This window comes from Mixophyes fleayi, chromosome 1 (genome assembly GCF_038048845.1).
Source record: "Mixophyes fleayi isolate aMixFle1 chromosome 1, aMixFle1.hap1, whole genome shotgun sequence".
Lineage (NCBI taxonomy): Eukaryota > Metazoa > Chordata > Amphibia > Anura > Limnodynastidae > Mixophyes > Mixophyes fleayi.
Window position 1 is genome coordinate 317,341,517 of NC_134402.1, and position 144,179 is coordinate 317,485,695.

At 41.6% G+C, this 144,179-nt stretch overlaps 1 protein-coding gene across 1 annotated transcript; it reads left to right on the plus strand.

The window, feature by feature from the left end:
- Positions 1 to 3,224: 3,224 nt before the first annotated feature.
- LOC142158595 (cytosolic phospholipase A2 gamma-like) lies at positions 3,225 to 85,225 on the plus strand. Its single transcript, XM_075212703.1, has 19 exons — positions 3,225 to 3,349; positions 3,945 to 4,118; positions 4,689 to 4,731; positions 18,014 to 18,057; positions 29,157 to 29,271; positions 41,286 to 41,431; positions 41,654 to 41,852; positions 47,181 to 47,289; positions 53,760 to 53,900; positions 58,424 to 58,477; positions 63,643 to 63,681; positions 64,893 to 64,913; positions 67,051 to 67,119; positions 68,386 to 68,508; positions 68,995 to 69,060; positions 82,624 to 82,719; positions 82,798 to 82,949; positions 83,446 to 83,620; positions 84,982 to 85,225. The coding sequence occupies exons 3-19, from the start codon at positions 4,729 to 4,731 to the stop codon at positions 85,125 to 85,127; spliced, it is 1,698 nt and encodes a 565-aa protein (XP_075068804.1). The 5' UTR covers positions 3,225 to 3,349; positions 3,945 to 4,118; positions 4,689 to 4,728; the 3' UTR covers positions 85,128 to 85,225.
- The last annotated feature ends 58,954 nt before the right edge of the window (positions 85,226 to 144,179 follow it).

Sequence of the window (144,179 nt, forward strand, 5' to 3'; positions counted from 1 at the left end):
ATTTTTTAGTAATTTTAAAAAAATACAGATCTAAAAACTAAAACCAAAACATGTGAGCACAGTTTTGCCCTAATCAAAACCAAAGCACAAAGGTAATACCAATCCAAAACCAAAACTAAAAAAACAAAACACGGGGCTCAGTGAACATCCCTACTCCGCAGAGTCCCAGACAATGTCTGAGCATAGCAGTGCCACCTGTGGTAGTTTAGAGGTACTAACTCATGAGAATTACGTGAGAGAGCTGAATAGCAGTGCTGCTGTCAGGGCCGCCATCAGGGGGTACGGGGGGGTACTGTTATACCGGGCCCGGGCTCACCAGGGGGCCCGGTACAACAGCGCAACACATACCTGGGGGCCCGCTGTCTTGCAGTCCGCTGGTCTCCGCTACTCTGTCTTCAGCCTGGCTTTCACCGTGACAGGTGATGCTGAACAAGGTGAACACAGATGAGACGCAGAGGTTCAGGAAGATTATGACGTAAGCCATCGCAAAGGACAGAGAAGACCATGTAGATCCCTACACTATGGCCCATGTGTGCATCCAGGGCAGGCGGCTGCCAAGGCAGGATCACTCTATGTGGGCCAGAGGGTGCTGGTCCACAAGGAGGCCAGTCATCAAGTTGAGTGAGCACTGGGAGGTGACGCCGCATGTAGTCCAGAGGCGCATGTATACAGATGGACCAGTGTACGAAGTGGTGCCCGAACATGGAGATGGACGGGTGAGGGTAGTACACAGGAACATGCTGCAACTCTGTTTATTCAAGGAACCATACTCGGAGGTACCAATAGTGGAGGGTCGGCCCGACCCACCCGTGGACATGGCAAACTTCTGGTTTGTTCCCCCACCTGTTGATGATGTACCGATTCTTCTCCCTGTTGAGAATGCAGTCACTCAGGCCCCTCTCCCAGTCCCAGTAGGAGACAGTCCCATCTGCCCCCTTCCCACCACCAAGCTTCCCAGAAGGTCCCAGGGGGCGAACTTGGGTTGCCCCAGCAACCAGTATGCGGATTATGTGTGGTTGTGCCCTCTCTTTATAGGGACTACAAAGGATAAATCAGGGGGGAATGTGAGAGCCGGGACCAGTGTTGCTAGGTTGCATTCCCCACTGGGAGCCAATGCCTTGGTGACATCATCCGGCAACACACCAATCACACGATGCCCGGGAATAGCTCTGCCCCCTGTATCCTGCCATCTTTTCAAACAGGAGAAGGAGAAAACAAAGAAACAGTTTGTTGTGGGACACAGAGAGACAGCAGCCGCAGCACACAGGTGAGAAATGAGAGCTGAAGTGTTTTCCTGCAGAGAAAGGGAAAAACAGCATCGAAGGAGTGCCCCAATTCCAGAAGTCACAAGGAGAAGATGAAACCTGTACAGCCGGTCCACCGGGAAGTGGAGCAGCAGCAGAGCTCTCAGCGACCAGGAAGGAACAAGTAAGTTCTCTTTGTCTGTCTGTGTGCCCCAGCATAGTTCCAGGCCTCCTCCCCTAGCTCCCATCCCTAGCCTCCTAACCCTTAGGCCGGCCATCTCTAGTCTCCTCTCCCTTAAGCTTAGCCCTAGGCCGGATTCACAGCCACTGCCCCCGGGCAAGATCCAGAGCTACTGCCCCTATGGCGGATCCACAGTCACTATCCCCATGCCGGATCCACAGCCACTGCCCCTCGGTCAGATCCACAGCCACTGCCCCTAGGTCGGATCCACAGCCATAGCCCCAGGGTCTCACTAGGTCCCCCTCCTGTACCACTTACCCCAGAAACACCTTAGTAGACCACCCCTAGTCTAAAGCCCGTAGTGAGTGTGCCTTTTCATATCGCTTAGTGTTTATACGCTGTATTGCAATTGTATACCGTACCCCCTCCTCTATTCCTGATTGTCCTCTTTGTTGTATCATTGCTGTGTTGTGTATTTCTTATTGTAGATTGTGCACATGACAGTTGTCAGGGTTGGTGAGCAGGCGAGTTTAGAAGCGTAGCAGCAGTTAGGAGAGAGACAGCCTAGGTAAGGAGACTGTGCTCTGTTTATGGCATTGGTTGGCAGACAAGGACATTGGAAGACCCCTGCGAGTGAGAACCCCCTGGAGCAGCAGGGACCAAGGGAGTTGCTGTAGTGGATCAGCTTCAGTGATTATAGTCCAGCGAGGGCTGTTCCCCGTGGTGCACTCACCTTGCAGAACTGCCCTACCCATATTTCACACCACCTCCTTTACAGAAAAATGAGCTCCCGGCATACGAGACAAGGGGCCCTCTCTCCTGTTGCGTTCAGGTACTCAGACACCCTCCCCCCCATTCCGCTCAGACGCCATCATGGAGACGCTCCCAAAGACGACCAGAGATCGGCGCGGTGTGTAGGGTAAGTGTGAGCTCCTTCCCTGTCCCAGACCCCCATCCATAACCCCACCCCTTACATAGGCACTACAGCTGACATTTGATTTGCATAATATGATAAGCCCATTTTCACTGGACGGTGCTCCATGAAACCAGCAACTCCATACCATCAAATACATAATCAAAATGGATTCAAATAAAAACTATTTTAGTATATCCTCAGCAGGCCCTTAGCTGGTGTAGACACTATTAATGTAAAAATAAAATGGCATTCTTTCTGGGACAGGATGAACCCTTAGAAAATGCACCTTGTATTTCACATTTTTCAGAAAAAAACATGTCAAAACCAAGAAATCTGTAATTTTAAAGTGGAAACACTGCTTGGGTGACACACATGGACTGAGTCTCTGAGCCAGAAATCATAATGTGTGTGTGAGTTTGTATGCAAAATATTTAGAAATGTATGTGTGTAGATAAATGTATTTGTTTAGAATAATATACATTTCCATACTTTCTGATGTTTGTGTAAACATCTGCAGAATATCAAAAGGTTTTGTGGGGCTATAAGTATGAAAAGCGGAAATGAAAAATCATTTATCACCTGCATTTATGAAAAAGAAAAAAAATCACACAAGGCAGATTAGCGTCACTCAGCTGCACTAGTCAGGAGCAGTAAGTGTTAACTTACCATTTCACAGAGCCAGTCTTACACATGCCCACAAGCCAGTGAGCTGGCTCAAAAAATTATAAAATGTATGTTCTCTTCAAACTGTCCTTAATTTCCAGTATATCTACATTCCATTCTTTTTTTGATGTATCCAGCAATTTGGAAAGGAGTGGTGACTGTCAATGCATTTCTTCCTAGTATAATACTTTAGAAATTAATATAATTTTCAATGATTGGCAGATATGCATTGCTATGGATTTCCTAAGCTTCAATCCATAGTAGTGGCTATGGATATTTTTTTAATGGCTATTTTTGTTATCCCTTCACTGAAGCAGTAATCTTGAACTAGATCAAAACCCAACAGTAAGGTTAACAAGAACTGGCAAGCAAATGGCAAGAGTAATAGAACTGGCAAGCAGAAACTACTAATGTCTATAGACAAGCGCTTACATGTTACAATAGCTAAACTGAAAAATATTTTGTTTTGTTTTTAGAATCTGCACAGTAGATTTGTGGATATTAAGTTTTATTTTTCAGATTTTCCATGATTATATCTCTGTCAATGTAGTCTTTTTCAAGAACTGAAATCATTTTCTTGATTGATTGATTCCAGTTAACACCACTCTCCTTATTGCAGCTGATTATAGATAAAGAACTATACGCTATCATTCTCTGTTATAGTTGTCAACAATTTAAACATTTTCATGGGACCCTTTCCTGCTAAGCCAGTGCATCCATTCAGGTTATGCATGATATTGACTCGTTGGACAGTGCAGCAATACAATTCCCATTATGTTATATTTACTGAATGTGATGATTATGTACTTTTTTTGCATTTTAAGTAAATATTTTTAAAGCCTAAATAATAAGTATAGATGATAAGAATTACATCTAACATGTAGACGATTAGGAATTTTATTTTACTTGGTCAATACTGAAAAATAGGAACATTTTGCAGAAACACAGAATTCCAGGGACAAATCATGGTCATGTAACTGCAGGAAGGAGGCAACTATCAGCCTTAGGGGTTACCGAAACATACTCCCACACAAAGATGAGAACAGAGAACAGAACACAAAGGAGACAGCAACATATAGAGAATTGCATTGAGAACACGCTCTAGAAGCTGAAGGTGAGTACATACATTTTTGAGGTGCAACCAAGAAATCAGAAATGTGTATCCCATGAGTAACTGTGCTAAAAGGGATATTGCGCTGTGGGTTATTTTTAGCTTGAAAATAATGAGAAGTCCGTGGAAAACACATACAGTAATGCATTTCTTTACAGATGCCACTTATTATTTTTTGTATAAAAATGTGAAATATATTACTATGTCTGATCTGTATGTGGCCATGTTGTCATTCAAAGAAATATTAACAAATAACGTTGCTATACTTTTGATCAATGCTCAAATTGTACATTTAAATGTAGCCCGAATACTAATAGTAAGTTAGCAAGATAACACACCATACACACCATACAAGCCTGTTCAAATAGAATCTCTTCTATCTGCATTATAACTTTTACAATGTGAACACACATCATTCATCCAAACACTTGTCATGTCTGTAACTGCCTACAGCATACCATTTATGTACAGCTGGACTGATAGTGATCATTTGTATTGTAACTTGATTTTACATATTTGGATTATTTCTTTCTACTGTAATTACAATCAAAACTTATTTTTTTGTCATTACAGAACTATAACTCTGTGAAACAGTAGTAGATCATTATTTCCAATGGTGAGTACCTTTTTCATTTAAATTTGGAACTATGGAGCATTACACATTCGGGGGTAAATGTATCAAGCTGAGAGTTTTACGGTGGGTTTGAAAAGTGGAGATGTTGCCTATAGCAACCAATCAGGTTCTAGCTATCATTTTGTAGAATGTGCTAAATAAATGATAGCTAGAAACTGATTGTTTTTTCAAACTCGCAGTTTGATACATTTACCCCTAGTACTTATTTAAAACATGGTACAATGTTCAACAATTTGTTGTAACCCATTGCAAACATATGGTATCCTTTATTTTATATCCTGTGCTAGAAAATATAGCTTTATTCAGAGTAGTTTCTATAGCTGATATTTGTGCACATTGCATCATGTTACTGACTAAATAAGCCCTACTGTCTAGAGGATTGTCCCTTAATATAAAGAAAATGTGCCACAGATGCCACTATTGTAAAAAATACTATTTGCACAAGTTCTTATTATTTTTGTCCATCATATTATATGATGTTTCTGAACACCCATTATGTCTTGCAATAAGGCTTGGTACAAAGTCACAAAACGACTCACAACACCAATTGCATTTAATTGTGCAGTATAAAATACATGTTATTAACAGAACACAACACCTTAGCAGTTAGCACCATTTTCAAAATAAGCGTACACTGCTAGCATGCATTACCGAAGCTATGATACTTGGTGATTTATGCAAAGGTGTTACAGAATGTTTTATTTACTTATGCTGTCACAGAAGAACTGAAAACATCCTCTATCCTTCAAAACCACCTTGTTTTCAAGGCAGCATGTCTTAGCATTGGAATTTCTGGGGTTTCCAATCAAATACACTTACCAGAAGAACAGTTGCTGCTACACTTCTTAAACACGTTGGGAGTGATCTTGCCACAGTGTCCAATTGTGCACTGTAGTATACTACCGGTCTGCTATCGTCACCATGTTTTTGCGTCAGGACACCTGCTGCACGACCATCAGCTTCCATACAGTATAACTCAAAAGGCTTTTCATAATCAGGTATTCCCAAGGCAGGTGCTCTATTCAGACTATCTTTCAGATTAAAGAATGCCTGCTCTGACTCCTCTGTGTGTGCAACACCAGGGCCGCCATCAGGGGGGTACGGGGGGTACTGTTGTACCGGGCCCGGGCTGCCTGTGACAGATCACATGATCGCAGGGGGAATGATTCCTCCACCCCTGAGATCGGATCCTGGTGCCTGGCTGCCACGGTGACAGCCAGGCTGAAGACAGAATAGCGGAGACCAGCGGCGGGCCCCAAGTAAGTATGTGTTGCTCATGGGGGGGGGGGGCCTGCTCATGGGGACGGGGCCCGGGTGGCACGGGGGCCCGTACTGGGCCCGATTTTTTCTGAAGGCGGCCCTGTGCAACACGCTCAGGTTTTGAGGATGAGACTAACTCCTACTCCTGCAATGGTAACACCAGAATAGAAAACCCGGGATTCAGAATCTACAATATTCACACATCCCTAAGAAGGAACAGATTTGCTGTTGGTTCTGTGGCAGAGTCATGTTGTATTGTCTGGATTCTGCACATTGTCAAGTGTCTTAGCCCCTGGGTGAGACAGTGTCCCAAGTATTTAACCTTAGTCTGACATGACTGTAACTTGTCCTTTGCAACCTTGTGCCCTGTTTGTGAAAGATGAAGCAACAACAATTTAGTATCATGTAGACATGACATAAACGAATCAGAGCACAATAACAAATCGTCCACATATTGAATTAGAACAGAAACTTTGCTTGGTTGGAAGGATTGCAAGCAGTCATGTAAGGTTTGGGAGAAAATAGGTCTGTCAATGAACCCCTGGGGCAGTCTTGTCCATGTATATTGCACCCCCCTGTAGGAGTATGCAAAAAGATATTGACAGTCAGGGTGAAGTGGGACTGAGAAAAAGGCAGAACACAGATCAATGACAGTGAAATAACTGGCAGATGGTGGAATCTGCATGAGGATGACAGCTGGATTGGGCACTATGGGAAATTGGCTCTCGACAACTTTGCCAACTCCCCTTAAAACCCGGACTAATCTATAGCCCCTCCCCCCCTCTTCTTCACAGGGAAAATGAGACTATTGGCTGTGCTGGACGAACAAATTAAGATCTCTTGTTGCAGCAGCCTCTCAATAACAGATACACCTCTAGTTCCACCTCCGGTTTTAATGGGTACTGTCGGATTTTTGGGGCTTGCTTGCCAGTTTTCAGATTAACCATTACAGACTCTACATTTGCCATCAATTCAGTGTCCTGTCCATCTTTGGTCCATATGGAACCCGGCAGTTACATTTACCTGAGATGGACTTTGTTCTAGAATGGCAGAGTGTAACATTAACCTTTGTGGGGTGTTCAATATGTCCTCTACCTCATGTACAACCTTTCCTAGTATGTCTAGGAATACACAATCAGGAGTACAGTAAATGACACATCCCATTTTGCACAACAAATCCCTGCCCAGTAAGTTAGTAGGAGCCACTGCAACTAAGAGAAATGAATGCTTGGTGTGCAGAAGCCCGATAATAACCTCTGCGGGTTTAGTCAAAGGGTAATGTAACACTCTCCCCGTTACTACCATAGCTGGAATGGATTTGTTAGTGACCTGTAGATTTAAAGGAGAAGTTATCACTGACCTGGCAGCACCTGTATCTACAAGAAAGGTTTATACCAGCTATATCAACTGTCACTGTAGGTTCTTCCCTAAGACTAGTATTACAAAACCAGAGAAAAACACTGCACCAGGCATTCCATAATACTTCTCATCAGATATATATCTTACTATAATTTAAATGCATATATTGTATATCTGTGGGAAGGGTGCTCCCAATCATTGACAAATATCTGATACAAAAAAATTCAACAGAAAGGACAAGAAATGATTATATGGGGCACTCAAATAGAATAGGAAATAGGAGAGACAGCTGATCTGGATAAATATCTGTTAAATACAACTTTATTAAATAATAATTCTAAAATTCTACTAGTGAAATATTAAAAAGTGTATGTGGAAGAGATCCATAAAAAACAAATGTAACTGATAAAAAGGACAATGGAATTTGTTCAACCGTGATACTACTTGAGACTAGGTACTGCGCACAGTCAGTTTCAAACATGTATATAAATAATAATGTGTAAAATAAACACCCTTCTGGCTGATAATCACCATCGGATTATACCACTGAGTCCTATAATAGCATAGGACTAGGAGATAATCTAGATACTTCTCTCCCTGTCTACTCACATTGCAGCACTGGCTGATCACTGATAACTATACTGGGACAGCGTGAATGGTGATATATTAGAACACTTGTGTATGACAATCTTAAAACGGCACTTTATATAGAGTGCTATTAATCAATAGTCATACTCATACGCTTAGTACACTGTCTCCGATAATGCCACACAGTTCCCCCAATAGACTGGTCTAATTAGTAATATGATGAAAGCTGCTCTCTCTAATTAACAAAATAGACAGCACTGGCTGTTCTCTATAATATTTCAACTGGAGCAGTTTAAAATAACAACAATATATAATAATATTGTCCTGTCTGGTAAGATTACAAATCTAGATGTTCATAACACTTGTATATGACACTCTGTATAGGGAGTTGTTAACTGTTGGTCATCCTCAGACTCATAATATACTGCCTCCGATAATACCACACTATTCCCCCAAAAGACTGGTCTAAATGGTGATGTAACTGAGACTGTTTTCTCTAGCTAACAGAGAGACAGTGTTAGCTGTCCTTTGTAGTAGTTCAACAGCACTGTCAATTAATGGCAATATATAATAGTATTGTCCTGTCTAGTAAGGTAGAGTTTCAGATCTAAGGGGCATATTTAATAAAGCACGATAGTGCTTTTAACGGGTCATTAAGAGTCCCACAGTGTCCTCCGCAAATTTATTAAGGGGGCATCGCAGCAGATATCATGGATATCTGCTGCTTTGCATTCCTCTTCGTTTTTGGGAGCAGTAACCATTCAACAGAATGGTGACTGCTCCTGGCGGCAATCTAACAAGTCCCGAAAAAACATTTTTTTCGGGAACTTGTCTTGTTAATGTACGCCAGCTGAAGCTGGCGTACATCATCCGAATTGAAGAAATCTAATGCTGTCAGCTCTGCTCCGAAGAGCAGAGCTGGACAGCGCATGTGTGGAGGGATCACATGATCCCTCCCTGTCACTCAGCGCTCTCTCTCTGCAACTATCGTTGCAGAGACAGAGAGGGGATCTGTGTGCGCATGTCCAGTTCTTGGAACTGGACATGCGCAATTGAAGAGTGAAGAGAAGACCCGAAGACAGCGCTTCCGAAGAGGGGGGTAAGTATGTTTTTTTTTTATCACTGAAACAGCAGTTTTTCGGAACTGCTGTTTCTGTGCAGGGCTGTACATAAATGTGAGAAGTAGTTCAATCCTTATCATTGCGATAAGGATTGAAAACTACTTTTCACTTTATGTGAATATTGATAAATGTGCCCCTAAGTGTCCATATTATAGATTATGATAATAAATTTGAATAGTAACAAGTAGTAAAGGCGGCGTCCGCCGATGTGCGTTTCGCTATTAGCTTTAACTAGGCAAGACGATATGATGATGGCATTGGCTATTTATAGTTGAGAACCCTCCTGCTAGTTTGACGTCAAACCTAGCAACGTTGTAGCAACCAAAGGTTGCTGTTATTCACTTCCGTCAAGCTCACGATCGCTCTTAAGAAAGCAAGAAGAGACACCGGAGATAATCAATATAGGTAAGTATATGTTGCAAAGACCCAACGTATACTAATAAAGACATACACAGCTGGAATTGATGCTGGGGATTTCTTGTTGAAATGTGATTTGAAATACATGGGAATGACCAGCAGACCCCATAAAAAACGAGTTCTGGATCACATTGGCAATATCATGAGAGCTGCCAATGATAAGGCCAATTTACAATTAACAGTAGTGGCCAAACATTTCTTAAAGTACCATCAAAGTGTTTCCACATTTCTGACAGCATTTACCATGGAACAAGTAAATTTAGGACTCAGGGGAGGAGACATCCAGACTGAATTATTATGAAGGGAGACAAAGAAAATATTTTTGATGGGTAGCATGACCCCACATGGTCTTAATGACCAAAGTAACTACACAGTATTTTTAAATTAATTTATATACTTATATTTAAAAGGCCTTGGTAGTAACAATCCTCTTTGGCTGGCTTTCCCGATGAGTTATCTTGACCCATTATCACCTAGTTGAATTAGCTAGATGTATTCCCTATTGAGGGTATATCAAAATAATAAATATTTTTTGTTTCAGTTAGTTTCACATCACGTTTTATCTTATTGTATTAGTTTTTCACCTACTTATCGGTCTACTGACCATCTTACACATTTTGATCACTTTATTTTTTTGTTATCAGTCATTAGACTGATATTCTATTCACTTAAATTTCACAATTATTGTTTATTTACTATACACACTATATTTCACACTATTTAGATACACATCTAACACTATAAGATGAGATTAATCTATCCACTTCTTAGGGACGTACATAATAGTGGTATTTAAAATGGTAATGCAATGATACATTTTATCTTTAACACTAATGAGTTTATTCTTGTATACATAATTGTTTTATTTTAATATTTATTTAAGTATTTTTATTCTTATTTAAATTTGTTATCTGTCAATAGAGGTTACATAGTAATTGTGGGTTGTTAAGTTAGATGTATCCCACCTATAATTAATACAATTGTTTACTGTACCATATGCACTATCACTATCGGTACTGTATACCTATGCAGAATGGGCATTGCTTAATAGGGCTTTTATAAATAAGATTCAAGTCTCTGCTTTCATTTTTCATATACATCTAATAATTATTTACTGTGTAGCAACAAGAAATACCCAGCATCAATTCCAGCTGTGTATGTCTTTATTAGTATACGTTGGGTCTTTGTAACATATACTTACCTATATTGAATATCTCCGTTGTCTCTTCTTGCTTTCTTAAGAGCGATCGTGAGCTTGACGGAAGTGAATAACAGCAACCTTTGGTTGCTACAACGTTGCTAGGTTTGAAGTCAAACTAGCAGGAGGGTTCTCCACTATAAATAGCCAATCCCATCATCATATCGTCTTGCCTAGTTAATAGCGAAACGCGCATCGGCGGACGCCGCCTTTACTACTCGTTACTATTCAAATTTATTGTCAGAATCTATAATATGAACACTTAGATCTGAAACTCTACCTTACTAGACGCCCGTCGCCTTACGCCCGTCGCCATGACAACGGGACGCGCTGCTATGATTTCCTGGCCGCCGAATCACTGCCCACCAATGAGGGTTCAGTTCTTGCTACTTATATCCTGCTCTGACATCACTAGGATGCCAGAGCAACTAGTTTCCTAGCCTCCAGCGTTACTGCCATCCTTTGTGCATTTCTCCATTGATTCCTGTTATTGACCCGGCTTCCTGACCTCGCCTTCGGATTCTCCCTGTGTCCTGCATTAATACTTCGGTTCTGACCTCGGCCTGCTGACTATCCTCTGCTTCCTGATTTTGTACCTTACCTGCCCGCTTGGTTCTGACTCGGCCTGTACCTCCACGGATTTGCCCTTACCTCGCAAGTAGCTACCTGGGAGGGCCGCGACCTGCACGTCGTTCGCCGCGAAGTCCAAACTCCCTTGCGGGGGTCCCTGGTGAATACCGGCGGCGTGTTAGACTCCGCGCCTCCTTGCGTAGCTGAGCCAATACTTGCAGGTACTAAAGTCACCTCCGTGACAACAGCTAACGCTGTCTCTCTGTTAGCTAGAGAAAACAGTCTCAGTTACATCACCATTTAGACCAGTCTTTTGGGGGAATAGTGTGGTATTATCGGAAGCAGTATATTATGAGTCTGAGGATGAACACCGGTTAAGAACTCCCTATACAGAGTGTCATATACGAGTGTTATGAACATCTAGATTTGTAATCTTACCAGACAGGACAATATTATTATATATTGCTGTTATTTTAAACTGCTCCAGTTGAAATATTATAGGAAATAGCCAGTGCTGTCTATTTGTTAATTAGAGAGAGCAGCTTTCATCATATTACTAATTAGACCAGTCTATTGGGGGAACTGTGTGGAATTATCGGAGGCAGTGTACTAAGAGTATGAGGATGACTATTGATTAATAGCACTCTATATAAAGTGCCGTTTTAAGATTGTCATACACAAGTGTTCTAATATATCACCATTCACGCTGTCCCAGTATAGTTATCAGTGATCAGCCAGTGCTGCAATGTGAGTAGACAGGGAGAGAAGTATCTAGATTATCTCCTAGTCCTATGCTATTATAGGACTCAGTGGTATAATCCGATGGTGATTATCAGCCAGAAGGGTGTTTATTTTACACATTATTATTTATATACATGTTTGAAACTGACTGTGCGCAGTACCTAGTCTCAAGTAGTATCACGGTTGAACAAATTCCATTGTCCTTTTTATCAGTTACATTTGTTTTTTATGGATCTCTTCCACATACACTTTTTAATATTTCACTAGTAGAATTTTAGAATTATTATTCAGTATAGTTATCAGTGATCAGCCAGCGCTGCAATGTGAGTAGACAGGGAGAGAAGTATCTAGATTATCTCCTAGTCCTATGCTATTAGGGGACTCAGTGGTATAATTCGATGGTGATTATCAACCAGAAGGGTGTTTATTTTACACATTATTTACCTATTCCTCTGGCACACATATATGTTTGAAACTGACTGTGCCCAGTACCTAGTCTCGAGTAGTATCGCGGTTGGACAAATTCCATTGTCCATTTTATCAGTTACATTTGTTTTCTATGGATCTCTTCCACATACACTTTTTAATATTTCGCTAGTAGACATTTTTAGAATTATTATTCAATAAAGTTGTATTTAACAGATATTTATCCAGATCAGCTGTCTCTCCTATTTGTTATCTTCCCTAAGACTCTCAGTTAACCTAACTGGCTGTAGACTACAGGTATTACCTGATCCCTAGCGCTGGCTATCACTCTCCCGCAAAGCATTTGCTGTTATGATGTGTGCGGGCAACTGTTGTGAATTTTCTAATCCTTGTGTGTGTGTGTTCTTTGTGGGTATCTATGTTATTCACCTCTAGGTGTCCTCGATGTTTTCTGTTTACAGTGTTTCATTATGTGTCCCTCTTTATGACAGTTGTAACATTTCACTGGCACATAACTATTTCTGTGTGTGTTGTAAGCTTGTGGTCGTGTGTGCAGTCTCTCTAAAGCCTGGATACTCACCATCATTAGCCTATCACTCTGCGCCTCTTAAATATGTTTTTATCATGCTCCACGGCAGACTCTCTAAGTGCATCTACCGTGATGCCTCTCCAGTTAGGCAAAGAGGTTTGTACCCTGGTCTTCAGACTTTCTTTGAGACCATCCATTAGTACTGTAACTGCTACTTCCCTGTGAAGCACATCATCCTTTATGCCAGATATCCCAGTGAAATGTGTCATTGATGACAGAGCTCTGGCAAAATAATCTGTTGCGGTTTCAGTATCTTTTTGCTTGATAGTGAAAATTTTGCTCCAGTTCACTACCACTGGAAAACATATGGCCAGCTGTGAGATTATTCACTTAATATTTTCTTGGTTATCATCATCTGTTAAGGATCCGTCCTCCTCCAACATACAATCCTTAATAAATAAACTTTTGTATATCAGTATTTGGAGGAAAACAGCCCCTCAACACCACTCGCCAATCCTTATTGGTTGGCTCGTGCGCATTACCTAAGTCTTTGATGAATTTCTGACACCTAGCCAACTCTTTCCTAGGATCTGGGAAATCAGACATAATTGAATGTAGCTCCGATTGCTACATGTTATATAGGAACTACACCATCCTTGTCCGCTTTCCCATTGGGAACTGCTATTGTGCGAACAGGAAAAACACCAACCGAATCGCTACATTCAGGATTAATTGCTGGAACCACAGTTTCAATACAATTAATATTCTCCCTCCTATTACTTCCTCCACTATTCTCACCAATTTCAGTCGCTGCACCTGCTTGTGGGACCGCTCCCCTTCCTTGTCTGCGTTGTACTTCTAGCATGATAATAGCATGGGCAATGGCTGAAATAACAGTGGGCTCATCATCTTTTTCAGAAACATTACCTTTAAACTGACTTAAAACAGGATATAATTTGCTTGTTTCATTTATAGTATCGGCTGTACTTACTCCCCCAACCGCATAGGGCGGCGGGGGCACGATTACGCTCACTTCGCAACACTTCCTTCCGGTGTGCATGTGCGCTTCGCAACGCTTCCTTCCAGTGTGAACGCACTGCCTTGCCATGTGTTCCCTGCCAGTTGCCACAACTTTAAACAATCATCGTTTTCATTCTCATTTTTGTTGATTTAATCAAACGTACTTTATCTCTAACATTACTTAATACCTCTTAATCAAAACTACCAACCTTGAGAAAGGGTCTCACACAATCCTTGGTCATCTTGACCCATTTGTCACAGTACACCGTTGCGCACGCACCATATTTCTTAAACATAAGAAACCTCGCCGAATCAATCGGCCCTTCCTTAGGCAGCACATCATTCACCATCTCTAGCGTTTGCTTAGCACTCATGGGGAAACAGAATTTTACCAATGCTTTGCAACACACAGCTACCACTAGAGATTTTTATTGGCCGTGAACGAATTGCTCAAGCTGCGTCCTCTCCCTTCTTCTTGACTAGTACCCCTGAACAATAACACGCGATTGTCAGCGTACTCAGTGAGGAAACCTAACACAGGGACTGGGAGCACAAAGTATCAACTTCACAAGCCCCCAAATTGTTATGTATGTCTAGTCGCTGTCCAATGACAATTGTTCACTTCCAATTGTGTGGTTCCAAAGCACAATGCAATTTAATAGCAAGAAGCAGCAGAGTAACAACTCAATAATATAAGTATAGCCGATTACATACGCAGGCGCCCTGGATCCAGCGTACAGTCATTCAGTCCTGAAGTCTGTGGTTGAGAAGATTGTCTGCTGGGCCCAGAGCTCCTACAGTCAGTGATACAGTGAAAACAATACAGATGATTTGGCATGTTTCCATAGGTTCAGGCTTCAGGACGGTCCAGTGTAATGCAAGTCATTGGCCAGTTCAAACGATGCCCTCCAAGGGTGGGGGTCAACTCTTCAAAGGATGCATACTAATCTTCCCGCCAAAATCTAGTTTAAACTGGTCTATTTACATTACACACACAATACAATTCTGATCATTTATTCCCTATAATCCATAACTTGCATACGCAAGGAACAATATCTTAGCTGATAGAACCGGACGTCTGCGAATAAATAGGGAATTAGAATGATACTAAACAATATGTGTTTCTGTACCCTGAACCTTAGATCTCAATGAAGTGTATATAACATTATAATATTGAACTATAAACTCTGATAAATTTCATTATAAATAACTATGTGTTGCAACTATTTTTAATATGAATGTCACGGGCACTAGGAGTCTTTGCCCAGGAAATCACCCGATGGTAACTTACCAGAGTAATATAGGTGGTAATGGATACTCTGGTAGCAGAGGAACAGCAGATGGTGAGAGAATGCTCAGGAAAAGTCTATGACTAGCAGCATTGGTAATGAGTATAACTGTACACGAGGAACTAGATGGACAAGGAAACGTGAGGGTAGTCAGTGGTCTGCGTGTAGCAAGTTGTACCACTGCTATAGTGAGGAGGAATGTCCAGAGGTAACGAGAAGGCAGTGAAAGTCAGCGGTCTGCGTATAGCAAGTTGTACCACTGTCTAGGTGAAGGAATGGAATCCAGGTGGAGGTAGATAACGGGGTAGTCAGTGGTCTGCGGATAGCAAGTTGTACCACTGCTATGTGAGAGGATACTGGAAACTGGTGACACAGGGAACAGGAATCAGTGGTCTGCATTTAGCAAGTTGTACCACTGAAATATATATGTGAGGAGAGCACGAGGAGATGAATGCTATGCAGAGTATACACGGGCACACAGGACTTGATCCCACGATGATATCACAATACAATGATAACAGAGCAGCACTGCTAAAGTATACACAGTCACAATAACAATCCAGGCAAATAGGAAACACAGTCAATGGTAGCGACAGTCTCAGTGGATAAAGGACTCCGGAGGAGAACACAACTCAGTCCAGCAAGATATGCAATACAGGAGCAAAGTCAATGAGAAGTATGCATACCGCGGTTCAGGAGAGCAGGCTGTCAGCGAGATGTGCAGGGATACCTAAACGGCTGAAGGCCGGCAGGAGGAGAGACCACTGGAAGGTGGAAGCGGTAATCAAGTTGGTGCAGCGCACGGCAGGTAAATCAGCATGAGCGAGGCAATACTCTGGAAGCAGTAGTAAAAGGAGCTGGAACATGAAGAACACGGGAGAGTTGAGGCGGTCTGAACTCCAGTAGCAGAGATGGTAGCAGCGGAGCGCTGACCCGATGAACACAGGAGAGTTGAGATGAGCTGTAACTCTGTAGAAGCAATGGAGGCAGCGGATAGGAATCAGCTGGCTACAGACACGATGAACACCGGGGAGTAGAGGTGAGCAGGAACTCTGTAGACACCACGGAGGCAGCGGATAGGAATCAGCTGTTGCAGACACGATGAACACAGGAGAGTTGAAGTGAGAAGGAACTCTGTAGACACCACGGAGGCAGCGGATAAGAATCAGCTGTTGCAGACACGATGAACACAGGAGAGTTGAAGTGAGTAGGAACTCTGTAGAAACAACGGAGGCAGCGGATAGGAATCAGCTGTTGTAGATACGATGAACACAGGAGAGTTGAAGTGAGTAGGAACTCTGTAGAAACAACGGAGGCAGCGGATAGGAATCAGCTGTTGTAGACACGATGAACACAGGAGAGTTGAAGTGAGTAGGAACTCTGTAGAAACAACGGAGGCAGCGGATAGGAATCAGCTGTTGTAGACACGATGAACACAGGAGAGTTGAAGTGAGTAGGAACTCTGTAGAAACAACGGAGGCAGCAGATAGGAATCAGCTGTTGTAGACACGATGAACACAGGAGAGTTGAAGTGAGTAGGAACTCTGTAGAAACAACGGAGGCAGCGGATAGGAATCAGCTGTTGTAGACACGATGAACACAGGAGAGTTGAAGTGGTCTGGAAACCACAATGAAATAACAGGAGCTGAATACACGAGGAAACACAGGAACACCTTCAGAGGCTCATGGGAATGAGACTCCAAGAACAGGCAACGAGGTATTGACCTCAGGTGCTTTAAATAGGGAGTGTTGCCTGATCAGCTAATTAATGAAAAGCAGCAGATACTGAAGGCTAGAAAGGGCTGCACATGCGCAGACCCTCAGGATGGCGGACGGCCACAGTTCCTAAACACACGAGAAGTAGCACTCACAGTCCGGTGAGTGACAATGAACCAATTACAAGTGTATGTGTTCGTGTAAATGTGTGTATAAGTGTACGCACGCGTTATGGTTAATTACACTCCTCCATGCCGTAGCGTGCTATTCACATAATTTCAGACATAGACAATCAGATTGATAGATAATAATTTGAAATGACCATATCCAATTATTTGACTTCGACACAGCATTATCAGCAATTTTACACCACAGTTTTTCTAGTTTATGCTTCCTAACTTATGTGTGCATGTTCTTACTATCAACAATTTGTTCTTGCATGCCCTTGATCCACCTTTCCAGGCGTAGGGGGCCACAAGTGATGTTGTGCTTTACTCAAACTTACATTGTTTTTTACCGCATTTGAGCAACAAAGTTAATTTTTGCATCCCAGATTTTTACTCCAACTCTTTGGCGTACATTTATCAAGCTGCGGGTTTGTAAAAGTCGACATATTGCCTATAGCAACCCATCAGACTCTAGCTGTCATTCTATAGAATGTACTAAATAAATGATAAATAGAAACTGATTGGATGCTATAGGCAACATTTCCACTTTTTCAAACTCGCAGATTGATAAATTTACCCATTTGTCTGTAAATTTTGCAGGTCTGGGACAATGATGGTTTTCATTTATTGTGTTCTGTAGTATGATAGGGTTACAACAAGTGAGAATTATGGGTAAAAGTAAACATGGTAGTGCAATACCCTTATGGTCAAATTATGCCAGAGAAAGATGGGAAGTTCTGGTGCCACATGCAGAATAAGGCACATTTTCCACTGAACAGATTTGAAAAATTGTTATGTCTAATTAACACAGTACTTACTACTTACCATAGTAGTAAACACTAAGTTTGTCACTTATTTTCCAGGACAAAGAAATCAACATCCCATATGAGGCATCTCATCCTTCTGAGTAAGTATGAGTTGGATATTATATTCATTAGTTTATTTGGATAATACAGTATGCAGCACTCAATACAGAAGTCTTACAAATAATCATGCTCTTTTTTTTCTTTGATGGGGTAATTTATTTGTTTTGATTTGCTTTTTGCTGGGTATTAGCAAGCATTGCTTTAGCCATTTCTCCTAATTATTATTGTACTTTTTATATATTTTTGTATGTGTAACTATTTGGAAAATGTCATAAGTAAGAATATTCAAATCTTGGCTTGATGTCCAATACAGTGTTAATAGGAAGTCAGTAGATAGCTCAGAGCTATCAAAGAATTATCATATAACACACATCCCACATTGAACATGTACAAACAACTGCTCATCCAAGGAACAAGATCAGCTTTCGTTAGAATTCTACCCCACACACTGTAATATAATCACTACATTAGTGCTGTCCAAGTATTTCTATGTAGAAGGAAAGCTGTCTGTTATAACTGTGTTTATTGACCAAATACTGATTAAAAAAATGTCATCCAACTTAGTCTATGGAGCTTACATGGAAGATGGGAGCACAACAAAGCTTTGTAGGGCCCCATCTAGCCCACATGCATGCAGTTCTATAATTTTGTCCTAGACACTGTGCCCTCCATACACAATCATTTGTCTTTCATCAACAATCTAAGAGGTAGATTTATCCAACTTTTTAAAAACAAAAAGTGGAGGTGTTGCCCACAGCTACCAATTAGACTCTAGTGTTTATCTAGTGTGTTTTTTTAATAAAATAATAACTAGAATCTGACTGGTTGCTATGGACAACACATATACTTCAATTTTATCAGGTTTGATAAATCTACCCCCAAGGCTCTGCAGTATATTAGGGAGAGCTACATTCTCCACCAAGAACACCTTAAGCTCAAGAGGAATGTTAGTAAAACCAGCTATGAAAGACAGGTGACAGTGCACCCTCAACACTGACAACTGCAGCATTATTAACTTACACAACAAAAGCATACTAGATGATGCAATACTCTTATATAACACTTACTAGACACTCAGCAATTCTACTAAAGATCAAGACAATCAGGACTAAGAGACCTCACCTGTATGCAGCCTATATAAAGCCCTCATTCCAATCAAGCACAAGCAAAGTTTTGATTTGCATTTCCTTGTTGGTGCTTCAAAAATTTCATCTTTGTCCCTCGCGAGTCTACCTTTTCCACCCATCGACTTCAGCTTCACCCTCATGACCTTTCCTCTCAGGACTAGGTGGTTTGTCTGGTTGTGTAGTGTCTCAGATAGCTTCACCAGTCAAGTGACCTACCCTTGGCAGCAATAAGCAGTGTGACATTTTTGCCTGTGCCTTAGTATGGACCATGTTTAGGTAGAGCAGCGGTGTGACACTTTGCAACATCATAGAGAGATACATGAAGCAGTCTTTGAAACTGTTGCCTGCTAGGACAGAATCTCAGATTTTTGTCTTGGAGCAAGAAATGGTTGCACCCATCTTTGTGCAGGAGCTTAAAATTGCTGCACCCTTGAGTTTTGATGACAACCCCAAAGACCAAGATTCACCTGCAGTTTGAGATACAGGCATAATCATTGCCACAGATTAAATCAAAGTGGGACATGTCATCTCTATTGGCAAAAACGTATTAACAGGGCACTTGTGCTGTTATATGTAATAGGTGTAAGTGGCATTGGTGGTAGATGTTAAACTACAAGAAAGTTTTAGACTTATTTCAGAACTTGTTGTAACAGATGATATATGTATATACAGTTGCTCACATTTGATACTGACTGCAACAGATAGGCAGTTTAACAAACTTATGCAGTTAATTTACTTAACACTATTATAGTACATTAATATATGCAGGTAGTAAGCTTATATTGTGGGCAATGTCTGAGAACAGGTTGCTGCTGACTAACAGCATTCACAGAATTCACAGGGACAGTTTGGACTCTTTGCAGTCTGCTTGCACAGAGTCTGACGAGATGTAGGTTTTCGTCAGAGACCACTGCATAGAGGCATGTGCATCGCTGTTTCACCCCACAGGTCAAAGTCCTCCGGATGGGTACCATACGGAACAGGAGAAGATGTTATAGTCAACAAGGAGAGACCAGAATAGGAATGGATAGTGGATAGCAAGTTACCAGGGTAAGCTGAGAAGCAAACAGCACGGGATACCAGGTATCACACGCCGGGTGAGCGGGCAGCACACCCGACACCCGGCAGACTTACCTGGCTCCGGCGCTCCGCTCCATCCTGGGCGCCGCCATCTTGGATTCGGATCTGCGCATGCGCAGACCTGACAGCTTCTTTAAAACTTCTACTCTCCTCTCATTGGTGGATTCTAATGGCGCTTAGTTTAAAAGGCACTTCCTCATTACCTACAGTGCCTGTTCTTTGAGTCACCTCCTGGTGATAGAAGTGGCTTCCTGTTAGCTTCCAGCTAATCTCTTCCATCCTAGTCTGCAGAGCTGACGCTCATCTCTGGACATCGTCTCTACATTTGACTACAGAGCTGACGCTCATTCTACTGAACTTTTTACCACATAGTGGTCTGCAGAGCTAACGCTCATTCTACTGGACTCTCCGCCACATAGTGGTCTGCAGAGCTGATGCTCATCCTCGGACATCGTCCCTACGTTTGTCTACAGAGCTGACGCTCATTCTACTGAACTTAACACCACATAGTGGTCTGCAGAGTTACACCGAACTGCATCATCTTCTTTGCCTTTACTTATTATAATTACCACTCTTACTACGGTACATCTGCCGAGTCTCTTCGTAGGAACCGTGACAGTAAGAACAGGCCAAATAACGTTGTCATTAATATGACAGAATCTAACGTGCAACCCTCTGCTGAGGATATACTTCAGCACTTGCTCGACCGGGTAGAGCAACAAGATTTGGTCCAACAACAGCTATTACAGGGCTTCCAGAGTCTTGCTGTTTGTTTTTACTCACTACAAACATCACCACCTGTTCAAGCGGCCAGCTCACCGGCACCTGTTCCCACAGCTGCTTCCAATTCGTCTCTTCGGATTCCAACTCCTTCCAAATTTGATGGAGATCCTGCCACCTGCCGTGGATTCTTGAACCAGTGTTCAATACAATTTGAACTCCAACCACAGAATTTTCCTACCCAGCGCTCAAAAGTAGCATACCTAATATCCTTGCTCTCTGGTCAAGCTTTAGCCTGGGCCTCACCTCTCTGGGAACTTGATGACCCGATCCTGGCGGACAGTGCTGTCTTCATTGCCGCTTTTCGCAGGATTTTTGACGAACCAGGAAGGGTTACTTCTGCAGCATCTAGTATTCTTCGCCTGCGTCAAGGATCTCGCTCAGTGGCCCAGTATGATATTCAATTTCAAACATTGTCGTCAGAGTTACGGTGGAACAACGAAGCATTAGTAGCCACCTTCTGGCAGGGGCTATCTGACAAAATCAAGGACGCGTTGGCTTCTCAAGAACTCCCCACTACTTTAAATGCCATGATCTCACTATGTAACCGTGTGGATCTACATTTCCGCGAAAGATCTTCAGAGAAGGATTCCTCTCGGCGTAGTTCCGCCAGACTCGCACCTCGGTTCACTCATCCAGTAACAATGGAGGAACCCATGCAAATCGGGCGCTCTCGATTAACTCCAGAGGAACGTGATAGAAGATTAAGGAATAAGTTGTGCCTTTATTGTGCGGATCCGGATCATCTACTGAATGCCTGCCCCAAGAGGTCGGGAAATGCCAGACCCTAACCTGCTCCGGAGAGGTCAGATTAAGGCTTTCCAAAACCTCTCCCTCCTTTGGTGTTCCTAATGTCTGCTCCTTCCCTATTACATTTCACGTTCCCTGTGGTCCCATTCACACTTCTGCTATGCTGGACTCTGGAGCAGCTGGAAATTTTATCTCTTTCTCTTTAATTTCGCAGGTTTCTATACCAACTGTACCATTAGAAATTCCTGTTTCCATCACGGCCATCGACGGCTCCCATATAGCTAATGGTACCGTGAAAACCCGGACCAAACCCATCGTCCTTCAAATAGGAGCATAACATCAAGAAATAATTACCTTTCACGTGCTGCCGTCTACTACTACTCCCATCATCCTGGGTCTACATTGGCTTCAGCAGCACTCCCCTCAACTTGACTGGTCCACCTCGCAGATTCTGTCTTGGGGCCCTACTTGTCGCCTGAAATGTTTGACTCCGGTCCAACCTATTGGCTCCATTTCTACTTCCTCTAATACCAAAGTCTCCATTTTGCCCAAGCAATATCATTCCTTTTTAGACGTTTTTGACAAGCTTCGCTCTGAGCATCTGCCGCCTCATCGCTCGTGGGACTGTCCTATTGAACTGCAGTCGGGCAAAATACCTCCTCGAGGTCGAGTGTATCCACTCTCCATACCTGAGACCTCTTCTATGTCAGAATATGTTAAAGAAAACCTCTCCCGAGGCTTTATCCGACCCTCCTCATCACCGGCGGGAGCAGGGTTTTTCTTTGTTAAGAAAAAAGATGGATCGTTAAGACCTTGCATCGATTACCGTGGGTTAAATGCCATTACAGTCAAAAACCGATACCCCATTCCGCTTATCACCGAACTGTTTGATCGCATCAAAGGAGCTAAGATCTTCACCAAGCTAGATCTGCGGGGCGCTTATAATCTCATCAGGATCAGAGCAGGAGACGAATGTAAGACGGCTTTTAATACCCGCGATAGGCATTACAAATATCTTGTAATGCCCTTTGGGCTGTGCAACGCCCCCTCCGTGTTTCAGAGTTTTATCAACGAGATATTTAGAAATCTTCTCTACCTCTGTGTCGTGGTATATCTAGACGATATTTTGTTTTTCTCTCTTGACATCACCTCTCACCGTAAGCATGTGAAGGAAGTTCTTTCCAGATTACGACGTCATCAACTCTTTTGCAAACTGGAGAAGTGCTTCTTCGAGCTCCCTCAGATGCCGTTTCTGGGTTACATCGTCTCTGGATCCGGATTACAAATGGACCCAGATAAAGTCAAAGCAATTTTAGAATGGCCTCTTCCCCTTGGGCTGAAACCTATTCAACGTTTCCTCGGATTCGCCAACTACTATAGGCGCTTCATCCAGGGCTACTCTACCATCGTGGCACCTATTGTGGCTCTAACTCGAAAGGGTTCCAACTCTAAATCCTGGTCTTCAGCTGCGATCGAGGCCTTTGACTTCTTGAAAAAAGCTTTCGTCTCTGCACCTATCCTCCAACAACCGGATGTTTCCTCTCCGTTCTTTCTGGAGATTGATGCCTCCAATATGGGCATCGGGGTCGTCCTTTCACAGAAATCTCGTCTGAACCAATTCCATCCGTGTGCCTTTTTCTCTAGAAAATTCCTCCCTGCTGAGAGGAACTACACCATAGAGGATAAGGAATTGTTGGCAATCAAAGCAGCACTAACGGAATGGCGATATCTCCTTGAGGGAGCACTACATCCAGTGACTATCTTCACGGACCATAAAAACTTGCTCTAATTCCAAACCGCGTAGCGCTTAAACCCCAGACAAGCACGCTGGTCTTTATTCTTTTCTCGCTTCGAACTTCGCATTACTTTTAAACCTGGCATTAGGAATAAGAGAGCTGACGCTCTTTCTCGTGCTTTTTCTACTCATGAAGTCACGGAGGAGGATCCTGTCCATCCCATTCTGGACCCTAAATGCCTAGTTTTAGCTACTCAGCTTAAACCCTCTAAACCCCCACGGGGGAGAAGTTTTGTCTCTCCTAATCTTCGCCATAGACTGCTGAAACATTATCACTCTACCATTTTCACTGGACATACTGGTACCCGCAAGACCATTGAATTGATATCCAGAAACTACTGGTGGCCCAGTCCTCACACTGACGTTAAGGACTTTGTCTCCGCCTGTAGCGTTTGTTCTCAGAATAAGTCCACTCATCAGTCTCCCGCTGGTTTACTACGTCCATTGCCCATACCTCATGAACCATGGACCCATATAAGTATGGATTTTATTACCGATCTCCCACCTAGTAAGAATTGCACCGTCATATGGGTGGTAGTAGATCGATTTTCTAAAATGGCCCATTTCACGGCACTTCCGGGTCTTCCATCCTCTCCAGTCCTGGCATCCCACTTTGTCAAGGAAATATTCCGCCTACATGGCTGTCCACTCGACATAGTCTCAGATCGAGGTGTGCAATTTGTTTCCAAATTCTGCTGAGCTCTCTGCAAATTATTGGGGATCAATCTGAGTTTATCATCTGGATATCATCCTCAATCCAATGGACAGACCGAAAGGGTGAACCAGGATTTGGAGACCTACCTCAGGATGTTTTCTACCGCCAACCAGGATAACTGGGTAGATCTTCTACCATGGGCGGAATTTGCCCATAACAACGCCTTCCATGAGTCTTCTTCTAAATCCCCTTTCCTGGTGGTCTATGGACATCATCCGTCTCTTCCTGAATTTGCACCCCAAGCACCCACCCACCCAGGTGCCCGCAGCCAATTCTCTATACAACAAATTCCTTTCCATTTGGACGCAAGTAAGAGCTTGTCTTAAAAAGACTTCTACACGTTACAAATTGGCTGCAGATAAAAGGCGTAGATTTCTTCCCACCTTCAAGATCGGTGATAGGGTGTGGCTCTCCACCAAGAATATACGCCTCAGAGTCCCCTGCATGAAATTGGCTCCGCGATTTATTGGTCCATACAGTATCTCGGGAATCATTAACCCAGTCTGCTTCAAGTTGCGTTTACCGGTATCTCTTCGTATTGTCAACTCCTTCCATGTGTCTCTATTAAAACCTCTGAAAATTAATTGATTTACATCAGTAGCTCCTTCCATCACTCCAGGGGCCCATCAAGAGGAGGAGTTCGAACTCAAACAAATCTTGGACTCAAAAATTTGTAAAGGCGGTTTGAAATTCTTGGTTGACTGGAAGGGCTTCGGCCCTGAAGAGCGCTCTTGGGTGCACGCCTCCGACATCCATGCTCCCTACCTGCTGGTTAAATTCCACAAGAAGTTTCCCTTGAAACCTTGCAATAAACGTGCGGTGCCCGTCTTTAAAGGGGGGGTACTATCACATGCCGGGTGTGCGGGCTGCACACCCGACACCCGGCAGACTTACCTGGCTCCGGCGCTCCGCTCCGTCCTGGGCCGGCGCCATCTTGGATTCGGGTCTGCGCATGCGCAGACCTGACAGCTTCTTTAAAACTTCTACTCTCCTCTCATTGGTGGATTCTAATGGCGCTTAGTTTAAAAGGCACTTCCTCCTTACCTACAGTGCCTGTTCTTTGAGTCACCTCCTGGTGAAAGAAGTGGCTTCCTGTTAGCTTCCAGCTATTCTCTTCCAGCCTAGTCTGCAGAGCTGACGCTCATCTCTGGACATCGTCTCTACATTTGACTACAGAGCTGACGCTCATTCTACTGAACTTTTTACCACATAGTGGTCTGCAGAGCTAACGCTCATTCTACTGGACTCTCCGCCACATAGTGGTCTGCAGAGCTGACGCTCATCCCCGGACATCGTCCCTACGTTTGTCTACAGAGCTGACGCTCATTTTACTGAACTTTTTACCACATAGTGGTCTGCAGAGCTAACGCTCATTCTACTGGACTCTCCGCCACACAGTGGTCTGCAGAGCTGACGCTCATCTCCGAACTTCGTCCCTACGTTTGTCTACAGAGCTGACGCTCATTCTAGTGAACCTTTTACCACATAGTGGTCTGCAGAGCTAACGCTCATTCTACTGGACTCTCCGCCACATAGTGGCCTGCAGAGCTGACGCTCATCTACGGACATCGTCCCTACGTTTGTCTACAGAGCTGACGCTCATTCTACTGAACTTAACACCACATAGTGGTCTGCAGAGTTACACCGAACTGCATCATCTTCTTTGCCTTTACTTATTATAATTACCACTCTTACTACGGAACATCTGCCGAGTCTCTTCGTAGGAACCGTGACACCAGGATTAGCTAAGAAACAAGTAGTGATAGATACCAGGATTAGTAGAACATATTGATGAATACAGGATACCAGGATTAGATGAGATGCATATGATCCAGGACCTGATGAATAGACATGGATACAGAATACCAATAGACGGATACAGGATACCAAGATTTAAAGGAGCCAAATATTCCAGCAGTTTAACAGGCTACAGAATTTGAAGATCTGACACCATTTTACTAAAAACAAGTGTGAATAATGAAGGGGAGTGCCAAGTAATCAGCTAATGGCTTTACAGAAAAAAAATCTAAAAGACATTGGATGCCTGTGGACCCGTCAGCAGGAGAAGGAGGCTCAATGGAGGAAACCAGGTCTATGCACCAGATTCCAGTAAGTGAGCCAGAGGCTCTGGTGTGTGACACTAACAATTTGTTATACTGAATATATGACTACATATAAAGATTGATCCACTGATGGGTAACAAAAGAGAGTTTTTAGCCATGTTCAAGGTGATCTTCACTTTCCAGGTGACACCAACAATACCTCTGCCAGTTTGGCCCAGATTGATCACTTTGATCACTTAGTAGTCGAGTATGCCGTTGAATTTCAGACTCTCACAGCAGAAAAGATGAGAGGGTTTGTCGTTGACAGGTGTATTATTGAGGCTTCCGAAGTCACTGGAAGAAATAGTATTCAGAATTGAAAAAATTAGAGCCGTCTAGAAACATTTTGCTCACCCTAACAGGAGGTAAATTTGGCAATGTTCCTTTCTGCAATTTAGCCCCTCCATTACCCTCTCCGGGAAGCCTAGCTCCTTCTACACAGAGGACTTCTTGTTTTGTGAAGGAATGGATAACTCCATCACTTAGATTTGGACTTTGACCACAAGATGGAACTACCTTTGGCAATGAACTTAGAAGTATTTGATGGATGATCCATACAACCAGCTTTGGTAACCCACAAGACTATCCAGGTGCTAAGGTGTATTGATTATAGTAACTGGGAGCTGGTATGATTAAGTGTCATACACTCCCCAAGAAGCCAATCCTGGGTTACCCCTGGTTCTACACACATAAACCAGTCATTGATTGGAGGGCTAAAAGGCGCATTCATTTTCATCACTGACCTTCCCACATCCGAAGGCAACACTGTCAGACTGGTGGTAGTGGATTGCTTCTTCAGGCAAGTACACTTTACAGCCTTGAAAAGCTACTGTCATACCTCCAACTCTCCCAGATTATCACCAAAGAGGTCTTCCAGCTTCACATACCTCCAACAGAGGAGTTCAGTGCGTGGCTAAATTTTGGAGGGTCTTCTGCAAGGGGCTGGGGAATTCCCTCTGATTATTGTATGTTTACCACCGCAGTCACACAGACAGACAAAGTGGGTTAACCAATACTTCAAACTGTTCGAACGATGCTCTGCTTCAGGTGCCCAGGATGACTGATCCTAATTGCTTATCTTTCAATTCAATTGACGATTATTTTTGTTATCCAACTATTTTAGACAACTGCTTAAGATGTTTCCTTGAAACACCCACCCCACCCACCCAACCGATGAAACACCCACCCTCTAAAGCCTTTCTATGACCTTCTTCTTACAGCCATTCTGCTGACAATCAAATTAGAAAAAATATGAAAAAGGTAGTATTCAAAGAAAAATATAGCTTCTTTACACATACACAGTTCACAACAACAAATCACAAACAGTGGGATGACTTTGGGACTATGTTTTTTTGAAACTTCGTCCACCCCTTGTCCAACAACTTGGGACTCTACTCTACAATATACAAATAGCAATGCTGTCAACAATCCATCATAGATCTAGAGAGTGCTAAAGTTATTTAAAAATATCCCTGCTCTATTAGGGATTATGTATATAAAAAATGATTTGTTTAACAATGTCCCTCACTAGAAAGTGAAGTGGGATCAGAAATGGTGGCCTACTCTGCCAGGAGTCAAGGAGGATAATGCCCCAAAATTTGGGAAGCTCCCAGACATTCCTGTAGAGTAGGTAAGTATGATTTAAACATAATTGTACTTTAACAACTGAAAAAATATTGACAGTACACTACAATGCAAATAGCTTGCAATTAATATAACATTAAAAATGTAAAGAATAAATTATAGTAAAAGTGCACGTGTTATTAATTTTTTGCACATGCTTTCTTATTGGCATGTTTCTCTGTCTTTTGATCTATGATCTCATTTTGAAAGCTTATGGAAAAAAATGTAAATGCATATACAAGTTGCACACATCAGATCATTTTCAAATGTACAAAATACCCAATATTTAATGCAAAACTAACCTTAGACCATCAAATTTTGGAGAGGTGCACAGGTCTGTGAAGCAGGATGTGTTTGGGGAGGAGCAGAATATTTTTCAGGCGGAGAGAGCGGTTCTGGATGATGATGACGTCCATACCAAGGAACGGAGTTTGGGTGCCAGAGCACCTCTTTAGCGGATCAGTGCAGGCTGAGATTTCCTTTTGCAGCGCAAGACAATTGAAATCAGATAAAGGGGTGAAGAAGGCTCATTTAGAGGTGTTCCTAGCTGTGAGAGGAGTTTGTCCTCTCCACGCCACAAAAGGACTTCAATTTTGCACCAGTTCAGAGCCGATAGCCTTCAGTTCACAATTTATATATTATTTTTTTTTTGTATGGGACCTGTTTGGTGCCTCTATGTTGGAGAAAAGCATCTCCAGTTGCACACTGAGCAATGTAAGACAATGATTTAGCTCACACAAACAAAAACGACACATTGTAATACATGTAATAGTGACCATGTCTCCTCACTCTCATGATTAATGAGACTAAACCTTGCAGGATTTTAGGGGACAAATCAAAAAGATTATTTTATTGAAAGAGGATGTTACTAAAATTGTAAGAGGTGGCTTTTAATGTGATATTTACATTTTTGCACAGTGAGGCGCATTTCAAGATATATGCCTACTCTCCACTCTCAGAAGACACTTTGGTAAACTAGAAGTGTGCTGCTGTATTACAAAAAATGAATATTTTTCTATAAATTGATTTGTGTTTCTCCACAAAACTGATTATCCTCCTAGACTGCACTGAATTGACATATGTAGGTGGAACATATCAGCAGAAATCTATTTTCTTTATAACATGATAATTATTTATATTGTATATTTTATATGTGTTTGTTTTTTAGGAATAAAAAAGTGCCCCTTGTACTAAACTCATCAGAAGGGGAAAGATCATCTATTAAAGCAAGACAGATAAAAGTGTCAGAGGCCCTTCAGAAACTGGGTATTAATGCAAGAGAGGTAAATATATTGAGTTGCTATCTTGCAATTGCTGTCAACAGTTTTCATCATGCGGAACAAAAACAGATTCTCTTCAAGGAAATGTCCAATTGTACAATATTAACAAAAGCCAGCAAAATACTGGTGGAAGTTTTTCAGGAAATCCCAACTGCTATTTACCATTGCCCAGTCATGATTATCTAAATGCTTTAATCTCTTGACAACAGTATAGTACTATGTCTAAGTAGGAGCTTGGGAAGGATTATGTGGAGCAAATTTGATGATGACCATAAGGTTTCTCTCTAGTCGGTGGCCAGATTTAAAGTGGTGTATATGACATAGCCACTAAACTAAGTCTATTCTTGCAGTTTTTAATTGCCTGCTTTTTTTCATTTGTCTGGCAATACACACATTAATAAATAGCATCCAGCTAATTGCAGTCCTACGGTGGGAAATCTGGCCAACTGAGGCTAACACAATTTACACAAAGTAGCATATGAGCTCAAGTTCCTAAAACTAGCTGAATACAACAATGCTACTGGTTAGTTATATCTTTACTGCTTCCCCAACCAGATCACAGAGCAGACTCAATTAACTGTCATTCTCCCAACTTTATGGACCATAAATTATTACTTATATTAATTGATTTGTTACGCCGCATAATTAAGTTTACGATATATTTTGATGTAATTTTGCCGATCCCATTTCGACAAGTGTAATAAAAACATAGAAATGTACTCCAGCAATACATGGAATTAATACAGTGCAGGGGTAAATATATTAATCAGCGCTTTTTGCAACTCGCTGATATTCAACGAGTTTGACAGCTAATTTTAAAATGTCAATGTTTAAAAGCAGTAGCGTTTTAAATTTAGCTCTCAAACTTGCCGAATATACGCAATAACAGTGCTGTATATCATTGGAGGCCTCTGGATCCCCACTAACATCCCGTAACTGGTCATTTGCTCAGAGGGGTCCTTACACCTGGAAGACTCACAATGCTGGTCAAGCTCAAAATGGATAACAGACTGTGTCCTGCCAATTGTTCACCACACTAAAAGCTCACTCTCTCAGGTTTACGCCAATTTCATCCAAGAGAATATATATATATATATATATATATATATATATATATATATATATATATATAGTAGAACACGATATCAGGAGGGCGCTTAACCCAGTGTATGGATATTATGCAAACATATATTAGACAAAGATATATATAGATAATAGAATATTGTTAGGAACTCCAAAGCCAGTACAGTGAAACTCGGGAACTACTCAGAAGGCCAGGTGTTCGCTGGAGCCCCTAGTGGTGGGGACAGACTAGGCTGCGGGCCGACCGAGGGTCGAGTGACGTATACTGACTTAAAGGAGTTCCCAGAAGTGGAGTGATTGGCGGGCTGTAGTTAAGTAGAATCCTAGGTCAAAGGGTCACAGGCACAGATGCAATATCCAAAGACAAGCAAAGGGTCAAACACACAGGCAGAGAAGCAAAATCCGAAGTCCAGGCAAAAGGTCGAGGTCAGAAGAGAAGGGTCACAGGTCCAATAACAAGCAGGGGTCAAAACACGGGTAGTCAAATCCAAGGTAGCAGGAACCAAAACAGATAGCACAAGCAGGCAGCAGGACTGAGGACAGAACGCTATAACCGGCAGTGAGGCTGCAGACCTCACTGCCTTAAATACACAGAGGGACCAATCAGGGCTTGTCCCTGAAGTATACACATTTGCAGGCTAATGCCTGCTAATTCAGCCCACAGGCTGAATCCAATACATAATCTATAGAATGCGCGTGCACTCCCGGCTCTCTATACCACCGGGACGCCGCGCTGAAGGAGCGTCTGACCATTGCCTTAGCAACGGTTGGGTGCTGAGCGGAAGTGACGTCCCGGTCGTCAAGGTGACGGCCGGGACGCTAAAGGACCCAGGAAGCGAGCCGCGGCGGCTCGTAACAGTACCCCTCCCCCTTGAGGAGGGGTTAAGGAACCCGACATCCAGGTTTAGTGGGAAATTTCCTGAAAAATTCTTTAATGAGTCTCCCAGCATGGAGACGCCTCCGCAGTATCCAGCATCGCTCCTCAGGGCCATAACCCTTCCAGTGCACCAGGAACTGAACTTGGCCTTGGACCCTCCTTGAGTCAAGGATTCTCTCAATGACATATTCCTGGTCTCCATTCACATCCAAAGGCCGAGGCCTGCTAGAGGAAGGCTGACTGAATCTGCTGGGAGCAGCGACTTTTTTCAGAAGCGAACAATGGAATGTCGAGGGTATTTTTAAAGACGGTGGGAGTTTCAGCCTGAAAGCCACTGGATTTACCTTTTTCTCAATTGAAAATGGTCCAATGTATCGGGGCCCCAGTTTCTTGCAAGGTTGCCTCAACTTGATGTTCCGTGTGGACAACCAAACCCGATCTCCCACCTTCAGAGAACATGGCACACGATGGCGGTCAGCGAAAGCCTTGGATTTTTGAGAGGCTTGACCCAGTGCAGAGTGCACCTTTTTCCAGATAGATCTCAACCTGGCCGTAAAAGCAGGTGTTCCAGAATCCCCACTGGGAACAGCAGTAGAGAAAGAGTTGGACTTCGGGTGAAATCCGAGGTTGCAGAAGAACGGAGATGTGTGTATTGTGGAATGGCAGGAATTGTTGTAAGCGAATTCCGCCCAGGGCAAGAGAGAGGACCAGTTATCATGAAATTTTGAAACATAGATGCGTAAAAACTGTTCCAAGGACTGGTTGGTTCTTTCTGTCTGTCCATTCGACTGCGGGTGATACGCTGAGGACAGACTGATACTGATCCCAATGGACTTACAAAAAGATCTCCAAAACGTGCAATAAACTGAGATCCTCGGTCCGAGACGATGTCTTCAGGAAGACCATGGAGACGAAAGATATGGGTCAGAAACAAAGTAGCCAAGGTCCTGGCATCCGGTAGTTTGGGTAAGGATATAAAATGTGCCATCTTACTGAATCGGTCCACGACTACCCAAATGGTGTTATGGCCTGCAGATACCGGAAGGTCAACAATAAAATCCATCGAAAGATGGGACCAAGGTCTGCTTGGAGCAGGCAAGGGTAGCAGTAGACCAGAAGGGCGGTTTCTAGCAGATTTGTTTCTAGCAAACTCAGGACAGGCACGAACGTAAGCCTCCACATCATCCGATAAGGTGGGCCACCAAAGCCAGCGAGAAAGGATTTCGATAGTCCTATGAATTCCCGGATGACCAGCAGAGCGGTTGTTGTGACCTTCTATGAGGACAGGTTTTCTTAGATGAACCGGGACAAATAACTTGAGAGGTGTCTGAACGGGAGCAATTTTCTGGAAGTGTTGGATAGTGGCTCCCAGATCCTGGGTGAGTCCGAGATGAATTGAAGTTGAAGGAATAATAGACTGCGAGTCAGGAGACTGAGGATGATGGGCCAAAAAACTTCGGGACAAAGAATCAGCCTTAATATTTTTTGAACCTGGACGAAATGTGATTATGAACCTAAATCTGGTGAAGAATAGGGCCCAGCGAGCCTGCCTGGGATTCAGAGCTTTTGCAGTCTGAATATATTGGAGGTTTTTATGGTCTGTGAAGATGGTAATGGTGTGTGCAGCTCCCTCCAACCAATGTCGCCATTCCTCCAATGCCAACTTAATGGCCAATAATTCACGGTTTCCGACGTCATAATTACATTCCGCTGGCAGAAATTTTCTCGAGAAAAATGCACAAGGATGTAGCTTTTTACTCTGTGGGTCTTTCTGAGAGAGAATGGCACCAGCACCGACATCCGAAGCGTCCACCTCCACAATAAACGGAAGTCCTGGGTCAGGGTGTCTAAGGACTGGAGCGGAAATGAAGGCAGCTTTGAGAGCTGAAAAACTCGCCAGTGCTTCTGCGGACCACTCCGCTGGGTTTGCTCCTTTTCGAGTGAGGGCAGTGATAGGAGCCACTAACGAGGAGAATGAGCCAATAAACCTTCGGTAATAATTGGCGAAGCCAAGGAATCTTTGGATCGCCTTCAAGTTAGTAGGTAGGACCCAATCTTGAATTGCCTGCACCTTGGCGGGATCCATAGCGAATCCTGATGAGGAGATGATATAACCCAGGAATGCCACTGTGGACACCTCAAATTCGCATTTCTCCCGTTTTGCGTACAGATGATGTTGTTGTAATCTCAATAAAACCTGTCGGACGTGCTGACGATGCTGAGATAAGGATTCAGAATAAATTAGGATGTCATCCAAATAAACAACAACTGTTTTTCCCAAGAACTCACGTAATAAATCGTTAATCAGGTCCTGAAAGACTGCCGGAGCGTTGCACAAACCGAATGGCATTACGAGATATTCGTTATGTCCCGAGTGGGTATTAAAGGCAGTCTTCCACTCATCCCCCTTCTTGATTCGGATAAGATTGTAGGCCCCTCAGAGGTCAATCTTAGAGAATACAGTAGCTGTTTTTAGTTGATCGAACAGGACAGAGATCAAGGGTAAAGGATACATGTTCTTAATCGTGATGCTATTCAGTCCACAGAAATCGATGCAAGGCCTCAGGCTGCCAGATTTTTTGTAAACGAAAAAACAACCTGCACCTACCGGAGACTTAGAAGTGCGGATGAACCCTTTCTTCAGGTTTTCTTTTACATATAATTCCATGGCCTGTGTTTCAGGAAGGGATAGTGAATATAAACGCCCTTTGGGCAACTTAGAACCGGGTACCAATTCAATAGCGCAGTCGTATTCCCGGTGTGGTGGAAGTGAATCAGCTTTCTTCTTGCAAAAGACATCACTGAAGTCCTGGTAGGGTACCGGCAACAATTCTGTACTAGGCTGTATAATTCTAAGAGGCAGGGTCAAGCAGGACGTAGAGCATCCGGGACTCCAACGGACAATCTCCCCTGTTTTCCAATCAATAAGGGGGTTATGACTGCGAAGCCAGGGATACCCCAATATCAAAGGAGCAGAGGGACAAGTGATAAGATAGAAAGAGAGCTCTTCTGTATGGAGGACTCCTACAGACAACCGAACCATTGGAGTCCTAGCGAGAATCCTTCCCCCAGGCAAGGGGTTACCATCCAAACCACATGTGGTGATGCTTGATCCTAATCTGATATGTGGAATATCAAGCGTTTGAGCCAAATGTATATCCAGAAAATTACCAGCCGCACCACTGTCAAGAAAAGCATTCAGGTCCATGGATCTCTCACGGAAAGTTAGACGTCCAGGAACTAATAAAGAATTGTCTGAAGAGGTAATCTGAAGACCCAAGCGCACCTCTTCAACTGCACTTAGGCTTTGGAGTTTCCCGGCTTGCTGGGACATGAACGAACTAAGTGGCCTGGTTGACCACAATACATACACAAGCCTAGTGAGCGTCTTCTGGAGCGTTCCTCCGGAGGCAAACGATAAGCGCCCAACTGCATGGGTTCAGAGGAATCGGGCAAAGTGTTATCAAGGTTAGCGAAAATGTCCATAGGAGCAGAGGACTCCCGTTCAGCCTTCCTCTCTCTGATCCGACGATCAATTTTTATAACAATTTGCATCAAGTTCTCCAGCGTGTCGGATATCGGCTACTGGACCAAAGAATCCTTAATCTGCTCGGTGAGTCCTATGCTGGATCATTCCAGGCGCTATCCGTGGACCATCATCGAAATTCCGCACAATACTCTTCCGCTGAGCGACATCCTTGCCTCAGCGTACGGAGATGAGACTCAGCTGAGGCTACCCTATCCGGGTCGTCATACAATAGCCCCAGAGCTTGGAAAAAGGCATCCACTGACTGCAAGGCTGGACTTGTGGAAGGCAAGGAGAAGGCCCAAGACTGAGGGTCGCCCTGGAGTAAAGAGATGATGATCCCTACCCTCTGTTGTTCGGAACCAGAGGAACGTGGTTTCAGACGAAAGTACAACTTGCAGCTCTCTTTGAAATTACGGAAGGCTGGCCTGCTTCCAGAGAATCGGTCAGGCAAATTCATCTTAGGCTCCGGTGTGTCACCAGCGGGAACTTGCTGGAGCTGCAGGTCTCTAGAAGCCCCTTCTTGGACTGCCAGGCGCTGGGATAAATTCTGCACCACTTGAGAAACCGCCTGTATCTGGTTGGCCAGAATCTGGGCTGGGGACAGATTCGACTCCTCGCTGTCCATGACCGTATGATACCAATCTTCCCAGGCCGGTTATAATGTTAGGAACTCCCAAGCCAGTACAGTGAAACTCGGGAACTACTCAGAAGGCCAGGTGTTCGCTGGAGCCCCTAGTGGTGGGGACAGACTTGGCTGCGGGCCGACCGAGGGTCGAGTGACGTATACTGACTTAAAGGAGTTCCCAGAAGTGGAGTGTGTGTCTGTATATATATACACATATATATATATATATGTATGTATGTATGTATGTATGCGTGTGTGTATAGCCAAATCACCAAATGTATGAATGTGTGATCTACGAGTCAATGCATTTGCTCAACATGAAATACTCTCCTCAACCATTTTTAAGCAGTTTGCAAATAACCTGCTATTGCAGCTAGATTACCTGCATGTATATATATATATATATATATATATATATATATATATATGCATACATATACGCTCGTGTATTTTGGTTTTGGCTTTGGTTTTGGATCTGTAATTTTTAAGAAAAATTGCTAAAATATGCTAAAATCACTTAATTTTGCTCATTTTTTGATCCTACATTATTATTAACCTGACTAAAATACTGCAGCGGCCTGGTTGGATGCTAAGCGACAGAGCAATGATTCAAACACGGCAGTTCCTAGCACATCTAGAACACATTGGCACACAGCAGTGGCAGAAAAGAATAGTGGTGAAAGATGAAATTGTCCTTGGGCCCTACCACCCACCCACCCTCCCTTACGTTGGATCTTAAAAAGGACAAGCACACTTTAACAAACCAAACACTTCAGCCACAAAAGTGTCACTCCTTGTGGCTGTAGTGCATGGTTTGTTAGGGCCCCCACAAAACAAGGTAACAATGGCCTTAAGGCACCTAAGGTACCAGTGCTGTTAATTAACTCTACTGTGGCAAGATGTTGTTGTCATGATCCTCAGCCTCATCCTCACCATCACCCTCATCAGTGTGTACATTATCCTCACATATTATTAATTCATCACCACTGAAATCCACCGTTACAGAAGTCTCAGTATTTTGATGTAATTGGCAGGAAAGACCTTCCTCGTGGAACTTGAAGTTCTTTTTTATGAACATCATCTTTTCCACATTTTGAGGACGTAGCCTCCTATGCCTAACGCTGACAAGGTTCTTGGCTGTGCTGAAAACTCTTTCCTAGTACACACTGGAGGGTGGGCAACTTAGGCAGTGCAGAGCTAGCTGGAACATGGGTCACCAAATTCCCTTTTTTTCCTCCCCGTATGTAAAGGGACTGTCTGATGTGTCTATTTCTATGCTGTCGTGAAAATAATCCTCCACCATCCTTTTCATGCTGATAGTAGGATCAGGTGGAGTTGCTGCAGAGGTGTAACGTTTTTTGGTCAATTCTTTTAGACCAGACCAGATATAAAGCTTTGGTGCTGAATCACCTGCTTCATCCCTAGGGAAAGCAAAGTTTTTTTCCTAGCAGCAGTTGAGTGAGAAACTGAAGGAGGAGACGCCATCCTGCCACGTAACTCTTGAGCTGTCATCTTTCTCACCAGGAGCTCCTTGCATTTCTTCAGATCTGGGTCAGTTGGAAACAAAGAGAAGATATAGCTCTTAAACCGAGGATCAAGCACAATGACCAAAATGTAGTGATCCGATTTCAAGATTTTGATAAATCTTGGATCCTGGTGAAGTGAATAAAGTACTTGATCTACAAGTCCGACATACTTAGCGTAATTGCTTTGTTTTATCATTTCCTTTAGTTTCTCAAGCTGCTTTTCCAAAAGCCTAATTAAGGGAATCACTTGACTCAAGCTAGCAGTGTCTGAACTCACTTCACATGTGACTACTTCGAATGGTTTCAGCACCTTGCACAACACGGAAAGTATTCTCCACTGCGCTTGGCTAAAATACATCCCCTCTCCTTTCCCAATGTTATGGCTTGTGGAGTAAGCGTGGATGGCTTTTTTCTGTTCCTCCATCCGCAGAAGCATATATAGGGTGGAATTCCACATTGTCACCACATCTTGCTTCAGTTGGTGGCATGGCAAATTAAATTGCTGTTGCAGCTGCTGCAATCTACACGCTGTTGCCGAATGCCGGAAATGTCCATATATTTTATGGGCCACAGACAACATCTCCTGCACGTTGCTGTCATTTTTTAAAAAGCTTTGCACCCCCAAGTTTATTGTGTGAGCAAAACAGGGAATGTGATGGAATTCACCCAGTTGTAATGCTCTCACAATATTGGTGGCATTATCAGAAATGACATATCCTGATAAGAGTCCAAGCGGGATAAGCCATGTTGCAATGACATCCCTTAGTTTTTGTAACAGATTGTCAGCTGTATGCCTCTTAGTGAAGCCGGTGATACACAGAGTAGCCTGCCTCTGACAAATGTGACGTACTTGCATGTCACAGTCATATAATCTTTAGTTTGCCCAGTTCCATTTATCCACATATCTGTTGTTAAGAGTACAGTGGGTAGAATGGCATTTTGTAGCCCAATAATTACATTTTTACAAACCTTCTGGTAGAGGTGAGGAATAGCTTTTCTCGGAAATGGTGTCGTGAAGGAATTTGGTAACGGGGACACAAGACCTCAAGTAACTATCTAAAACCAGCTCCAATAATAGTGGATATTGGACGCAGATCTGATACTAGCATAGTCGCCATGGCGTATGTGATCCGCTTTGCGACTGGGTGACAGCTTTCATACTTGCTTCCTCTTGCAAAGGATTGTTTAACAGTCAATTGTTGTAAACTACTAGTAGTCTTCTTCTTGGTCTGCTCCTGGGATGAAGATTCACCCCCAGCAGCAGCAACAGCAGCAGCAGTGGGACTAATGCTCAAGAATTCTTCAGAGGAAGCAAGGAGAGTGCAGGAGTCATCTAGCCTTAGCAACTTGGATGCAGGACTAACTCCAATCGCTAATGAGGATATTAATGAGGACGGTGTTGTGGGTGTAGATTGCAGGCGTCAGGATGTAGGTGAGAGAAGGGTCCTAGCTGATGATGGACTGCTTGTTGTTATTTTTTTATCACAACTTTCTGACTTTCCCAACATCTTGCCATGATCTTGCATCAAATTCATAACTTAGATGAGGTGCTTAGATGGTTAAGGTCCCTCCCTTGACTGACTGTGTATTTACATATACTACAAATGGCTAGACAACTGTTGTCAGGATTTGGGTAAAAATAATTCCATGCATAAGAAGTGGAGTTTTTGGTCTTATGTCCAGGCATGACAATGGTCTTCTTCTTATCACGTGCCTGAACTGCTTCCACCAGTGCATGACTTACAAAAACAACATCATCTTCATCAACATCCTCATTAGCGCCCTCGTCGGCTACACAAATATCCCCCTCATCCTGTTGCAATTCCAAAGTGGCATCCTCAATTGGTGTATCATCGGCTACACTCGGGATGTTTAGGCACACACCTGCAGTAATCACACTATCAGAATGGTCACAATTACACATAGCACTCGTGGATGGACTCTTCTCGGGGATTGGTGTTATTTCTGAATCTAAACATACATTTTCCTCTAATGCCTTACTGTTTTCTTCCAGCACGACTGTTACACGTAAGAGTATTTGGGAACCAATTTTGGAGTCCGAATGACAAGGTTTTGCTGGTCACGAATGACCTTACAAGAAGATGCCTCAGTAACAGTTTCAGATCTCACACTCATAGAGAAAGGTGAAGGCCTCATTCTTTCTTTCCATTGCCTGTGTAGAATGGCATGTTGGCAATTTTATTTTTTTCTGCAGATAACTTTGCCTGGATTAGAGCTCTTTTTTCTTGACCAAGGTAAAAGGTATTTTTTAACATTTTTGTTTGCCCGATTTAAAAACACTATGCACTTTTACATAGACTTTACTAGATGACGTACAGGGATTACTATCATCATGACTGGTGGCACCAGCTGGTTGGTGCTCCTGCTCTTCTGTGTACTGCTGTGAATCCATTTTGATAACACAGTACACTTTGACTGCACATTCAGAAGAAAAGCCTGCAATGCATAGTATTTGTATTTCAGCAATGACAATTAGCAATGGAGCAATAGAGCTCTTCTTTTCGGGTGTATATAACATTGTACACTTTGACGGCAAATTCAGAAGAAAAGCCTGCAAGGCCTAGTATTTCTATTTCAGCAATGACAATTCGCAATGGAGCAATGAAGCTCTTCTCTTTGGGTGTATATAACACGGTACACTTTGACTGCAAATTCAGAAGAACAGCCTGCAAGGCCTAGTATTTGTATTTCAGCAATGAGAATTGGACAGCTGGACTGTAGAATTACACCAACCCTGACAGCACTAGTATTTGTATTTTTCTGCAATGAGAATTAGCAATTGAGCTCTCCTGAATGTCACTGTAGACTTTCTTGAACACTGCTACCCCCTCCCCTTTCAATTCTATCTATTTGGCTGACCAACTGCTCTACACAGTTTGCTACCCCTTCTGTGTCTCTCTTTCAAATGGCGCTAGATCGCCGTGGAGGGAGGTATTAATAGATTTCAAACCTCACAATATACGAGATTCGACGTAACAATGACGTTCTGCCTCGTTTTCGATTCTGAAAATATATATATATATATATATATATATATATATATATATATATATGTATGTATGTATGCATATGTATATATGTATATATATATATATATATATATATATATATATATATATATATGTGTGTATTTGAATTAATATGCATATGAATTAAATATTTTAAGACAAATAGTAAAAAAAAAAATTAAATATGGTTGTAGAACTACAAGTCCAAATAAGCCCTGACATTGACTTGAACATGTTAGCACTTGTGGGACTTTTGGAACTACAAGTCCTAGCATGCCTTGCTGGGTGCTGCCCTATCAAAGGTGCTGGAGGTAAGCATCTGCTTAGCCAATCACAAGCGGCCAGCATGTAAGTATTGCTTGTGATTGATGGAACTTTTAACATCCATTCTTATTGCAATCAGATTATCAACAGTTAAAACAGTATACATTCTGGGCCTGAGTCATCTTCAAAGGTAACTCCTTTTTCATGCCGTATCTTGTGTGAAATTGCTCTGCGCATGCACAGAAACGGACTTTGCACCAATGAAGGCAATTGCATACAATTCATGTCTCAAAGCAACTGACACTTACATGTGCCTATGACTTGAAGGACGGAACTAGGATGGGAAGGGGTAGACGGGCGTAAGAAATGTACAGTAAGGGGGTACCAAGGGTGTGCCTATGCAGACGCGACCAGTTCAGGTCATCTCTTAAGTATGTATTTTTTATCCGTATCATTTGCACCAGGCACAGGGCAGGTGATAGTGATGACTATATGTATGCATGCAGGACCAGCTTAACAACATTATGGGGCCCGGGGCAGCAGTGTATATATATGTACATATGTACATATAAACTAATAAACAAACTGGGTAAAACAGAAAAAGAGGCGAGAAGGCCCTGCTCACAAGCTTACAATCTATTTATTAATCTTCAAATCTCCAGTTGAAATTATTGGTTGCAATCAGTCACAATCAATATATGGTAGAAGATACTATAGTTAAACAGAAAGTTTAAAGAGCAGAAGTCCCTATAAAATTATATTGACACAATATACCTTATTCATTAAATACCTACAAGCTATTAGGAAGGAGTTAAAAGATTCTGCAGTGATTTTGTAACATAGATCAATTTAGAATTTTAAAAATGAATACACCCCTTCACAAGCTCCTAAAAGTATAATTCTGGCTATATAATCAGTATAATAATTAGCTACAACCAGTGCAATGTTGAGTTTTAATAGACTGGTATAGGAAGATATTACTTCATTTATGTCCGGAGTATGCTGAGGTACAGTGTGTAAATATAAATGTGCATAAACTTGTTCTTTCTTTATGTGATATTATAATCCCTTTATTTTTCTGTAGGATAAAGAGCCTCCCATTATTGCAGTTTTGGGATCTGGCGGTGGACTCCGTGCCATGGTCGGTTTTCTGGGTACCCTTGCTGAACTGGCCGAAGAAGATCTCTTAGATATTATTACATATGTTTGTGGCGTCTCTGGATCAACTTGGTATGTCTGTTTCATTCTAGTAGTCAGTTGACCGTAATGCCCACTAATAATTATATATGTTTACAGATAAGCCAAGGAGTATACACTCATACAAGGACATCACACCAAATAGGAAAACATTTACAATTGTTTTCACTTTTCCATGCTAAAGTAAAACTTACCAACATAAATACATAATACATGTAAGCCAACACACATGGATCTCTTATATTATCCTTTCAGGTGCATGTCCTCCCTTTATAATAACGACAAGTGGTCATCATGTATGAAAGAGATGGAAAATCAGATATCTGATCGTCTAACCAATTCTACATGGGACATCAGCAAAGCATGGGAGAAGCTAAAAGAGGCATTTTCTAAGGAAATATACTCACTGACCAGTTTTTGGGCTTATGTAGTTGTTCATCAAATGACTAAGCAAGTAAGTACTTTGCCACCAGTTGTGCAAAAAGAACCTCCTCATACTACACAATAACCGTTATATACCATCACAGTCTGGTATGTTTTGTCGTTTTTTCTAACTATATTATATTTATTTACCAAGACCTAGAACTGTTTTATTGCGGCTAACAAGCATGGTATAGCTTTTATGGACCGCCCACAAGTCACTTGGGTGTCCTGACTTTCAAGTATCAAATTATCCTGAACTTTACAATACAAATTTTCAAAACATTCATTTACTTAGCTTGATAAATATCTGTAGGCTACTGCCCCACTTACAAGTAGAATACCCTAAGCAGTTTATTTAAACTTTTTAGTCTGTGTACTATAGTTTCCTATCAACCACTGTATCCACATGCTTTCTCTGTCATGGTGGAACTACTCTGGCTGACTACAAAATAGGTCTGTTTAGCATTAGTATTAAAGGAGATGTCCACTTTCAAATTATTTTTGGCTACCTTCCTCCAACATGCTTACCAACAAAAAACACTGATGACTCTTGGTAAACAGGAGACGGTCATAAAAATCATTTCAAACTTTACATCCCCATGAAAACTGTTCTCTTCCATATTAGTGTAAAATACTCAGTCAAATCAACTGCATCCTACTATTGTACTGCTAACAAGGGATGTGCACCGGCGACTTTTGAGGTCTCGTGTTTTGTGTTTTGGATCCGGATTTTCGCGATGTTTTGGGTTCGGATTTGTTTCGCAAAACACCTGCCGAAAGGTTTTGGTTCGGATTTAAGGTTTTGGACTCGTATTTTTTTGGAAAAAAAAATAAAAAGTGTAAAAATCAAGTTTTGGGCTTATTTTCACTCCTACGCTATTATTAACCTCAATAGCATTCAATAACAATCATTTCCACTAATTTAAAGGCTATTCTGAACACCTCACAATTTATTTATTTTTTTAGTACAAAACGTTGCAACGAGGTATCTTTCTGGACTGCGTAGAGGAGTGTTCCCCACAATATAATTAAAAACCCATCAACTGGTCTGAATTACACCCAAAAATAGTATCTGCACTGCGTAGAGTAGTGGGCACTGGGCACCACAATAAAATATATAGAAAACCTTCAACAGGTCTGCATTACACCCAAAAATAGTATCTGCACTGCGTAGAGGACTGGCCACTGGCCACCACAATATAATATATAGAAAACTTTCAACAGGTCTGCATTACACCCAAAAATAGTATCTGGACTGCGTAGAGTAGTGGGCACCACAATAAAATATATAGAAAACCTTCAACAGGTCTGCATTACACCCAAAAATAGTATCTGGACTGCGTAGAGTAGTGGGCACTGGGCACCACAATAAAATATATAGAAAACCTACAACAGGTCTGCATTACACCCAAAAATAGTATCTGGACTGCGTAGAGTAGTGGGCACTGGGCACCACAATAAAATATATAGAAAACCTTCAACAGGTCTGAATTACACCCAAAAATAGTATCTGGACTGCGTAGAGGACTGGCCACTGGCCACCACAATATAATATATAGAAAACTTTCAACAGGTCTGCATTACACACAAAAATAGTATCTGGACTGCGTAGAGTAGTGGGCACTGGGCACCACAATAAAATATATAGAAAACCTTCAACAGGTCTGAATTACACCCAAAAATAGTATCTGGACTGCGTAGAGTAGTGGGCACCACAATAAAATATATAGAAAACCTTCAACAGGTCTGCATTACACCCAAAAATAGTATCTGCACTGCATAGAGTAGTGGGCACTGGGCACCACAATAAAATATATAGAAAACCTACAACAGGTCTGCATTACACCCAAAAATAGTATCTGCACTGCGTAGAGGACTGGCCACTGGCCACCACAATATAATATATAGAAAACCTTCAACAGGTCTGCATTACACCCAAAAATAGTATCTGGACTGCGTAGAGTAGTGGGCACTGGGCACCACAATAAAATATAGAGAAAACCTTCAACAGGTCTGAATTACACCCAAAAATAGTATCTGCACTGCATAGAGGACTGGCCACTGGCCACCACAATAAAATATATAGAAAACCTTCAACAGGTCTGAATTACACCCAAAAATAGTATCTGGACTGCGTAGAGTAGTGGGCACCACAATAAAATATATAGAAAACCTTCAACAGGTCTGAATTACCCCCAAAAATAGTATCTGGACTGCGTAGAGTAGTGGGCACTGGGCACCACAATAAAATATATAGAAAACCTTCAACAGGTCTGCATTACACCCAAAAATAGTATCTGCACTGCGTAGAGGACTGGCCACTGGCCACCACAATATAATATATAGAAAACCTTCAACAGGTCTGCATTACACTGTACATACGGCTGCTCCTCCATCCTCTCCATCATATACATGTTGGAGTTTCAGCGTCAAAACCTCTTGTTTTTGATAATGACAATGCATTTTGAATATTTTTCAATTTGCCCCACAACATGAATGTACTTTATCTATGATACGCATCTATCTTTCTTGACTGCGTAGTGTGGTGGCCCCGGTACACAATTTGGTACCGAGGCCACAATATAATTAAAAAACCCTCCACGGGTCAGAATTCCACCAAAAAAGGGTATGGACTGCGTAGTGTGGTGTGCCCGGAACACAATTTTTTACAGCGCCAACAATATAATTAAAAAATTTTGCATCAACTGTCACCGTTGTTTAATATCTGATACACCTAAATATGGACTGCACAGTGGAGTGGCCCCGGTAGTAAATGTTGTGAGGAAGCAACCTCCTTCGCCGCTCACTGACCAGGTTACCCGCTGCACTAAAAACTCTTTCCGAGTACACACTGGAGGGGGGACAACTCAGGTAAAATAGAGCAAGTTTGTACAGGGGCTTCCAAACTGCCTTTTTTTCCTGCCAGTAACAATATGGACTGTCTGACATGTCTACTTGGATGGTGTCAGCAAAGTAATCCGCCACCATTTTTTCAATTGTGACAGCATCCAATGCAGCGACAGTAGACATGTCTGCAATGGTTGCCAGGTCCTTCAGTCCGGACCAGTTGTTATCAGCATCCCTGCCAGCGCCTCTTTTAGGAAAACTGAGATTTTTCCTCGCAGCCATAGATGTGGAAGAAAATGAGGGTTTCCTATGTCGTAGGTGGCTGTGTAGGCTTGAATGGCCTTTTGATGCTCCTCCATCCTCTGCAGCATATAGAGGGTGGAGTTCTAGCACATCACTACCTCTTGTTAATTTAGATTGCAAGGCTTGTAAATACTTTGAAGATAAAAAAAAAGCAGGCTGCACAAACTGTGGAGCTAGAAAGTTAAATTAAATAGACCACATTTTTTTGGTGGCTAGCATCTATGCCCTCCCCCCCCCCCCCCGCCCTACACTTGTAGTTGAATATAAAAAAAAAAGCAGCCTGCATAGACTGTAGAACTAGAAATTCAAATATACAAAGAAATGGACAAAGGCAGTTTGGTATCTGTCTGCATCAGATCCCCTCTCCACTATGGAGTAAAATAGAAAACTATTCAGCCATTATATAATCTAGAATATAAATAGAAATTGAGAAAGGCAATTTGGTATCTGTCTGCATCCTAATCATCAGCATCCTCCTCATCCCCAGCTACATCAATATCCTCCACCCAGTGTACAACATTCACACCTTCATTAGCCAAATCTGTAACTGGACTGTGGGTGATCCTTTCAGCATATGCAGAGGGCGTGCTGCAAATGGTGGAAGGAGCCACCTCTTCCCGTACAGTGATGGGAAGGTCAGGCTTCGCAACCACCAACACCCTTGGACTCGCCTTGGGGATTTGTGATAATTTCTCTTTAGAAGGCCGAGTTGTTTGCTGTTTTGTTGCTGACACCATAACTCTCTTCAATTTTTTGTAGGGGGGGGAGAAGGAGGAGGGCTAAGATCCTTGGGTGAAGCTGAACCGCTAGTCATGAACACGGGCCAGGGCCTAAGCCGTTCCTTGCCACTCCGTGTCGTAAATGGCATAATGGCAACTTTACGTTTCTCCGCAGATGATTTTAAGTTTCTCTTTTTGCTACTTTTACTTAACTTGGGCTTTTTGGATTTTACATGCCCTGTACTAGGAGATTGGGTATCGGGCTTGTAAGACGACGTTGATGGAATTTCATCGTCTATGTCATGACTAGTGGCAGCAGCTTCAGCATTAGGAGGAAGTGGGTCTTGATCTTTCCCTACTGTATCCTCCAAATTTTTGGTCTCCATTATATGTAGCACAAGATACTGCAGAATGTGTGAACTTGGTAATATTGCAGTACCAATGGACTTATACTGCTGGATTGGTTTTGCAAATTTGGTTATAATTATTTTTTTTATTTATTTTTTTTATAACTTTTTTTTTATTTTTTAAAAACTTGGAAATAATGGGGAATTAACTATGCCCTTAGAAGCACAGAGCACAGGACACAGCACCACTGGACTGAACAGGACAGAGCACAGGACACAGCACCACTGGACTGATACTGCAGAATGTTTGAACTTTGTAATATTGCAGTACCACTGGACTTTTACTGCTGAATGTGTGAACTTGGTAATATTGCAGTACCAATGGGCTTATACTGCAGGATTGGTTGTGCAAATTTTTTTGTAATTAAAAAAAAATTAAATTAGTTTTTTGTATTTTTTTTAATAACTTTTTTTTATTTTTTTAAACACTTGGGAATACTGGGGAAATAACTATGCCCTTAGAAGCACAGAGCACAGGACACAGCACCACTGGACTGAACAGGACACAGCACAGGACCCAGCAGCACCACTGAACTCAGAAGGACAGAGCATAGGACACAGCACCACTGGACTGAAGTGAACAGGACACAGCACAGGACCCAGCAGCACCACTGAACTCAGAAGGACAGAGCACAGGACACAGCACCACTGGACTGAACAGGACACAGCACAGGACCCAGCAGCACCACTGAACTCAGAAGGACAGAGCACAGGACACAGCACCACTGGACTGAGCACAGCACAGCACAGCACAGCACAGAACTGAACAGCACGAGATATAGCAGGACAGAGGACCACCTAACACACCCTCCCTCTACCCTGATCAATGCCTGAGTGAAGATGGCGGCGACTAGCGGGGAATTTATAGGATTCGAGTATCGCGAGATCCAACAGCAGGATTATGAGTCAGAGCCTCAGTTTCAGATTTGAATTTGGCGCCAATACCCGGATCTGTCTCGGATCCGACTCGGAACGGCAACGTTCGGGTGGGCTCGGATTTCAGAAATCCGAGTGCGCTCATCTCTACTGCTAACAGTGCTTACCTAGTACACGCTGATAATATTCTCATTGTACCTTATCCAGATCGATGAAAAACCACTGTCAAATCACCAGGCATCCTGTGAGAGTGGGGAAAACCCTTATCCAATCTACTCTGCTGTGGAAAAAAGACTTATAAAGAAAAATGAGCCAGGTGAGCTTAATAAAATTGCTGGTTGATTTTGCCCACAAAAAATGTGTAACAATGCTTGTGGAAAATTCTGTATTTGTTTCTCTGTGATTGTCTAATACAAGATTCCAGCCTTATGTAAATATTTAGTACAGCTTTATTAAAAATATCTGCATGTGTTGAAATAAGTGGTGATATTTGATGCTAATTGCAGGTGTACTTTATAAAACAGTGATGTGAATGCAATAAGCGGTTAAGAGCATCAAAAGCAACAAATTAGGCCCAGACAGTGCTCAGTAATGAGTAGCTAGGAATGGTGAGAAAGTGGCTTTGGAAAGCCAGCAATGCTGAAGTTCTTATCAGCTGTGATGTTACCACTGTCCAGTTGCTGAAGTTGGACAGCAATAGCAAAACAAGTTGGATGAATTAACTCAATTTCATACAGAGGTGCTATTGAGACCACAGTCTTCCTGAATAGCATTACAGAAGCCTCACACCATTATTGTGTGCTAGTGGAAATTGTGTTTCTTTGACTTGCTAAGGGCTTGCATAGCAAAGCATTGGAATTGGGCATTCAATGAACACTTTAAAAGCCTGTTAAACACAGTCCAATATAATCCAATAATTAATGTAAGCACATGAACCTGTAGACACATTTTTGACACTTATTCACTTTGCTTAATGCTCATATCTTGGTACCTTATACTTCAGGGAGACTGAGAACACGATTTGAATACACTGTTAAATGAGGATAAAGCCCAAGTTCTGGTCTTTGCTTTGTTTTTCAACATCTATGAGTACAGGTCTCACTGTCTGTTCTCTTGATCAAAGCAGACCAATTAAAAAAATATTCCCTACCACCTCCAAAAGGAAAGGGTGAGGTCTCAACAGAGTTGGCATAGGGCAATTTTAGTTGCTCCATCTTCCACCTGCATATGGGACAATCAGGATCCCCAGTAATAGACCAAGAGATATGTTTGTTACACTGTCCCCCATAAAATCCACAATGGCAAAGTGGATCCACACCCTATTTAATATTACACAAGCCTTAGACCATATCATGTGATGCCTAGAGGAGTCTCCCTATACCGATTGGAAGTTTTAATCTTTTACACTCCAGAATCAATACCACATCAGTTAGTAGACTGCCAGCTGTTTTATTATGCTGCCCCTCACAACACAATGACGAAAGCCTAGTTCTATAGTTTATACTATATATATTTTTTAAAATCCCAGTATCATCTCATCAGGGGATGGGTAAGGTCCACTGCCAGGCATTGTATAAAAATGGAACAAAAAAAAAAAAATGTGGAGCACCAATCTAATATGGTTCTCAATCACAACAAGTTGATTGCAATATCTTCACAATTGTGCTAATGAGCTATAAACATGGCAAAATAAATAATAAAGGGCTAGGCTCCTGGCTTTACAAAGTTTATTCGATATAAAAACTAATATAAACTGTAAAGTTTTTTAACAAATAAAATGTTTTGATATAATAAAAACTATAAAAAAATGGTAAGTGTTCATGTCCGTCCATATACAAAGAGGTTCTACTTAGTTTGTTCTATTAAGCGAGTCCACAGTGTGTATATATATGATCTCTGCTATAATTGAAAATGACGATCGAGGTATGCCACAGCTAAATTACAAAGTACCTTCCAATGGATGTCGGTACTATTCCAACAACGCGAGTGTTGAGATCAGTTGTCCCCTTAGCGGTGCATAAAACAAGGCTGATGCGTTGCGTCACTAAAGCATGACCACAGAGTATTCTAATCATCTGAGCCATTGTTCTTAAATACATCCAGGGCTGCCAAGAGGAATTCAGGGCCCCGGTACAACAAATTCATGGGACACCCCTTATAGCCGAGCATGCTAAAAAAAATTGCACCGCCGTGATTACTGTGGTCATACAATTGGGAGCGTGGCAATGCGCCATTGGGGCGTGGCTAACACATCAAAATCACTAGGCCCTGAATTCACTAGAGAGTGGCATATGTCCAAGTACTCCTGACTTTCAGGACATCTAGCACCACAGTGTAGTATAGAAAGAATACAGTGTGTACACAAAGAGTTCAGTCTTGGCCTGCACCTTACATTGGGCACAACACTCACCAAAAATTGGCTTTGTTCCTACTAGAATCACAACATTTCAGACTCTCCAGCTCTCTCCTACCTGTTCTTCTCACTTTCACCACCTGTGGCTGCAGGTTTCTTTCGTTGTGGCTTGTCTGGATGCTGGAATCCTTGGGGCCCTATTTGGGAAAAAATGGATACATTTAGATAATTCCAAACAACCCTGGCGTTAAATCAATACCACCCACAACTAATAATTAGGCCTTCCTCCAGCTCCAACATTACAATAATAGTATTCCCATTTAATAAATAAACCAATTTAACTCCCTACAAACAGCCCCAGCAATAAATTAATAGTATTTACATTTCAGAAATATACCTATTTCCTGCAACCATCACTGCTATTAAATAATTCATACTCACATTTAATAAAGAGGCCTCATTCTCCCCAAACTCACCTCCACATTCAATAGCCCCCAAACCACCTCATCTTATTAAATTGCCCCACCATCGCCCCACAAACTAAATAGCACCCATTAATTAGCCACCACCTACCTCACACTACATTGCCAAAAGGCCTCTGAACCTTCACAGACACATTACTGTGCCCCTTCATCATCGCCATGCCTTATGATCACACTGCACCCTCATTGCTGCTTTTGCCCTTCACCTAGCCCCCCTTCATCACACTATACTATGCTGCTCCCCCCCTTTTTGAATCCCACTGCACCATGCTTCTCCCACCCTTTTTAATCCCACTGTTCCATGCTGCTCGCCCCCTTTTTCAATCCCATTGTGCCATGCTGTTCTCTCTCCCTTTTTAATCCCACTATGCCATGCTCCCCCCCTTTTTAATCCCACTGTGCCATGCTCCCCCCCTTTTTAATCCCACTGTGCCATGCTGTTCCCCCTTTTTAATCCCACTGTGCCATGCTACCCCCCTTTTTAATCCCACTGTGCCATGCTCCCCCCCCCATTTTTTTATCCCACTGTGTCATGCTTCCCCCACATTCTTTAATCCCATTGTGCCAATCTCCCCCCTCCCGTTTTTTACTCCCACTGCGCCCCCCCTTCGTTTTCCTCCCTTTGCTTCCGTTCTGTCCCTTTACTTACCTTACTCTTCTTCTCTCTCCTGTCTTCTTTCTTGGTCCTCTCTGCGGCGCTGCTCATCACTGAATGCCGGGCGTGACATGATGACGTCACACCCAGCATTCAGTCTGAACGGAGCAGAGAGGAGGGATGCAGGTGCCGCGATCACGTGTGTATGTTTTTATTCTATTTATTTTTTTAACTACCCTGCACCCCCACCAACGAACGAGCCACCCCCCCCTTCCCGCCACAAAAAAAAATGAAAAACAAAAGAAAAAAATATATATTGTTTAAAAAAAAAATCAAAAAAAAAAATCGTCGGCCGCGAGGGCCCGGTAATCAGTACCCGCCCCCCCTACTCGATGGCACTGAATACATCCCCCACTCCTGAGCTGCAAATCATGTAGTTTTCACCCATAAGGAAGGCAGCTTACTATATAATTAGTTCAAGGACTGGAGGATTCTTTTCGTATCAATCAGTGCTATTAAAAACACAGAGTTATACATATACACTATTTAATACTTATACATTTCAAAAATCAAATAGCCAGGAGCCTAATAAACCAAAAAATAATCATTTTAAATATAGAAAAACATATTAAGATGATATTCCTAAATCTGCCTTAGACTATTAGTGAAATAAAAATGGCTGCTATAAAAATTATAACTAGATGGCCTCTAAATAAGGGGAATTAAGTTATTGATCAAATGTACAGTTATTTTTTTTATATTCTTTGAAAATTCACGTTTAACAGATAAATGTGTCCCAATCAAAAAGGGGATTAACAAAATTCTCATTAGGTGTTCAAACTTCAATTGTCTCCTAATGGCTGCCTCTCACTTATCTTCACGAGCCACAGATTCAGCTTTAAAACTGTAGTGTTCTATTATAAATTAAAATATATTATCAACCTAAAACTCATAAAAATTAATCTAACTGTTTTAAATATTTAATATAATGGTACCAAGATTTTAGTAGAGAATTATAGAAAAATATAAAAAATATGTACATAGATGGAAAAATAAAAAATAAATAAATCATAATATTTAATACTTATCTAAAAGTTAATTCAAGAGTTTCATTTAGCCCCTCGAGGTGCAATGTCCATAATTTAAAAATCCAAAATATCTCCCTTTCACACAGGAGTCTAAACCTGTCCCCAACTCTTTTTGGCTTATGTGTTCAATAATCGTCATCAGCAGTACAGTAGGATCTGCATGGTGCACTTCCATGTTTGGACACAATATGAGAAGTTAACCTAATTATAACATTCCACCTGTGCTCCATGAACTTCAACTTTAATGATCTACTGGTTCTGCCAAAATATTGAAGTCCACATGGAGAGTGCAAAACATAATTGGCATATGATGTATCTGAATTGGAAAAACCCATGATGTTGAATCTTGGGAAATAATATGGTCACATTTGTTGTTCATATGTTTACAAGTGGTGCCACGAGTTTTATTATATCTGTAATTACCCTTTAGAATCCCCAACAAAAACAGAAGAAGCTCTGATGGGAGTAGTCCCCCTGGGCTCTCTGAAGAAATTCTGAACCAAGATATTCTTTCAATTTTTATTCTTTTTAAAAATAATATTGGGTATTTCAGGAATAATGACCTAGAACAATCATGTTTTAGAAGGGGATATTTTTTCTTAATAATTTTCTTAATCTGTTCAGATTTTGCATTATATTTTGATATAAACTTTATATTACTTAATTTCTTTAATGGACTCTTAGGCTTTGGCCTAGTGATAGGGAGAGAATCTCGATCTAGATCTCTAGCACAATTAAAAACTTAATTAACAAGGTCATTCGGATACCCTCTTTCTTTAAATACACCTATCATTTCAAAACCTTGTTTTTTAAAAGTAGTGTCTAAAGAGCAATATCTTCTTAAGCAGTTAAATTGACTTTTTGGTATATTTCTTAACCACGGATCATAGTAACCTCTATTATAACATAAATAGTTGTTAGAATCTACTGGTTTTTGATAGTTGGAAGCAATAATATGTGAGTCTTGGGCCGAGAGGGTCACATCGCAAAAAATTCATTGTTTGCTTACTGTAAACATTAAATTATAAGAATTATGATTAAGGTGTGCGACAAAACAGTAAATAGAGTCTATATCTCCTTCCCAAATGAAAAACAGGTTGTCTATGTAATGGCCATAGAACACCAAGTTCGCCCCAAAAGGGCCATCCCAAATAAATCTTTGTTCGAAGTGGCCCATATAAAGGGTGGGCTACTGCAGTCCCATTACTAATAGGACACTAAGGACCTGATTCATCAAGACGTGTATTCTGAGAAAAGCGAGCGTTTGTTCAAAATTGGTTCTGCATACTCTCGAATTCAACAAGCAACAGATCTAACGATACATGCGCTGAAGAATTCGGATGTACACTACTACACATGACACTGCAGGATCCCTTTAATTCCTATGTGGATTATAAATGTGAAAAAAATGCACAGAAAGAAAAACTATTTAAATGATTGCCACTTATTAATAATATAGGCATTAGTGATAAATCAATGGTTTTTTTTATCATATTTTTCCCCGTGAAATAAATTTCTTAGGATTCATAGTGCGTAATGAACATAAAATACATTCTTATAGTTGCTCCTGATTGCAAATACATGTTATAGCATGCATAGGAGGACTTAGACTAATCATGTAGCTGGAACAAGAGATACAGCAGAACAACAAGTAATTTTGAGATGCCCAGAACCTGATTCGGACGTGGTTGCGTGCGCTTGAGTTTGCCATGCCCTTACTGTACATTGAATATAGAAAAATGCTCCTTCCCCGCCCCATTCACTCCTCAAAATCGTATGCTGTAGTAAGTGTCCTTTGCTTTCCAAGACAGAGAAGACTGGGCTGTGTTTACTGGCATCTGTCCTGGTTTTGGGCATGTGCTGAGTAATTTTGCGTACAATAGATTCAAAATTAGCAAAAACATGTCTTGATGAATCAGGTTCCAACTCTCCAAGGTTAAAATTTTAGGTTTATTTCAGTACTGAACTAAGCAGTGATAGAGACTGATATTGATGGTTCACCTTAGCTTACTTGGTATAAACGCAGGTGTGTAAACACAGTGTCGTGTATGTGTGATAAAATATTCTACCATTGTGTTTTAGTAACAGAGACAAAAGTATTTAATACAATACAGTGTCAATCCACTATATCACAACTTACTAAGAGCATATGGCACTAATGTATTAAATAAGCCCCTTTAAAAGAAAAACCTACTATACTATTGATGCACTCATGAAAAGGCAGTATCTGTATTATCTTGATAATTAGGGAAAATGTTCCTATTACAGGAGCCTGGTTTGAATTCACACCACACTTGGCTGGATTTCCTGCATATAAATCATATGTAAATACTGAGCTTATTGGCAGCCAATTCAAAGGAGGAGACTTACTGAAGAATCACCCTGAGAATGACCTCTGTTATCTCCAAGGTAAGCTGAAGCATAAAGGGCTGTATAGTCCAAACATGATATTGTGTAATAACCAATAGTAAGAATTATTCTTACTCCCCTTCTTCCTCCCTTCCAGTCGGGGTCCCTCAGGGCTCTATCCTTGGACCCTTACTATTCTCACTATACACCTCTTCTCTGGGTGCACTCATCAGCTCCTTCGGCCTCAAGTACCACCTTTATGCTGATGACACTCAACTCTACCTTTCCTCTCCTGATCTCTCTCCCTCCCTTCTTTCCAGGGTATCCGTATGCCTCTCTGCCATCTCCTCCTGGATGTCCGCTAGATTTCTTAAACTCAATCTTGCTAAAACTGAACTCATTGTCTTTCCTCCCTCTCGTACCTCCTTCCCCTCTGACCTCTCCATCACTGTTGACAACTCATCTATCTCCCCTGTTCCCCAACTCCGCTGCCTAGGTGTCATCCTCGACTCCTCTCTCTCCTTTACCCCTCACATTCACTCTCTCGCCAAATCCTGCCGTTTCCAGCTTCGCAACATTGCCCGCATTCGGCCCTTCCTCTCCCAGGATGCCACCAAATCTCTCGTCCACTCTCTGATTATCTCCCGCTTGGACTACTGCAACCTTCTCCTTATCGGCCTCCCCCTCTCTCATCTCGCTCCCCTTAGATCTGTACTTAATGCCGCTGCTAGGCTTATTTTCCTCTCTCACCGTTCCACCTCTGTATCCCCACTCTACCAAGCCCTTCACTGGCTCCCCTTCCCCTACAGAATCCTTTTCAAGCTCCTCACTCTGACTTACAAGGCCCTCGCCAACTCCACTGCTCCTTACATCTCTAACCTTATCTCTATTCACACTCCCTCCCGCTCACTGCGATCGTCCAACGATCATCGCCTCTCTTCCCCTCTGATTACCTCCTCTCACACACGTATCCAAGACTTCTCCCGCGCCGCTCCCCTCCATTGGAACAAGCTCCCCCGCTCCATCAGAACTTCCCCTAATCTGTCCTCTTTTAAACGAACATTAAAAACCCACCTTTTCCTTAAAGCCTTCCAGTCTCATGCCTAAACTCCCACCGGTCGGCTACCTCTCTTTCTCATCCCTTCTTCCCTTCTCCCCCTTCCTCCCGTCTCTCCGTCTCATCCATGTGTCTGTCTGTCTTCCCCTCCCTTTAGATTGTTCGCTCCTTTGAGCAGGGCTCTCCTACCTTCTGTTTCCATCACTTTTAACTGCGCTCTCCAGCTACTCAGCTCACCTCCTCTCAGTCCCTCTGCCCTCTGTCTCCTCTCGCTTCTCTCCGCTCCCCTCAGTGACTCTCAACCTGTCATCCGTGCCCACCCTCTTGGGCCATAGTTACCTGCCTGTACTCACTTTTCCCCTCCCTCCCTCTCTTTCATGCTGTGCCTGAGCCCCCAGAGTTATAGTGCTTACTGTTACTTGTACTGTGCTGTTTCACCTTGTACTGTGCCATTGTTTGTCCTTGTACGGCGCTACGGATACTTTGTGGCGCCCTATAAATAAAAATTATTAATAATAATAATAATAATAAGAAACCAGACATTAGCTTTTATCTATCACATATTACACCAAAAAACAAACATGTGACTGCTTGCTAGAGATGGTCACTGACCCCCGTGTTTTGGTTTTGTATTTGGTTTTGGATCTGGATTACCTTCGTATTTTGGTTTTGGTTTTGGTTTTGCAAAACTGCCCTTGCGTTTTTTGGTTTTGGTTTTGGTTTTGTTTGGTTTTGTTTTGCTACTTTTGAAAAAAATACAATTTTTTTGGTCTAAATTAACCTAATTTAGTGCTCCACCAGTTTCTTAGATAAGTGAGGTAATTCTAAAGCTAATAAATTATGAAAAAATCAGTTTTATCCCTGGTAGGCCGTCCTTAATTCGAATACTTGTCTGCAAATTATACAGACAAACCTGGTTGTCTACCTCCTCCATCTTTGATTATTGGCAATGTAGCCATCGTCTTTGGGTGTATATTACACCCTCCACTGTAGTTGAATACTAAAAAAAGCAGCCTGCACAGACTGTGGAACTAGAAAGTAAAATTAAATGGACCACGGTAGTTTGGTGGCTATCTATGCCCCCCCCTGCCCTCCACTTGTAGTTCAATATAAACAAAGCAGCCTGCACAGACTGTGGAACTAGAAAGTAAAATTAAATGGATCACGGTAGTTTGGTGGCTATCTATGCCCCCCCCGCCCTCCACTTGTAGTTCAATATAAACAAAGCAGCCTGCACAGACTGTGGAACTAGAGATTTGAATATACAAAGAAATGGACAAAGGCAGTTTGGTATCTGTCTGCATCAGATCCCCTCTCCACTAGGAGTAAAATAGAAAACTATTCAGCCGTTATATAATCTAGAATATAAATAGAAATTGAGAAAGGCAATTTGGTATCTGTCTGCATCATAATCATCAACATCCTCATTAGCGCCCTCGTCACCTCCACAAATCTCCCCCTCATCCTCTTCTATTTCCAAAGTGGCATCCTCAATTTGTGTATCACCAGCTGCACTCGGGCTGTTCAGGTACACATCAGCAGAACTGCTGAAAGGGCCTTTCTTTATGGGTACACTAACAGAATGCTCACGATTAGACATCCCACTGTTGGATGGACTCTCCACAGGGATTGGTGTCATTTGTGAATCAGAGCAAACATTATCCTCTAATGCCTTACTGTTATCTTGCAGCTCGGCTTTGACGCGTAACAGTAGTTGTGCACCAAATGTAGGCTTGGTAACTTTTTGGGATCTGCCACTAATAGCCAAAGGTGAAGGCCTCATTCTCTCTTTGCCACTGCGTGTGTAGAATGGCATGTTGGCAATTTTTTTTTTATCGGCACTTAACTTTTGCTCAGTAACACTTCTTTTTCGCTTCAACACAGTAAATTTTTTTGGGGTCTTTGTTTTTTGGACTGATTTAGAAACACTGTGTAGTTTGACATCGCCTTGCCCAGATGATGTACTGGGAACACTAACATCAGGACTGGTGACAGAACCTGGTTGCTCATTCTGATCATATGTAGACTGCTTTGAATCCATTCTGAGCGCAAAGCACTTGTAGTGGTAAAAATTATTTTGTAAGATACTGCTGACAAATATGACTTTTGACAGCCAGAAATATTTATGCACAATTATGGGGAAATATTTATGCACAATTAGGGGGGGGGACCCCAAAAGCACTGGGAAGTGCTAAAAATTAGTTGGTAGATACTGCTGACAGATATGACTTTTGACAGCCAGAAATGTTTATGCACAATTATGGGGGATACCCCAAAAGCACTGAGGAGTGCTAAAAATTATTTGGTAGATACTGCTGACAGATATGACTTTTGACAGCCAGAAATATTTATGCACAATTATGGGGAAATATTTATGCACAATTAGGAGGGGGGACCCCAAAAGCACTGGGGAGTGCTAAAAATTAGTTGGTAGATACTGCTGACAGATATAACTTTTGACAGCCAGAAATATTTATGCACAATTATGGGGGACAACCCAAAAGCACTGGGGAGTGCCAAATATTAAAAAAAAATAATAAACCTCGATCCTTCTCTCTTCTCTAGCGATTTTTGTTAGAGCAATTGCAAGAAGAATATTGGATTCTCTGTCCCTGCTCTAATCAGCCTGTGACTACACCCTGCTCTCTCCCTCTGTCAAATGGCGATGGATTGCTGTGGAGGCGTGTATTTATAATGTTGAAGTATCGCAAGAACCGAGCCCCGAGATCCGACGACGTCACGATGACGTTCGGCCTCCATTTGGATTTGGAGCGGGAGGGAGAGTATCGAGCTACTCAGCTCGGTGCTCGGATAGGCAAAGTTCGGGTGGGTTCGGTTCTCGGGGAACCGGACCCGCCCATCTCTACTGCTTGCTATGGGGTACAGCACATTTGCCCTTAAATTTGCTAGTAAATACCCCCAACAGACTACCACTTATAACTTTCTAGTGGTGCTAGACTGTTTTATATTTCTGGATCAATATTAAATGTGTCAACTTAATCTTTGTTGGTATTCTTAGTAGCAATTGCAGATATATAAATGTATTCTGTAGTTGTGCTTGAATGTTTTTTTAGTTACATTTGGGAAACTGCACTACAAGAAGTGAAAACTATTTACAGTATGTTATTGCATTATATTAAAAATTAGTAACCCGTCAATTCTACTCAATAATTTTAAAACATTAACATTGTAAGATTTGGTGATCCATAACTTAAAGAACCGACAATCAATTAGAAGTCAGTCTTAGGCTGCATGCACATAATTTTTCCCATCCAGCAGAGTTGAAATAACGCAGTGGAACTCAGTTACATTCAATCTGCTTTGAATGGAACGCACTAGGTAATTGTTTAACATGCTCCCCAGGTATGGGTCACACAGTGCTAGCATCTCCATACTATCTACAGTATTTCCGTCCTTGATCATGAGGTGTCTTGACACCTTTGTACCTGTTACATTCGAAGAATTGAGGATGACCCTGCCAGTTATCTGAATATCAAGTATAATTACATATGTCTTCTTTCCTTAGGATTATGGGGCAGTGCACCTTCAACTGATGATTTAATTCAGGAAGTCATCAAAGGTAAGAATGTGCACAACATTGCAGCTTGTGTATAAAATACATTAATCAAACTATATCTCCTTTGCACTACTGTAATTATTCACCACCAAACTCTTGCTTGCCACTTTCAACTGGTTAGCCGCTTTCCAGTGGATTGCTTCTTAAGGAAAACAAGTTGACTGGTATTGAGCAAAGTTGTTATGCGCATTTAAGATACTTCTAAAATATTTTTATTCACAATATGTTGCTAATTGTCCCATATATTGCTAATTGTTGTAGCATTAGATTATAATGCTTATTTAAAATTTTTGCGAGTTTTATTAAACAAAAGATTTTCTTGATCTAAAAGTGCTGTAGATTTTGGAGAGATGGTAATAAACAAAAATAATGTGGTGAATCCTCCATGTACATATAAAAAATGAGCTGTAATATACTCAATAAATTATGTTTTCTAGTAATTAGCACACCTGTTATCTATACATCTTGATAATTTTGTATTTTTTATCTGCTAGCAATGAAAACAAAGCTATGCTTGCATTTTTGATGGCTGTGTATGCTATATGTTTTGCTAAGCTGGGTGGTGGGCTACTCTGTGCTATTCTGGGAAAACTTTTAGATACACTTGTAACTGGTGTGTCAGGATTGCCTTACTTTCCACACATTGGTCTGGGGCACATAAAAATATTATTGCAAATTGAGAAGTATGATAGTAAAGCAAACAGTGGTGAGCTGGAACTAGGAAAGTGTTGCACTGGCAGATAGCTGAGTGTAGGAGGTGATTTTTATAGTTTGTAGAGGGAGCTACTTGATGGATAAAGTCAGGTGCTTAGAATAAGCAGGATATAGCAAAATGTCTAACCCACGATTGCAGCCTACATTACAGCAGACAGAAATCACACTGTGTCCCAGGATTTATAATGCTGTATTCTGAGAGGAGGGAGATACATGGTGATATGATACTGCTGAGTGGCACAAACAGGGCCAAGTCCCCGATTCATGACACACATTACATATGCCGACAACATCTTTCTTACTGTCACTCAGCCACAAAACTCGCATTTGGCCCTCTTGATGGAAATTGAGACTTATGCTTCCTTCTCTGATACAAAATTATTGCACAAGAAAAAGGTTTTGGACTTTCACCTTTCTTCTCATTTCAAATCCTCTCTACAATTTCAATTTCGGTTCAGATGGCACTTACCGCTTTGTTTACATTATTGAAAATTATCATTAGCTATATCAAGCTAATTGTTATCACCTTTTTTCCAAATATAAAGAATAACTTAATGATTTATTTATGTCAATGCCTTTAAGATGAACATTCTCCCTAGACCCCTGTATCTATTTCAAGCCATCCCTGGAGAAACCATGTTGTGATGCAAGGAGTAGAAATGCAATTGTTTTAATATACAAGGAAAATACACACGGAAAATACTTTCGCAAGTAGAACACAAATACTGGTAGCTTTATTTTTACACTGCAATTTAGAGTGGAGGTACGATGTGCTTCTTTGCCAACTCTAAATCTGACTACACATTTGCACCCCCTGCAGCATAACAGGATTTTAAGACTCACTGTTGCATGTTGCAAATTTAATCAACATCCTTCTAGTCTTTGAGCTGCACCCACCCTCTTGGGTGAGACTAGGTGACGCCACAGCAGTTGGTGTAGAAGTGTGGCTATCTTTGCTTAGTCCTGCGATAGTACATTTCCAATCCCTAAAATATACAAAGCTCTGTCGCAGTTTTAGGAGTTGCCCATCTCTGCACCACTTGACTCGTGTCAGGACTGGGACCACATTTGATGCATTGACTATAAGTGCCAGATCTAAGATTTCCTTGTTCCGCAGATAACAGTTATTGGGCTTTATTTGAAGTCCATACTGAGCCAGGTAGTCATTTGGAGAAGATGATTATGTTGCCTAGATAGATCAGAATAGTTTCAAAGTTTTGATCATCTCACTTCTCCATTTGGCTATGAAATGTCCCTGGGGCATTAGACGGAACAAAAGGCACATGATTAAACTCAACTCCATTGGAGGAATAAATAGTCTTTTCTCTGTCCTGCTTCGCCCCTGGTACTTACCAGTATCTGCTTGCTAAATCAAAGGTAGAGAATAATTTGGCTTGGCCAAGTGCATTTAGTGACTCTTCCATTCGGGGGAAATGGATAGGTGTTTACACTGTGGTATTCCATACAGAGCCACAGCCAGTCATCTGAAACAGCATACTAGGCATGACCAAAGGAATCCAGCTCTCTTTAATCGCCTGGGCATCCAGTATTTGCCTCAAAAGCTTCTTGGTTTGAGGTTAAAACAGTTATTAAGATTTATACAGTGCAGTACTAGAGCAAGCTTCTCCCTGAAGTAACCATCATCTACGTCATCAGTGTTGGAGTTGAGGAAGGTTAGCAGTTGACAGATTCAAATTCCGTGGATCCTCACCTCACAGGCAAAATAGCAGTAATATCTACCCAGAAGACTTCTGCAAGTATGATGTTCTTGGAAAGTAAAAATTGCCTCTTTAATAAGGTTAATCAGGCACACCCACAACTGACTTCGTCTCTCCTCACCCACAATCTGTGTCCTCACCTTCCCAGGGGTTGACAGTAGTGTTCCACTGGTATTGTCATCCCATTCAGGAGGATGACAACTCCTGTCAAGCAGGAATACAGGTTATTCACTTCAGGAAGATCAGCACTTTTGCCATTCAACAGTCCAGGTCTCTCAGTATTTGATGCTGAATGCAAAAATTTGTACTCCTTCCAGTATTGACGGTCATGTCTTTTGAATAATAGTCCGTCGAGCTTTTAGTACGTTGATGCCCAGGAGACCATAAATGCTTTAAATATTAATGTTGGAACTTAGTGGTAACTTGAGAGCCAGTATCCACCAAACAAATATTATTTATTCCCCCAGATTTCAGTCCATCTCTTCAATGCATCAACCTCTCTCTGTAGACTCAGCACAGTCTCTTGCAGCCTTTTTATTCCTTCCTCTTGAGCAGGAACAAATCAATATTGAAACAAAATCATCTTCACCCAGCCCCTGAGTATCCCTCTGTTTCAATTTTGCTATGATCCCTGGCAGGACCAGAGGGAACGGTTGCAATGTCTCACCCTCCTGTTGGGTACAGATATAGAATTGTTTTTGCAACATTCACTGATGACACATCACCATAGAATTTGTTCTAGGAATGTTACAAGCATTTGTTTGCAAAGCAAAAGTACTGCTCACCGGGCATCACATTACAGATAATCAACGATAATCATGGGCTAAGTCTGCTTGAAATTCATATGGGACACGGTACAGAAAAGATGTCCTCCATTGCACTGCACAGTCGCTGATAAGCATATTAGTCCCATTGAATTTGAACATGCCAGCCATTGCGGAGGGCATCATAATGGGTGGCTCAGCCACTGGAGGATTGAGACTAAACAGTTTCCAAAGTTGTAATATATGCATTACGACTGGCCTTCACACTTACTCACTTGCAGACTAGCCATTTCCTCTTGTTCCAGACTGTACTTAATCCCTTATAAGATCAGTTACTTCCTCTCTTGCCTTAGCATTGAAGCTCATGGTATTTTTTGCTTTCAATTTTATTCTCAGTCTTTTTACCTTTACTCCCTCTTTTCCTGCCATCCTCAAGTCCACTTACCTATCAATTGTTTTTACTCCCCCTCTTCCTCTTTACATCACATTTCTTATTCCATTCTAAATTAGGACCGTGAGAAGCATGCATCACTGCCACCAATTCTGCAGCCAATACATATTAATATTAACATAAACAAGCTATTCATATAAACAGGTATTAACATGAGCAGGGTTTACACACAAAACGGCTTAAAAAACACTTCAAACCTCTAGTAATTGTTTCAATAAAATCCAGCTAACATCTTACTAAAGGCTTAAAGAAGCAATCCCACTAAAAATATAAATTACTGTGGCAGTCTATAATAAGAATGTAGGTATTTAGCACAGAATGTAGGTATTCTGAACAGTGTCATTGATTACCATATCAACCACAGTCACCATGATGTACAGAGCAGAGTGGCTTTGGAACACCCCTATGAGCTCTGTCTGCTCTGTGTACTATAAGATCCCACTTCTAACTCCCACCTGCAGCCATACTGGACATCTGTTAATACAAAAGCTCAGCTACCAAATTCAGATGCATGTTTAAACGGTATTTAACTTACTATTTAAATAAAAAAAGAAATCTTGTATATGGAATTGCTGCTTTGAAGAAATTTCCTAGAAATCGCTATGCAAAATCCATCCATGTGAATGAGCTCAAAGACACAAAAAAATATATTCTTGGTGTAGACAACATATTTAGAAGGCAAAAATAATACTTATAAAATTAAAATGTTAAATTGTAATACGCCCTATAAAACTTCTGCATGTATGCATAGTGACTTAGCCTTTTACGAACAGGAAGGCGTAATTGTTTTCGGGATTTAAAGCATATTTCAAGCATTTCGTCCACAGAGAAGTCACTTCATGCAAACGCTTACAAAAGCTGTGCACAAGACCTTAAGAAGCATGCACCCGGGTGGTCAGCCCATATCGCACAATTACGTTCCCCAAGCGCTAAAACTAGCAGTATAAAACTCAGACAGTGCATTTTATGAGGACCACTGACGTATGCAAGAACATTTCATACATCTGTTTGAGGAATGAAGGGAAAATACAGGACAGAGCATAGACTGAAAACACTAGAATAAGTTGTATATATGCCCTATTCTGCATTATCCCTGTGTTGCCCCAAACAACCATATAAAAAGGTCTTGCAGTCCTCATACAGATTACATCTCTTTTGTAACGATAAATTTTGCAAAGCACCATCAAAGCTGCGTTTTGCTCTATTCAATTATGTACAATAGAATGCAGCACAGGTGAAGGGGTAAAGCAGGTTGACTGCCTATGTCCATGCAACCTAAGTCTGGCATCTAGCTGATTGCTCATTCATTATTTAAACAGTCAATAACCACAGCATATAGCATGAGTGACTTAAACTTAAATTTTCTGAAATACACTGATAGACTTTAAATTTAAATATAGTCTGATGTTTGGTTTATTTTATGGTGCTGGTTAATTTTATGTTAAATACATGAATATTGTTAAAATGGTCTGTTTTTAAAAAATGAATTGTTTGTTAACAATAAGAGGACTTGTTTTACAGCTATGTTTCGAAAAATATTCCCTGGCTCTCCTATAAAAGGTGAGAAATACTACTTCAACTGTCAAAACTCAGAGTACACTGTCAAAACCTAGATAATTTTGTTGTGATTTGTGTGGGATAGTTCAGATTTACAATCCGAAAGGGAAGTGAGTAGTTGGCTATGCATTGCCAAAAATGGGTGTGTTTTGGGCAAGGATAGAGTGGGTCTTGGTATGACCTTAATTGTACCAGTTTACCCGTTGAAAATGTAGGCAATAGAGATGAACAAAGCTCTGGTGAAATTTGACACAAAACGAGTTTTGCCACAGAACAATCCATTTTACAAAGTTGTGAAAATTCCAGTGATACAATCTTTGAGTCTCGCGTTACTCTTGCTATTCTATTAATATCGTATAAAATTCGATGTAGGACAAATTTACAAATAGTCTATCAAAAGAACTGAAACTGTGACTGTCAATTCATTCTGCTGTGTGGTGTGATTGAAATAGAACTGTGCAAGGTAAAGATAAAATCTGCTTGTGAAGCATGGAAAATTTTGTGGACAAATGTGGAACAAGATGAATATTTTACAGAAAAGTTATGAAAATTTTGCTGAGAAACTTTTCAATTAAGAAAATGTAAGCCCCTAAGAGAGGGACATCTGTTTTTAGAACTACAAACTCTCCTTGTACTGTGTTAATATTGGTCAGTGAATTGCTTGTTCCTTATATGGCACATGAACACATTGTATATCTTTCTCATACTTCTGCCATTCTGGAGTCGTGCTATCTGTATTGATGGCTGACTCTATTCCAATAAATGAACAATGCTTTATCAATATGTGGACTTTTAATTTTGTATCAGTTTCTTGTCACCTCAGCTCTCATCTTGTTCCTGTGCATTGGATTATTAAATAAGCAACAAAAAAAAAACACGTTTCATTGTCACTAGTGTACACAAATGGTAAATAGTGCAGAGGAGAAGCAGTAATTTAAATGTGAGTTCATGAGATGAATTTTCTAGTTTTTCCACACTGTATTTGCAAGCTAGTTTGCTAACTGCAAATCTCTGAGACTTGTAGAAATTTTGATGTGGCAGAATTTAATTTGACAGAGACCCCCAAATGTAGGTAAGTACCCCAAATCACAAAACTTAAAATAATTCTGCTCATCTCTGTCTTTACATTTCATATTCCTTATTCAAACTAGCATTTACTGACTTTATATGTTTTAGTTTGAAATAATATTAATAATATGATTATTTTTCTTCAGGAACCAGGTCAAATCAATCAGGTATGTAAAGGTGTATAATCTATTATATTATCAATGGGTAATGTTGGTGGTGAAAATAAATTGCTGCCGCAAAATAAGTAGGATTACTCTAGCCATCCCTTTCCTCTGCTGATAACGATGTTGCAGAAGCAGTGATGAATTTCTATGGAACTGTGGGGATCTGGACAAGGGAACACCCCACTCTTCCACAATGTCAGCCAACGAAGGGGAAATATTTAATTTAAATTCCCGGACAGCTGGCGCTCAGTGTGGGGATGCAGCAGGAGACATAAATATTGATGATATTACTCATTTGGGACATGATTCATCTAGGAACGCAATGTGAACCAACTTGTGTTTAAAAAAATTGCATGTAACTTGCATGCACGTCCGCCCTATTCAAGGACAAGCAGATTTCAAGACAGTTTCCATTTGAATATGGGTATAAATACGTTCTGGCTATACTTTACTTGCCGTATGCAGACAGATAGAATAGACTGCAGGATGCACACATACATGAGTGCAATATAAATCAAAATGCATGCAAAAGAAATGTTATAAAAGAAATTAAAACTATTAATAAAAATATATGTAATTATTAATAAATATATAAGTAAAATAATATTTTTTCATTTTTTACATGCTGGACTGGAGTGGTAAAGGAAGTGGTACCAATTATGTTCCTAACGCTTACTGTACAGAAAATACATACAAATACATGTTATTGCCCGCATATGTGTCAGTCATCACTATCATTCGGCACTTATACCTACCCTGTAGCTTTTGCAAGTGATACGGTGAAAACATACGTACCTAAGAGATATCCAGAGCTTGAATCAGACAAATGTGCACATGCTCGACCTTGGCACTCCCTAACTGTATATTGTCTTCAAATCGTAGGCAGTTGGAAGGGTCATTGACGTGCTACCATGAATGCCATACGACTGGTGTTAGTCTCATTTTGGCACATGCGCAGAGTAACTTTACGCAAGATACGGCACAAAAATTAACTTACGTTTCTAGATGAATCAGACACTCAGTGTTTTAAGCACCCACAAAATGTTTACCCTCCAAATGGCTACCTAGCTTGCCTAATGCTTGTGCAGTATCTGATGGGAACCCCATGCTTTTGAAAGTCTACTGCACTAGATTTAATATATATATATATATATATATATATATATATATATATATATATGTACATATATATGTGTGTATATATATGTATATATATATGTGTATATATGTGTGTGTGTATATATATATATATATATATATATATATATATATATACTGAGAGCTGCTGGACATCAGAGGGGAGAAAATACTGCTTGTCTACGGGTAAGTAGACATTTTCCATTCATTTTTTTGTGAGACCACATTGGAGGCTGCTCGGGTCGGACCCCAGCATAATCCTTCACAAGACCCATGTCTAATTAGACCTGAACCCTTTCACACTCAGCCTCAACCTGGGTCGTCGGCAAAAATCCAAGTTTTTGAGGCAGTAGGAAAGGGTTATGAGTGGCTTGTGGCAAGGTTACTAACTCTATAACTTTTAATACTTGTATCCTCATTAAGGGATTCCAGAGATTTACTAGCTGAGTAGGGAATGATTTAATGCTCCATGAACTATTGCAAGCTAAAGCTCTTTTCATATGAAGAGCAGATCTTGTACTGCCTATAGGAGGGCTGCTGTGGCCTGGTGTGCACCGCAGCTCAGTTTTGCCATTTTACTCCATACAGCAGCCTCCACACTTTTTGAATGTATAGAGAAGTGGACGTGGCATTTCTCTCATGTAGAGATGTACTGTGACACCATTACTTTCTTGTAAATTACCAAAACAAACCACAAAGTGTCAGGATGGGTAGGAGGGGGAGATATCTGTGCAACTTGAAATCTCCACTGTGTGCGCGTCTGGCTGCGTCTTGAATTTCTGAATGTAAACATTCCCTTTACCCAAGCTTGGCTCCATATCTTGCTATCACAGCTCTCATCTTGTTTCTGTGCATTAAGTTACTCAATAAGCACCAAGATAAGAGGCCCCCCAATGGAGATAAATACCCCAAATTACAAAACTTAGAGTAAATCTGCTCATCTCTGCCTTTACCTTTCAAATTCTTTATTAAAACTAGCCTTTACTGACCTCATGTTTTTTAGGTTTTGAATCCTCAGCACTCAGGAAAGAGAACCCTGTTACATTTCATGCAGCAGAATGTCTACACCCAGGTCTGTAATTGTACATAATCTGTTACATTATCAGTGGACGTTGGTGAAATTTAAATTGTTATTGCAAAATAAACAGATTTAAAGATGAACACCAGAGATTTCTCAGGCTCTTAACTATTAGGGGGAAATGTATCAAGCTTTGTTTTCTTTTTTGTCGGTTATGAAATGTATTATCCAGTTGTTTGGAGGGTTTGTGCGATGTGTGGTGGTTTTCAAACCGCAAAACCAGCGCCAGTTTCAGGGGAAATGATCATGTTTCTGATTGGATGTTTTTTAACTACTTTAAACACAGGCGATTTTGACCTCACCAGCACTTTATAAGCCTGGCTGCTTCCTTATATTAGTTGATAGATGTTTGAGGATACATAGGAGTAGAGAGTGTAGAGGAGAGTATTTTGTTAAAATAAGTTTAGCCTTGCTTTCTGAAAGCATAATTATAAATTCCAGTTGCAAAGGTCAGAAATAATACATTTTATTCTTGATATCTTATATTTATTACACCTGTATTGAAGTAAGCACATGTTAGCATATAAAACAAAATATGTGTCCAAAGTGATGGATTTATTTACATACCCATTAGCCAAAAGTCAAAAATCTCTATTTGCAAAATCAATTAAATGCTTTATATTCTTTAAAACATAAATAAGTCACTTTATCTCTAGAGCACAGTCTAGACAGGAATTCAGATTAACACAGGCTAAACAGAATCCCACCTACAGATGCCTACACACACTTTTACTCTCATTAGGGAAGCGACCTAAAAATTCTGGCATTTCATAAAAGGGTGTTAGTGGGCCAGGGAGTATTATTGGGCTGGAATGGGTTCCCAAACCATTGCAAATTTCTCAGGCTCAATTAGTCTCTCAGTCTTACTTTTATTAGAATAGTTGCATATGGAAGCCGCTGCACTTGGCCCCCATTACTTACTGGGTCAGTGTTGTGCCAAAAACTAGAAGCAATTGTGAGCTACCCAGTGAATGATAGATCCCCTCATGACATCATTAGGCTGACCAAAACATGTTTTTAATTAAAATGCATACACAAAGATGGGCTAATGGGCTTTGCATGATTGGACTGCTTTTACTCCCAGTCGTGCACTATCAGAATTAAAAACAAAACAAAAACATAGATAAAAGAGATTGAACTAACTCCATAGAGGCAATATGCAAATAAGCATCTCCACTTCTTGAAAACAATTTTCTGAGAATGCTACTTGATTGTTTCAGTGTTTTCTTCAATACCAAACTGAGCTCTATGTACTTTTAGATTTAGAATATTGCTCATGCAGTGGATGTCAAAAATTGATGACCCTTCTCTCTCGTGATCTGACTGAGATGACGGATGAAGAGATAGAGAAGTTCTATCATGAGATCGCTGCCGACTTAGAGGGCAAGTCATTTTTTTGTATTTGTTTCAAGCATATATTTTTGAATGCATCTTTTTTCAATTAATTTTTTTTTACATAAATGGTTTGTATCGCTCTTTTGAATTAATAGTCATATGTTGTAGAGAATTCTCCAGTACGCAGCATAGTTGCAAAACACTGCATTTGTCTTCCTACTGCTGTGTGTGGAGGAATCTTGATGTTGGTCATATGATTTCTACTGATGGCTATTGCAACAGTGACATTTGGAGACTAAACAAATGACATAAACTAGAATCAAATTTATATTTTATATTTTACAGTGAACTATGTTGTAATTAATTGTTTTAATACAGCATATTTCAAAACCTCATTTTGATAATATTATACATTTAAACCTCACATTTACTGTCCTGTAAAATCCCCTTTTACAGGCCAGTAAATGTGCGGTTCTCCTGGTATATTATGCTGCATATGAGACTGATACTGATATTATTGTTCAAATTATCTAGGTACCATGGAAACAGACCCACTTGCCCCAACTTTTGGTGCAGCACCGAGAATGTTCAACATAACAGGTATGCAACGCAATGGATAACTAATATTTTTGTTATATATATGCTATATATATATATATATATATATATATATATATATATACACAAGTTAACCCGTGCATGATACTCATGCATTCTAGTCAAATCAAGCTACTTAAGGTCTTAAAAAGGTTCTTGTCATGCATTTGGGCCTAGCCCAGGCCTCCTCAGGGAAAGAGCGATACTGCCCGACGCAAGCGGCCTTTTTAATGTGTGTTCATGAGGTAAAATTACCTCACGAAAATGAGTTTGACCCCTCAACTCGTAAATTTAGCCTTTACTACCCCTCCCACGGGGGGGAAGGGGGGATGATGGAAGTTAACTGACTTGACTATTCTAATTTTTTTGTCAAATGTCAGTATACCAAATTTCAGGTCAATTGGATGAGCCCTTTCTGAGAAAATAGTTTTTTCCACACACACACACTAACGCACGCCTCTACACATGTGTGTTCATGAGGTAAAATTACCTCACGAAAATGAGTTTGAGCCCTACCAAATTTCAGCCCTCTTTGAATTTTTTTTCCCACACACACTAAGAATTTAGTAGGTCAGTGTATAACTCCGCCCAGTAGGTGGCGCTGCAACTTGGTTTTTTTTTTCCACAAACACACAGACAGACAGACGCCACTAAGCATTTATATATTTTATATATATATATATATATATATATATATATATATATATATATATAAATATATATATATATATATATATATATAGTAGAGATGCTCAGAGAACCTACTGAACACACCCAACCTTAGCAGATACTTTTGCGCGCCTTTGGAATTGAAAACGATGCAAAACATCATCGTTATGTCGTCGGATCTCAGATCTCGCAAGTTTTGGATTCTATAAGTACCGCCCTCCACGGCGATCCAGCGCCATTTCACAGAGGACACAGAAGGGGTAGCACAGTTCTTGGCAGTCTCTAGTGCAGTTGGGCAGCGTCATAGGTAGATAAGAAAGAGGAGGGGTAGCAGTGTTCTTCAAAGTCTCCACTGACATTCAGGAGAGCTCCATTGCTCCATTGTTAATTGTCATTGCAGAAATAGAAATAATAGGTCTGGAAGGCTTGGTCTTCTAAATCTGCAGTCACATTGTACTGTGTTATATAAGTAACACACAAAGAGGAGAGCTCTATTGCTCCATTGCTCCATTGCTAATTGCACCACTTTTCTTTACTGACATTGCTGTGTGGCAATGTTTCCTAGATGTGCTAGGAACTGCCGTGTTTAAATCATTGGGGGGAAAAAAAGCAAAAATATGTGATTTTTAGCAAAAAAATAGGTATTTTAGAAAAAAAATTGGGATCCAAAACCAAAACACGCAAGGGCGGTTTTGCCAAACCCAAAACCAAAACACGAAGTTAATCCAGATCCAAAACCAGAACCAGAACACAGGGATCAGTGAACAGCTCTAATATATAGTGACAAAGGGATTGGTTTGCCATGGGATCCCACGAGAGGAGTTAGGAATTTAGCTGGCAATCTGCAGAGCAAGGCTGCAAACAGAGTTTCACATTTGTACAGTAGTGCACCAGGTGGAGGACATATATGTGACAAAATAATAGTAAATAGTCTGATTTAACTTGAATATTTTTAAGTGGTTTAAAATGCATCTTTTCCACAGCTACCAGCAGGCTGAAAGGGTGTACTCAAACAGAACACCTGCAAAGAACTCCCTTTTAGGCAAGGTGGGAATGTCATGTGTCCATTGTGTTAGTGTTGTGGGAGGAGTGTAAACAACTATTTAAACCTGTCTATTTCTTTTATGCAATGTGACCGATGCCAGACAGTTGCCAGTGTCTAGGGAGCTGGTCTCTTTTACTTTAGCATTAGGGTCACAATAAAGTATATATATATATATATATATATATATATATATATATATATATATTGCAACAAAGGGAGATATGTAGCTGACAATCTGCCTAGTTTAAAGATGGAGGACATATGTGTGACAAAATGAAAGTCTAAAATTTGATTTAACTTATATGCTTTGGAAGTGTCTGTTCCCATGCAGCAAGCTAACAGGGTGTGCCTGCAGTAACAGCAATCAAATAGAAGCAGGTGGTGAAAGGGATTCAATGTTTCAATTTTCACAAAGCAAAGATGGAGAAAACTCTTCACTCACCTAAATAGAAACAAACGCACCCAGGTGTTCTGAAATGAGAAGAGCCAAGTTTTCCGGACCAGTACCAATGTCATCAGAGAGCCGACAGTTGCAACCAGTTGTCAAGGCAACCACTCTAGTGTAAAATAAACAAAGATTAAAACAAGATAAAAGGATTACTTTTAGAGAGTGACACGATATAGAAGAGGGAGTACTACAAAAGGATGTGGCGGTAACATACAGAAACACCTGAAAAAAAGAGGGGGACTATAGACTATATGCTCTAACCTATACACTGTGTAAAACAGGAAAATTAAAGGAATACATCAGAAATGGAAATAAATAATATTTCTTCTGTCCATTTTTATTTAGGCATCTTGCTGTTTTTAGGACATGCAAGTAACAGTGCATGTTTTTATATGGAACATATTTTCATTGAAAATTCTATATACAGCCATGTGAAAAAAAAAATTGCACTGTTTTTCAAATCTGTGTTTTTACATATCAGCCACATATGGTCCTCACAACATCCTAAAATTTGATAAACATAACTTCATGTGACAAACAACGCATACCGATATTTTGCCATTATTCAACAAAAAATAAGCCAACCTAAAGGTGGCATGTGAGATAAAAGTTAGCATACCCCATGATTCAGTAGCGTAATGTTAAACAACTTACTAGCAATCAGGGACAAGCGCAGGATTTTTAAACGGGGGTTTCCGAATGCAATACATATAATTTATTAAGATTCCTCTTTCTCTCTCTGTCTAAATATATATATATATATATATATATATATATATATATATAGTGGGGGTAAATGTATCAAGATTTGATTGGTTCAGTGTGCTAAAATCGCGACAAATCACGGGTGATAATCCGCGATTTTAGTCCAAAATTTCTCAAATGTATTAAGCTGTGATTTTTACCCTGATCTTCAAAATCGCTGGTCATCTCTGGTGCTTTGCTGCGATGTAAAACACTCCCGTGTTAAGCTAACTCTCCTGTGTTGTAGCAGCGAGATTACTAAACACATCACTGTTCTGCTGTACAGCCGGAAATCCGGCAACTGTCAAAACTGTAAACAATAGATAAAAGTTAAAAAAAAAAAAAAAAAAAACGTGGGGTCCCCCCTCTATTCACTATTAACCCTAGTGCTGCCAGACTACTGCTGGTTCCGTGAAAACCAGCGAAAAAATTTGCGTGGGGTCCCCCCGATCTTCACTGGATCAGCACTAAGCAATCCAGCCGGGGTTGGTGGCACTATAGCAGGGGGACACGCAGCAGGGGTCCCCCTGCCATAATGACAACAACCCCCAGGCTGTTCAGTGCTGGGCTGGATTCCCTAGGAGTGGGGTCTGCCTAAGAAAACAAGTGGGCTTCCCCTCTAGGGACACCCAGCCCAGTGCTGATAGCACTAGGGCTCTTCCTACACCCCTGGGCAGTGGGTGTAGGGTAATAAACGGTGATGAAAGTGTAAAAAAAAAAAAAATAACAGACATCATTTTGTTTTGTGGAACTACAAGTCCCAGCCAGCCAGGGTGCCATAAACAGTGTGAACATGCTGATACTTGTATAACTACAAGCACCAGCATACCCAAGGCAGCCAGGGCATGTTGCCACTTGGAAACCACAAGTGCCAACATGCCCTAACACCCAGGGCTGGCTGGGACCTGTAGTTCCACCAAAGAAAGATAAACCACCACACCCTCATTAAAACCACAACATTTAATAAAAATAATAAACTCACAATAAAGACAGTAAACACCCTCATTTATACCACATATTTTTATTTTAATAAATGCCCTTATACTCACCACTGATGTTTTCATCTGTTGTCAGCAGCTTTTAATCCGAAAATGGCTGTCAACCAAGTCCAAAATAAATTTGTATCCAATAGTCCGGCTTGAAAAAGTCCAAAATAAATTTGCAATTCCCAAAGTCCGGCTTGAAATGTCCAAAATTGATTTGTATCCAAAAGTCCCTGCTTGTGATGTCTTCTCTTCTTCTTGGGCAAAAAGCCCCCCTTGTTGATTGCAGTCTTCATTTCTTCTTGGCCAGGGGCACCCCCTTGCTGCTTCAAGTCTTGTTCTCTTCAGCCAGGAGGGTCCCAGCTTTGATACGCAATGAACTTAGTTCATTGTTGTGAGGAAACGGGGTGCTACTGGACTGAGAACTATGTAATCATCACCCGTTTCTCACGGTTTATTGTACTTTTTAATCCTTGGCCCAGTCTAAGTATATACACCAGACCATTGGTGTATTATGTGTATTATTATTTCATGTTATTAGATACATTTTGCCCATACTATTACCTGTGATATTGTATGTAGTATAAATATAAACAATATTGCCATACTGTGTGAAAATATCAGAACAACAGCAGTCATTTTGCTTGTGCTAGCTAATGTAATTACCATTTGTCTCAAATGTCTATTGTATGGGGTGCAGCTGAGATGAGGTTTGTAATCAGAACAATGTCTGAGTTAACTAGCTGGCAGCCCATGTTAATTAGCTAGGTCAACAGATAACCTGAGAGGTAATGAGGTTAGAACTTCTACTCATATGCAATGTGCCTCCACAGTAATATATTGGTTGAAATAGCATGGGAAAATGTATCAATATGTATCAATATAAATGTAATTGTATCAAAAGGTATCACAGACTTATATTGTGTAACCCTGCTGATATAATGTGTCAAAAGTCTTATTGTTCCATGTAAGCGTGCAGTGTCATTCCTTGATGTACTATTGTAACCCCATGTGTAGTGTATCCAGCCAAAACAGCTAATTGAGTCAAGCCATTCTATTGTCTAATCAAGGTAACAGTGACAGTATGTCTAGCAGCTAAATTGTTGACTGGGGGGCCCCTTCTGTAAAGGGGAGGTTTGAGACATTTTACCCTACTTCCTGGGTACACAGAAAATAATATAGGGCGAGGAGAATGCCAAGGGGGGGATTCGAGCGTGGAGTATCCTGGTGTACAAGACATCAGTGAAAAGGACTCTGGGCCAGGCATTGGTGTGCCGCTGAAGGAAACCCTACCTGGACAGGGGAGGTGTGAGCCAGTATCGCAGGCTGGGGGACACCCTGTTTTGCTAATCGGTAGTGGTAATATTGCGGGAGGATAAGACCCTGAAAGGGACAGAGATTATGACTTTGGAGTGCTGACTGCAGGAGGCTGCTGGAGGATACATGCTACCATTTACCCTGTAACTTGTGAACGTCTTGTGGTGTTGTGCTGTCGTAATAAAGTCTTATTTTGGATATATCCTGGTCTACCCGAGTGAGTTGAATCCCAGCTAAGGGTGGTATCCTCACAATTGTGCTAGGTCTATTTATAGTATTAGGGGTTTCCCACAACCTCAAATTGGTCTCAATAGGTTTTCTTTCTTTATATACAGTATTTATATTCCTTTTTTAATTTTGCCATTTACCTTGGTTCTACTTGTATCCTATCTCTTTTTATATGCTTTTTCTGTCTTTATATTTCACTATGCACCTTTTGCTCTCCTTTTGTTTATATATTTATTTACATACAGTTGTTCCTCTAAGTCCATATCACAAGTGAAATAATTAGTACCACCTGTGGATCTTTCAAAATGTGTCAGTAATGAATACACCTGTGCTCCAGCAAAGAGATATGGAAAACGTGCACTGTTAGGGGTCCCTGAGGACTGGAGTTGGGAAACACTGCTCTAAAATATGAGTTCCACTTTGTGTGCTGGTATTTGTTAATGTGACAGGTTTATGACTGCAGACGGATTGCTTTGCCATGTTTACTGATATCTGCTGTAATTTATGTTTGCTTCAATTAGAGATTTGTTCACTTCGGTTTAGCTGGAAGTGCTTGCATCCATGGTTGCCCAGTGATTGTGTGATGTGCACAAGCACAGCAGTTCATTTCCAGTATGGAGAAATTTACGGGTGGGTTAAGGGATAACGGAGATGAGAATTCCGACTTACTTTTGAATAACTGCACAAGAACGATGCCTGTAAGACCTACAATAATAAAATTACTACTTAGTATATAAGTGACAAGACGTTTTTCCGAACTGTAAATGATCGTGTAGTGTGAAATCTGAATAAGGGAAACACCTACACAGCAAAATGATGTAATTTAATAAGGACCTGCTGAAAATGTCGGTTTTAAAGCAGCAATACTCGGACCCCACGCCTGTATTGCATTAGACATGGCGTGGGATCCGGGTATTAACGCTTTAAAACCGGCATTTTCAGCAGGTCCTAATTTTATTTTTGTAGGACTTATAGGCATAGTTCTTGTGCAGTTATTCGAAAGTACATCGGAACTTAGGTAGTTGTTTAAATGACTACCACCGAAATTTACTACAGCCGTGCTGCTACAAGAATGTAGCAGGATGGCAGAAATGACTGCCTAATGGGCTGCAGAGAGGTTCCGATCAACTGAAACTCCCTCCCCTAAGTGCACGCCTTCCAGTAAAGTGAAGTACATTTTTTTTCTTTGATGCCTCCCCCATTCAACTCTACTTCAGTTCATTGTTGTTTGAAGGCATTTATTTATGCATAGCCTTCTTATTGTCCAGCCTGTCACAACCGGTAGGGTCGGAGGCGTGCCCGTACAGTCTGCATACGTTGGTACCACCTCCTAGAAGGCGCAGAGTCTAACGGAGAGGGAGGTTTTCGCCAGAGGCTCCCACAAGGGAGTTTGGACTTCGTAGCTCCCAGACTGCAGGTCATGGTTCTCCTAGAAGGTGAAAAGCAAAACTGTAATGAGAAGCAAGACAATAACTGAGGATACCATGGATGAGAAGAATCGGGATAACTGAGGGCATAGGAGACAATTTCCCTGGGAAACAGCGGAGCCAATATACTGGTAGCGCGAGTCAGTAGAGTAGTATTCTGGCTACACAGGAGGCAGGTAGCGATGGTCTGCAGAGTGATTACCCCAAGGATAGTGGAGTAGACACAGAAGCAGGGAACAGCCTCACAGGTGGATCTCCTAATTACCAGCAACTGGTAATCAGAAGATCCACCTGTGAGACTGTTCTCTGAGTCTGTCACTACCTGGGGAACAGATAAGAGGCCTGCTAAGAGACACTGTCATTGTTATCACACTATAAGAACTTGAGCGTAAGGGAGAGCTGCTTTTTCCTTTTTGTTAACCTTCTCCATAGGTGACATAGACTGCCTGATGGAAGACACATTCATAGAGGTCTTATGGACAAGTGCAGGACCTGACACACAGGCTGGAATGGGAACAGAAAAACCATGATCAGATTACTTGACTGTGGATGGAGAGTACTTCTGACAAACAGCATTAACAAAGTCCATGGTATTATGGATAATGGGGTCATCAGAATTTAGTAATGTGAAGGCCCAAGTGTGTGGCTCCCCCTCTAAAACACATGATAATTGAACCCACTTGGTTAAATTGGTCAACAAAATAATCCGGACATTCTTGAAACTGTTTCATGGAAAGTTGAAGTATCGTAATAAACTGGTTGATGGCTCCGTCAAAGAAGACTGGAGGAGGATCTGATGACTCAGAAGAGGCTTTTGGGCGCTCTGGCTCAATAGCAGACTCTGGGCATTCTGGCTTAATAGCAGACTCTAGGCGCTCTGACTCAATAGCAGACTCTGGAGAGTTCCCAACTTGTGCAACAGTCACTGGAGAGTCCCCGGCTGGGACAGCAGATCAGGAGTCCCTGACCGGGACCGCAGAGCAGGAGTGCCCAGCTGGGCAGCAAGTTGGGCACACCTGACAAGAAGCCTAGACTGGGCACAGCACTCAAACTGGACAGCAGGGTGAGAAGTCTCAGAGCAGACAACACTGAGAGAAGCCTCGGACACGGCAGCCCTGAGAGGAGCCTCGGACACGGCAGCCCTGAGAGGAGCCTCGGACACGGCAGCCCTGAGAGGAGCCTCGGACACGGCAGCCCTGAGAGGAGCCCCGGACACAGCAGCACTGAGAGGAGCCCTGGACAGGGCAGCACTGAGAGAACTGCCTTAAATGGAAACTCGGGCTGGACCGCACTGACCAGCAACTTGGGCTGGATCACACTGACCGGCAACTCGGGCTGGACCGTTAATAATGTCTCTGGAGTGGACTGGAGGGGCAGCGCCCCCTCTGGAGCCAACTGGAGGGGCAGTGCCCTCTCTGGGACGTACTGGAGGGACAGCGCCCTCTCTGGAACGGACTGGAAGAGCAGGGCCCTCTCTGGAACGGACTGGAGGGACAGGGCCTTCTCTGGAATGGATTGTAAGGGCAGCACCCCTTCTGGAACGGAATGTAAGGGCAGCGACACTTCTAGAATGGATTGTAAGGGCAGCGCCCCTTCTGGAACGGATTGTAAGGGCAGCACCCCTTCTGGAGCAAGCAAAGTCTCGGGAGTGGTGGTAGGTATTTCAGAACTAGAGACAGAGGCTGACACCTCGGAACTGGAGGCAGGAGCTGGCACCTTGGAACTGGAGGCAAGAGCTGGTACCTCAGAACTGGAGGCAGGAGCTGGCACCACAGGACAGGCGGCAACTGGAACTGGCACCACAGGACAAACGGAAACTGGAGCTGACACCACAGGACAGGTGGCCGAAACTGGTACCACAGGACTGGCGGACAGAACTGGCGGATTAGGCTCCATCCCAGGGAACAGATCAGGTAGTAATATAGCAACAGGAGGTTGTAATGTTCGCCACTGGCGCAGTAGAGGCATAGTTTGCCAATCCTTCTGTGCCATCGCTCCTCCTCGGTCAGATGGGGACGTGGGTAGCATGCCTGTTTAGAATCCCTGATGGTAGAGACCACCAGCACTACCATAGATGCTTTAATGTAAGAAAAAGTTCCGGGAGGATTTTCTGCGGTCTACATGCGTTCTTTAGAGGAGCTTGTTGCTCTAGAATCAGTATTTGTGTTGAAATTGCTCAACACAGAAGCAGGAAGGGTTTTAAGCAGTTCTTGGAGTAAGGTAGATACCTGTATGATTTGGTAATGGAGCTGAATAATGTCCATCTGCAGCATTTGTAGTTGTGGATTAACTGACATGGTCTCAACAGCCAAACACAGAGTTCAATACAAAAACACTAGGAATCCCAGAACGGAAGTTTCCCTTTGCAAGGCAGCACCGCTTTAAATTTAAGCACTGAAGACGCCGAACTCACGGGAGTTCAAGAAACCAGAGGTTAATACATTTACCCCATGGTTTAATTAGTTCAATGTGGATGAACTTGACTGGCCCGCACAGAGCCCTGACCTTAACCCCATCGAACACCTGTCGAAGTCAGCAAATTGGATAAAGTAATTTCAATTAATATCGAGCAAACTTGGTTGTCTTTGTCTGAAATTATGCTTAGAGCACGCTACGGCGTGGAAGGGCGTATCCAGCCGCAACACGTGGCAATAACTAGGTTTTACACTTTTACTCACATTTACACAAACACACACACTTGTAAATAGTACACATTAATTGTAGTTGCAACACATAGTTATTTATGTCGAAATATAGTAGTATTTATGTTTAAATAAGATAAGATATATGCATTTTAGTGAAACACAAGGTTCAGGTTGCAGGAACGATGTCATGTTTAGTATCATTTTAATCTCCTATTGATCAGCAGTTGTCCGTTTCATTCGCCGAAGAGATCGCACATTGCATACTCTAGTTAGTGATCTTAGGGAATAAATGTTTAAAGTGATACTGACTATAAAATGCTAATAGACTAGTTGAAACTGGAGTCTTGGCGGGAAAGTCGGAGCACATCCCCTGGAGAGATGACCCCCGCCTTTGGATATTTTGGTTTGAACTGGCCTATGACCTGCAGTACCCTGGACCTTCCTGAAGCCTGGACCAAAAGAAGCAAGCCACATCATCTGCATTGTTTTACCGTATTTCTGACTGCATATAAGCAGGAGCTTTGGGCTTAGTGACCAGTCTTCTTTGACCACAGCCTTCAGACCTGAATGACTGTTCACTGGATCCAGAGCGCCTGCGATAAGTAACGTAATAAATTACTAATAAGTAATAAGTAATAAATTACTTTGTGCTTTGAAAACACAAATCGAGATTCGACAATCATTATTGGATAGCGACAAAACGTACTTAACACACCTTTGTGATGAACTGAAAGGAAGATTGCGAGCCAGGCCATCTTGTCCAACATCAGTGCCTGACTTCATAATTGCTCTACAGAATAAATGGGCAAAAGTTCCCACAGAAACACTGCAACATCTTGTGGAAAGCCTTCCAAGAAAAGCAGAAGCTATTATCACTGCAAAAGGGGGACCAACTCCATATTAAAGTATATGTATTTGAATACAATGTCATTATAGTCCCTGTTGGTGTAATGGTCAAGCGTCCGAATACTTTTGTCCATATAGTGTATATATTAGAGATTTGGCCACTTCAGATTAGTTATGAGTGTCTTCTGATCATACTGTTGAGATCAGCTATCTGAAAGTTCTGGCTTCCATGGTTGAAATTGAACGCAGTGTGTTTTTTTAAATTGTACGAATACTGCACGCAGGTACACGCATATTCAAGTTCAAGAAGATCTCAAGAAGCGTTTCTAGTTGGATAGGGGTCTAAGTACGTTCTGCCTATATGCCACTTGCTGTATGCAGACAGACACAGCACACTGCAGTATATGCACAATGCATATGTATTTTTAAATTCCCATAAGTACACACAGATAAAAAAACAAATTATTAAATACATTGTAACCTGTTAATAATATGATCATTAATAAAAATACATTGAAAAAATATTTTCTTTAACTTTTTTTTAACATGAAATACATATATCAGGATATTATTAATGGCTACTGTACATAAAATGCATTCTTACAGTTGGACTTGATTGCAAACACATGTTCTGGAATCCATACTTGACCATCATGACTATAAATCAGCACTTGCACCTGTCCTTTATCTGGTGCAAGTGATATGGCTGATAATCACGTTTCCGAGATATTTTATAAAGGTGTGTGCACTCAACCTTGGTACGCCCTTGAAATTGTAGGCTGTCAAAAGTGTCCTTTGCATTCAAAAATGAATTGCATGCACTTTCATTCACCAACATACAGTCCATTTCTGAAAATGCGCAGAGCAATTTTATGCATTAAAAGGCACGTATTGGATTTTATGTTCCTTAATGAATCAAGCCGTGTTGTGTGTTCAGTGGACTTTGCTCCAGAAGTCTTATGTTTCATTAAGATGCAATTTTGTAAACCCAAGCCTTACTGCAATTCTTTTTGCCAATTTCTCCTGACAATCCTTCTATAGAAGTCATAATTGTTCAGTATTTTATTAATGGTACAATCATGTACTTTAACATTTTGCATGTTGATAAAGGCCTGTAGATGCTTGGATGTAGTTTTTGATTTCTTTGCGATTTCTCAGAGCATCATTGGAATGATCTTTGCTGGGATGCCCATCCTTGAAAATGGTCTGATAGGTACTGGGTGAATACGTGTGGCTATAAATACCTGGCAATTCATTCCTGACTGTGTGATTCCCATGTGCTTCACATTTACAATACCTATGACCACCATTTATTCACTGATTGTGAACCAGACCTAGGCTATACCTCTGACCACTGTTTATTAGCTGCTTGTGAACCGACCTTGGCTATACCTCTGATCAACATTTGTTCACTAGCTGTGTACCAGACCCTGGCTTTGAACTTAAACACTGCAGTGCTTATCCGCTAGCTGTATACCAAACGCTGGTTTGATGCTAATCACCTCCTAGTTGTTACCTGTGCACTTGACTTTAGTCTGCAATCCTGATTCCAGCTTATATGCCTATATGCAGATTATCTACATTGTAATTTCTATACAGCAATTACTACAATAATACATGTGTCTCAGCTGTCTTATTCCGAGCACTGACTTCACAGGAGGTTACAAACTCTTGAGCATCGGCACGCATGGTAGGCCTTCAAAAGAAACACAAGGGTCTTCCTTACTCCAACATGTCCTGCAAACTTAGTATTATGTACCCAGTGAAGTTCCTTGATACGTAAAGAAGGGTTAAGGTAGGAGCAGCCAACTGGAGGAGTTCTGGAAGAGGTTCTGGTCAAAGCGACAATGCAAGAAGGCTCAAACATGGGTGGAGACACAGGAGGAGGAGATAAGTCAGTGTCATCAAAAGAACAAGATGGAGCATATGCCCGGAGATTCTTGGCAGCAGATAGGTAGGTGAGCTTGAGATCAAACCGGGAGAAAAAGGATGATCACCTGGCCTTACGAGGATTGAGACAACGGTCGTCTTTGAGATGAATAAGGTTTTTGGGATCCGTAAGGATGGTAACAAGATGGAGCGCATTCAAGAGCCCCTTCAGAAGATGACGCCATCCATCCAAGGCCAGTTTGATCGCCAGTAACTCTTTATCTCCGTCAGCAGGAGCAAACTTTTTAGAGAAGAATCCGCAGGGACAGATATCCCCAGAGACCGATTCTTCAGAGAGAATAACACCAATACCAACAGAGGAGGCATCCACTTCCACGAAAAAGGTTTTTCCTGTTCAGGCTGAATAACAACCGGCCTGCGCATGCGTCCGTCGGAACCAAGAAAAAGCAATACATCCCATTTCTGGGAAACAGGACATGCTGGAGCTGACAGGAGAGAAGGCGTCTGTCCCCGACACTGAGTGAATGTGTGGGGGCTGCGTCTGACAATGGACAACAGAGTGGTCAGATAATTAATGCATAATATGCAATTGTAGATATCGGCTGAGCAGCTTTTCCATCATGCCTAATAAAGATCTGATCGGTCCTGATTGTTTCAATTTTGAGGAACTTTAGTGGAAAAGAACAAAGTTGCCAGAACTAAGAGGGATAACTTCACTGTCACTATGGCATCCGGCTATCAACGTAAATCTGATTGTACGCTCCTCCGAGCAGGGCCTCCTCTCCTTCTGTTCTCCACCACCTTAACTCTGCTCTCCAGCTTCTTGTCTCCTTCGTGAGGTCCTCCGGCCCCTGTCTCTACCCCGCTGGGGGCTCTCACCTCTAATCTAGCTGTTCATTGAGCTTCTGAGTTACTGTGATTTCTGTTAACTGTACTGTGCTGTCTCACCCTGTATCGTGTTTCTGTCTGTCCCTGTACGGCGCTACGGATACCTAGTGGCGCCCTATAAATAAAAATTAATAATAATAATAATAATAATAATGGTACCAGGCACCTTCATGCACAGTTCTCAGGTGTGGCACAGTTAAAATAATTGTCACTAATGCAGTGTTCAACATTATAAATGATTAGAACTGGACTAATAATGATATATCTATTTTTCTATCCTGTGTGGGAAGACATTTTTGTTATCTAATTTCTGGTTGCTTATTTTAGTTTCAAAATTATGCTTTTATTAAGCTCATACAGTATACTCTATTCCTAAATAAATATATTTAAACCTTAATTTCTAATCATTCTCTTATTTCCTCTGATCCTTTTGTAGCTGTTTGTGAAAAGGTGAAAGTCATGTACCACATTTTGAAATCTTTTAACCATTGGAAATGGGGAACAACAAATAACTTCCTCTATGAATGGAAAAGTGAGTGTGTTTTTTAATATACATATATTTGACCCAAATATATTATATATGTATATTAATATTCTTATATTTTTTCAGCTAATGTCCCAGATGACCTCTACAGTCAGGAGTGCATATGCTTAGTTGATGCTGGACTGGAAATAAACTCTGCCTACCCATTAATGTTGCCTCCAAATCGCAAAGTAGATCTCATTTTGTCTTTTGACTTCAGTGAAGGAGATCCGTTTCTGGTAAATGTTTTATAATTTTATGTCAAAACAACTCATAACTCAGAAAGATAGGAACATGTCTCATAAAAATAATAAACATATAGGTTGTGGTCATGGATACTATTTCTACCTGACCTGTAGAGATGAATAAACCAGTTCAATAAGACTCCGTTTGTGCAAATCATTTTTTATTTTACCAAAGTCACTAAGTAATTGACCAAAACTGCATGGAATATTAAGATGCATATTTTAAAAGTTAGATTTCATTGCGGTTCACAATATTTTGCTTGTTTGAATGTACAAATGCAACTTTTTTAAGTCACTGCACAAATCATGTGGCGAAAGACATTAGATAAACAAGTAAGACTAATTAGCAGAGTACATAGGGGAAAGGTTAATATGTGCAATACATGGATTACAAACAAAAATAACTACTATCCAGTACATTCATAACCATACATCTGTTTTATATAATGTGATAAAATCCTATAAAATGATAATTTGTAAATTCATACAGACACTGAAAACCACAGCTGAATACTGCAAGAAAAATGGAATTCCCTTCCCCAAAATAAACATAGACGATAAAGAAATGGAGATTCCATCAAAAAGTGTATATGTTTTTGAAGGAGATGACAAAGGGGCACCAGATGTGATGCACTTCCCACTCTTCAACAACCAGAACTGTGAAGGTTGGTTTACAGATTGGACATTCTGGGTAATAGAGCCCGATCTATTTACTAATCCAGAGTGGGTACATGATTGGTAATGGAGCAGGGCTGCATTTATAATTTAGACTGTACGCTTCAATGGGTAGGGACTGATACAAGTTATTAAATATTTTCTGTAAAGTGCAGCATATTTAGATGCTATGTAAACGATAATAAAATAACTTTACATACATCACTAAATGCTGCCCTAATCAAACATCAATTAGGATACCCTATTGAGTCATATTAGATTATTTGTTTTCTTTATTCTGTTCTGAGCTCCATAAAATAACACCTGATCAGTGTAATATAGAACAGGGTGGAGCCTTATCTCATGTTTTCTAGAGCATGCTTATGATTTGTGGAGGGATTCCCTTTAATGTAATTAAGGGACTGTGTAACCACAACATAACAGTCTGCTGACACTCCATAGATCTAACTATTGATCTAAGTCTATGACAGAGCTGTCCAATGAGTTTGCCAAGAGGCAGTGCATAAAAGCAAAAGTGATCAGGGATTCTGAAAAGGGAGAAGAAATATATAACATAGTGATATATATTATATACAATATTACAGGAAGTCAGAGAGACACATTAAAATGCATTCAATTACAAAATTACAATAATGATTATGACAATAATACAGTCAAATCTGGTAAATGTTGTTCACTATCTAATATCATAGTAACTATGCAAGGGTAATATTGTTACACTTTTTCATTAAAAAAAAATACTTAAACTTTATTTATTACTTTTACTTTATTTTAATGGGTGCAAGCAGTGATGGATCTATTTTTGCTGCACTGTGTGTGGTGGCTTCAGCTCCCCTCTCCTCAAGGGTGCAAGATTCTACATCTTTAGGTGCCAGAGGCTGGGACCTGGATATTCCTTGCTGAATGCGGGTTAGAATGCACTTCATATTGCGCCTACATCCAAACACAAGATTGCTTTGTGGGACAAGATATTTAAATAAGGTTCAAGTGAAGTAGAGATCATTTATGGGGACACACCCGGGTTAGTAGATGGCCACAGAGTCCTTCTCCACTTGATATTTATAGGTGATAGAGATAAGGCTTTGGCCTGTACTTTCAATGGGATTTCTCTTGCACCCTCCAGCACACTTTAGTGTTTGTGTGGTCTGACGTATTCTGTAAAATATATTTTTATATATATATATATATATATATATATATATACAAAAGTGGTATGAGTAATATTGAATGGTTTGTATTGAGTTGTGGTCTTGTGGGGTTTTTTTTTATCTGGGTAAATGTTGGCAAGTATGGCTATGATATCCTTATACGACATGGTCAAGTTGTTTAACATACTTTATTTTAATTACAGGTAAAGTAGATGAAATGAGGAAAAAGTTTACTACCCTCAAGCTTTCATATGGTGAATCTGAGCTGAAAGAGCTTTTGCGAGTGTCAAAGTTAAATGTGGAGCTGAGCAAAAAACAGATATTAGAGAAACTTCAGCAGCGTAACTGATTGTAACTAAGTCAACCTTCTGAAGACCTTATTTTATATGTATCTGCTCCTTCCTTCTATTTCACCATGCAGAATAAACATGTTTATTTGGAAGCAAATTTAATTGTGGTACTTATTCCTTTATGTCCAAGTTGATCATCTATATTTGGAGGGTTTCAAAAGCAAAATAATTGCTATTGACAGTCTAAGAAACAGTCTGGCCAAGAAACAGACGGGAAGAATTAACTAACAAGTTGGATATAATAACTTTATTTTATACAGAGGTGTCTGCATTGATATGGCACTTATCAAGATAAGAAGTATAAGACCAGAATTCAGAAGATTTCTTTTTTCAGCAAATCTTGCAGCATGGGGTCAGAATACTCACACAATCTACAGCTTCATCACATAGTTTCTATAGACAATTCCCTTTACATACAGCTCATCTCTTGTTACACAGAAAGGGTGGAGTACTTACAAGTAAAGCAGAAATTGTCACCAACAAGTTTTTTAAACACACAGCAAATTTTATATCTGTAGAGGCTTGATCTGCAGATTATCACACCTCTTTACACATTGTCTGAAACACTTTCATTGTAAAATGGGTGCCTTTGTCATTTGAGATTACCTGGAAAAAAGCGTACCTACATACCAATTCATGTACTATTTTCTTGCTGCAATTTCTACTGTGTTTACTGGACAGGCCTCCACTCATCCCAAAACAAATCTACATATATTAGCACATACTCTAATTGTCTCACCTTTGAAAGTTGGATAAAGTCAACTTGTACTACCTGGAAAGGTCCTTCTCTAGGTGGGAGTTAAGAAGGTTTTGTGTATACTGCCCTCCCTGAATTATTTTCTAAACATATAAGACAGCTCTTCAATGTTTAGTTGTGGCAGTAGAGAACCGAAGGGCATGCCAAGTTGCTCGTGCAAACATTGCAGACTTGGAGGCATGAAGGAGCCCACTAGAGCACTCAGCTAATGCTGGCAATAGTTTTTTTTTTTAATCACTGGATTTCCTTCTGCATTGCGCCACAAACCACTGGCATCAACTGAACATCCTCCTTGCTTCCAATTGGAGATTTCCTGTGGTGTGAACACTGCATAGAAATTAACATTTGTTCATCGGGTATTAAAACAACATTACACTGCACATGATAAGGTAAATTTTGCTCTACTGCTTACTTGGTTATGCGGTCAGCTTTGTTATTTCCCTTTGAAATATTATCAATGAGTGATGTGTGTGCATGATACTTGATAATACCTTCCTATTTTGGTAATTAGAGCAATCAGGATTTCTTGAACTGCCTTAGAGGTAAGTAAATTTCTGAGCCTCTACAGAGCTCCAAATACTCATGTACTACACCAAATGCACATCAAGAATCAGTATATATATTTATAGTTCATCCTTTAGCTATAGGAAATACGCCTTTCAAAGCTATGAGTTCTGTTAATTGTGCATACAGTGGTGGAGGAAGGGATGGAACTTAGAGCACTTCATTTGTAGTAGTGACTGCATACCCTGATCGGAATTTACTCCAGTGAACGCAATTACATCCAATTAATTTCCAAAACGCAAATGACACTTCCAATTGCCTACATCTTAAAGGGCAGAATGGAGGCGGACAAATGTAGGAAATGTACAGTAAGGGCGTGCCAATGTCCAGCGTAAGCACATTCGTCTGATTCAAGCTCTGAGCCTCTCTTAGGTACGTGTTTTTAGCCATATCACTTGCATTGGCTACACAGTAGGTGTAAGTGACTACTGATAGCATTAACTGACACAAATGCATGACAGAACATGTGTTTGCTAGTAGGAGAAATGGTGTCAGAGCTGGGTCGTAAGAAAGCCCCAGGTTATAAATAGACCTTGCAGCTGTATTTCTTATATTTTGCAGCAGTTGCTTTTGCTGTTAAGAGCTAGTTTGCGTCATCCGTAATGGTTTTTATTATGTTTTTCAATTATGTTTTGGTGGATTGTATGGGTTTTCTTTTAACAAGCTTAAAGAACAAAATATTTTTTTCATTTTTAAGGCTTTTCTTTTAGGTTAAAGATGCCAGATTGAGGGATATAAATATATTGACATGGTTTTTTTCTCAGGTTAAATATTCCAGATATATGGACATGGGCAGGGATTACAGATGAAGACCCTGGATGTTGGTGAGTATTACCTTGTTTTTTTTGTTTTTTATGCTAATAGAATTATTTTGACAATGAGGTGTATGGTTTATTTACATTTTGTCTTTGTGCAGTCAGGTCCCAGCAGGCCCTGGGTGCTCTTGCAGCCATAGGTATGCTGGTGCTTGTAGTGCTACAAGCACCAGCATGCCCAAACTGTTATTGGCAGCCTGGGTTTGCTGGCACCTGTAATGTACAAAGGCAAAATGGTGTCTTTACTTCCAAATATATTTTTATTACCTCACACCCACCGAACAGGGGTCTGGGAAGAGCACTAGTGCTTTCAGCACAAGGCTGGGTACCCGCTTATAATTCACAGAACTCCTCTCCCTAGGGAATCCTAGTGCTGGTTCTAGTAAAATTTGGGGAATTTTCAACATTGTGACTCTCGATTTTACTACTGTCAACAGTACACAATGTTACCATTTTATACATGTCAACAGAATGAATTTGTCAGCATTTACAATTTGGTGACAACAGCATAACTGTTGCCAGATTCACCGTCGCCAGAATGTCAATATCCCATTTAACCCCTAAAATTTCACACACCATTTTTAATACAAATCCATTGAAGTGGGTGCCTTGATCAGAGGAGATATTCTGTGGTATCCCATACCTGTATACAAGTTCCTGTATCTTTGGTTTTATGCTAGTAGTCTATGAGGACGTGGGACAGACCTTTCCCTTTCCTGAAAATAAGTCTCACATACCATTACATAATGTAACATTCTCACCTTAGACAGTTGGATGAAGTCAATCTGTTTTACCTGGAAGGTTCCTTCAGTAGGTGGGAGATCAGAAGGTTCTGTGGGCACTCGCCTGCCTGTATTGCTCCTCAAACAGATAAGGCAACTATCACAATGTTTATCAACACAGATGGAGAATCCAGGGGCATATCAGTAGGTCTTATCAGACTAACCATACCCATCCTACCTACATGGGTTAATCAGTGTGACATTTCAGCCAGTGGAGGTAGGAGGGACTTAGAAGCTACTGGCTTTCCTTCTTTACTGCGCTACAATCCTTGGTCATCAGTGATATATTCCCCATCCTTCCATCTGGAGACATACTGTTGAGAACAGGATAATCTTTCGCTTTGCTATGTGTACATAATCAAGTGGTGGGTTGTCTACTCTATTCCCCCTCTGATACTGTTCAGTATCATTAATGGGCATTAGTTTGTCATGGTACAGTACAGCACATCTCTGTTAAATTAATCAAACACTGTTAAACTTACACAGAAGTTTGCACCTCTGTCCTCCCACTGATCACCTTTCTCTCCTTCTGAAGCATCAGATGGGTGCGTTGACAAGCATGCTAGGTAACAATAGGAGGCCGAGTTAACTATCTCACAGTGAGTATAGCAGGGGAGTGGTCAGTAAGCACAAATGTACATGAACTTCTTTGATATGATATAAATAAACACATGAACACCAGTTTAAAGTTGGCAAAAAGTCATGGTTTTACTTAGATATAAAGTTCCATATATACTTAACTGTATACATAGAAAGCTGGCAAAAGCAGGATAGTCAGCAAAACTACTTGCAAAATCAAACAGAGTATGGCCATCCGGCACTAACCATGTCACGGGCACTAGGAGTTCTGCCCAGGATTCACCAGTTGATAATGCTTACCAGAGGGGCGGGGTTTACACAGCGGCCCTCTGGGCAGTAGGGTGAATAGTAGGAACGTATATAACAGCAGATGGAGAGAGAATGCCAATGGAATAGATGAGAGTCAGTGACTTGCAGCTATACTGGTAGGAGAGTCAGCGACTTGCAGCTGCACTGGTAGGAGAGTAGAGTGGACGTGAACAGGTGAAGGGAGGTAACGAGAGAGTCAGTGGTCTGCGGACAGCAAGTTGTACCACTGCTGTAAAGGGAAGACTTGTCCAGGTAGGTAGCGTGAGAGTCAGTGGTCTGCGTACAGCAAGTTGTACCACTGCTGTGAAGGGAAGACTTGTGCAGGTAGGTAGCAGGAGAGTCAGTGGTCTGCGTATAGCAAGTTGTACCACTGCTGTGAAGGGAAGACTTGTCCAGGTGTAGGTAGGTAGCGGGAGAGTCAGTGGTCTGCGTACAGCAAGTTGTACCACTGCTAGGATGAGGTGAGGACTTGTCTAGGTGCGGATAAGTGGAGGAGTGATAAGAGTCTATAACTGTATAAATACAATTGGAGAGTAGAGGAGCTAGTCCCAAACAGATATGCAGCGTCACAGCTAATAGTCTATAGCGGGTATGTATACCGCTGCTGAGTAGAAAGGCTTGTCCAGAGCGGATATGCAGGATAACAACTGAAAGTCAATAACAAGTATGCATATCGCTGCTGAGTAGAGAAGCTTGTTCAAACAGATATGCAGCGTAACGGCTAATAGTCTATAGCGGGTATGGATACCGCGGCTGAGTAGAGAAGCTTGTCCAACGAGGATATGCAGGCACAGCAGGAGAGCTGAGAGACTGTATCGGGTATGGGAACCGCAGGTGAGCAGAGCAGGTAATCCAGCAGACAGCTGAAGACACGAGCAGGACACAGGAGTCAGTAGCGGGTATGGGAACCGCCGATGAGCAGAGCAGGTAATCCAGCAGGAAACTGAAGATACGAGCAGGACACAAGAGACACCTTCAAAGACTCACAGGGAATGAGACTCAAGATCAGGCAACGATACAATGGCCACAGGTGCCTTAAAGAGGGAGAGGTGATTGATCCACCAATTAGGTTAAAAGCAAGGTCATAAGAGTTCATGGATGCTGCGCATGCGCAGTCCATCAAGATGGCGGACGGCGCCGGCAGGAAGGATAGAGAACCACGCACCAGCGCAGAGGCACTCACGGTCCGGTGAGTGACAAACCACTGGTCCCAGAATATAATCCTTTACTATTGGACGGTGCTAAATTCTGGTATCAGAGCGACTACACCCCGTCTTGACTCGACAATGACATGCTCTCACAAAGCAGGTCTAGGTGTCCTCCACACAAAAGGACTAAGAGTCAGGATGCTTCGAAGGGGGCAGAGACCCCATGGCCAATCAGAGGTAGCAGCATATGCTTACAAGTTACTGACTACAATGCTCTCCTGCTTACTGTGCCTCCTCTCTGTAGGAAAGAAAACATTAGTGCAGACATTAAGGTAAGACATTCATGACAACAGCAGAGTGGGAGGGAAGTTTTCATTGCAGGAAAACAAGAGACCCAGCATCCACTGGGGGGAGAATATATATGGAAACTTGGGTCCCTCCCTGTGAATCTAATTGGCTGGATATGGAGGTGACTTACCCCAAAGGGGTAAGTGTATGACAGAACACACACACATGATTTTTAAGTATGTTTGGCTTATGGCCTCTCTTGTCATAAACTGCATAGTGTTGATGTCCCTCTTTTCATTCACCCAACCTCCTTCTAATGTTCATCTTATTACTGTATTCATATTATAAATAAACACACGGCCACCAGTTTAAATTTGGCAAATGGTCACAGTTTTATTTAGATATAAAATGTATATTTAGAAAAGTGGCGGCAAGAGCTGGGTAGTCAGCAAAACTATTTGCAAAACCAAACAGTGTATGGCCTCCGGCACTAACTACTGGTCACAGGATATAATCCTTTACAATTGGCCGGCGCTAAATTAAGGCAAACAGAGTGACTAGACCCCTTCGGACTAGACAATGACTTGCCCATGTCTACATCCTTACCCCCAAGGTGTAGTACTTATATGTCGGGGGGACCATAAGGGCCGACCATCCCAATCTCCTCCTCCCCACCCACATGATGGCTAATGTGTAAGAGAAAGAAGACCACTTCAGGGCTAGCCGGTGTCTGAATCCCCAGTACACGTATGAATATCCCATTACACAGTGGGCCTCACACCATTAAAGCAAATGGACTGCACACCGGTATGGCATAGGAGACTCCTATGCCATAGCAGAGGGGAACTTGGGGGGTGTGAAACGGTAACCCACATGAATGTAAAAACCCATAAAACCCCGGAGGCTCATAGCTAATCAGGCCTTGATCCGGAGAAAATATGGGAACAAGTCCATTGCCCTAAAAATTGAATGCCCGTGATGGAAGCGCCACTTTCAGCCACAGCTGTGGATGCCCCAATCTAAAAGGAATAGATGCAATACAGTGTTGGTTCTAGACTCACATATGTCAGAGAGTGCTTAAGCAACGCGTTAAACTAAAATTTTGTCAGGGGGGTCCATCTGCTTGTATTAACCAAATGTCACCCCCTTGGGGGCGCACCCCCATTGATGGTAAATATAGAGCGACTGAGCATATAGCCAGATCATCTTTGGTGGGTAAGGCTAACCACTGCCCTCTACCGGATTGATTTGTTTTTGACTGAAGCAATTTACCAGATACTTATGTGGGAGTAAATACTGTGTACCTAGCTAGCAAAGCCACGCCACAGGATTCTTTGGACTGTGCAACTAGTTTGCTCACCCTGAAGCATCATGAAATGCTAGAGAAAATTAAGTGCTAAATAGAAGTGTTTCATTGGCGTCTGTCATTACTGATGGTAGTGCCCTAATCAATCGGGTTAATATACTTGTGTCTGTAGGTCTCTTCTTATCTATTCATTATTATTAAGGACTTGGTGGGATCCAATCCACACTGTAACCGTGTTATGAATGAGATGCCTGCCAATGTGGAAGGCATAGCAGTTTTTTCACCCCCATTTGGTATTGATCCCACATGAAAACGAGTATGTTGTCCCGCTGACCTGGGGCCTCGTGATCCCCTCGAACCCGGAAGATTACCCATTGATGCCAGGCTGCCTGGTACGCCTCCTTTGTTGATAAGACCAACGACGCCTCCATGAGTTCCACTATGGCGGCTCGACCATCTGCCAAACATAACAGAGACAGGAGATGGCGATTAGTGCTGCTGACGGGGACAGTTCCCTAAAGCAGTGCCAATTAAAGCGTGAAATCGCGTCTGCTAACCCATTGTCCGTGCCGGGAACGTGTCATGCATGAAAGGTGATGTCATGCTCCAAACAGCGTAGTACTAAACTCTGCAGGATGCAAACTGCAGGCAGTGACGTAGTGCTTTAGCAGTTGATCGTGTTAAGGCAATTCTTGTCCTTGAAACCAACTACCTTCAGATATCGTATGTGTCCTTTACTGATTGATCAGGAGTCCAGAAATCATGACATACACAATTGAGGTCAAGATAAACTGAGCTATTGCTCCTTTGGTACGGGAGCCTTTTATAGGCAGACCACAAAGCAAGAAATATTCTGTTGATTATTGCAAAAAGCACATATCATATAACATGTCCATATATTAAGTTGTTTATCACTTCTGTGAGGAAATATCTGCCAGTTGTGGTTAGAGCAGTTATGGGTGTAACATCTTGTGATATGTCTGATCTAGCATCTTGACTGCAGAGGTAGATGTTAACACCTTCCAGGCTTATCACCTTCTTGTCACAAAAATTGAGTTGCTTATAACTGTATTTTTCCAATTAATATATCTGTGCATACTTATAAGAAATCATATATCTGAATACATATATTTCAACACACATTATTTTATAAGGAATCATATCACACATTATTCCCTTACAATCACCTGCACGACCCCTAGTTTATTGCACCAAAACAACACGTTCCTGCTACAGAGGTGCTGGGACCACAGGTCAATGGGGTATAGTTCTAAGGCTAGTAGGTTATGCACCAAACCGTTGTGCCGTTACGTGGCCAGCCAAGGTGCCGCGCACCATTCCTCTTGGAAGAAGACCATGAAAAAGTTAGCATTGGAGGCTTCTGTGTGGAAATCCAAGGTCAGCTTAGATACTTGTCGGCTAGGCCATATGTGGACTCTGTTGAAATGCCGCAAGAATCTCAACCAAATCCCAGTCTCCTTTGATTTAAATGTTTAAACGCAATCGTGTGGCTAATTGGACTTTCCTGCAAAATATCCTACACATAATGATAACCCAACACGCAAAGTTAAAGGAACCTAACAGTGACATTGATCCGATGCAGTGTGCTGGTAGTTGAGTATAGTGCACCTAATATTATAGACTCCATTATTCTAATTTTGTCAATGGGCAAATGACAGCGTCCCATTGTGGTGTCAATTCAATGCCCAGGAAAGATAAGCAGAGCAACGGCCCCTCTGTCTTATCGTGGACAATGTGAACACCTGTAACGGAGAACAAAGCTTGCACGGCAAAGAGTGTGTCCACGCACACTGATGAAGAAGCTGGGCTTAGGAACAAAAAATCATCTAGATAGTGTGTGATCCCAGGGTGTCCCATTCCTGCTTGTACACACCAATACAAGAAGGAGCTGAAGGTCTAGAAGGTCTAGAAGTACGCACACGAGACCATACATCCCATGGGAAGGCACCTATCAATATAGACCCCATCTGTCAATCGAACATCCATATACTTATAGGAGTCCGGGTGTAGCAAGTGAAGACGAAAAGCAGACTATATGTCCAGCTTCACCAAGAGGGCTCCCTTCCCATATGTTCTATCTATGGACAAGGCATCCTCAAAGGACTGATACACTACTGAGCTATGGATCGTCTCAATAGAGTTGTTTACTGAACCCCTGGGTGGGTGGGAAAAGTGCTGTATATAGCAGAATTTACCCTCTGCTATTTAGGCCACTACTCCTACAGGGTAGATCACCAAATCCGGAAGGTGGGGAAAGGGAAAGGGCCAGCCATACGTTGCAGCCTGGCTTTTTTGTGTACTTTGTCTGCCGGAAATTCCGGAAGTAGGTAGATGAACTGAAGGTTTCTCATGGCGGATGTGTTCACCTCCACACTGCTGTGGAGACGGATGCCACAGCGAAAATTCTCTTCCAAGAAGTGGTGCTGAGAGGCATCGGGGAAAAAGGTGGAGCCATGTACCCAGCACCTGCAAGTTTTTCAGGGAAGGGGCCTTAATCAGTGCCTCCTCAGTTTCCACGGCCTCTACCAGAGCCCGCGGTGCTCCTGGGGCTTTCCCTAGCTGGATGTGAGCAGCGTCAATTGGAACAGCATACCAGTATTTGATGGACTTCCCTCTTCCACAGGTAGTGTTGATAAACGTGAAACATCGATTCCTGGAGATTTGGGGAGTGCTGCTCCTCCCCAACGTTGGAAACCTAACTCCCCCAGCTGAATGTGTTTGGACAGCACTCAGGCACATCTGCGCCATTCATATTTCTATGTCCTTAAAGCCAAAAGGGATGATCATCTGCCCACTAACTTTGCGCCTGAAGCGCTCGTTATAGGTGTGGCATATTCCCACTCCATTGCTAATAAACATTTCATTAATCAGGGGGAGATATCGCCATACATCTATGTTAGCTAGGGGTCTAGTCTCCCAAAAGTATGCTGCAAAGAAGCAGTAATCTATCAACCAATTAGGGAAATTGCGATATGCCTCCTTACCTATCCCCCCTTTCACGCAGTCTGTTAAGAGATCTTTTTGAACATGTCTGTAAGGGAAAACCTGTCCATGTAAATACCTTTCTTTATTTTACACCTTGTGATATCCTGGATGCCAGGCAGAAGCGCAGTATTTTCGGAGAGAACCATCTCACCTTCCTCCGCTGAGGGGCGCGTCAGCGCCACATCAGATGCTTTCGCCACCTTGCTACCCTTGAAATGCGCATGCAATATTTTCATAAGCTTTCAAGGTCCCTGCTCTGCACACATCCTCCCGTGGTTGCCAAGAAGAAACATTAGTGGCAGTTCCAATAAAAGAAAAACACTGCGGAAATGGGGAACCCTGGGAGGAGGAGTGTGGATATGCATGGACAAATTCATCAAGGCACGGATCTCAAGATCTGTACCCTGTTGAATTTGGGTGCAGGGCTGATGTTCTTTACTACACAGGAGATATATGTGCTTGTCAGCTCTGCAGAGTCGGCGGATCAGGTGGCATTGGGGGGGACCCCATGCTTTTTTTCACTCCATGATTTCGTTGCAACCAGCACTAGGCTGGCAGCACTAGGGTTAATAGCATTAGGAGAGGAAAACCCCACACATTTTTATTTTCATTTATTTTAAAATTTCTTATGTTTACCACTGTAAATGCTGCCCGACCCGCAGGCTTAACTTAATCTAGCCCCATAGCTGGAGCAAGCATTGCGGTGAAATGGAAGGTTACTTCCACGGCCATAGAGCTTGCTACGGCCGTGGCTCTGTGCACTCGAGCTTGGCTTGTACAATGACTGATGGAGAGTGGCTCAAAATTGGCAGATACGTGTCTTGATGAATCAGGGACACAATGTTTTATGCTCACTTCTAGGAATCTGGTCCGTCTCAATTCTCACATCAAAACATAAAAGGTTATCACGCGTCTTAAATGTTTTAATGCAAATATAATATTTTTGCAGGAAACTCATTGGAGGGACATGGATGACCTTACATTAAGTGCTGGTAGGAGACTGTATCCTGCCTCCGTACAGCACCAAAACTAGGGGGGCGCTATAGTGATTTCTAAGCGGTTGCAATGTGCAGACTTGGATAAGATTGTGGATCCAGCTGGCTGCTACTTACTAGTTCATATCCAAATAAATGATACTAAATTCACTTTTCTTAACATCTATGCCCCTAACAGGATTTTATTCAGGACGTCTCCCAGCTGATATTGCAAAATGATACACCTAACTTAATAATTGGAGGGGACTTTAACTCTGTTGCAGACCCAAAACTTGACAGGTCCCAGTTACCTCTAAACGCGCCCTGTTGAACTCGGATACATTTCAAACTTATTGCGTTGTGCTGGATGGTCGACCCTTGGCATTTACTGAATCGTACTACTTTTACTCTAATGTTCATAGATCCTTTTCGAGGATCGGTTATCTTCTCGTGGTGAATACTTTAATACCACTGGTCCGCAACGCGAATATATTGGGTATTGTAATTTCGGACCACGCAATGATATTGATTTCAGTTCAGATACCTTTTGCTGGTTGGAGAACCCGACATTGAAGGTTTCTTCATATCTGTATAACTCTGACCATTTTCGGCAATATATCAAGCATAAATGGGCAGAATACTTGATGATAACATTGAATATTGGGATGACACCAAATTATTCTGGGAAACTTTGAAGGCGGTTATGAGGAGACACATTATTGCGTATGTGGCTAATCATAATAAATGTATAAGTGAAAGATATGAGGCCCTCCGCAAACCATGGTTGACAACACTTATGGCAGTTATGCGGCTGCTCTAACAGAGGTTAATCTCATGGCGCACAAGAAAGCACAAAAACTGCTTGAATGATTTATTCACTTTCAGGCCAAATTGCAGATGGATTTCAGCAAGAATAAAATTATCTGCTGGGGCAATAAAGTCAGTCGACTCCTGTCCCAATATGGCCAAATTTCAGAATCGTAGAGGTCACAAAGTTGCCCATAAGTCGACATGTTCTTTCATACCTATTAATCACTCAGAGAAAATAGTTGAGGCTTTTCAATCATATTACTCAATATTATATATGGGAACCCCACCCAATGCTGCGCTTATGTCTAAACTTTTGAAAAGCATATCTCCCTTCTTTAACAGTGGTTCAATGGAATTGTTAATGGGAGATATTACTACCCAAGAAATAAATTCTGCAATAGCGAATATGAAATTGTGTAAAGCCCCGGGCTCAGGTGGCTATACTGTGGAAAACTTTAAGTGGTAGCAGATGGAAGCAGTCCCCACATTCTTGGAGCTATTACACAAATTGCACAGAGAACGCCCACTATACCCATCATTTAATACAGCACATACAGTGCTTATTCCCAAACCAGGCAAGGACCCTCAGCTTGAAAGTTTGTATCGCCCCAATACTCATCTTAATCTAGACTTTGAGCTGCTGGGAAAAATAATGGCCAGTAGATTACAAGCTTTCCTTTCTTCTCTGTTGACAGAGCTTCAACTGTGGTTTGCATCGGGCTGGACTTGGTCAAGCATATAAAATCAGCAATCTCTTCCGTTGGAGCGTTTGCTTCCCACTCTACTTCCAATATGCTCCTCAGTTTGGACGCTCAGAATAAATTTACCCAATGTTGCCCTTTCTAACCAAACTGCCCATGTGCAATACTTGAGAGACTGGTTACATAACACTGAAATCTATACTTGCACCTCAATCGATGCAAGTTTTCTTCCTGAGCTCAACCTGTTGGCATTCCTCCACCTCCATGATCAGGAATTACTTGATCACGTACTCCATAACCCTAGACTTATTGTTAAGGCTCCCAGTACGAATGCGACATAAAGTATTGATAGTTACTGCAAATGGAGTATCTATTTTGAACATCCCTCACCCATCCTGCAACACACACCTCTGTCCACATTGCCCCTTCATTACTTCACTCACCTCTAGTGAACACTCATGAACTGTTTTCCTATTTAAATTCAATAACTTTAACAGCCACACCCTGCTGCCAGAAACTAAAAAACACACATCTTACAATCCTCTTTCCTACTTTTCTTCCTCCCTGCTTCTATTAGCTGGTGATATATCACCTAATCCAGGTCCCCCTCAATTCTCCCACACGCATATATCTGAACACTACAGAAATCCAGCAAACCTCAACGCATCACCTGTCTCCCCTCTCTTCCAAAGTCCTTTAAATGTGCCCTTTGGAATGCACGTTCTGCTTGTAACAAACTTACCTCCATTCATGATCTCTTCCTCTCAAACAACCTCAACCTTCTAGCATTAACAGAAACATGGCTCACGCAATCAGACACTGCTTCACTTTCAGCCCTTTCACATGGTGGTCTCCATTTCACCCACACCCCTAGACCAGGAGGCAGACAATGAGGGGGGGTTGGACTACTTCTTTCCCCACAGTGCACATTCACAGTTCTACCAAATGTCCCATCACTCACGTTCACATCTTTTGAAGTACATGCTGTGAGGATTTTTAACCCATTCTCTATGTGTGTTGCTGTCATCTATCACCCCCCTGGTCCACACTAACAATTTTTTGAACACTTCTCTGCATGGCTCCCTCACTTCTTATCTACTGACATTCCCACCATCATCATGGGTTATTTCAACATCCCTATTTCTAATCAACATTCCAATGCTGCTTCCAAACTACTCTCTCTAACATCCTCACTTGACATCTCCCAGTGGATTGAATCTGCTACTCATCAGGATGGCCACTGTCTTAATCTTGTTTTCTCTAGACTATGCTCAGTTTCTCATTTCCTTAACACTCCTTTCCCCCTCTCGGATCATCACCCTATTAGCTACTCGCTCACCCCCAGTTCTTTACTCTCCCTAGTGTCAAACTCTTCCAAGTCTCCTCACAACCGCAGGAATTTCAACTCTATTGATTTTCAACAGTTTTCCACCTCTCTCCAAAACCTTCTCTCCCCAATTTCTACAATCTCCTCCCCTGATCAGGCAGTACCCCATTTTCATCAATCCCTAGCAACTGTCCTGGATCAAGTGGCTCCAGCAATACTGCATACTTTACGTAGAATTTGTTGCCAACCGTGGCACACTACAGTAGCACGAACTCTACAAAAACTTTCCAGAACGTCACTGGTGTAAATCTTGTACCTCTAATGATTTCATCACATATACTTATATCTACCACTCCTATAGAAATGCTCTGGACACTGCTAAACAAGCATATTTCCAATCTCTCATCTATGCTCAGGCTTCTAACCCCAAATGCCTCTTTAACACATTTAAATATCTTCTGAATCCTCCTGCCCCAAATCCTCCAACTACCATCAGTGCGCAGGATCTTGCTTCCTTATTCAAGGACAAAATTGATAAGTTGACTTGAAATGATATCATCTCCCTTGACAAGCAATCAGTTCAATTCCTTTGTAGTACCCTCTGACACTCTCTCTTCATTTGATCCCACAAATGAAGAGGAAGTTTCTACTCTCTTCTCATCTTCCTACTCTACCTCCTGTCCTCTTGATCCCATTCCCTCACAAATTGGTATGTCCCTGTCTCCTGTGCTCATTCCCCCTCTAACTAAAATCTGTAATCTATCTCTTTCTACTGGTATTTTTCCATCACTATTCAAGCATGTAGTGATTACTCCCATTTTAAAAAAACAGAATTCTGACCCTAAATTTCGTAAATTACCGCCCCATCGCCCAGCTCCCATGCCTCTCCAAGGTTCTCGAGAGAATTGCCTACACTTGCCTCACACACTTTCTTACAGCAAACAACTTATTGGATCCTCTTCAGTCAGACTTTCGCTCTCAACCCCTTTATCAGTTGGAGTACCACAAGGCTCAGTCCTAGGTCCTCTGCTATTCTCTATCTACACCACTTCTGTTGGAAAACTAATAAGCTCCTTTGGATTTTAGTATCATCTCTATGCGGATGATACACAAATCTATCTATCCTCTTCTGATCTTTCACCATATGTGTTGTCTCGCGTTACTGACTGTCTTTCTGTCATTTCATCTTGGAGGTCTTCTCGCCAACTCAAACTCAATCTTTCAAAAACTGAATTAATAATATTCCCACCCAAAAACAGAAGCTTCCTGCCTGACATTTCTATTTCTGTTGATAACATGACCATAAATCCCACCCCGCAAGCTCGTTGCCTAGGTGTAATCCTTGATTTACAACTGTCGTTTATTCCCCACATCAACTCTATATCTAAAGCATGTTACATACACCTAAAGAACATTTCCAGAATACGCACATATCTGACACGAGACACCGCAAAAACATTAATTCATGCACTCATCATCTCCCGCATCGACTATTGCAATTCCCTCCTTACTGGTCTTCCCAAAGTCAGACTTGAACCCCTACAATCTATTTTGCACGCAGCGGCTAGATTGATTTTCTTTGCAAACCGTTATTCCTCTGCTGAGCCTCTCTGTCAGTCTCTACATTGGCTGCCTGTATTTCAACGAATCCAATATAAAATTCTTCTACTAACATATAAGGCCATCAACAAAATTGCACCGACATACATTTCCTCACTTTTCTCAAACTATTTCCCAACTCGACACCTCCGTTCTGCACAAGATCTACGTCTCTCTTCCACTCTCATCACATCCTCCCATTCTCGGTTACAGGATGTTTTCCGGGCTGCACCCACTTTGTGGAATTCCCTCCCTCGCACAGTAAGACTTTCCTCTAGTCTTTAAACCTTCAAGCGTTCACTGAAAACCCAGGTCAAGGTCTTCAGACAAGGTTATGATATTCTTCTACACTGCTAATGCAAGACAACAACCCTCTGACCAACATTGTCACACACACAGCCCACTCAATACTTTTACCTTTGCATTCTAGCTGGTCCATTGTGTAATATGATGTAGCACATGCCCTTGTGTTTCAAACTCCCATTGTGCTATAGATTTTAAGCTTGCGAGCAGGGTTCTCTTACCTCTCTGTCTGTATGTATTTACCCAGTATTGTCTTATTAATGTTTGTTCCCAATTGTAAAGCGCTACAGAATTTGGTGGCGCTATATATATAAATGTTGATGATGATGATGAGGTCACACAAGTAATATCAAAATGCAGTCAATGTTAATATAGGTATCACAAGTCCATAGATACAACACGTAATGCTGGTGAGATGTATTACACAACTCAGAGTCAGACAGGCAGTGGTTACTGCAGAATAGTCTGGCACTAGTCTGATAGAGAGGTTAACTCACGCTAGGAGTTAGTGAGCAACCAGAATGTATTTGGCAGAATCAGGTCCCGATACAAAGGCACACTGGATCAAACAGCAACTAAAGACTTAGTAGTAATGCTGGTATCCAGGTATAGCAGAGAGAGTGCAGGTACTACAAGACTGACTTTACCTGGTTTAATCACTGGAGCAGGAGACTGGTGTCCAGGTATTAGATGGAGTGCATGTACAAGAAGACACTAAATATCAGACACAAATGGTGAAGTGCAGATGCAGTTTACCAGTTTTTGCCAGGTGACAGGAGGCACCAAATGATCCACAGGAGAATCGGACAAAGGAGGGTCAGCAAGCCACTGGTCAGATCCAAGAGATTCACAATGATACCTGGGAGTAAGCAGGAACAAGGTCAAATGAAGCTGGGGACTTGAGTCACATGCAAAAGTGCAAAACGTTGAATTGATGATTGAAATCAATTGATGAACTGCAAGGAGCAATGTTTGGGGCGGGTAACTAAGGCAGTGGAACAGGTGCAGGTGATGATCAGGAAAGGAGGTTAACTCCTGCAGGTGAGGTGGAATGTCCAATGGCAAAACAGCAGAACCTCTGGTAGCATAGGTCTCTGCTGGAAAGCCTATGACCTATGCTCAAGCATTAGACACACATACTGTGGTTAAACCCTATAATATGGCTTTTTTGTAGTGCCTACATTATATTAGTACAATGCTGCATAAATTCTCCACGCTTGACTGGGACAATCCACTTGATGCTGTCCTTTCTTCACCAGCTCCAAAACATAAAAACCTTTCACGTCACTACATCCTTTTACTTTTATAGCTTGACTATACTAAATCTAAAATAGGACTGTCCCAATGGATAGAATGCATTCCCCAATTATCAACTGCAATCCTCTTATAGGCACTGGCAGAATCGATCAAAACCCTTCCAACAATGTTCTATGTAGCATAAGCTTTAAATATCTATCACAGGGCTTATCTCTTGCAGTTTTCATATTGGTTTGACTAATAACCATCTTTGTTAAAAGTGTGGCTCCCTAGGGCAGACTTGATGCACTGCCTAAGGAAATGTCCCTATAATTTGGTGGTTCTGAACCCAGGTCTGGAGATTCTCTAATGACCATTTGGTAAACTTTGCACCACTCTCCCCTGAATGGGCAATCTTTGGGATCCTCCTCAGGGAGTGTAACGTGCAGACGGGTTGTAAGAAACTCTGGCACGCAATCTGGGCTGCTGCCAGGAAGGGCGTACTCCAGGTCTGGGTCCAGTATGCTCCGCATTCTTTCTCATTGTTTAGGGAAAAGCTGTATTATATATTTTATATGGATTGGATCAATACTTCACTGCAGAATGATTCCAGAGTGAAATTGTTCTTTGATACCTGGGAGAGTTTTATTGCTGTCCCCCCTGACACTCTCAAAGCATAACTTTGGAAGTGTTTCCACCATATGACATGATACAAGATTTGGGTATGTGTTGATACCCTTCTTGGCCCTCTGCCAGTCCCTTCTCCAACATCCCCTCCACCTCCTCTGCCTCCATAGGCCTGTTCTCAGCTAACTCCTCCTCTTCTTGTTGAACTTGAGCAGCATCGACCTCATTGCTTTATTTTCCTGTGAAACACACAAACAAAATAGTTGATGTGAAATCAATAATATTTTTGGTTTTTATATGATCAAGATATAATGGACTGTTATAATACAATCCACATATGGTGCATGTTATTTTATGTTTCTTGTAAAGTACATTATATTAAGCCTGCAAATCATTTTCACAATTAACATTCCTCACAATATTATTTGTATTTGGGGGTAGGGGATCTACTATAGTGCCTGCAGTGAAGGACAAACACACACAAACTTCTTACCTTCATCACATTTGGGCCACTTACCGAACGTGTCAATTCCTAAAACGTTTCAGTCTAGGGAAAAACCACAATAAAATACAGCAGATGGATCTTCAGAATGGATAGTGTCACACCTAGAGGTATGAACGAGTCTATTAACTATGCATCTTTCCTGGAATAAAGATCTTATTTAATTTAAATCTATATACCTCAACATTCATGAACAGACTCATGAAAAAAAGTTTAAGATAACACATCACAAATTTTGTGTAATTTTGAAAACAGTGAGATAAAGTCACAATGACACTAAGATATTTACCAAATTGAGATTGTAGATGGACCTCAATATTAGGTTTACTTTAGGAAGATTAGGAGGGGGGTTTCCCCTTTGAGGAAATGTTTCTGAAAAATTAATAGTTAAAAATAAAAATGAGTTAATATAAAAGAAAGGAGTGATAAGAAAATTATATTTATTTATAAAGTATAAAAAAAAGAGATAAAAAGAATAAAAGTATAAAAGAAAAGTGAACGAGAAAAAAGAGATAAAGGACACAGAAGATGACATATAATATAATTAGGAGCACTACCTTTAAACAGCACAGGATAAAATATTAAAAATTAGTAATGATATCACAGAACAATTAAGTAGGTAGATTTAATAATATGACAAATATTATATTCTAAATAAAAATATGTTACATATAAGTAAAGGTGACAGGTATATATGTATGATAGATACAATATAACTGATAGAAAAATGGGTGACTACATATTATGTTTATACTGTAAATTATACATTAATTTATTGTTTTAGATTAAGAGATCACTCTCAATAAGACACTAAGGGGGTCAGTATCACTTTTTAACATAGGTAATATTATATATAAGTGCAATCAATATCCCCTTGTGAGATTAGAATAATAATAAAAGTAATACTTATATTTAATATGATGAATTCTCTTAGAACAGAGACATTCTTCTCAATTGATGTACCCTCCAATTAGGGTCACATAGGAAAGCACAGAATCATAATAGTGAAATATTGTATAAACAAAGCATTCAGAAAGGATATTCCAAAGTTATTTAAATTCAAAGGTTCCTTATTGTGCAGATGGTTAAACAAATTGACTTCAATCAGTGAAGGGTCATTCCAAACGTAGTGCACCCTTATGTCAGTCTACTCACAAGAGCATGTTTGGTATAGATGCCTCACATTCAGATCTGTAAAATCATTTCTTTCTCTTCTTTCTAAAGTTAAATCGTCTGAGGTCCCTCCATCAAGTGTATATATAAAACCAAAACAGAATGGGGCATCTATTATAATAATCTATAGAATAACTTCTAAATACTACCAGTTTCAAAACAAATTTAAAACATTTTATTTTGGAAGGCATACAATTAATTTTAAGCAATAATTATTTTTATTTTAATGAAGATTATTACATGCAGAGGATCGGCACAACTATGGGTACCAGGTTCTCCTTGAGCTACTTATTCATGGCCTATTGGTACATTATTTCATAAACCATGTAAGGCGACATCGGGGCGGGCCTGGTATCCTATCTTCAATATATAAATGACAACCTTTTTATCTGGCGTGGAGGAGAAAAATCCCTCAACCAGTTTTGTACTTACCTTAATGACAATACCTGAAATATTATTCTTTCTTTTAATATAAGCAAAATATCAGTCAATTTTTTAGATCTTGACATTTAGAATAATAATGGGGAAATACAAACGAAATGTTACAGAAAACGACCAGATTGTAATACTTATAACCTAAAGAACAGTGAACACACATAACTACAGAACAGGCTGTTCTCCATGATCAAATGGATAAAATGAAACTCAATTTTACAAAGAAAGGCTATAATGAGGACCTCCTTAATCAAGGCAAACAAAGAGCGCTGAAAAAGGCAACAATGATTAATGAGAAAAAAGATCAGAACGATAAATACATAAAAAGTACGATGCAGCATTTATAACAAGGTGTCACACGCCGCTCCCATAGATAGGTGCCGGCATTGTGACTTTCCTCTAGAAACAGGGATTGAGTCTACTCCTGCTTCTAAGACACTACTTTTACTCAGGTGTTCCTTGCTGCCTAATTTTGGACCTCCTCCCGATTCTCATTGGTTCTGGAGTATTATTTAAACTATCCATGGTCCTTGGCTCATTGCCTGTTCTTCGTGTTACTCAGTCTGCATTAGGTCCTGGCTGCCATTACCTGACTTCTCGTTTATCCTCTGCTGAACTTCTCGTTGCTGTTACCTGCTTGCTGAACTTCTCGCTGCTGTTCCCTGCTCGCTGAACTACTGCTGTCTGTTGTCAAGGGTGCCTGTTACTTATAATTCCACATTGGTCTCATCTGAAAATCTTCGCTGCTGTCAAACCTGCACGCTGAACTGCCACTGTGAGTTGATTGCTGCACCAGTGGCTACTCCAGCACACCTGCCGTTTATACTTCCATGCTGGGTTCAATTGAGACTCCTCTTGGTAGTTCATCTGCTCGCTGAACTAATACTGTCTGCTGCCAAGGGTGCCTGTTACTTGTAGCTCCACGCTGGTCTCATCTGAGAATCCTCGCTGCTGTCAAACCTGCACACTGAACTACCACTGTGAGTTGATTGCTGCACCTGTGGCTACTCCTGCACACTTGCCGTTTGTACTTCCATGCTGGGTTCAATTGAGACTCTTCTTCAATGTTCATCTGCACGCTGAACTATTACTGTCTGCTGCCAAGGGTGCCTGTTACCTGTAGTTCTATGCTGGGCCCATCGGATATTCTCATCCGCTGTTATCTGCACGCTGAAGTTCTTCTGCGAGTTGTCTGCTGCATCCATGGCTAATTCTACGACTCAAGTTCCTATGTCTACTCGGCTGATCCTACAGCGCTATTGATTCATTGATAATTCTATTACTGAGGTTACCTGTCATCAGTAGTTCTACACACGGCTTCGATCCTCCTCATTCCCCGCTACTTCTAGGTAACGAACTGTCTGGCGTCCTTTATGTTTATCTTCATCATCTGGGACTGCTACTTGTAGAACCAACAAGTTCAACATTTATTGTTTTCCATCCTGAGAATTACCGTGATACCTGTAACCCACCTGCTACGTAGAATCACCTCTGTCTTCAGATCAGCAGTTCTACATTTTAATTTTTTTGGGACTATTGCTGTACCAGTGATTCACATTTATCTGCCGTGTGTTACATTATTGGATCTACATATTCTCCGTTTATCATCTCTATGTTTGAACTATTGTTTTACTCATCCCATGCAGTTGTCAAAAGTTACCAACTATGAAGTAGCATGATGTGATCTGCATTCTGCCTGTAGTCCAATTGCCGTGTGTTTAGTATCTGCCAATATATATATATTATTAGTTTCTTTGTACCATCAGTCAATACATTGTTCTGCAGCACTACTACTATCTCCAGTGTTTTATTACTGTTATTACTTAAGTTTATGAGCCATGAACTTTATCCTGTGAACAGTAATATCCCCTGGTTCATTGTGTGTTGCCTCCACTATCCTCTGTTAGTTCTTGCCTGGGAGACCGCGACCTGCAGAATAGGAGCAGCAGAGTCCATATCCCCTTGCGGGGATCCCTGGTGAATACCTCCTACCCGTTAGACTGCGCACTCCTGGGCAAGTTCTATAGACAGAGGCAAGGGATCTACAAAACCATTCAGAGTCGTGACAGTAAGAACAGGCCTCAATGTCTGATCCCCCGGTGGAGCCTTCCACAAAGGATATGCTACAGCATCTTGTTGCTCGAGTTGAACAGCAGGACAATACACAGCGCCAGTTGCTACAATGTCTTCAAGCACTTGCTGGTCGTCTGGACACGTTTCAAGCAACCAGCAGTGGCAGTTTCTCCTCCTGAGCAAATGTCGGGACATAAGGCCTCCCTTGTGACTTCCTCAACGCTCAGGTTACCTACTCCAACCAAGTTTGATGGGGACCCTAAATTTTGTTGTGGCTTTCTCAATCAGTGTTCAATTCAGTTTGAACTTCAACCCCAGAATTTTCCTACTGATAGGTCTAAAGTCGCATATCTGATCTCCTTACTAAATGGCCAAGCCTTAGCCTGGGCTTCCCCACTGTGGGAGAGGGATGATCCGCTCTGATTATACGTCCTTTCTGTTGACTTTCCGTCAGATTTTTAATGAACCTGGTCGACTCTCCTGTGCCTCGACGGCTATACTCCGTTTACGTCAAGGGAATCATTCAGTGCCTCAATATGTCATTGAATTCCACACACTATCCTCTAAATTTGTCTTGGAACAATGAAGCATTGGTGGCTGCTTTCTGGCAGGGATTATCTGACCGCATTAAAGGTGCTTTAGCCTCTCATGAACTTCCTACTACATTGGATGCCATTATATCATTGTGCAATAAAGTGGACTTACGCTTCAGAGAGAGAACAGTGGAGAAGGAGGTAGCTCGTCGCTTAATCCATAAGCCAGTTCCACATCCTGTGTCATATTTTTCCACAGTTGATGAACCTATGCAAATTGGGAAATCTCGGCTGACTCCAGAGGAACGTGACAGGATGTATCTATTGTGGTGACTCTGGTCACTTCCTAAATTCCTGTCACAAGAGACCGGGAAACGCCAAACCCTAATCTGTTCCGGGGAGGTCAGATTGGGGCTTAGGAAAACCTTCCGTTCTACTGCTTGTATTCTTCCTGTTTCCCTCTTGTATAATTCAGTAGGACACACTACCCAAGCTTTAATAGACTCTGGTGCGGCTGGGAACTTTATTTCGCAGAGCTTAGTTGACAAATGGTTAATTCCATCTGTTCCTTTGGAAACCCCTGTTGTCATCACAGCCATTGATGGATCTCAGCTTTCCCATGGTGTAATTCGTACTCGGACTAAGTCTCTTCTTCTTCGTATTGGTGTTTTGCATTCTGAAAGTATCTCCTTCCTAATTCTGCTGTGTACTACCTCTCCGGTTATCCTGGGTCTTTCATGGCTTCAACTTCACTCTCCACAACTAGACTGGAATACTTCTGAGATCTTGTCCTGGGGTTCTCATTGCCATTCGGGATGCTTAACCAAGGTGAAACCACTTCATTCTTCTAAAGTTACTATATTCTCGGAACCTTCTATGTTACCTCCTCAATATCAATCATTTGCTGATGTGTTTGATAAAGTTCGTGCAGAGACCCTTCCACCTCATCGTCCAAGGGATTGTCCCATAGAATTGTTACCTGAAAAAATTCCACCTAGAGGTCGAGTCTATCCTCTCTCTCCACCAGAGACTGAAGCCATGTTAAGGAAAACCTCCAAAGAGGCTTTATTAGACCATCTGTCTCCCCGGACCTCAGGGGAGCTTATAATTTAATTCGTATTTGGTCTGGAGATGAGTGGAAAACCGCTTTTAATACACGCGATGGTCATTACAAATATTTGGTGATGCCGCTTGGACTTTGTAATGCCCCAGCAGTTTTTCAAAGCTTTATTAATGAGATATTTCGGGATCTTCTTTATTCTTATGTTGTTGTTATCTGGACGATATTCTCATTTTTTGAAAAACCCTGGACACCCATAGAGAACATGTGGCTGAATTACTATCTAGACTCCGCAGGAATCATCTCTACTGCAAACTGGAGAAATGTTCCTTTGAAGCAGCTTCCATGCCCTTTTTAGGTTTTATAACTCCGGTTCAGGTCTTCAAATGGACCCAAAGAAGTTTCAGGCCATTCTAAACTGACCACTTCCAACTACTCCCAAGACCATTCAACGTTTTTTAGGTTTTGCTAATTATTACCGACAGTTTATTTTAAATTATTCCAGCATTGTGGCTCCTATTACAGCTCTGACCAAAAAGGGGGCTAATCCAAAAAAATGGCCGGTAGAGGCCTTGTGGGCTTTTTCCTATCTCAAGAAGGCCTTTTATTCAGCACCCATTTTTCAACAACCAAATCTCTCTCAACCTTTTTTCTTGGAAGTAGACGCATCAGCACACTACAGTAGCACGAACTCTACAAAAACTTTCTCGTAAAGCAGAACGTCACTAGCGCAAATCTTGTACCTCTAATGATTTTATCACATATACTGATATCTACCACTCCTATAGAAATGCTCTGGACACTGCTAAACAAACCTACTTCCAATCTCTCATCTATGCTCAGGTTTCTAACCCCAAATATCTCTTTAACACATTTAAATCTCTTCTGAATCCTCCTGCCCCAAATCCTCCAACTACCATCAGTGCACAGGATCTTGTTTCCTATTTCAAGGACAACATTGATAAGATCAGACTTGAAATGATATCATCTCCCTTGACAAGCAATCAGTTAAATTCCTTTGTAGTACCCTCTGACACTGTCTCTTCATTTGATCCAACAAATGAAGAGGAAGTTTCTACTCTCTTCTCATCTTCCTACTCTACCTCCTGTCCTCTTGATCCCATTTCCTCACAAATTGGTATGTCCCTGTCTCCTGTGCTCATTCCCCCTCTAACTATAATCTGTAATCTATCTCTTTCTACTGGTGATGTAATGGAGTGATTACTCCCATTTTAAAAAAACAGAATTCTGACCCTAACTCTCTCGTAATTACCGCCCCATCGCTCAGCTCCCATGCCCCTCCAAGGTTCTCGAGAGAATTGCCTACACTTGCCTCACACACTTTCTTACAGCAAACAACCTATTGGATCCTCTTCAGTCAGGCTTTCGCTCTCAACCCTCCACAGAGTTTGCACTGACCAAGGTTGTCAATAATTTGATCACAGCAAAAAATAATAACCATTACTCTCTTCTAATTCTCCTGGCTCTCTCTGCTGCATTTGACACTGTTGACCACTCTCTCCTCATACAAACGCTACAATCCCTAGGTCTTGAAGGCACTATCCTGGTTCTCATCCTACCTATCTAATCGCTCTTTCAGTGTTAAATTCTCTGGATCCACCTCTGCTCCGCTTCCTTTATCAGTTGGAGTACCACAAGGCTCAGTCCGAGGTCCTCTGCTTTTCTCTATCTACACCACTTCTCTTGGAAAACTAATAAGCTCCTTTGGATTTCAGTATCATCTCTATGCGGATAATACACAAATCTATCTATCCTCTCCTGATCTTTCACCATCTGTGTTGTCTCGAGTTACTGACTGTCTTTCTGTCATTTCATCTTGGATGTCTTCTCGCCAACTCAAACTCAATCTATCAAAAACTGAATTAATAATATTCCCACCCAAAAACAGAAGCTTCCTGCCTGACATTTCTATTTCTGTTGATAACATGACCATAAATTCCACCCCGCATGCTCGTTGCCTAGGTGTAATCCTTGATTCACAACTGTCGTTTATTCCCCACATCAACCCTATATCTAAATCATGTTACATACACCTAAGAACATTTCCAGAATATGCACATATCTGACACAAGACACCGCAAAAACATTAATTCATGCACTCATCATCTCCCGCATCGACTATTGCAATTCCCTCCTTACTGGTCTTCCCAAAGTCAGACTTGAACACCTACAATCTATTTTGCATGCAGCGGCTAGATTGATTTTCCTTACAAACCGTTCTTCCTCTGCTGGGCCACTCTGTCAGTCTCTACATTGTTTGCCTGCTTTTCAACGAATCCAATATAAAATTCTTCTATTACCATACAAAGCCTTCAACAATATTTCACCGACATACATCTCCTCACTTGTCTAAAAATATCTCCCAACTCGACACCTCCGTTCTGCTCAAGACCTGCGTCTCTTTTCTACTCTCATCACATCCTCCCATTCCAGGTTACAGGACTTCTTTCGGGCTACACCCACTTTGTGGAATTCCCTTCCTCGCACAGTAAGACTTTCCTCTAGTCTTCAAACCTTCAAGCATTCTCTAAAAACCCACCTCTTCAGACAAGCTTATGATATCCCTCAACTAGAATCTTAATCTCCCTAGGTTACCCTATTACCACCCTCTACACAGCTAACACAAGACAACAACCCTCTGACCAACATCGCTGTGTGACAGATCACACAGCCAACTCAATACATTTTACCTTTGCATTCTAGCTGGTCTAATGTGCAATATGATGTAGCACGTGGTCTTGTGTTTCAAACTCCCATTATCCCATAGATTATAAGCTTGCGAGCAGGGTTCTCTTACCTCTCTGACTGTATGTTTTTCCCAGTATTGTTTTTTTAATGTTTGTTCCCAATTGTAAAGCGCTACAGAATTTGCTGGCACTATATTAATAAATGTTGATGATGATGATACCATGACTTCAGAAAGTAGCATGAAGGCTTTAGTGTAGAAGTTCATGGGGGGGGCAAAACACAGCCTTTGCCCAACCAGCAAAAATCATGGGGTGTTAACTGCCCCCTCTGCCCCCATCCCTTTTACCGGTTCCTATGCCCCTGGCCACTTTCTACAGCCTATGATTTCTGCAAGTGAATGGGGTTGGTAAAGGGCAGTCAATCAGTAAGTGCATGCCAAACTCGAGTGCAAGCAGCCATGGCCGATTCAAGCTCTGGGCATCTCAAAGTTACTTGTTTTTCTACTATATCTCTTGCTCTGGCTCCTGATTACTAGTGATGTATGGCATAACAGGTGTTTGAAATCAGGAGCAACTGTAAAAATGTATGTTATGTTCAGTAGGCATGAAGAACATCCTAATAAATGTATTTTATGGGGGAAGGCTTTTGTCATTAATGGTAACAAGTACGATAAACGCTCAGAGTGTGGGAAGGATCTGATGTACAGGCTGCTGCCTTGAATGCTCACCAGAGGGGATGTCACCAATAGTTTGAGAAATTTGTGTGTTTATAGGAATAGGGTCTGGCGCTGCCTGGGTCCGCCTAAATAGGTATTTATATGAGTGAGAATAGTTGTTTCTATTGCTGTAATTAGACTCAGTGGCAGCTACAATGCAAAACTTGTTACAATCAATGATATAGCCTATATTGGCACAGTAGTCGAACACTGACTATATCTGCAATAGTGTGCTCCTATATTGAAAAAGTAGCTTATTTTTTGTCTGTGATGCCCGAGTATGTGCGGATGTTTTACAATTTTATTATGATAATTTAAAAGCATATGCAGAGATGAGTATTGCTGTTTTTTAATGCTAGTATCCTTTATACTGCATACATTAGCATTGCTATTTATTTATTTTTAATGTCAACATGCTTTATAGTGCAAACAAGGTGTTACTATTTTGTTTTCTGTTTTTTTGCACACACAGAACCTTATAAATGTACTGATTCTCATATGAAAGCTGTGCTAGCTGTAAGTTTTACTTGTAAAGTAATGTGTCAAAGGGACCCAAAAATCTTCAATGCATAAACTATTTTTTTTACATTTTAGGTTTACTTAATATGTAAGGCTTACAATAAATGTAAAAATTACCAAGTAAACCATTTTTGTTTCAAAACAGTGCACTTAGTGGAACAAACAGGAAAAATAATGAAAAACACAAACACAAGTGAAACACACAAAAATCATTTTGATTTGCACACTTGCTATCCCCTGGCTCAATATTCCCAGTTTGGGTGGATTGCAGCTGCCTCTGGGTCACCCAAGCAGGAAATGGAATAAGCACAGAAGCAGATTGCACAGCCTTTGGCTCTGCCTGCTCAGGCGCTTTGGGTGCAGCAGGGGTAACAAGGGTTGGTGTCATACCCCTCTGGTTCTCCAAATGACTAGCAACACACATTTTTTCAAAAGTAGTTTTAATTTATTTTAGGTGCTGGCATATATCATTCAATGTAGTTTGTAAATTGTTGATAGTCGAATGCATCTGGCTCATGAGTGAGATTCATAGGTTCACTCACAGGAGATTGAGCTGCAGTTATTGGGCTTTCCTGTGGCATCTTTTCAACATCCTCACCATCATGGCATTTTTCGGCACAGGGTTCATCTTCACCGTCGCTATCATCGCCATTAGTAATTTCACATGTTAAATATTTACTTTTTTACATTTGTGTATATGTGGGGTAACTTAGAGTAAAACAAACTTTTTTCCTTGATGTAAATTTTACATATGCATCTATTTAAATTAGTTAATCTCCAAGGGATAGTCACAGAACATACATAGTAAACTTGATCACAGGGCCTGATTATCCAATAGGCTGACTAGTCAGCAGCCTAGAGCGCTAGGGTTGAGTGGGGTTTGTTAAATTGTCATGACCCCTTTAAAAAGCCAAGAGGAGATTACTTTCCATAAACATTGTTGGGAGTAGGGGGGGGTGAAGATTTATTTCAAGTAATTTGAATAGTTACTTCATATATTGTGATATGATATTTACCTGAAAGGTATTTTTGTGTCACTTGGGGAGGACTCTCACCAGTGTCTATGTGTCCCACACTCTGCACCAGTTGCTCATCGATGCAGGTCAATGCTGTGCACACCAGAGGGTTCAGGCCAAGTATGCCATGGGACTACCACCTGCCCACCTTGGTTGTTTGCAGTTCTCCCTGATTTTGTCCTCATGTGCAGCTTAAAGTCCTGCCACCTGGGTCAAATGTTCAAATTTTAGAATGTTACTATGTATAGTGAAAAATAGTGAAAAATATTTACAAAATACTGGTGCTGCATGCATATGGTAATATATATGTATGTATGTGTATATATATATATATATATATATATATATATATATAGCAAGCATGTTAGGGGAACTGGTGCATCTCCTGGGGTAGATGGTAGTGTACAGCAGCAGAGAAGTCATACAAGACCGAGGTTTTGGTACAACTGGCCACAGCCAGTTTTACTGAGGAGTCAAAATAAAGAGAAATTCAAAATAAACACCTAGCTAAACTAACTAAACACTAGCTGTTCCTGAATGTCAAATTAAACAAAGGTATTAGAAGTTCCAGCACATTTAGTTCATTCATAACTGATGTCTGGTTATCTCCTATAGAGACCCTGCAGTCCCTTTCCCCAGGTAGAACAGAGACTGAGACTGATCTGACATCCATTTAAACACACCTTTCAAGTGCAACCATTAGTCCTTCTGCTGTCAGACTGAGAGATCTGAAGACCTGCACTGGGCCTTCTAAAATTGAGCCCACTGTTCTCTCTCCATTTACACCACAGGGACCTTTACCAGTTTCTCCTAAATCTAAATATACTGTTTGGGAACACCAGCAATCTACCTGGGGATTAAAAGCATATAAGACAGATAGCTTGTGACATATATACCTGCCATTTGCCACTATATCAGTACCTCTGTTACAATATATATATATATATATATATATATATATATATATATATATATATAATTAATGGAACCATTTAGGAACAACAGCAACTCAGTCACGAAGCAGAAGACCACATAAAATCACAGAGGAGGGTCTGTAACACCTCAGGCGAACAGGACAGATGCACACAGATAAACTTACCTTACAAACGATGGTCACCTCCTGTCCACTTCTAAGCCACCGCAGCCACTCTCCTCTCCCAGCAGACCAGCAATGAAACTCTGTCACCTCACTCCACTTCCCTCTACCGTCCCTGCTCTTCTGCTCCTCTCCGTCACCTGTTGACGACAGATACAACACAGCCTCCCGCTACTCTACCAGTGAGGCTTGTATGTACACGCACACAACTGCACTAACTAACAACAGGCGGTGCGACCCTAACAACTAACTAATGGCCAGGAACGCAACTTGACTATAAACTGTTAGGAACCCCTCCACCCGGCACAACACAACCCAGAGTCTACTCTGTCAATCAGGGGTTCACTGGAGCCCCTGATGGTGGGGACAGACTGGGCTGCAGACTGACAAAGGGTTGTGAAGTGTGTACCGGCTGGGGAGAACCCAAGCAAGTGGAGTGAGGTCCACGCAGAGGGCAAGGGTCGGCAGCAGGTTGCAAGTCCAGTAAACAAGCCGGGGTCAAGGGTCACAGGCAAACAGGAGAAAGGGTAGACAGGCCAAAGGTCAGGGTCACGGGATACGCAAGCAAAGTCCAAATCCAAGCCAATGGTCATACACGAGAGATCAGCAGAATTACAATACACAGGAACAGGAACAAGCAGGTCAGCAGACTGAGAAAGAAGCTATAACCGGCAATGAGGTAGCAAACCTCATTGCCCTAAATAGTGAGCACAGCCAATTAGAGCCTGGCTCTGATAGTTCCCAGCCCCCCTGCACCTAATTTCATTAGCCCGCAGGCTATTAACTTTACTGAGCGAATGCGCCCGGCTTCTCACTGCCGGGACGCAGCGCTGAAGCGTCCATCCGTTGCCCCGGCAATGGCCGGGTCATGGGCGGAAGTGACGTCCCGGTCGCCATAGCGACGGCTCGTAACATAAACTGGGTGTAGTGTACTCCCTAAGCCTCCTCCCTGTACTTTACGGGGAACACCAGCTGGTGTTCACGTTCTATGCCAGAGGGCTGATCCTAAACCCTCACCCAGGTTGTACAGAAAAGACTATCTTCTCCTATGGGGTCACTCACGGAATCCTAAGGACCAGTCACAAGTGGCATGAATGAGGCTCACTGGAGCAGCGCACCACCGGAGTGTCAACTGCCGCACGGAACCGCCAGTCATCACTACCGGAACTCGAAACGGCTGCCTTCACTCAAGCAGAACACTGTCTCAGTCCAGATCCACCAGAGAACCTGCCGGAACTGAGGACTGGAACATCCAAATAGAACCACGGGACACCCCTGGAACTCAAATGGGCTGTGCTGCACTGCCAGTGAGATACTCAATCACTGCCTCTGGAAACCAGCATAACCCCAGGGACCTACTGGACAAGTAGACTACTGTGTGTTCTTCCCTAGCTATGTGTATGCTCTTAACTACACCTTGTCCCCACAGACACAGTTTAAACCAGGAAAGCAGTAAGTAACAAGAGCCTACCTTTAATGGGGCCCTGACGTCTTGCACCTGTAAAGAACACACACAGCACAACCAAAATACAATGCACAATACAGTATTTGCCGCACAGGCGGAATAAGACCCTGCTTCGGTATCTGGAAGGCTGTCACATAATACACACCTGCTATATAACCCGACGGTTTAGTATAGCACTAACAGGAGCCTTCTGCTCTACTGTTACCTAGAACTCTCACCTAGCGTACTCACCACACACTGGGACTGCACCAGGGCCGGATTAAGGGGGGGGGCTCAGGGGGCATGTGCCCCGGCCCCCCCCTCTTTCAGGGGGCCCCCCGGACCAGCTGTAGCTCTTTTTGCTGCCCCCAAATGTAAGTCTACAGGTGGCAGCACAGGGTTCCGTTTTTAAGTGCTCTGTCGGCACTATTAGCACAAGCATGCTTTTGCTTTTTTTTTTGAGTGTTCTGGGCTTCCTAAGCTGCGTGTAGATGACAGTGTGAGGAGGAGCATAAGGTAAGTTAATATCTGCTGTGTGTGTGTGACTTTCTGTCTGTGTGTGATTGTGTGTGTGTGACTGTGTGTGTCACTGTGTGTGTGTGTGTGTCACTGTGTCTGTCTGTGTTTCAGCCAGAGGAGGAGGTGATTATGAAAATGAAGGGGATAATTGTGGACAAGGAGAGGGGGTGATTTATGAACAAGGAGGGGGTGATTTATGAACAAGGAGAGGGGGATTTATGGACAAGGAGAGGGGGTGATTTATGGACAAGGAGAGGGGGTGATTTATGAACAAGGAGGGGGTGATTTATGGACAAGGACTGGGTGATTTATGGACAAGGAGAGGGGGTGATTTATGGACAAGGAGGGGGTGATTTATGGACAAGGAGGGGGTGATTTATGGACAAGGAGAGGGGGTGATTTATGGACAAGGAGAGGGGGTGATTTATGGACAAGGAGAGGGGGTGATTTATGGACAAGGAGGGGGTGATTTATGGACAAGCAGGAGGTGATTATACAAATAGAGGGGGTTGAGAGTGACAACCCAGGAAGGGAAACCAACGCTGATGAGAAGGGGGTTGAAGATGCTAAGTAGGTGGGGAATGAGGAGTGAGAGGGAAGATAGAGGATTAAGATGAAGAAGAGGATTGAGGAGTGGGATGTTGGGATATAAATGGAGAACAGAGAAGTACGATGTGCTCAGACCTAGATTTTCTATTTATAGTGGACCCTCTCTCCATGCCCCAGGGAAGTAACATTTCTAAAAGTGGGCATTATGGGAAAAATGACAAAATTATGGCCACTCATTCTGTTAGCTCTCCTAAACTGGACATACACTTACTTTATATGGAAACGTATAATGTAAAAAATGTAATATGCCTCCATGCTAGCTCTGTTGCCTTGCCACAAATTCAGGCCTGCTAGTGCTTAGCTGGACTAGGCTGTTAGGGATAACCAATATATACTCACATATAGTAAGGTTATTTTGTTAATTATTTGTGGAGTGATTGTGAGGTATTTAATGTGTGCTTGAGTTTGGGGAGAAGGAGTGCTATTTATTAAATGTGAATATGAATTATAAAATGTTGGCAATGGTTTTGAGAAATAGGTTTATTTATTACATGTAAATGCTATTCATTTATACCAGGCTGTTTGGTGGGGAGGGAAATAAGTTTATTAAATGTGTACGCTATTAATTTAATGTCGGGGCTGCTTGGGGAAAATAGTTCTATTATTAAAAGTGAATAGCATTAATTTAATTCCAAATTTGGGGCTGGTTGCAGGGAGGGAGGTCTAATTATTAAAGAGGGTGCTATTGATTTATTAACAGGACTGTTTGGGGACTCCTAAACTTTATGTACCTGTTTTTGTTTCAAAATAGGGCCCCGACATCCCAGAATCTACACAAGCAGCAACTGAGCTTAAGACACCAGCAGCCACAGGTGGTGAAAGTGACAACAGCAGGTAGGAGAGACCAGGACCATCTTCCAACTGTTCTCAATATGGTGGGACTGTCCAGAATTTGGGTGACTGTTTCACTTAGTCAGGATTTGGTCTGACTACAAGGACAGTTGGGACGTATGTCCTACTTCACACTGTTATGCTTGTGAAGGCAGAGTTGTGTGCATCTAACAGTAGTGCACATAGCATTGCCTGTTTATTTGATTAAAATGAATATCATATTCGACAATATGGGGCCCCCCTATCTTAAGTGCCCCGGGCCCCCCAGAACCTTAATCCAGCTCTGGACTGCACCCTACTCACTCAGGACTCTCGCGCCCTGAGTGAGTAGGGCATAAGGCCATGGTGTCGGGCATAAGGCTTACAGGGCCCTATGCCCTACATCATGGGCTCTTTGCCCATCTAACTACAGGGCATTGTGCCCTGGCTATGGGCCTTTTGCCCCCTCTCTGCCCTGGGCTCTGAGCCCACTAACGAGGTCCTTGTGCTCTTTACTATGGGCTTTATTGCCCTTGCCTAGGGCCTTGTGCCATGTTGCACTATGGGCACTAGCCCACTCACTAGACCTTGCAGCCTACCTAACTATGGGCTATAGGCTCTAGCCCACTAACTAGGACCTTGTGCCCTTTACAGCTAATGGGCTTAAAACCCCCTCACTACCTATATATGCGCCCAATTAACCCTGGGCCTTGTGCCCCTAACTGTGGCCATGGGCCTTGTGCCCAACAGTGCCCCGGGCCTTGTGCCCAACCAAACTGCTAAGTATACTTTTCTGCTCTGACAGGATACTTAGCTTGACCACGCCGTCTTCTTTTCTGGGTCTCCAGACCCTCCAGTCGGTGGTGCCTCTTCTCCTCTTCTGCGCGGCGTTTCCCGCAGCTCTATGGGCGGGGGTGCTCTTAACCCTTACAAGGGCTCCCCGCCAGAATCTTCCGCGATGTCTTCTGGTGGCAGGGTAGCTCTCTGCCCTGACAAGGGCACCCTGCCACCTCCGCAGATGTCTTCTTGCTTCTTTTTTCAAGACGTCCCTCGACGTCCTCTCTTCTCTCTGCTGGCGAACTTCTGGCAACATGGCGCCACCCGGAGTCTTAAATTAACCGCCGACACACCGTCATCCCTGGGCGTCGCCGCGAGCGCTCATTAGCTCGGCGCGGCGCCAATAATTTAAACGCCCGGTGTTGAGCCAGGATTGGCTCACTCATCCAGCCGCCAATTGGCCAGCAGGGGAAGGTGAGCCCTGATTGGCTCATCTTCCCTCTGCCAACAGGACCTGCAGAAAGAAAGAAAGAAATACTCCCCAGCACTGGATCGCAGGAACGGTAAGTATATTTCCTTTTCTTCCTTCGCCCTCTTCATGGGCACAGCAGCCAGGTCCATCTTCGCCCTCTTCATGGGCACAGCATCCGGATCCGCGGGACACATCACTACAGGTAAACGACTGCTAAGGCCCATGTTGCCAACGCTCTGCTGATTCCATAGCTGAAGAGGTCCGAACTTGCACTGGCAATAATGTAAGCATAAAAGTTGTGCGGTGGGAGCTTAATGGAATGGGTTTCCATGGCCGAGCAGCTGCATGCAAGCCTCACATCACCAAGACCAATGCCAAATGTCAGATGGAGTGGTGTAAAACACACCGACACTGGACTGTGGGCAGGGGAAAACGTGTTCTGTAGAGTGATGAATCACGCTTCTCTATTTGGCAGTCTGACATGCAAGTCTGTGTTTGGCGGATGCCGAGAGAAAACGTTACCTGCCTGACTACATTATGCCAATTGTGAAGTTTGGTGGAGGAGGGATAATGGTATAGGGCTTTTTTTCAGGGTTTGGGCTAGGCCCCTTATCTCCGCAAAATCTCCATGCTTCAGCATGCCAAGTCATTTTGGACAATGCTATGATTCCAACTTTGTGGCAACAGTTTGGGGAAGGCCCTTTCCTATTCCAACATGACTGTGCCCCAGTGAACAAAGCAAGGACTACAAAGACCTGGTTTGATGAGTTTGGTGTGGAAGAACTTAACTGGTCCACACAGAGCCCTGACCTCAACCCAATCGAACACCTTTGGGATGAACTGGAACGGAGATTGCAAGCCAGGCCTTCTTGTCTAGCATCAGTATCTGAACTCATAAACACTCTACAGAATGAATGGGCACAAATTTTCACAGAAACACTCCAACATCTTGTTGAAAGTCTTCCAAGAAGAGTGGAAGCTGTTATTGCTGCATATTAAAGTATATGTATTTTTAATACAGTGTTATTACAGTCCCTGTTGGTGTAATGGTAAAGCGTCCGAATACTTTTGTCCATATAGTGTAAATCCTTTCTTTTTCCAAGGATTATAAAATTAATTTTATTACCACTCATAGTCCAAACTGATAAGCTTTTTTTAAAGGTTCCTTGGAAATTAAAGCTTATAAAACGTGGATGGTTCCAAAGACTAATTTTACACAGATCATTCATCCAAACACTTGGCAAGTTCTTAACTTCCTGCAGCATGCCTATGTACAGCTAGACTGAAAGTGGTCTGTTGTAGTGTTGCTGAATTTTACATCTTTTGAATAACTTTTCAACATTTTGATCAAACTTTTTATTTTATTTTATTATAGTTGCGTTCGTTATACCTCTATGAAACAGTAACAGAGCATTATTTCCTATGGAGACCAGTGAGATGAGTATTTTTTTTCAAAGTCATTTCAAAATTAAGAGTACTACATGTTGGTACTTATTTAATATGGCACAGTGTTCAACAATTGGTTATAACTAATTAAAAAAAAAGGTAGCTTTTATTTTCCGGGCTTCAAATGACAGCTTTAATTGGATTAGTTGTTACAGCTGACATCACAATTGTGCATACTGCTTCATGTTATTAACTGTCTAAATAAATACCCTGCTCTCTGATTGTTTGTTTCTTAATGTAAAGAAAATGTGCTATAGATGCTAGTATTGTAGAAATACTTTACGCAAAGTTTGTTTGTTTTTTTGCTATTTTAGATTTTGTAGTTCTTGCCAATCTTATATTTCTGGAAAAGGGATACCTATTTCTCTGTGTCTTGTGTGAGGCAATTATTTTATGCACACGATCCTGACAGAGTCACATAGGGACTCGTACCAAATCAAATACACTAATTGTGCAGTATAAAAATATATTTGATTAATGATACACTCATGACACCTTAGAACCATTAGAAGAAAGCATGTTCTGGTATCACCCATCAATGAAGCTATGATGCTTTGTGGTTTATACCCTATAGATGCTACAGAAAGCTTTATTAACCAATGCTGTCACAGAAACAATAGTTTTCACCTGAAGCATTTCAAAGCACTTTGTGTCCAAGGTAACATGCCTTACCAGTATTGGAATCTCTGGATTTGTCATGCAAATACACTTGATAAAACATATCAATTTAGAATAAATAAAATAGACTCCTAAAATTATGAATTCTACTATAAAGAACCTCTGTCATTTACATTCCCATTGTCTTGGGTATAAGGCAGCTACTAATCCCTACCCATTGGTTTCTAGGATAAAAAAAAACCATCCAAGACCTGCAAAGTGGAGTTCCTTTGAAATAATAGGATTCCTTATTTGACTTAAGCCCATAAAAACATATACCCTGTTCAACAGATCAACACTTATTTCATTCTCTCTCAATAGGCACACACTGGGAAGTTTTTTTGTGGTATAACAATGTATATGAAAGGCTAATGCTGCTCCTCACCTTTATATGTGTGTGTTGGCAGTAAAGAGTTTAACAGAACAGATAACTGTACTAAAATGCATTTGATCTAACTAGATGTTTCTCTCTCTCTCCCCCCTCCTCACCTTTATAACACACCTCCGCACATCTACACCACACACACACTTCCACCATCTATACCACACACATCTCAGCACATCTACACCACACACACATGCACACCTCTGCACATCTACACCACAAACACACACAAACTTCCACCATCTACACCACACACACACACACACACACACACACAAACCTCCGCCATCTACACCACACACATCTCAGCACATCTACACCACATAGACACACACAAACACACACACAGCTTTGCACATCTACACCACACACACAAGCCTCCGCCATCTACACTACACACACAAACAAGCCTCCGCCATCTACACCACACACACACCTCTGCACATCTACACCACACACACACACACACACACGCAAGCCTCCGCCATCTACACTACACACACACACAAACTCTGCCATCTACACCACACACATCTCCGCACATCTACACCACACACATACATACCTCTGCATATCTACACCACACACACACACACACACACGCAAACACACACAAACCTCTACCATCTACACCACACACACACACACACCTCTGCACATCAACACCAAACACACACACCTCCACACATCTACACTAAACACACACACCTCTGCGCATCTACATCACAAACACACACACAAATCTCCGCCATCTACACCACGCACATCTCCGCACAACTACACCACACACATACATACCTCTGCACATCTACATCCCACACACACACACACCTCCACACATCTACACTAAACACACACACCCCTGCGCATCTACATCACAAACACACACACAAACCTCCACCATCTACACCACACAAACACACAAACACCCGCCATCTACACCATACACACACACACACATCTCTGCACATCAACACCACACACACCTCCACACATCTACACTCCAAATACACACACACCTCCGCACATCTACACCACACACACATGCACATTACCCCCACACTCAACTCTACAAATTTGGTAAAATCTTTGCAAATGACTATTCCTACTGATTTGATTTTCATCATTTCTTCGACTTCTCTCTTTTTGTTCATTTACATTTTTAGTGTGGCAGTTACCATTCATAACGAGCTTAGCCACTCCAAATTGACTCGATTTTCTATCCCTTCATTTGGTCCAACATGATATTACTCTTATTTTTTAATGCCATTTTGACTAGCTTTTAAGTAGTTCATAATAAACTGGTTAGTTATCAGCATACAGACATGACAGGTCTTACATGAATAACAACATTATTAGAACATTCCAGTAGAACAGAGTACATTTATGTAATACAGAGTGATAACACATTTAGAAACAGCACCACCTGCAGTCCCTCTAGTGTAGTCACTCAAATAACATTAAATATTTACTAGGGATGAGCGCGCTCGGATTTCTGAAATCCGAGCCCACCCGAACGTTGCGGATCCGAGTCGGATCCGAGACAGATCCGGGTATTGGCGCCAAATTCAAAAGTGAAACTGAGGCTCTGACTCATAATCCCGTTGTCGGATCTCGCGATACTCGGATCCTATAAATTCCCCGCTAGTCGCCGCCATCTTCACTCGGGCATTGATCAGGGTAGAGGGAGGGTGTGTTAGGTGGTCCTCTGTGCTGTTTAGTTCTGTGCTGTTTAGTTCTGTGCTGTTTAGTTCTGTGCTGTGCTGTGCTGTTTAGTGCTGTGCTGTGCTGTGCTGTGCTGTGCTGTGCTGTGCTGTGCTGTGCTGTGTTCTGCAGTATCAGTCCAGTGGTGCTGTGTGCTGTGCTCTGTCCTTCTGAGGTCAGTGGTGCTGCTGGGTCCTGTGCTGTGTCCTGTTCAGTCCAGTGGTGCTGTGTCCTGTGCTCTGTGCTTCTAAGGGCATAGTTATTTCCCCAATATTCCCCTGTGTTTAAAAAAATAAAAAAAAGTTTTTTTAAAAAATACCAAAAACTACTTTAATATTTTTTAATTACCACAAAATTTTCACAACCAATCCTGCAGTATAAGCCCATTGGTACTGCAATATTACCAAGTTCACACATTCAGCAGTAAAAGTCCAGTGGTACTGCAATATTACAAAGTTTACACATTCTGCAGTATCAGTCCAGTGGTGCTGTGTCCTGTGCTCTGTCCTGCTGAGTTCCGTAGTGCTGCTGGGTCCTGTGCCGTGTCCTGTTCAGTCCAGTGGTGCTGTGTCCTGTGCTCTGTGCTTCTAAGGGCATAGTTATTTCCCCATTATTCCCAAGTTTTTAAAAAATAAAAAAAAAGTAAAAAATAATAAAAAATTTAAAAAAAAATAAATATATAATAATTATAACCAAATTTGCAAAACCAATCCAGCATTATAAGTCCATTGGTACTGCAATATTACCAAGTTCACACATTCTGCAGTATCAGTCCAGTGGTGCTGTGTCCTGTGCTCTGTCCTGCTGAGTTCCGTAGTGCTGCTGGGTCCTGTGCCGTGTCCTGTTCAGTCCAGTGGTGCTGTGTCCTGTGCTCTGTGCTTCTAAGGGCATAGTTATTTCCCCACTATTCCCAAGTTTTTTAAAAATAAAAAAAAAGTAAAAAAAATAAAAAAATAAAAAAAAAAAAAAATATATAATAATTATAACCAAATTTGCAAAACCAATCCAGCAGTATAAGTCCATTGGTACTGCAATATTACCAAGTTCACACATTCTGCAGTATCTTGTGCTACATATAATGGAGACCAAAAATTTGGAGGATAAAGTAGGGAAAGATCAAGACCCACTTCCTCCTAATGCTGAAGCTGCTGCCACTAGTCATGACATAGACGATGAAATGCCATCAACGTCGTCTTCCAAGCCCGATGCCCAATCTCGTAGTACCGGGCATGTAAAATCCAAAAAGCCCAAGTTAAGAAAAAGTAGCAAAAAGAGAAACTTAAAATCATCTGAGGAGAAACGTAAAGTTGCCAATATGCCATTTACGACACGGAGTGGCAAGGAACGGCTTAGGCCCTGGCCCGTGTTCATGACTAGTGGTTCAGCTTCACCCACGGATCTTAGCCCTCCTCCTCCTCCCCCCCCCTACAAAAAATTGAAGAGAGTTATGCTGTCAGCAACAAAACAGCAAACAACTCTGCCTTCTAAAGAGAAATTATCACAAATCCCCAAGGCGAGTCCAAGGGTGTTGGTGGTTGTCAAGCCTGACCTTCCCATCACTGTACGGTAAGAGGTGGCTCGGGAGGAGGCTATTGATGATGTAGCTGGCGCTGTGGAGGAACTTGATGATGAGGATGGTGATGTGGTTATTGTAAATGAGGCACCAGGGGGGGAAACAGCTGATGTCCATGGGATGAAAAAGCCCATCGTCATGCCTGGTCAGAAGACCAAAAAATGCACCTCTTCGGTCTGGAGTTATTTTTATCCAAATCCAGACAACCAATGTATGGCAATATGTAGCTTATGTAAAGCTCAAATAAGCAGGGGTAAGGATCTTGCCCACCTAGGAACATCCTCCCTTATACGTCACCTGAATAACCTTCATAGTTCAGTGGTTAGTTCAGGAACTGGGGCTAGGACCCTCATCGGTACAGGGACACCTAAATCCCGTGGTCCAGTTGGATACACACCAGCAACACCCTCCTCGTCAACTTCCTCCACAATCTCCATCAGATTCAGTCCTGCAGCCCAAGTCACCAGCCAGACTGAGTCCTCCTCAATACGGGATTCATCCGAGGAATCCTGCAGCGGTACGCCTACTACTGCCACTGCTGCTGTTGCTGCTGTTAGTCGGTCATCTTCCCAGAGGGGAAGTCGTAAGACCGCTAAGTCTTTCACCAAACAATTGACCGTCCAACAGTCGTTTGCCATGACCACCAAATACGATAGTAGTCACCCTATTGCAAAGCGTATAACTGCGGCTGTAACTGCAATGTTGGTGTTAGACGTGCGCCCGGTGTCCGCCATCAGTGGAGTGGGATTTAGAGGGTTGATGGAGGTATTGTGTCCCCGGTACCAAATCCCCTCGAGATTCCACTTCACTAGGCAGGCGATACCAAAAATGTACAGAGAAGTACGATCAAGTGTCCTCAGTGCTCTTAAAAATGCGGTTGTACCCACTGTCCACTTAACCACGGACATGTGGACAAGTGGTTCTGGGCAAACGAAGGACTATATGACTGTGACAGCCCACTGGGTAGATGCATCCCCTTCCGCAGCAACAGCAACAGCTGCATCAGTAGCAGCATCTACAAAATGGCTGCTCATGCAAAGGCAGGCAACATTGTGCATTACAGGCTTTAATAAGAGGCACAACGCTGACAACATATTAGAGAAAATGAGGGAAATTATCTCCCAGTGGCTTACCCCACTTAGACTCTCATGGGGATTTGTGGTGTCAGACAATGCCAGTAACATTGTGCGGGCATTAAATATGGGCAATTTCCAGCACGTCCCATGTTTTGCCCACACCATTAATTTGGTGGTGCAGCATTACCTCAAGAGTGACAGGGGTGTGCAGGAGATGCTTGCGGTGGCCCGCAAAATTGCTGGACACTTTCGGCATTCAGCCAGTGCCTACCGCAGACTAGAGGCACATCAAAAAAGCTTGAACCTGCCCTGCCATCACCTCAAACAAGAGGTTGTGACGCGCTGGAACTCCACCCTCTATATGCTGCAGAGGATGGAGGAGCAGCAAAAGGCCATTCAGGCCTACACAGCCACCTACGACATAGGCAAAGGAGTGGGGATGCGCCTGAGTCAAGCGCAGTGGAGACTGATTTCCGTGTTGTGCAAGGTTCTGCAGCCATTTGAACTTGCCACACGAGAAGTCAGTTCCGACACTGCCAGCTTGAGTCAGGTCATTCCCCTGATCAGGCTGTTGCAGAAGCAGCTGGAGAAAGTGAGGGAGGAGCTGGTAAGCCATTGCGATTACAGCAAGCATGTAGCTCTTGTGGATGTAGCCCTTCGTACGCTTTGCCAGGATCCGAGGGTGGTCACTCTTTTAAAGTCAGAGGAATACATTCTGGCCACCGTGCTCGATCCTCGGTTTAAAGCGTATGTTGTGTCTCTGTTTCCGGCGGACACAAATCTACAGCGGTGCAAAGACCTGCTGGTCAGGAGATTGTCCTCTGAAGAGGACCGTGACATGCCAACAGCTCCACCCTCATTTTCTTCCACATCTATGGCTGCGAGGAAAAAGCTCAGTTTTCCCAAAAGAGGCACTGGCGGGGATGCTGATAACATCTGGTCCGGACTGAAGGACCTGCCAACCATTGCAGACATGTCTACTCTCGCTGCATTGGATGCTGTGACAATAGAAAAAATTGTGGATGATTACTTTGCTGACACCATCCAAGTAGACATGTCAGACAGTCCATATTGTTACTGGCAGGAAAAAAAGGCAGTTTGGAAGCCCCTGTACAAACTGGCTCTATTTTACCTGAGTTGTCCCCCCTCCAGTGTGTACTCGGAAAGAGTTTTTAGTGCAGCGGGGAACCTGGTCAGTGAGCGGCGAAGGAGGTTGCTTCCTCACAACGTTGAAAAAATGATGTTTATAAAAATGAATAATCAATTCCTCAATGAAGTACAGCACTGCCCTCCAGATACTACAGAGGGACCTGTGGTTGTGGAGTCCAGCGGGGACGAATTGATAATGTGTGATGAGGAGGAAGTACACAGTATAGGGGGAGAGGAATCAGAGGTTGAGGATGAGGACGACATCTTGCCTCAGTAGAGCCTGTTTAGTCTGTACAGGGAGAGATGAATAGCTTTTTTGGTGTGGGGGCCCAAACAAACCAATCATTTCAGTCAAAGTTGTTTGGTAGGCCCTGTCGCTGAAATGATTGGTTTGTTAAAGTGTGCATGTCCTATTTCAACAACAGACCTCTCAACTGCAGCTCATCCCTCCTCTGCGGGGATAATGTCTCCTGTGCTCTGACACGTCACTCTGTGTACTCTCAGCCTCAGGATCTGACACTACAGCTACCATGCCTCTTGTAGCAGCCCTCACTCCAGGGCCTCTTCCATGTGCAGTGTCCCCCTCTCTCTTGGGTTCACTATAGTGGCATGGAGTTCTCCCCCTCATCCAGGGCACACATTCCTTGTCCTGGCTCAGTCACCACGCTCAGACTTCCAGGCAATGCTGGGGGAGCCTGGGAGCTTCCACCCCAGGTCCCCAGCTACAACTCTCCTCTCCTGTGTCTTCTCTCTCTTTCTGACACTTTAAAGATCGTGCCTTTAAATGAAAAAGTCAGTCTTCATTGCACGACTATGTGCAAGTGCAACAGGGACAGTTTTTTGGGTTTACAAAGTCAAACAATAACACTACGACCCTGTCTGTCTGGGGTCTGTCAATGACGAATTGTCTGGAGCATGTTTTGAGGAGGTATTGTGGCCCCGGTATCAAATTGGGTACCGGGGCCACCCCACTATGCAGTCCAGATACTTGTTTGGTGGAATTCCGACACGTGGAGGGTTTTTTAATTATATTGTGGCCTCGGTACCAAATTGTGTACCGGGGCCACCACACTACGCAGTCAAGATACTTGTTTGGTGGAATTCAGACCAGTTGAGGGTTTTATTATTATATTGTGTGGACCACTCTATCTATACCACACTACAACTCTATACCACTCTATTTCCTACTTTAATTCTATTTAATTCTATTTCCTACTTTAATTCTATTACTAATTAATTACCATAAAGAGGAACAAAAAAAACCAATTTTACCAAAAGTATAATATGACTTAGACTTACAAACACTACACTTGAAAGATCGTGCCTTTAAATGAAAAAGTAAGTCTTCATTGCACGACTATGTGCAACAGGGACAGTTTTTTTCTTTACAAAGTCAACTAATAACACTTGGACCCTGTCTGTCTTTAACATACTTGATGGGATCTCAATGACGAATTGTCTGTAGCATGTTTGGAGGAGGTATTGTGGCCCCGGTATCAAGTTGGGTACCGGGGCCACCCCACTACGCAGTCCAGATACTTGTTTGGTGGAATTCTGACACGTGGAGGGTGTATTTATTTTATTGTGGCCCCGGTATCAAATTGGGTACCGGGGCCACCCCACTACGCAGTCCAGATACTTGTTTGGTGGAATTCTGACACGTGGAGGGTGTATTTATTTTATTGTGGCCCCGGTATCAAATTGGGTACCGGGGCCACCCCACTACGCAGTCCAGATACTTGTTTGGTGGAATTCGGACACGTGGAGGGTTTTTTAATTATATTGTGGCCTCGGTACCAAATTGTGTACCGGGGCCACCACACTACGCAGTCAAGATAGATAGATGCGTATCATAGATAAAGTACATTCAGTGGTGTGGGGCAAATTGAAAAATATTCAAAATGCACTGACATTATCAAAAACAAGAGGTTGTCACACGCTAAAACTCCAACATGTATATGATGGAGAGGATGGAGGAGCAGCCGTATGTGTAGTGTAATGCAGACCTGTTGAAGGTTTTTTATATATTTTATTGTGGTGCCCAGTGCCCACTCCTCTAGGCAGTCCAGGTACATTTATTGGTGCGATTCATAAAAGTTCAGGGTTTTTAATATATTGTGGTGACCCACTCCTCTACGCAGTCCAGGTACATTTATTGGTGCGAATCATAAAAGTTCAGGGTTTTTAATATATCTTGTGGTGACCCACTCCTCTACGCAGTCCAGGTACATTTATTGGTGCGATTCATAAAAGTTCAGGGTTTTTAATATATTGTGGTGACCCACTCCTCTACGCAGTCCAGGTACATTTATTGGTGCGAATCAAACAAGTTGATGGTTTTCTTATTATATATATTGTGGTGACCCACTCCTCTACGCAGTCCAGGTACATTTATTGGTGCGAATCAAACAAGTTGATGGTTTTCTTATTATATATATTGTGGTGACCCACTCCTCTACGCAGTCCAGGTACATTTATTGGTGCGATTCATAAAAGTTCAGGGTTTTTAATATATTGTGGTGACCCACTCCTCTACGCAGTCCAGGTACATTTATTGGTGCGAATCAAACAAGTTGATGGTTTTCTTATTATATATATTGTGGTGACCCACTCCTCTACGCAGTCCAGGTACATTTATTGGTGCGATTCATAAAAGTTCAGGGTTTTTAATATATTGTGGTGACCCACTCCTCTACGCAGTCCAGGTACAATTATTGGTGCGAATCATAAAAGTTCAGGGTTTTTAAGATATTGTGGTGACCCACTCCTCTACGCAGTCCAGGTACAATTATTGGTGCGAATCATAAAAGTTCAGGGTTTTTAAGATATTGTGGTGACCCACTCCTCTACGCAGTCCAGGTACAATTATTGGTGCGAATCATAAAAGTTCAGGGTTTTTAAGATATTGTGGTGACCCACTCCTCTACGCAGTCCAGGTACAATTATTGGTGCGAATCATAAAAGTTCAGGGTTTTTAATATATTGTGGTGACCCACTCCTCTACGCAGTCCAGGTACAATTATTGGTGCGAATCATAAAAGTTCAGGGTTTTTAATATATTGTGGTGACCCACTCCTCTACGCAGTCCAGGTACAATTATTGGTGCGAATCATAAAAGTTCAGGGTTTTTAAGATATTGTGGTGACCCACTCCTCTACGCAGTCCAGGTACAATTATTGGTGCGAATCATAAAAGTTCAGGGTTTTTAATATATATTGTGGTGACCCACTCCTCTACGCAGTCCAGAAAGATACCTTTTTGCAACGTTTTGGACTAATAACTATATTGTGAGGTGTTCAGAATACACTGTAAATTAGTGGAAATGCTTGTTATTGAATGTTATTGAGGTTAATAATAGCCTAGGAGTGAAAATAAGCCCAAAAACTTGATTTTTAAACTTTTTATGTTTTTTTCAAAAAAAATCCGAATCCAATACCTTAAATCCGAACCGAGACCTTTCGTCAAGTGTTTTGCGAGACAAATCCGAACCTCAAAAATAACGAAAATCCGGATCCAAAACACAAAACACGAGACCTCAAAAGTCGCCGGTGCACATCCCTAATATTTACTAATCTGTGGGTTTGAAAAAGTGGGGATGTTGCCTATAGCAACCAATCAGATTTTAGCTGTTATTTTGTAGAATGCGCTAAATAAATGATAACTACAATCTGATTGGTTGCTATTGGAAACATCTCCACTTTTTCAAACCCACAGTTTAATAAATATGCCCCTAAGTCTCAGTCTGTTGTAAAATCTCAACACACCCCACTAAGGCTAATGTCCCTACGAATAGCACTGGGGCTATTCCTGTGGGCAGATGGTTCCAGGGTAATGTGTTAAAGTATTTAAAATAATAAGTACATTTGTGTAAATACCAGCAAGTCCCGGAATCTCTGTCTGCTTGGGCAGACTGGCCCTTGTAGAACTACAAGTGCTAGCATGCCCATGGCGGCCAGGTACTGTTGTAAAATGTAGTTACACAAGCGTACCTAATAGTAAAATGAAAATAAATAAATAAACAAACACTGAGCTTTCTACATTTATGTGAAATAAATGCTCACATTATTAACTAACTAAATTAGTATGGTATTCTTCCGCCTTTTTGATTTGCTTTGTTGTATGTGCTTGGAATTAATACTGTGATAAAAGACTACAACTTGAAGCTCCTCTAGGGCAGTCCCAGATATCCAGGTGTTTAAAGGCAACAGGAAACTAAGTTTATACATAGAAGCCATGTGATTTGCGAAGATGTGTGTGGTTGTGCTATGGCAGCTTAAAAGGAGAGTGGCATTGTTAGTGCCTGGAGAACAAGTATAGATTGCAAAATATAGGGAACTGTGCAGAGAGCAGTCTCTAGTACAGGGCCGGACTGGCTATCTGGCACTTCTGGCCAATGCTAGAAGGGCCAATGGCAAGATGGGCCAGTGTAGGGACTGGATCAAAGAGGAGCGAATTGGCTATATCTGCCATTCCAGCTACCGACATGGCAGTCTGTGTGCCCCAGCTAATGGGGCCGGTCCTAGCCTATTATTGGCCGGCCCCGACATTGACAGGCTTTCTGGTGGCTGGCTCCTCACCAGGAACCAGCCACCTTACTACAAGTAAATATACATACATGTCCCATGCCGTCTCCCCACTCTTTCCTGTTTCTTGCCTCCATCCTCTGTCGCGAGTTCCCAGTGGGTGCGTAAGACTGCCTGCCTGATGAGCTGACAACTGCGGCTCCTGGCGCGCCCAGTAGAAGAACAGTTCACATAATCAGGTATCTTAAGATATTTTTTCGTGTGCAATGTAGTTTTGATTTTTTTTTTCTTTCTTGACCTAGGGGCACAACTGCATGGCATATTATGATTTGGGGGGCACAACTGTGTGGTATAATTTGATTTGAGGGCACTACTGTGTGGCATAATATGATTTCTGGGGATTTACTGTGTGGCATAATTTGATTTGGGGGCACTTTTGTGGCATAATGTGAACTGGGGGCACTATTACTACCTACATCCTGTGGTGGTTTTGGAATTTATATTGTATGTTGGTTTGCCTTGGGAAAACAATGAAAGGAGTGCAATGCTATCATATATTTACAGTAGCACTGATTTTTTTATTACCTAAATTGTTTAAATATTTATGGTTAAAAATTTAACATGTCAAAGTTAAGTTTCTCTATCTCTACAACAAAAATGTATTTTATGTATTTGTTTTTTACATTAGATCAATGTAAAAAATAAAGTTGATCTTTTTTCAGATTTGTCTGTTTCATTATAATATCTACATAACTTCCATTAAAATGTTGCTTTTAAGTCAGTGTCCTGAAAGTCAGGACATTTGTCCTGACTGTGGGAGATATGTCACACTCCAGCGAACGGGAGCTGCACACTTCTGTCAAATGTGGGGTGACCTCAGGGAAGGGCTGGCAAATGTTAGCCCGGGAGGCAAGACTTGACTCAGCAGCCTATTTTAATGGGAAAAAAATGTAGGTGGCCCAGTGACCCAGCCCAAGGTAGTGCACTATGGGACTGGCCTGGGGGGGCAGATGTCTCCCAGCCCAGCCTGCCCCTGGGTGACCTAAAGCTTTTTTACGCACAAGTCTCTGGGCCTGATTCATTAAGGAAAGTTAATCAAAAGTAAGTAAGGCAAAACCATGTTGCATTCAAGGGGATGTAAATTTATAATGTGGTGGCAGATTTATAGTTGGGGTAGGGCATGTCCTAGATCAACTTTAAATTTCAGTGTACAAATAAGCTATCGAGTATTTGTGTGCTACATGAAATAAAAAACAGTATATTCTTTATGTGCAAAATTATAAACTAATTTGAACCCTTTGTATTGCAACATGGTTTTGTCAAAAAAACTTTCACAATTTTTTGCTTAAGTGTCCTTAATGAATCAGGCCCTCTGTCATTGACAACTATGGAAGGGGCCCCAAGAAGTTTTTGTACCAGGGCCCATAATTTGTCTTGGCAGCCCTGCCTATGAGTCAAGGGGGCAGACATCTCCAGATAATGTAAATGTTTTCTATCTAATCAAACTTATGGATCACATCCAATTAGCTCTCATCCACCCCCATCAGCCCCATTGATTTATATACTGTGTTACTTAAAATTAATAGAAAAGACGATAGCCAATTACTGTAGTAAAAAAAATATTTTCCTCTGACATTTTGCTGTAGATGGAAAGACATTTAATGTGGCACTGTAGGTTCAGGTGATCATTTAACAGTTATGTTTTTTTCTGATATTTGTTAGCGTTTTATTTCATGTGGAATGATTCATGAAAATTCTGCCATTACAATTTAATTGAGAGAAAAGGGTACTATTTAATTATATGTGTGTAATTACTCTGCTATTGCTATTTTGTGGGAGATTTGAAAAAAGCAGAACATTGGTTCCCTACAGTGGCACCTGCATAATTGGTGGTATTGCTGTCATGTGGGGGTAATGCTGGTTGCTAATATGTGGGGGTAATGCTGGTTGCTGTCATGTGGAGGGGTAATTCTGGTTGCTATTTTGTGGGGGTAATGCTGGTTGCTATTACATGGGGTTAAGTATGGGTAGTCTGGTTGCTGTCATGTGGAGGGGTAATGCTGGTTGCTGTCATGTGGAGGGATATTGATGTAGTATGAGTGTGTGTGTGGGGGTACTAATAATGTATTGTCATGGTATTTTTGCTCTAATGGGGGTGCTAATAATGTAATGTTGGGGATCGTTAGGAGAAATAGGCCTATTTGTTAAATGTAAAATCAAAAAACCACATATCACTCTCAATAACAGGCTGGGCAGTGAGGGGCAGCAGTGGGACCAAGGTATCCCTCCTTGAACAAACAAGTCAACAAATAAAGTGTCCCCTATTTGTTAAATGTGAATGCTATTGATTTAATGTTGGAGCTGGTTTTGAGGCCTACAGTGTTTATTAGTTGCGCAGGTTTCCAGTAGGTGAACAATATCTGTCTCTTTCCAAACAGGGATCCAGCCTTCCAGGATTCGGCCAAGCAGTAACTGAGCTTAAAACACCAACAGGTAGAAGATAGACTGTCTTGATTGTAATGGGGCTGTTTTACGCACTCAGGCGCGAGGGATGTGTGAGGGGGGGTCTTAATATAATGTGGGAGGTATTCATTTAATGGTGTAGTATAGGTGGGGGCTAATTATTTAGTGGGTGCTATTTTATTTATGGGGTCATAGTGGGGCAATTTAATTTATTGGTGGGGCAATTTAATTTAATAGTGGGGCCTATTAATTTAAGGTGAGGTGACGTGACCTTTAATTTAATGCTGGGGAGGTTTGGAGCTATTAATGCGGGGTTGATTTTGGGGAGGATTTATTAAATGTGAATATGAATTGTTTAATGGTTGTGTAAAATGGTTGTATTTATTAAACGTAAGTGCTATTTAATATATTGTTGGGGCTGTTTGGAGGGAGGGAAATAGATTTATTAAATGGGAATACTATTAATTTAATGTTGGGGCTGGTTGGAGGGAAATAGATCTATTTAGTAAATGTGAATACTGTTATTTTAATCTTGGTGCTAGAGGGAGGCCTAATTATAAAACATGGGTGCTATTGATTTAATGCTGGGGGTGGTTGGAGTATTCTACAATCCTGTTTTAAGTGCCCCTGGCCACTCCTGAAGCCATAATCCAGCTCTGGGGTTGGGTGTCAGATTGACACCTAGTGCTCTGCTCAAGCCCTTTTGCTGGTAAAAACATCAGTTGTTTAAAGCAAGAGGGCTTCTTGCACTTTTATAAATCAGCCCCTGTGTTCAATACTGTAACAGAACAATATTATAAACTATTGGTATAATGTGATATAAATATATAGTCCATGATAATCAGCCAGGTATGTAAAGAAAAAGGTGCTGTAGGGAGAAGAAACATATAAAATAAAATGCAATGTAAAGTGAGTTTTGTTTTTTGTTGCATTATTTATTTTCATTAATTAAATTTATCATTTATAAAAATAAAGTACCTTTGGGTTAAGAAACACTATTTTTTTATTTATTTATTTTTAAAAACCATTATGGTTTTATGCATTTTCCTTTGCACAACAAAGGAAATGTTAAGGGTGGGCAGAAGTCCAAGCGTGTGACATAAGTTTGTGCTGATGCTTCATGCTGTACTGCACTAACAACGCCACATCAGTGTGCAACAATATTGTGCATGGAACCCACAGCCGGTGGGCCTGTGTGCTTTAAATGCCAGGGCTCATTTTTAGTCCCAGTCTTGCCCTGCTCTAGTAGTAGAAAGGCAAAATAAAGCATCGTACAAGTCTGCTCTAATAAAATCTCTACACTTCAATGGCATTGAAAACAATTTAGTTCAATGGTTTCCTCAACTAACTACTATTAAAACACTTAACAGTAGTGTTTATCAATCCCATATATTTAACATGCTGATGTATAATCCCTCTTGTGAAATATGTATCCTTTAGTTTCCAAAGATTCCAAAACTGACTTTTATTACAGCTCATAGTCCAAACTGATAAGCTTTATTAAAAGGTTCCTTGGAAATTAAAGCTTATAAAACATGGGTGGTACCAAAAACTAAAGAGCTTTATAAATCAGAAGCGGAGCATTATTAATTTTACAAAGTGAGCGCACATCAGCCATCCAAACACTTGGTAAGTTGTTAACTTCCTGCAGCTTGCCTATGTACAGCTAGATTGAAAGTGATTTGTTGTAGTGTTGTAGTGTTGCTAAATTTTACGTTTTGAATAAATTTGTAACATTTTGATCTTTTTTTTTTTCTTTTTATTACAGTTGCATTAGTTCTACCTCTGTGAAACAGTAACAGATCATTGTTTGCTATGGAGACCAGTGAGGTGAGTGTGCTTTTGTTAAAAGTCATTTTAAAATAAAAAGCATTACATATTGGTTCTTATTTAATATGGCACAGTGTTCAACAATTGGTTATAACAAATTGCAAAAAAAAAGGAGCTTTTGTTTTCTGGGCTTCAAAAGACAGCTTTAATTGAATTAGTTATTACAACTGACAACACATTTGTGCATATTACTTCATGTTATTAACTGACTAAATAATTACCCTGCCCCGTGTTTGATTTCTTAATGTACATGAAGAAAATGTGCTATAGATGCTAGTGTTGTACAAGTACTTTATGCAAATTTTTTTTTTTCTTCTTTTAGTTTTTGTCAATCATATATTTCTGGAATTGGGACACCTATTTCTCTCAGTGTCTTTGAGTGAGTTTGTAGATGCCACTAAGGCAGCACTGTTATTCAGCTCTCTCAAGTAATACTCATGAGTCTGTACCTCTAAACTACCACAGGTGGCACTGCATTGCTCAGATAGTGTCTGGGACTCTGTGGAGCTGATCACTGAACTATATAGTCATGAGTCATTCTCCTGGTTCAGTAGTTCAATAGTTTCTCTAGTTCATTTGGCTCTTTTGAGTCATTTAGTTCACAGTCACAGGATACATTCCCTGTAAGCTCAAGGCAAAGAGCTGAATTCTGCATGCTATATACTGTAGTTTAATCCACCATATATAAGGTAGTGTCTGTATTTTAAATGCAAAAAAGTGACATTTTATAATAAACTGAATTTGGGTATTTCTCATTTACATTTTATGAAACTAAAAAATAATAATAAAAGATGTATTAACTTTGAAGAGCTGCTAGTTTATTGTATAAGTGATTGCTCTTTTTAAAATATTAAAAATGATCAGACATATTAAACATATCTGATCATTTTAACAGGACTATAACTCATTTAATGAGGTAGTAGTCACATATTATCCATGATCCCACAGCAATCCCCTTGATAGGTACTTTCATATTCTATCATGACTTGGATCCATAAGTTTTCATTGTATAGACTAATCACATTATGGCAACCAACCTGTAGGGAGTGAAGTAGCAAGATCATTTTCTGCTGATTGAAAGATGGAATTTGTCATGGTGCAAGGGCTATTTACACGTTATATTCACACGTTATATATTTTGACTCCAAAAACATACTAGCAGGTTAATTGGCTGCTAACAAATTGACCCTAGTCTGTCTCTCTGTGTGTGTGTTAGGGAATTTAGACTGTAAGCCCCAATGGGGCAGGGACTGATGTGAATGAGTTCTCTGCACAGTGCTGCGGAATTAGTGGAGCTATATAAATAAATGGTGATGATGATGATGATGATGATATTCCACCTAATACTGTTTGGCACCATGCCACTGAATTAAATTATTGATATATATATAAAAATGTTACATGTTTTTAGGATAGCCAGGACAGGATAGCCTGTTGTCAAAACTATTTTCTGCTTAGGTTGTATGGTGCCCACCAACCACTTCTAATCCCAACTTGAACCTTCATGTTTTTCTAGTAAGACAAAGACTCACTTCTTTCTGTTAAATCTCACTCGATGCTTAATTGTACTAGTGTCCCACTCATACCTGCTGTGTTATTCCTTCTATAAAATATATTATTGGGTTGTCAAGACCCAACTAAAGTTGCCCACCTTCCAAAAATTTCAATCCTTAATCTCTGACCCATTGAGAAATATGAAGACCAGTGGTTGTGGAAGGCACCACGTGCAGTAAAGCTGTATGAGCAGCCAGCCATTGCTTTTCCAGAGCTATGGAGTTCCTGTAGGCTCCTGTAAGTTGATTGGACCATATATTTGTATAGCTCACTTTAACCTTATTTGGTTGCCACAAAATCCTGGAAATGATTTACTTCTCACTCCCACCACTAATACTTCCCCTGCACTGCTCAGATCTCTGGAATGCTTTCCCTCGCTCTATCAGACTCTCCACCAACTGCCAATGATTCAGACACTCCCTACTGTCCCCTCACCTCTTTCCTCTCTACATGTCACTCCCACAGGGGCGGATCTAGAAAAATGCTGTACCCGGGGCGATTTAGGGGGGGGGGGGATTTAGGCCCCGCCCCTTTCTAACATCTTAGGCTGCCGACGGCTGCACACTATGTGCAGGTCCGTCCAGCCGTGACAGGCAGGTACAGTGTGCTGCCTGGCTGCTCTGATTGTGTTTTAAACACAGTCAGAGCAGCCGGGCAGCACACTGTCCCTGCCTGTCACGGCTGGACGGACCTGCACATACTGTGCAGCCGTCGGCAGCAAGTGTCTGCTAGGGGGGGCAATCGCCCCGATCGCCCCCCCCTGGATCCGCCACTGCACTCCCATGATCATCCATTCCAACACCTCCCCTTTAGATTGTAACCTCTCATGAGCAGGCCCCTCCTTCCTCTTGTTCATCCTCCCCTCTTCGCCACTTGTCACCTACCACTACCCTGTCACTACCTGCAATCAGCTACCCTTGACATCTTTGTAATTGTCCTGGAATTGCCTTTTGTAATAAGACTTGTACTATATTACCCTTCTTGCATTACTATTTGTATTTGTTACCTTCACTTTTCAGTGCTACTTTAACTATGCAAAAGTATGCTAATTTTTGTGTTTTGAGCTGTGCCAACAGTGTTTGTACTACCTCTATGTAAGGCATTGCAGACATTTGTAGTGTCCTGTAAATAAGTGTGATATTAATTATCACAGTTTTCCATTACATTCAGTTGAAAATGTGCTCCAGTACTCTCATGTCTTCAGCCTGGTCTCCTTGGCTGCCATTAATGCAGTTTGTTTTTCTGGGCTCTCACGCCTTCCTGGTAATCTTGTGATCAGCCCTGCCTATAGCATAGTGGTGTCTGCTGGTTTCTGGATTTGTCAGGGGAAGGCAAAGCTTTTTATTTATGCATATTTTGAACGACAGTAAAGATAAGTACTGATTAATATCAGCAATTTTACACCACAGCTCTTCTAAGCATCAAGTTTACACTTTTTAACTTATGTGCATGCCCTTAATGTAAATTGTTCTTGCATGCCCTTAATTCACCTGTCCAAGTGTACGGGACCATAAGTCCATGTTGTGTTTAACTCAAACTTATATTGTGTTTCACCGCATTTGAGTTTACAGACAGTCGGGTGAATTCATCAAGCTGCGGATTTGAAAAAGTGGAGATGTTGCCTAAAGCAACCAATCAGATTCTAGCTGTCATCTTGTAGAATGTACTAAATAAATGATAACTAGAATCTGATTGGTGGCTATAGGCAATATTTCCACTTTTTGAAACTCGCAGATTGATAAATTTTCCCATTTGTCTGTAAATTTTGCAGGTTTGGGACAATGATGGTTTTCATTTATTATGTTCTGTAGTATGATAGGGTTATAACAAGGGAGAATTATGGGTATAAGTAAAAATGATAGTGGAAACTTAGTGCAATACCCTTATGGCCAAATTATGCCAGAGAAAGATGGGAAGTTGTGATGACAGATCCGGAATAAGGCACAGAACAATTTTGAAAATTTGTGATGTCTAATTAGCACAGTGCATACTACTTACCATAGTAGTAAACACTAAGTTTATCACTTATTTTCCAGGATAAAGATATCAACATCCCATATGCGGCATGTCATCCTTCCGAGTAAGTATGAACTGCAAATTGTATTCATTAGTTTATTTGGATAATACAGTATGCAGCACTGAATACAGAAGTCTTACAAATAATCATGCTCTTTTCTTTTCTTTGAGGGCGATGTTTATTTGTTTTGATTTGCTGTTTGCTGGGCATTAGCAAGCACTGCTTTAGTTGTGACCATTTCCTCTAATTATTACTGTACTTTTTTATATACTTTTTTATGTGTAACTATTTGGAAAATATCATAAGTGAGAATATTCAAATTTTGGCTTAATGTCCAATACGGTCTTAATAGGAAGTCAGTAGATAGCTCAGAGCTATGAAATAATTATCATATAATTATCATATAACACGCACCCCACATGGAAAGTACTTTTGAATAATCTATATACTGACCTTAAAGTAAGCCTATATTAAGTCTTATATCCCCGTTTTGCTAAGACAGAAGAAAATTGCAAGAGCACCCAGCAATTTTAATGCACTATTAGATTTATTAAGTTTGATATCATTTTATATATTTCGCTAGTTTATTTTATATTATTACTAATAAAAGTTACATTTTATTGGATATGTTATATATACTATTCATACTGGGACATTTAGTGCACCTTATTTAACAAACTGCTGTTCTATCCTTTTTGATGCACTTCTAGTTAACCAAAGTGTCCTCTGAGAGTGGAGAGAAGGCATGTGTCTTGAAGTGTGCTGATGCATCACAAAAATATATTCATATTTTGCTATAAATTATTTTGTATTTCTCCACCAAACTGATTATCCTCCTACACCGCACTGAATTGACATATGTAGATGGAACTTATCAGAAGCAACCTTTTTTATTTATAGCATGTTAATTATTTATATTGTATACTTTATATGTGTTTGTTTTTTAGGAATAAAGAACAGCCCCTTATAATAAACACACCAGAAGGTGAAAGAGAATCTGTTAAAGAGAGACAGAAAAAAGTGTCAGAGGCCCTTCAGAAACTGGGTATCAATGCAAGAGAGGTAAATGCATTGAGTTGTTATCTTGCAATTGCTGTCAACAGTTTTCATCATGGGGAACAAAAACAGATTCACTGCAAGGAAATGTCCCATTGTACAGTATTAACAAAAGCCAGTAAAATGTGACAAAAAGATGAGACCAAAAAATGCTGGTGGAAGTTTTTAGGATTGCTATTCACCATTGCCCAGTCATGATTATTTAAATGCTTTAACCTATTGGCAACAGTATAGTACTATGTCTAATTAGGAGTTTTGGAAGTATTATATGTAGAGATGGTCACTGACCCCCGTGTTTTGGTTTTGTATTCGGTTTTGGATCTGGATTACAGTCGTGTTTTGGTTTTGGTTTTGGTTTTGCAAAACCGCCATTGCGTGTTTTGGTTTTGGTTTTGTTTGGTTTTGTTTTGCTATTTTGTTGCAAAATCAATGTTTTTGGGCCTAAAATAACCAAATTTAGTGCTCCACCTGTTTCTTGGATAAGTAATCTAATTGTAAAGCTAATAAATTATCAAAAAAACAGTTTAATTCCTGGTAGGTAGGCCTTCATTAATTCTACACACAAAACAGATTGTCTTCCTCTTCATCTATGCATATTGGCAATGCAGCCATCATCTTTGGATGTATATTACACCCTACACTTATAGTTAAATATGTAAAGAAATGGAAAAAGGCAGTTTGCTTTCTGTCTCTATAGGCCCCCCTCCACTTGTTGAAAATACCAATAAATTCAGCCGTTATAGACTGTACAATATTAATTGAAATGGAGAAAGCCAGTTTGGTTTCTGTCTCTATAGGCCCCCTTCCACTTGTCGAAAATACAAATAAATTCAGCCGTTATAGACTGTACAATATTAATTGAAATGGAGAAAGCCAGTTTGGTTTCTGTCTCTATAGGCCCCCCTCCACTTGTCGAAAATACCCAAAAATTCAGCCGTTATAGACTGTACATTATTAATTGAAATGGAGAAAGCCAGATTGGTTTCTGTCTCTATAGGCCCCCCTCCACTTGTTGTCGTGGAAGATGTAGTTTATTTTATAAACATCATTTTCTCCACATTTTTTGGAAGTAACCTTTGACGGCGATCACTGACTAAGTTCCCGGCTGTACTGAATACTCGTTCAGAGTACACACTGGAGGGTGAGCAGCTTAGGTATTGCAAAGCAAGTTTGTACATGGGTTTCCAAATGGCCTGCTTTTCCTCCCAGTAAGGAAAGGGACTGTCTGACATTTCCATATCAATTACCTCTTGAAAATAATCCTCCACCATCCTTTGCATGTTTATACTCGTATTGGATGGAGTTATGGGCAAGGTGACACATTTTTTAGAAAAACCCTTCAAACCAGCCCAGATGTTAAATTGTTCTGGTCTGCCCCCTGCATCTTCCCTGCTTCTTTTTGGGAAATTTAATTTTTTACGAGCAGCAGCAGCTTGAGAAAGTGAAGGAGGACACGTAGTTAAGCCGAGGCCCAGTTCAGCGGCCAACTTGCTGAGCAATAGCTCCTTGCAAAAGTTCACATCTCGCTCATTTACAAGTAAAGACTCAATGTAGATCTTAAACCTTGGATCAAGCACAGTGGCTAAAACGTACTGATCCGAGTTCAAGATCTTAATAACTCAAGGATCATTGTGAATCGAATGAAGCACTTGATCGACAATGCCAACATACTTTGCTGAATTGTTTGCTTTCAGCTCCTCCTTGAGTTTCTCAAGCTGCTTTTCCAATAGTCTAATTAAAGGAATGACTTGGCTCAAACTAGCAGAGTCTGCACTCACCTCACATGTCACATCCTTTTCTGCTTGTTTTTATCAGTTTATTTATAGGTATTCATTTTCATTCCACTTTTTCAATATTTCACTTATTTGTCATATTTTCAATAAAGTTTTATTTTAACTGTATATTAAGACATTTGGAATATAATTCCTTGGAGTGCCCTATCTACACACTTCTGTTCTCCTTTTTCAATGCTGATTAATTAGATGTGGGGGCACCACCTTTTAGGGGGTTAGGTTATATATTAGGATTTACGGTTATAGACCATACCTACCTCTAAAGGTTTGGGAATTATAGAGTTACCTGGTGCGCTATATTTTGTCTTCTTTTTGTGTCATAAAGAGTGATCAGATGAATTGCAATAAAATTCAAAGTCCCTCTTTGCAATGACAATGAACTTTATCCCAAAAACAACATTTCTACTGCATTTCAGCCCTGCCACAAAAGTACCAGCTGACATCAGGTCAGTGATTCTCTCGTTGACACAGGTGACAGTATTTACAAGGACTGGAGATCACTTTGTCATGCTGATTGAGTTAGAATAACAGACTTGAAGCTTTAAAAGGAGTTGTTCTTCCTCTGTTATCCCTTGTTACCTGAAAGGAAATACGTGCAGTCATCATTGCTTTGCACAAAAAGTGCTTCGCAGGAAAGGATATTGCTGCTAGTGAGATTGCACCTAAATCAACCATTTATGGAATCATCAAGAACTTCAAGGAGAGAGGTTCAATAGTTGTGATTAAGGCCTTAGCACCCAAAAACGTCCATCAAGCACCAGGACCATCTCCTAAAATTGATTCAACTGCGGGATCGGGGCACCACCAGTGTAAAGCTTGGTCAGAAATGGCAGCAGGCAGATGTGAGTGGATCTGCATGCACAGTGAGGCGAAGAATTTTGGAGGATGGCCTAGTGTCTAGAAGGCCAGCAAAGAAGCCACTACTCTCCAGGAAAAACATCAGGGACAGACTGATATTCTGCAAAAGGTATAGGGATTCGACTACTGAGGACTGGTTGAAAGTCATTTTCTGTGATGAATCCCATCTCAGATTGTTTGGGTCATCTGCAAAAACTCTTGTCCAGAGAAGGAAAGGTTAGTGCTACCATCAGTCCTGTGTCATGCCAACAGTAAAGCATCCTGAGAATATTCATGTGTGGGGTTGCTTCTAAGCCAAGGGAGTGCGCTCACTCACAATTTGCCTAAGAATACAGCCATGAATAAAGAATGGTACCAAAACATCCTCCAAGAGCAACTTCTCCCAACCATTCAAGAACAGTTTTGTGACGATCAATGCCTTTTCCAGCATAATGGAGCACCTTGCAATAAGGCAAAAATGATAACTATGTGGCTCAGGGATCATAGCATCCAAATTTTGGGTCCATGGCCAGGAAACTCCCCAGACCTTAATCCCATTGAGAACTTGTGGTCAATCCTCAAGAGGTGGGTGGACAAACAAAAACCCACACATTCTGACAAACTCCACGCTTTGATTAGGCAAGAATGGGTGGCCATTAGTCAGTATGTGGCCCAGAAGTTGATTGACAGCATGCCAGAGCGAATTGCAGAGGTCTTCAAAAAGAAGGGTCCACACTGTAAATATTGACTCTTTGCATATACTTAATGTAACTGTTAATAAAAGCCTTTGACACTTATGAAAGTCTTGTAATTTTACTTCAGTATACCATAGCAACATATGACAAAAAGGTCTAAAAACACTGAAGCAGCAGACTTTGTGAAAACCAATACTTGTGTCATTCTCAAAACTTTTGGCCATGACTATAGTTCATTTAACTGTTATATTGTAAAACATAATTGCTTAATTATAACATTTTCAATTCATTACTTACAGAAATTGTTATTGCTGATATTAATCTATCAGAATATCAAAAGTTAAAACAGTATAGATTCTGGGCCTGATTCATCTTTGAACGTAAGCCCTTATGCATGCATGTATCTATGTATCCATCTTGTGTGAAATTGCTCTGCACATGCACAGAAATGGACTTTACACCAATGAAGGCAATTGCATACAATTCATATCTGAATGCAACTGACACTTATAAGTGCCTATGACTTGGAGGGCAGGACGGGACTGGGAAACGGTAGACGGGTGAAAGCAATGTATAGTAAGCACGTGCCAAGGGTGTGCCTATGCAGATGCGACCAGTTCAAGGTATCTCTTAAGTATGTACTTTTTATCCGTAGCATTTGCACCAGCTACAGGGCAGGTGTAAGTGCTGACTAAGAGTT

Coding starts and splice junctions, on each gene's coding strand:
- LOC142158595 (XM_075212703.1), top strand. Junction 29,272..41,285: donor TGGGTATTAATGCAAGAGAG/GTAAATATATTG, acceptor ATTTTTCTGTAG/GATAAAGAGCCTCCCATTAT. Junction 82,950..83,445: donor GTGAAGGAGATCCGTTTCTG/GTAAATGTTTTA, acceptor AAATTCATACAG/ACACTGAAAACCACAGCTGA.